General features: G+C 42.6%; 4 long non-coding RNA genes across 5 annotated transcripts; 2 read left to right on the plus strand and 2 right to left on the minus strand.

Moving 5' to 3' along the window:
• Nucleotides 1-24,037: 24,037 nt before the first annotated feature.
• Nucleotides 24,038-46,449, minus strand: LOC125754879 (uncharacterized). Its single transcript, XR_007409896.1, has 3 exons — nucleotides 45,843-46,449; nucleotides 42,698-44,451; nucleotides 24,038-25,809 (listed from the first exon to the last, which is right to left on the minus strand). It is a non-coding gene; the product is annotated as an uncharacterized LOC125754879 (long non-coding RNA).
• On the plus strand, nucleotides 44,987-57,374 carry LOC125754880 (uncharacterized). Its single transcript, XR_007409897.1, has 2 exons — nucleotides 44,987-45,279; nucleotides 54,080-57,374. It is a non-coding gene; the product is annotated as an uncharacterized LOC125754880 (long non-coding RNA).
• An 11,432-nt stretch (nucleotides 57,375-68,806) lies between these two features.
• LOC112653558 (uncharacterized) lies at nucleotides 68,807-83,548 on the plus strand. Of its 2 annotated transcripts, none has more exons than XR_007409899.1 (7): nucleotides 68,807-69,084; nucleotides 79,161-79,339; nucleotides 79,934-80,153; nucleotides 80,260-80,486; nucleotides 80,578-80,712; nucleotides 80,955-81,065; nucleotides 83,353-83,548. It is a non-coding gene; the product is annotated as an uncharacterized LOC112653558 (long non-coding RNA). The 2 variants fall into 2 exon arrangements; XR_007409898.1 differs by having other exon boundaries at nucleotides 80,392-80,486.
• Nucleotides 83,549-92,145: 8,597 nt separating this feature from the next.
• LOC112653559 (uncharacterized) lies at nucleotides 92,146-99,236 on the minus strand. The gene is made up of 3 exons (XR_003132275.3): nucleotides 98,947-99,236; nucleotides 96,480-96,561; nucleotides 92,146-92,509 (listed from the first exon to the last, which is right to left on the minus strand). It is a non-coding gene; the product is annotated as an uncharacterized LOC112653559 (long non-coding RNA).
• Between the last annotated feature and the right edge of the window lie 26,445 nt (nucleotides 99,237-125,681).

The raw sequence follows: 125,681 nt of genomic DNA on the forward strand, positions 1-125,681 counted from the left end.
GCAGACACAGCCCAGAGGGGTGACATGCTGGCCGGCCGCTCCCAGTTCCCTTGCTGGAGGGAGCGCACTGGGCACAGGTGGTCTGCACGGGAAATCTTCACAAGGAGATGCTTCGCAGACTGCGGGGCTTGCTTTGGGCTTAGTGAAGATAACTAAGATCCTTGGGGAGTGGAGAGCTACCAAATTTATTTCTTATGTAATTGAAATCCAAAGCTGAAGCCAGCTTTGCTCGTCTCTCCCGCAGCAGGGGAGTGGAGGTGCCGGGTGCCATCTCACTTCTGGAGGGAGGGACCCAGGACTGCTCCTCGCACCTTGGGGGGTGCGGCCGGGGAAACCCCTGTGGGGAGGCATGGCCGCTGGGGCAGAGCTGGCGCTAGTGCTCATCAGCCACAGCTAAGTGACAGCATGAAATTCTCCTCTTCTCTCAGCCACTGAGTTTCAGGGATCTCCTCTTTCCATCAGCTTCCCCCCCTGTAACTAATAGTCTCTTAACACCATTCAAATATTGTACTCTTCACATGTGCACAGCCTCTGGTATTTTTCAAAATTTTTAATAGACTTGACTTTTTTGAGCTGTTTTAGATTCAGTGAAATGAACAAAAGGTATAGAGATTTCCCGTATACGCCCTCCCCTGCCCTCCCCTATGCACAGCCTTCTCCACCATCCACATCCTCCCCAGGGTGGGACTTTTGTTACAACAGATGAGCCTGGGCCATCATCACCAAGCTCCGTGGTTTACGCCGGGGCTCAGTCTCGCTGTTCTACATTCTGTGGGTTTTGACAAATGCGTAATGATGTGTGGCAGGTGCCCTCGTAGCACGCAGAAACGTTTCACTGCTAACGCCTTCTGTGCTCTGTGTATCCCTCTCTCTCCTCATCTCTGTCAACGGCTGATCTTTTTACTGCCTCCACAGATTTGCCTTTTCCGGAATATCATGTAGGTAGAATCATACAGTGTGTGGCCTCCTTGGACTGGCCTCTCTCAGTAATATGCATTTGAGGTTCCTCCCTGTCTTTTGGTACTTGTTTCTTTTTTAGTGCTGAATAATATTTCATGGTCTGGACAGACCACAGTGTATTTTCTGGTTATCCATTTCTACAGATGGATATCTTGGTTGCTTCCAAGTTTGTTGATTATGAATAAACCTGTATGCAGGCTTCGGGGTGGACCAAAGTTTCCATCTGCTTTGGGTAAATATGAAGGAGCACCAAACTGCCTTCCAAAGTGCTTTCCCACCAGCAACGAATAAGGGTCCCTGTTGCTCCACGTACTCACTAGTGTGTAGTGTACCCCTCTTTTTGCACTTAGTGAAGTTATTTTTATATTATATTTTATTATATAATATATTATATATATGCTGTAAGGCTCTTGAAGGCAAAGGCTATCATAGGTCCAGTTTTTTATCATCAGGAACATACAGAGGTCATCTACCAACAGTTGAATGAAAGCAGGAATGCAAGCATCAGAAGGAATCAGCTAGCCAGTCATTCGGGTTAACCCTGGATGGCGAGTCAGGAGAGTTGAATTTGATAGTTAGGTTCTAGCTCTGCTGGTTACATATAAGGGCAAGATCTTCTCTGAACCTCAGGCTTCCTATATTTAAAATGAAGACATAATGTGAGCACATATCTCCGTTCCTGTCAACCTCCAACTGTCTGTGGCTTGAAGATCTCTCTGCCTGGAACACTCTACCTCCTCCCGATCAATCAGCTGTGATGGTAGGAGTTACTCTCCCAGCTTCAACCTAGAGATCACTGCCTCCATGGGACCTTCCTGCCCTTCCTCACTTTCCCTGGAAGGGGAATGCCTCTTATTGCACAACATTGCGCCTATTTTTCACATTGCAATGATCGCTTTACTCAATAGCGCTTCTTATTTGTCTGTTTTCCCAGCTAGGCATAGGTTTTCTGACGTCCTGTCTGAATTGCTTCTTTTATCTCCCCTGTTCCTACCTGGCCCAAAGTAGCAGCCTAATAAATATTTTTATACTGAATAATCTCAATGGATGAATGAAAGAATAAATGGGTCAAGAATTTATTTTTTCTGCTTAATAAAAACACTCTTCCCACACTATGTATTTATTTTCTTACTTTCCTGGACCTTGACTGTACTTTCTTTATAATTTTGTGAGGTAATTTGCATAGCAATGGACAAAAATACAATATATGCAAAGCTGGGGTAAGCTTCTATTTTTCTGGCAGCATCTTTGTCTCCAACATCTCGCATGCTAGTTTAGCCTTACGGTAGAGTTATAACAACACTCCGTGTGCCTCTAGGCAGTTGACGAGAAAGATAATACAAACTAATAATCATTAAAATTATCCGAAGACTATTTAGACTTATTCCTAAATCCATGCTTCAGAGATTCGCTTAAAAGGCAGGAAATGAGAACTCGGCTGATATCTCAAATCCTATCCTAAGAGAATTAACTCCCTAGACTCTAAATCAAGCCACTAGACTCTGGCTTCAGTTTAGATTTAAATTTCGCCACTGTGTAGACCAGTTGAGTTACTAGAGGTAGAAATGGAAGGGAGGAGACATGTTTGAACTCAAATCCACATAACTGGGAGGGTACCTAGTTGAGAAATCTTTGTCTTCCACTTTAAAAACTGGTTATGTGTGCCTAATTGCGTTTACAAAGACTATGTTCAAGAAATAAGAGCTAGATTGTCTTTAGAAGCCGTTAGCGTCACACTGTGAAGCTGCGGGTCAAACCTTCTCAAGTGGGTTCCAACCCACAGACTTACCAAATAATGTGCTGTTGACAAAATACTTGATGGGACTAGAGAAGAACTTTTTTTTTTTTTTTTTTTTTTAACACTGTGCTTGTTCTGTCTTACTGGAAAATATGGTCACATGGACTTATAGCACAGTTGGAATCTACTCTTCCCTTCCTTTTTTCTTTCTCATTTGTGATGGGGCCAGAGGCAAGGTAATACTCTGAAAGCTAATGAGGATGCCAAAGAGTTGCCTTGAAAAAAATTTTAAATCAAGAAGAGACTGATAAAGTAGACTAATAAAGGTCTATGGTGGTGATTCCCAACAGGGGGTGCTTTTGCCTTCTACTCCTTCCCCAGGGACATTGGGCAATGTCTGAAGATGCTTTTCGTTGTCACAACTTGGGGAGTGCTACTGGCATCTGGTGGATAGAGGATAGAGATGTTGCTAAACATTCTAGAATGCATAGGACAGACCCCCACAACAAAGAATTATCTGGCCCCAAATATCAATAATGCTCCTCTATTAAGAATTCTGGTCTTTCGTGCCAGAAATGTAAAACCAAAGTGTCCAGCATCTCCTTGGCATTTCTGCTTTAGAACGCAGACTTGCTGGTGGGTTCTGGCAGTCGGTGTAGCGAAACCTCAGAAAACAGGAGGTCAGGAGGGTAAACCCAGGAGTGATGTGGGCTTAATGGCCCCACCATGATGCTGGGCCCTATTGGTGGTCAGCTCTGTAAGGCACTAGGTCCTAAGCACACTAGTTGGTACTAGAAGGCCTTGTTGTTTGAAAGGTGGAATTCAGGGGGTGGAACATGTAGAAAGAATCTTGACTTTGGAGTCAGAATCAGTTCGATTTGCATCCCAGGTTCAAACAAGCTGTGTGACCTTGAGTAAACCAGCTCCCCTAGCTGTACTTCCTCCTTCCATCCTTCTGCCCCCATCCACAAAATAGCATAGGCTATTTTGAAATTTATAGGCTTAGGAATTTATCATTTCTAAAACTTCTCCTACATACACACACAATTTCAGAATTCTGATATTGGGATGTCTCTTAAAATGGAAGGTATGCCATAGCTTAACTGGAAGTGATTTTTTTTCTTAAATCGATATATGAAATAATGATATTTATTTCAAGCTGTAGTATCTTATATTCTGTGAAATGTGGCCATGCTAATACTCATGTGGGCAGCCCCTGATTGGAAGCTGAGCTAACTCAGGCTTTCTACCCAGAGGAAGTAGAGTCTTTGCTCAGATCCCTCTAGAATTGCTTCATTCCTCCTATTCATCCTGGGGAAGAAAATAGGGTCCTGTTTTCATGTCCTACTTGATACCCTGAACATTGTGGTCCCACTCCTTTGAAGTGTTTGTGTGTGTGTGCATGCACACTCATGTGGAATCCCAGCAGCACAACTCTTGGCAGACCACATCCAAGGACACAGCAAGACTCCCAAACACTCAGAGTCCAGTCTGGCTCCGAGCACGGGTTCTGCTGAGGCTGTCAGGGCGAAAGGCTTTCAACACCTGGTATGCAGCCCAGCAGGCTGGCAGCAGCCAACAAACAGGGCCCCAGCCAGAGCTGTGCCTACACCCTTAACAGGTGCTGCCCTAAACTTTTCCAGTTTAGGGTGGGAGACGGTCAAGGATGAATTGAATGCTGGTTGCTGGTAGTTGAAAACGAATATGGAAATGATTAAATTGTGTGTGGCTGTTTTTCTCTAAATTTTGATCCCATGTCTGGACAGAGCAATAGAAGTTAATAATAGCCACGCTCTGCTATTTAAATAGAGTTGTTTACAATGAACTTGAATGGAACTGTGTGCTGCAGGAAGCCTGTGCCACAGGACCTGCCTGCTTCTGTCATGTGGTTCTGTTCCGCTGACCACACTGCACCTGGTGGTGGCTCCCACACTGGGCAGCAGCATGCCCACAAAGCCAGGAGTAGCTTCTCCTGTGCTGGGATCCTAATGGAGAATTTTGTTCCTGTCTCTAGGAAGGCACCCAAATGGCATGTTTCAGCTTGGCAGGATCCAATCAGCACTGTACACAAGTCAGGACAATCTACCCAATGTTGTGGGGATTGAGTGGATGGAGGAAGAAGTCCAATCTTGCCCTAAACTTGACTCTGTCACCTGCAGGGTGACCTTGTTTGGTTTCTTTTACTTCTCTGCACCTCAACACCTGTATCCCGGTGCAACTATTGTTACTACCATCACTGCCAGCCGTATGAGGATCGAATAAGATAAGTTGATTGAAAGTATTTAATATAGATAAAAGTATTTACTGAAATGCAGACAGTACCTCTCCTATTGGTGAGACATTAGAAATTCTACTTGCTACTAGCTCTTGTTTATAATAAAGATCTAGATTTTTTTTTTTCCCACGGGCCCCTCTCTCTATTTTGGTCCAAGTCTGCATATGTAAGTCAACCCTCCATTAATCCATAAGAATGTGACCAAATTGTTCAAATAGATATTGGAATATCTTGTTAAATTCGACAGAGCTAGTGCAGCATTTATGACTCTTTCCAAAGAACAGTGTGGGAACTCCCACTTGTTTGTAGCCTGTTCTCAGCAGACATTCCTATCTACAAACAAATACCCTTGACCTTAGAAGAACTCTAAGAGAGCTGTCCCCCGAGCTCCCTCGTGTGTAGGGTTTAGACAAGGCCTGGATTTGAGCTGCAGCCCGGGTCTGACTGAGGTTTCTTGCAGTGAGCACTGTGAGGGCTCCAGGACATGCGGAGGGAATATGATATTTCACAGGAAACCATAAAAAACTTCTGGCCCAATGGCTTTTGTTCCTTTTCATGTTTCATGACTGCAGTTTTGTGCCAGGCCGAGAAAATCAGCTGCCGCTCATTTATTTTAGACCTGAATAAAAAACATGAGTTTGACTTCAACTCTTACCAAGATTGATGAAAAAGGATTCACTGAGCAGGCCAGCTGATGGGGAAGCCACAGAAATTGCAGTTTCTCTATTGTGAGCCCTGAGGAGTTGGTGTGATGGGGGGCAGAAACTCAGAGCTTAGCATTTGTGGGCCACTGTCCTGTTAGCCTGGATCCAAGCTCAAGGAGAAGAGACTGGAGAGAGAAGGGTGATGTAGGATGGGGGTGCTTGGGTGGGAGCTCGGCTCAGGACTCATGGCAAGATTGCCCCTTGGCCCTTCCAAATTAGATAGCCCCATGCTATTTCCAAGTAGGAGGAAAATCTAATAAGAAATCATTTTTTTCCCTGCCTGCCTATAATGCCATTTCCTTAAAAATAATTTCAGAGGTCAGCTTTGCATGATTCTTTGGATTTACAGCCTTGATAGCATTATGAAAGTCTGGGGATGATAGATTTTGGCTTGGGGGAAGTCATGATGTACGTGTAAGCCTCAGTTTTCCCACCTATAAAATGTCAGACTCAGGCAGGCATGTCTTCAATGTCCCCTCCAGTTCTAAAAGTTGGATAGTCTTGCAGCTTCTTTTGCATCTCTCTCTCCCCTTTCTGCTACTTGGGAACCAACTCTCACGTGAGAACTGCCTTTTCTTCTGATCTGTGCTGTCTTTAACAGCATTGCCACCCTGGAAATCTAACCCCCAATGAATACTCTTAGATTTAATTTTCTTTCTTTTCTTGGGATACTGGTTTCTGTTGTTCTCCTATGGAAGTGGTTTTAATATACTCATTTATTCACTCAGCAAACAGGTGAGTGTTTACTATGAGCGAGACATTGTGCTCATTACTGTGAATATTACAGATAATCTGGAGAGGGCTCTATTTTAGGGAGCCTACCCACCACTAATAGAGGGGAGGCAGGTGTGTTCATGCATAACAAAAAGGGGCAAGTTAGACATGTTCAGGAAAGGGTAAGATGATGTGATGTGTGAGTTCAGAAGGGAAGGGAGTGGATGGTCACATTGGAGGATGTAATGAGTACATATCAACTTTCTACTGCCTTCTGCTGGTGTCTTCAAAGTGTGCTTGTTAGAGCTTTCATCCCTTGGGACACTTCTTGAGAAAAAAGTCCCATTGTCAAACATGTTTGACAAAAGTTGCATTCTATCCACCTCCCTGTGAGACTCATAATGATAATTAGAGTAAAAAGCATTAGTAGCATTAATAATAATAAATTTGGGGCACCTGGGTGGCTCAGTTGGTGAAGCGTTTATCTTTGGCTGGGGTCATGATCTCAGGGTTCTGCTTAGCAGGAAGTCTTTTTCTCCCTCTCCAATGCTTGTATGCTCTCTTTCTCAAATAAATAAATAAATAAATAAATAAATAAATAAATAAATAAATAAATAAAATCTTTAAAAAATAATAATAATTGATTCATTATACTAATAATTACCAATCGTTAGTTAATTGATAACACAAATAAATGCTAATTAATAATTGTATAATAATCATTATTTGTTATATAACTAATAACCGATCAGTAGTTATATACTAACAAATTAAAATAATAATTGATCATTAGATAATCAATGATTGATTAATCGTATTATTTTTTTTTTGTTTTTTTTTTTTGATTAATCGTATTATTCAGAGTAGAGGCTCTGAAAAAACTTACAGCAAAGGGACCTGCTAAGTTTTAAGCCCCACACACATCTCCTTTTCAAGTGTTGGCAAAATACCTATAAATGTCTTCTGGAAATGAGCACTGTGAGAAATGCTATGGAAGGGGAGAAAGCATGAGCTTGAGGGTCATAAAGCCTGGGCATACTTCCCAGCCTTCTTAATGCTCCTCCCTGGAGATTTTGCTTCCCATCCGTCTTCCCCTCCATGGGAATGTTAGTCGTATTAAACTCTGAGCAAATATGTAAAGGAGTCCTTACTTATTAGCACTATGCTCTTAGGCAAGTTTCTTAATCGCTTTGTGCCTCAATGTTTTTATCAGTAAAGTGGGCGCTATAATAGTGCCTTCATCACAGGACTGTAACCCGGACCAAGAGAATTAATATTTGCAAAGCACTTAGAACAATGTCTGGCAATATAGGTGCTACATAAATACTTGTTAAATAAATAAACCAGGGGCCCCGCATTCAATAGTGAAGCAGTACCCGAAGCCCCTCACTTTGGGCTTTGGATCCCACCCTGTCTTATTCCTATAGTTTTGGGGAATCTGGGGCTCCCGAGTGACACTCTAAGGAAACTCTGGGACTGTAGCACTGTGTTGCTACAGATAGGTGTGTGTAGCACAGTCTCTTTGGAAACTGTCTAGTGACGGTGTGCATCAGCACAATGTTGGCACACATAGGATATCAGTGGGGAGAGAGGCTTAGAGCTCATGTAGGCCAATCTTCCCAATTTACAGACCCCAGAGAGGGGAGGGGTTTTCCCCAGGTTAGATAACTTCTGTCTGCAGAGCCAAGGAAATAAGAGAAGGGGCCTCTGACTGCAGTCATTCTCAATACTCAGAGGGTTCTCAGTACTCTGCTGAGAGGATGACATAGCTCTGCCTTGGGACTCTAGCAGGGTCTGAGGCAGGGGCTCCCTGCTGGCTCTCCAGGGGCCCTGTCCACGAAGGTGACAGTGAGGCCAGTCAGGTACCCTGTGTGACAAGGCCTGGCCCCACAGCAAACCTGAGGGACCTCAGTGGTAAGCATGGTGGGTGAGGGAACAATCTGAGACTGGCCCAGAGCTCCAACATTTGCTCAGACAAGGCACCTCACACATGCTAGTGTAGTTATAACCTCGGGAGGAGAGGGAGGAAGAAGAGGAAAGGACAGTGTAAGTGGTGGAGGGAATTTGGCCCATCCTTCTCTTCCGTGAGCTCCTTGCCTGAGTGCCTGGGATGAGGAAGGTGACTCCTCTGCGCTCTCTACCCACCTGGTCTCCAGGGGCTGGGCCTCTGCGCATCACAACTCTCTGGATGTGATCTTGCTCCTTGAAGATGTGTACTTTTTGGACAACAGAAGCCAGAATACTAGCAAACTATTGCAACCGGGGCCCCGCGAGAGAGACCCAGCCTGTGTCCAACCCTCAGAAAATGAGTTGAATGTGTTAGATCTGTTCAGCTGTGACTAGGTAAACATCAGTGCTACGTGGTTTTCACCTTTTGTGGTGATTTTGAAACCGAGTGAGCTGGGATCCCATAGTGTATGCGGTTTCTGGAGCTTGACAGCCCTGAGGCTGAGCGTGGAGCAGAGAGCACCACCTCAGGGAAGTTCCTGGCGTCCCGTCTGAGCAGCCCACCCCGGCAGCTCATCCGGCCGTCCTGGTTCCTGGGTCCTGTGGCTTTGACTCCTACCCTCCTTCAGAAGGCCTCCACCGGCACGCTCCTCCCAATCACACCACTTGTCAATACCACATGCTTGTGTTACCCTTAACAATCGATGAGCGGTTCTCCGTTCTCACTCACCTTGCTTGGCTGGGGGGGCAAGGCTCAGCGGGTGTGATGGGCTCACTCACTTTGAGAACGAGGCTGGAGCCTTACTGAGCAAAGGCCAGGGAGGTCTGAGCTGGGAGCCCACCCTTCTGATCCTGTGTCCCAGAACCCTCTTAGATTCTCTCCTGGGGTTGTGTCGTGTGGTGGTGGAAAGCCCAAGCCTGAGCTGATCTTCAAAAGTCAGCTCTCTTCCAGATGTAACTAGTCAGGCAAACCCCAGTCTATGCAGTCCCAAGACACAGCTCCAAGGACTCAAGCAGAAGGTAAACAGCCAGCCCCTAGACTGGACACTAGGAGACATGCTTCCTCACCCTCATTCTGGTGTCACCCACTGGCAAGATTGGGCTAAGTTACCTCCATTCTCTGGGCCTCAGTTTCTCCCAGGATCGAGCTAGGACTCATGGGACCTTTTTATGAAAGAGCCCACGTGGAAGGTAGCCCTGCAACTTCATTCCTCTGGCTTCTCACCTGTCTCCTCCCTCACTTCTGAGAATAAATACAGAATCTACATGCTCAAGGCACATTCAATTTTCCTATTTCTTTGTCTCTTTCCCTCTTTTCCATCCATAGGGCCTTTCAATCTGATCACAGTTATCTACTCCTAAAAATAATTACTGAGTTTATATAACCTCTGAGGAAGCAGCTCCTAATTTATGTGGGCTGTCTGCTGCAGCCCTCTTTGGGAAATGTTAGGTCGTTTGCATCTTGATTTACTCTTAACTGGAGAGAGAGTGTTCATCTTGCCATCACACATGGAGCCAGAAAAGATTTGGCCATTTCCCCTTGCATATTAGAATCATAATGAATAGTTCAAGTATGACATCATGGTCTCTCCTATGCCAAGACACTGTGGAATCATATTGAAAATGCTACATTAGCTTAGAAATCGGATTGAAAAGAAACTGAGTTGGAGTGACTAATGCAGACGCATATGTTTAAACGTGAGACCCCGGAGAGAAGAGCCCTGTTAGGCATGAAGCATAAAGTGAACCGTTGGTTCTCTGCCGCCAGGCCCCTCGTCCCAGCCTTACCCCTCTGGGGCTGCCGCTTGGGTCATATTTGGGCTTGAGCCGAAGGGATGCTTTTCTGATCAGCCAATGCCTAATGATGAGATTTTTATTTTTTTTTTATTTTTTTTTTATTTTTATTTTTTTTTTTTTTTTAATGATGAGATTTTTAGAGGTTATGTTTCACTCCCACAGAAAAGTGAAAAGGAAAGCCAAATTCGTTCTAAATTCCCTCCAGTCTTCCCTTCTTTGAACCAATCTCAGGGACCCTGAGATCCTGCTTCACTCCATCTCTTCCACAAAAACACACTCTCTGCTCCCAGCCTGAGCACCACCTCTCCCGCCGAGCACTGCATTTCCCAGGGGGGCTCCGCAGGCTGGGCACTCGGCACAGGTCACGTGTGTCCTGCATTCCTACCTGACCAGTTGGTTTGTTCGCACAGAGCACAGCAGGTCCCAAACCAGATGCTGCGGGTTCTTGCCCTCAGTGAGCTCACCGCCCATCGCCAACGATGGTTACTGAAAGAAACCATTATGAGGAGGTGTACTGGGCCCAGGAAGAGAGATTTGCACAAGATGCTGAGGCATTTCTTCTGTCTGTGCTGGAATCATGACCAGGCGATGAGTCAGGGGAGTCTTCACTTCCCCACTCCTGGAAGGAAGAAGGTTCCCTGGATCTCATGGCCATCGGCTCTGATGAGGCGCACGCTTGTGTCATATCTCCAGGGACAGGTGTATGTTCTGTTTATAGTAGTTGCTTCATGCATGCTGGGTACCCACGGTGATCAAGGCATGCCTCCGTGTGAACGAGTGACCTGCGGACGCGTCCACACTGACAGAGCTTTAAACTAGAAGGAGCATTGCCAGCTGGCGATACCGTAGCAGGGGTCCTTTCTGTGTATTGTAACAGATGCAAAATTGAGGCCTGGGATAGTAATGGCTTGTGCTGGATCGTGTGCTGCACGCAGGCCAGGCCTCCCGACTCCCCGGTGCCCACACGCAGCCAGCCGGCCTGGGGTAAGGAATGTTCCTGCTGCCAGTGGGGGCGGGGGACGCACCGTGTCTCATCTGCACTCACCGAGCTGGGGGGACATCGTCTCCTCACTGTGCAACATGAAGTTGAGGCACAGGAAACTGAAGATGGAATCTTGAGCCAAGAAGTAAGGAAGTGAACGGGGAATAAAAGAAGAAAGGAAAAAAGATAACAGAAAAAAAATAATGATCACATGTGTTTTGCGTCTTAGGAGCTTTCATTCAGAATCTAGAAATGCTTATTCTTAGAGAGGGATAGCAAATCACTGGGGAAGGGAACAGAGAGGTTGGCCGAAGCCGTAATTCGCGAACGTGTACCGTGGAAAGCTGCGATAATTAGCTGTTGGCGGGATGAAAATAGCCTGAAAGTTGGAGAATGGAGCAAACAGGCCTGTTAAAACTGTGACGTGAAATGAGCAGCAATCCTGTTCTCTCTTGGCTTTCTCTGCAGAATAAAACTCACCAGCGTGGAGGTGGTTTGGTGCATTGGCGTTTTTTGCTTTCTGCCTTAGGAGACTCACGCCAGAGCCCTGGGTCTTGTCCTTGCCCTGGGGACTTGCACCAAACAGCCGTTCGTGAAACGCAGGCCCTTAGGTCTGAATTTACACGATGTACCTGAGAGGATTTTTATCATTGTGAATGCCTCACATAAAAGAATCATAGTATTTTTGGCCTGGAAGGGATCGTTTTAATCAATCCCTTCAGATGAGGAGACAGGCTAGGGGGAGAAGTCATTTTTCCCCAAGTCATGTAGCTAAAATAGACTTAGAACCAGAAACTTGGGATCCCTGGGTGGCTCAGCGGTTTAGTGCCTGCCCTTGGCCCAGGGCGAGATCCTGGAGACCCGGGATCGAGTCCAGCGTCGGGCTCCCGGCATGGAGCCAGCTTCTCCCTCTGCCTGTGTCTCTGCCTCTCTCTGTGTGTCTTTCATGAATGAATAAATAAATAAAATCTTAAAAAAAAAAAAAAAGAAAAGAAAAGAACCAGAAACTTGTTCTCCTAACATCACTGATGACTTGACTTAGAAATCTCTGGCTGTTTGTTCAGGGAGGTTTTATTTCTTAGAGTAGCTGAGGCATTTTACAAAAACGAGGCTCTTTGCATCATGTTTACAAGCCACTGTCTCCACCTAATCTTAAATGAATCCTCAACATGGATTTAAGGGGCTGCACGGGACCCGACTGTACGACAGATTGGGTTATCAAACTCAATGGTCTCCCATTGTCGCACACTGAAAGTTTTCCAACTTTCCCCATCAAAGTAATTCTTGAGAAAATCCTTTTAGCACATCTCCTGGATGATGCCTTTTGAATAATTACCCAGAAGCCAAACTATCAATTTAATCCTAAATTTTGGGGATCTGGGCAGCTCAGTGGTTGAGCATCTGACTTCGGCTCAGGTTGTGATCCTGAGGTCCTGGGATCAAGTCCCACATCGGGCTTCTTGCAGGGAGCCTGCTTCTTCCTCTTCCTGGGTCTCTGCCTCTCCCTGTGCAACTCATGAATAAATACATAAAATCTTAAAAAAAATAAATCCTAAGCCTTTACAAATGTATCTCCATAAAATATTATCCTAAATTATGTTTTCATCTCTAGGGTAAGAGGACACCAGTGCTGTGCTAGTAAGTGGCCATGTAGGAAGTTCAACAGTCTGTCTGGATGTAAAAAAGATTCCAGAGTGTCAACATGCTCATGCATATTGGTGATTAACCAATACTGTTAAAAGTTTCACCAGCTGTGTCAACATGGAGCTCCCCATTCCCTCCTCACTCCTGTGTGTGTGTGTTGCATGTGGACACTTGAATTTTTTTCTTGCTTTCTTTTAGCTTTTTGAGTTTGATCTGGATTTATTCATTTTGTCATTATTTCCTTCTTTTAAATAATGAAAGCATTTAAGGCCATTGATATGCTGAGTACAATCTTAGTCATACCCCACTGGCTTTGATACGCAATGTTTGACTATGTCACTGCTGTTTCTTTCTAAACAACATGTGATTGCAATTTAGGTTTCTCTCAGAAATGGTTTTTAAATTTCCAAGTGGTTGCTTTCCAAATATTAATTGCTAATTTTGCGGCACTGTGGGGAGAGGATGAATCCTGTATAATTTTCACTTTGGGGAATTCATTGTAGATTTCATTTTGCCCTGAGAGATCCTTTCTTTCTTTCTTTCTTTCTTTCTTTCTTTCTTTCTTTCTTTCTTTCTTTCTTTCTTTCTTTTCTTTCTTTCTGTAAACGTTTCACATTTATTTGAAAGCGATGAATGGAGTATAAGTTACAAAGTTCATTGTTTTCTGTAAATAACACTTTAAATTTTACTATTTGATTTCTTTATTTCCTATGTTTTTATTCTGTCAGTTAAAAAGAGGTATAGTTAGATCTCCCTTTGTGATTTTAGTTTTGCCAATTTATCTTCATATTTTTGAGTTTTTAAATTCCATATGCTTTAGGCTATGATATTTAGTACATAAGCTTTCAAGGTGACTGCATATTAATTTGCACGGTATCTTTCTTCAGCATAAAATAACTTGTTTTGTCCGCCTAAACGTTTTTGCCAGGGATTTTAATTTGTGTGATACTGTCACTCTCTTGTCCAGTCTGTTTGTTTTCCTTGCATTTACCTCATGCCCTCCATTCTTCTAGGAAGATATGCATTGTGCATCTATTTATGTGAAATTTATTTGAAATTCAATTTAAATGAATAGGTAATACGTGCACATGTCAAAACATTCAAGAGGCACACAATTATAAAATGAAAACTCTTCTGTCCCCCTGGATCCTCTAATATCTCCCCTAGAGATAGTCCCTGTTGCTAGTTTATTTTCTCCTGTTTCTGAGCTTATGTAAATGAACAAGTGCACATGCACACACACACACACACACACACACACACGCACATTTTTAAAAACCAAAATGGTAGCACATTGTCCACTTTTCCCCACCATGTAATTATATAGTTTGAGAATATTCCTCATCTTTCCATACAGTTTCCTCTTAGGAACGCTGCAGAGTATGCCACCATGAGCCTAGATGGTCTTAGTCATCCGCTGTCATCCTGACGGACATGCAAGTTTTAGATGCAGCGTGTCCAGAGGCTTCCTTCCCATCTTCCCTCCCAAAGGACCAACCTTCCTCAGGTACAGCACTGCCTGTTTGCAAATGACATTGCTTCCTGGTGAGCTGTTGAAACCAGGGTCCCAGAGGCATTCTTGACTACCTTCTCCACCCCCGACACTCCACCCCTGCTCAGCCATGGGTCTGGGGATTGTTCCTCGCTCAGGACCACCAGCCTTTCTCACATAAGCCACCATTGGCACTGTTCTGCATGGCTCTCCGACTTCTCCTCCTGCCTCTTCTGTATGTCCTTTACCACTTGTCAAACAGACCACTTCAAAATGCAAATCCCTTGATAATACTCTCCTATTTTCCCGTGGCTCTGAGAACACAGTCCATCATTACTAATTTGGCTTTTGAGCCTGAGCCTGAGCCCTCCCTGCACGGTGGGCACCTTGCTCTTCTCAATGCAGCCCGTGGGGCAGGCTTGGACGTAGCCCCCTAATTCCCCCGATAGGGCCGTTTTGTACCTTGCTTCCTCTGCCTTTATCATCTTCCCAGCCTCTCCCGCTTTGCCTAGTAAACCTCCCTTCATGGGTGACCTCTCAGGGTGGACAGAACTTCCTCCAGAGACATCCTCTCCCATTTCTCCACACCTGCTTCTGTGGCTGTCATCCCGCCTCCCTTCCCCCTCCTGAGCCTCCTGCCTGCCATTTGCAGGGGCCCTTGCTGTGACACGAGGCCCTCCCACATAATCCAGGGTAACCTTCCCTCTCGAGAGCCTTAGCCTATTCACATCTGCAAATTCCCTTTTTGCCACGTTGAGTAATGCTGACGTGTTAGGATAGAGACCTCTCAGAGGGGCCGCTCTTCGGCCCACCAGACTTAATATTCAGCATTCTCTGTTTTGGAAAGTGGTGTGGGAGATTAGCTTATTTTAGAAACACTCTCATCCCCCAAAGTGCTTCCAAATCTGGTGCTTAAAAAGGGCTAGACTCATTTACCTGGAAAATTGTCTTTAGGGGCCACTAGTGGTGCTGAAAAGATAAGGCAGCAATGTGCTCTGACCCTGAAATTAAAACTCTCAAATGTGTTACCTGTCACTTTGCAGATGCCTTGGGGGAGGGGGGGTGCATCCCTGCATGGGGTTGGAAGGTGGGGGGGTGGGAGTCAGGGCTTCCTCAGTCTTAAGCTTTGAGACCTCGGGCGAGCCACCCCATCCTCCCTCATCTCAGTCAGCTCTCTGTAAAGTCAAGAGTCAATCCAGGTGAGAGGAGGTTGCCCCACACCCTGAGACTCGTTAACTTCACATCAACCATGTTCCCTTCCCACACTCTTTTTCTGGAAAGGCTAGACTATTAGCTTTCTGCAAAATAATCAACAATTGAAATTTCCTCACTGCTATATGCTGTTAGAGTAGTAGAGGCTTCATCAAAGTTTTTCTTTTCTTTTCTTTTTAATTGCTTAACCGAGGCACCTGGATGGCTCAGTGGTTGAGCATCTGCCTTTGGCTCAGGTCATGATCCCAGGGTCCTGGCATTGAGTCCTGCATCAGGATCCCCACAGGGAGCCTGCTTTTCCCTCTGCCTATGTCTCTGCCTCTCTCCCTGTATCTCTCATGAATAAATAAATAAAATCTTTAAAACTTAAAAAAAATTGCTTAACCCATCCTGATCCACTGAGAAGTGCAAATCTAGGAGCACAAAAGAATCATACCACCGGAAGTGACCCTGCTGCTCCCCCATTATGCACAAGGAGCGCCAGCTTGGCTGCCTCTGTTTCTTTTCTTCCTTGTGGACAGTATCTTATTTCACCTCTATGCTGACTTTTGCAGTCATTCTATCAGGTCACACATAGAGTAGTGTTTTTTTTTTTCTTTAACCTGGATGTTTTTAAATGATTTTTATTCTTTAGAATAGTGATTTATAATGCTCAATTGTAACAATTATCTGAATTGGACATACAATTAGCCATGCTTATTCTTTTGGCAGAATTAAAGGCCATTTTAGAGACTCACGTGGTACCAATAGTGGGTTTCTCACTTAGTACCAACAGGTTTTATGATATATGGATGTGTTCACTGCATCTCCAACTTCCCTCTGACATTAGCAATCTGTAGATTTGCTCGGGGAAGTTTGGTACCATGACGACTACGTGGGCACAGAAGGCAGGGTCCCTTGACCACGATTGTATAAGAACATCCACATTTGCTGCATTTAGCATTCTGGAAATGGCTGGATCAAGCTCATTTCAAAATAATTGAAAATGAATTCACAAGACATAACCTACATAGTAAAAAAAAAAAAAAAATCCTGCCATAGAAGGTGATTTGCATACAAGAACATGACAATTGCCTACTTTTCATTTTTATCTTTTTATGGGGTGGAGGCGCAGGGGAGACAATGTCCAGCCCACCTCCTGGGCCAACCTTTCCACAGCCATGCTGGAGTCAGCCTTTCCCTCTGTTGGGTGGATTTTCTATGGAGTTTTGTCTGCATTGCCTTTATCCTCTCCTGCAGTGCTTTCAAACTTCGGTGTGCACAGAATCCCCTGGACAACTGTTAAAATACAGATGCCCAGCCTCATCAGAGGTCTGCACCCAGGCCCTAGAACTTCCATCTTTAACAAGTTCTCCAGAAACACTGGTACTGCTGCTCTGTGGGCCTCACCTCCCATACTCATGGCTCCCTGGAGAGTACTACATAAATGTCAAATGAATAAAGTAAGGAATAAGGTATCTACCTCATTGTCTTTACAATTTCTATCCACTTTTCTGTTCACTGTTCATTTTTTCTATGTGCTTTGTTTTGTTCTCTTAAAAAAGGAAGGAGCTTCCTGGTTGCAAATTAATTGGAGAGAGCCAGGAGACATTCCTCAAAACCTGAACAGGAAGCCCAATCTATTTCAGCCAATATTTTCCGAGCACCTGGCAGCACTACACTGCGTGACTATAGAAGAACCCTGGCAAGGGACAGAGTCCCCATCCGGGGGGCTCGCTGTGCTGGAGTTTAGAATATGGCCAGCATGTGATCAACTAGTCTGTCTCTGTCCAGCGGTCAGCCACCCCTCACTCAGAGGCGAGGCCAGAGTCATGCCCGCTGTCATTCTCGGGGGAACTTTTTCTTTGTCCCCACTCAAGTATCGATGGGAAGCTTGGACTCTTCCTTCCAGGGTTACCTGATGTCCTGGGGAGAGTCCAAAAGTTAACATGTCTGTGCCTGGTTTCCTGCGAGCTATCACTACTACAACCTCTGGCCACCCTCTCGCCCCTTCAGGGCCTCGGTTTCCCTTTTTGTGTGGCAAGGCCACTCCAGTTCTAATAGCCAGGATCATAATTCACAACGGCATCTTCACTGGGGACCGACAGTTCTGAGCTAGGTGGGATGTGACTGCAAACAAACGAATAATAAGTAAAGCAAAGAAAGCAGGAAGCATGTGGCCAAGAGCAGGGCAGGCAGAGGAGGGAACAGTACTCCCTGACTCATGGCGGCAAGGAGGGCCTGGATGCTGGGCCGGACAGCTGGCCAACCTCTGTGACCTTTGGCTGAAGGCCTACGGCTGCTCTAGGAGCTTGAAGTGGCTCCAATAATTAATCATCTTCCTCTATGCTTGTCAGAATTTCTTCCCTTTCTGATATCCTCCTGGAGGCCTCTGGAGATACTCTTCTTTCATTATAGGAAAGAAGAAGGAAACAGTTAATATTAATAGGTACCTACTATGTGCTAAACATTTTACATGTTAACTATTTAATCCTTAGCCAGTGTCTGGAATAATGATCATTATCCCCATTATAGAGTTGGAGAAACTGAGGTTCAGAGAGCTTCGACTATGTGCCCGGCATGCACAGGCAGGATCCAGCTGACATCCACACCTGTGTATGCTTCCACCCTGCTGTATGCTTCCAGTTTATGATGATTTTCTCCAAAGTCTTGGTTCTCTGAGAAATTGGGGTCTCTTTTCCTATGATGGCAGGGCTCCACTTCAGGGAGTTGACATGGTTCACAGGGACCAGTCTGGACTCCTGGGTGCCTTGACCTGGGGACCAGCCTTCCCTCTCATTTGAACTCCCACCCCCCAAGCATATACCCCTCCCTTTCCTTGGGGTCTTTTCTTTCCTGATACACTTTTCTTGGCTTGTCTTTCACTATAGAAAGCTCCAATCTCCCCCAAACTTCTCGTTCTTCTGATCTGTCCCTTGCCCATGACTAGGGTCATCTTGAACTGTGTGCAAACAGTGAGAAATCATGTCATTAGAGGTGCCCCAGGGTGCAGATCTGTGACCAGAGGCCTGGCGAAGTCCTTAATACAATGAAAATACAGAGAGACTGGATCTTCTACCCGGCTAGCTCTGTGATCTCCGATAATTTCTTCACTTCTTTGGCTTTTGTTTCTATTTCTTTAAAGTGGAAATCGTAGAGTCTTGGTCTTGAGTTTGTTAGGGTACAGTGAGGTAATGTGTGCAAAGGGTTTAACGCAGCACCTGGCATGAAGGCGTATAATTAATTACATATACTTTTATTATTAATGGCTGCCTGTTAATGTTTGTATGTAGGCACTCTCTGAGGGCCCCTGAGTGGAAAAATTGCTGAAAGGATCGGAGAATCAGTTTTACGGTCTTTTTCTAATTCTGAAATCTTGAGAGTTTATGATTCCAGAGATTAAATCTCAATTCCTGGGCCTTCCTCTCAGGTGTTTGCGTGTGTGTATGCACGTGCATGTGCGTGTGTGCGCGCGCGCACACACACACACACACACACCATTTTTCTGCTTTACTGTTTGAGAATAAGTTGCAGACAGAAAGTCGCTTTATCCTGAGTACTTAGGTGTGTATTTTCCTAAAAATAAGGGAATTCTCTCATTCAACCACAGCATAATGGCCAGAGTTGAAAGAGCAAGGCTGACCCTACACTGCTAGTAACCTACAGACTTTGTCCAAATGTTGTCGATTGCCCGATAATGTGTTTTGCATCAAAAGAAAATTTCAGGTCATACACTGCATTCAGGTGTCCTATTTCTTTGGTCTTCTTTATTTCTCATGAGTAATTTCCCAATCTTTCCTTGTCTTTGATGAACTTGACTTTTTTGAAAGGGACAGGCCAACAATTTTGCAGACTGCCCTTCTGTTTGGATTTATCTGGTGTTTCCTCATGATTAGACTCAGATTATGCAGCTTTAGGCAGAAATATCACAGAAAGGAGGCTGTGTTCTTCTCATTTTGGGAGACACATCAGATCTATTGGTCCTATTAATACTGATGCCACTTATCAGAAATACTGATGTCTCCACGATTAAGTTGTTATTTTCCCTTTGTAATTAATAAGCATCATCTGAGGGGATCCTTTGAATGCAAAAAATATCCCATTACTCATCAAACTTTCACCTACTAGTTTTAACATCCATTGATGGCTTTTGAGGGAATCAGCTTTATGATGAGATTTGCTAAATGATGTTTTTCTAGAATATAACTCTTAAGAGTTTAGTCTTTTGGAAGAGCTTAGAACAATTTTATTAAATATTTACCAAAAAAAAAAAAAAAGTTAATGGATGTATGAGTCAGTTTGGGCCACCATAACAGAGCACTATAGACTGGCTGGCTTGAACACAGGAATTTTTCTCTTATAGTTCTGGTGGCTGGACATCCAAGATCAAGTCCAAAATGGTTGCTTCCTGTAAGGATCCTCTTTCTGGCTTGCAGACACTGGTAGCGAGAGAGGGAATCTCTTCTTCGTTAATACTTCAACTTACGAATTTTGGGAGGAAGCAATTTGGATCATGACACTAGGTCTATAATTGGAATTGTATCATCTTTATCAATTGATTTTTGGAATCATTTTTTGGAAATTAATATTTTTGCTACAATTAATATCTGTGCCACTCCACATCCTAGGATATGGAATATATCTTAATTTTTAAAGTCTTATTATTAAATAAAATTGTGGTTTTCTTCATTTAGGCATGGCATCCATATTGTTATGTTTATTTCTAGCTGTTCTAGATTTTTTTCTTGCTTTTCCAAAGGGAATCCATTTTTCACTATGTTTTCTAACTAAATATTTCTGTAGTAAAAAAAAAAAAACCTTCTTGGGTGTATTATTTATTTCATTTTACCTATGTGTTCTAATAATTTTCCAGTGGATTATCCTGAATTTCCTAGAGAAATTAATATATTTTTACATTTTCAAATAATGGTAATTTGGTTAGCTTCTTCATAATATTAATACATTTCCTTTTATTTTTTTCTCATGTTATGGAGTTACTAGAGCTTTCAGATCAATATTGGATAACTGTGATGATCTTGACAACTTAGAATGTGGTCCTAATGCCGATGATAAACTCTTCTGAGTCTTACTGTAGGTGAGCATAACCTAGGGAAGCACCCGGTACTAGAGAGAGATGGACTCTAGAGCCAGACTGTGAGTTTGCCCCTCTACTGATTAGCTGGGTGAAATTGGGCAAGTCATTCAACCTCTCTGTTCTTGGTTCCAGCACCTGTAAACTGGGGATAGTAATGGCATGTTTCTCACGGAGCTGTTGGGAGAGTCAAATGCATTCGTGTATGTAAAGGACTTGAATGGAGACTGGTATGTCATAAATCCTATAGAAGGGCTTGCCACTATTTATAAATAAGATGTCTGCTAACTTTCTTTAAAATATTTTGACACAAGATCACATTTTTCCTAGTTGACTAAAAGCTCCTTGAGGAATGGATATTTAATATTAACAAAAATCTCCCCCCTTTGATATGATGACAAACTATAGAAATGGATTTCCCAATATTGAACTATTTTTGCATGTGATGGAATAAAGTCCACTTTGACACAGTATGCAAGTTTACTTTAAAAATCATTTAGTTATGGGAATTTCAAAAACAAACAAAAGTAGAGAGAAGAGCATGATGAACTCTTAGCCTAACTTCAATAATTATCAACATTTTGCCAGTTTTTGGCAAATCTGGTGTGTCTTTTTTAAACATAAAATAAAAATTATATTTTATATTTTATATTGTCACTTTATCTAAACTTTCTCTAAAATTTCCTTTCATTTGGCCTCTCTGGGACTCAGTCCATTCATGGCTGTGGCATTTAAAGCCTACAACCTCAGGAAAGAGATAACAGTAAAAGATGGAAAATGAAAGAGGCACTGTTGGGCTGGAGGGTCCAACCAAGAGTTTTGAAAGAATACATAAAGAGCCAAGCTTCCAAAATAAATAGACTCTGAACTGGAGGAGGGAGAAAATGTCAGAGTTAATTTCAGTTAGTGTTGAGAAGAAAACATGTCCTTTGCCTTCCTACCCCAGGACCCCAGGCAAGCAGAGAGGGGAGAGTGGGAACCCCAGTGGTGATGGGGTGCTGGTGGGAGAGCACTTGCCCTCTGGTCCCCAGGGAGGGTTTGAAACAGCGGGAGCCCAGCCAGGCTGCTGCCGGCACATGAGGTGCTTCTTGTGATTAGGAAAATTGTCATTTCAGAGTGGGGGCCATTATTTAATCTCTTTAACATCAAAGTTAAAAAGTATTTTAAATTTTTTAAAATTTAAAAAGGATTTTTAAATTCCCAAGTGTGAGGATTTCTTCTGAGACCCTTTTGTTCTCAACTTCTTTGTTCAAAGAGGTATTTTTAAAATCGTCACAAAAGAATTGTGATGTGTAATTTTTGTTCATTACAATTGTTGAATTTTTGTGTTCTGACATGAAATGGATCTTTGTAAATACACCAGAAGTATTGGAGAGGAATATATTTTGTGTTGGGATTCCAAAGTTCAAACGTTTGTGGCTATTGAAGAAGCTTGTCAGTTTTATTATCAGAATATTCTCTATCATCATCTGAGTTTGGTCAACTTGACCTTCAAATACAAGAGATGTGGATTAAACTCTTCCACCGCGGTTGTGATTCTGTAAGCTTGTTTTTCTATTTCTAGATTAGCTATATGGATTTTCATGATAATTAGATGAAGCATCAAGTTTCTTAGTTTTTATGCATTCATTGTGGTTTATGTTAATTATTAGGAAATGTTATTTGTTTAGAATTTTTCTTAGTTTGATAATAATATTGCTTTCTTTTTTAATGTTTCCTGGTACCTATTCACTATTATTTGAAATAAGATTATGGGGCAGCCCAGGTGGCTCAGAAGTTTAGTGATACCTTCAGTCCATGGCCTGATCCTGGAGTCCTGGGATTGAGTCCCACGTCAGGCTCCTTGCATGGAGCCTGCTTCCCCCTCTGCCTGTGTCTCTGCCTCTCTCTCTCTCTCTCTGTGTCTCTCATGAATAAATAAATAAAATCTTTGAAAAAAAAAAAAAGAAATGAGATTATGTCTTCCAAACAACAAAGTTGAACTTTCTTATCTGACTCAGTATTAGAGACATTGACTTCTTAACTGCACTCAGTATGTTCTCATTTACTGTGCTCATAGACAGGCTTGATTTTCATTGTTTTGTATTTTTTATTCTTGTTTCCTTGATTTTTTTTTACTATGACTTTCTTTACCTCTTGTGCTAGTATTTTGTTCACATTTTATTGATCTTTTTTCCTTCTAGATTTCCAAAAATATACGATCTTTTTACTCTAGTTACTTTAAGGTAAAATTATATTGAGTTGATATCTTTCTGTCAAAAACAAGAATGAAAAAATTTATTGCTCTATCAGGGAGAAATTTATCACATTCACTTCATCCTTGTCCTTTGTATAATTATTTGTTTCGTTTATATATTTTTGTGAGGGAATATCTAAGACTTTAAGCTAGTCAATATATTTATTATTAATATTAAGTTAAATAATCCAATAAATCAAGAATATAAATCAAGTAAATATTATTGATGTTTAAATTATGAACCTTTTTCTGAAGATGTTTCTTAACATTTACATTAAGTTCCATAGTTACATTAACAATTATTTAAATATCACTACAAGTTTTCCCAACTTATTTGCTTGACACCAACAGTCTTGAAAGATATTGTCTGTTTTGGCATTCTTTATTTCAGTACTTTTTTTTTTTTTTTTTTTTTTTTTTTTTTTTGCCAGTTGGGTACTTTCTCACGAATTAGTTTTTCTTCAAAGAGTAACATGGATACGTATTTTAGGTCCTCCCCCCTTCTTTTACATTTTATAACATCAAAAGAACATTTTACCCAATGTAAACTGGTCCCAATAATGAGTTTAGAAAAGAGGACCACTCAGTGCTCGTTCTCAAAACAACTTTATTGAATCTGACACTTATCTATGTCTTTTGGAGTCTGGGGCCAGTCTGAGGTATGGGATTCTTCTGACATGGTTAATAAACTAAAGAGCAAAGATGATATTTTTAAAAAGAAATTCTACTAAATATCTACAGGTTATGGCACAATGCCAAGCCTGAAACAATAATGCTTTGCTCTTCACTGAGTAGGTATTAGTGACAGATGGCCAGGCAAAATGCCCTTCATGACCATTGAACAACTCCTAAAGTTGAATTACTCATTAATTGATATCCCCCTGTTTAATACCTGTGCATATGGGACAAAGGAATGGGATTTATATCAATTTTGCACATAACAATTTTTCAGATCCTATGTTTCTTCCTTATTGTAGTTCATTCTAATAAGACTCCTTCTTTTTTTAATTTGTAAATTTTTTTTGAAGACTTTATTCATTTATGCATGAGAGACATAGAGAGAGAGGCAGAGACACAGGCAGAGGGAGAAGCAGGCTCCATGCAGGGAGCCTGACGCAGGACCCGATCCCAGGTCTCCAGGATCCCACCCTGGGCTGAAGGCAGCACCAAACCGCTGAGCCTCCAGGGCTGCCCTCTAATAAGACTTCTAAGAGATAGGTTGCATTATTACAATCTTACATTTAAGGAAATCTGAAGGTGGGCTCCTGATAAATGATATAATCCCTAAACAGTTAGTGGCATTCATGCCTAAGTTTGTCAGACTCTGAAACTTGTCTGTGCAACCTGCTGTACTACCTTAGGAAAGATGTGTGGCTGCCCCTGGCACATGTTCACCTGTCCTGCACTGGGGTTAGGATGTTTGAGTTTTTCCGATAATTGAACTCATTGTGATGGGATGCCAGCTTTCTTTTATTATTGCTTCTCTTCCAGGCTATTTTAAAATCTAAACAATTTGTTTTCATTAAATGGTTATTCCCAATGATCAACTAACTGATGGAGAAGTCACAGCCTTTACCTACAAAACCCTGGGAGGTAGAAATATCCTTTTCTAGATTCTACCATTAGCCTCAGTCATACTGTCACCTACAAAATCAATTAATCAACAAATTAAACTAAAATAATATTAACTTTAATAGAAAGGCTTTTAAACATATTGCTATGTAACCTTCACGGATAATGAAGAGCCTTTGATGATGGTCTTGCCTTTCTATTTATGTAGAACATTATAACTGGCAAAGTTCATTTGTTTTCATATCCCTTAATTAAAGTAACCTCTACTGAGAACCATTCTATTATGTGCTGGGTATGGTGATAGGTCTTAGGGAATCAAAGATCAAAAAGATAAAGTCACAGTTCTTGAAAGCTTATTACCTAGTAGCATGGTGTCCCACAAAGAGATATGTCATCATATAACATAGGAATCACTATAGCAGAGATGTAAATAAAGTGGGAGGTGGCCATAAGTCAGTGACAGAAAATAATGAGGTGAGGTAGATAGACTTTTGAATCTAAAATGCCATGATCCAAAAATTCTATTCACAGCTAAATTTGTGAGTACAGGCAAAAGAAAGATGTGGTCAGATTTGCCAACTCTTAAAAAAAAATATACTGCACTTATATTCTTCCCAAAAATCTTTACTTAAAGATATATACCAGGCAGTTGTGAAATAAATCAAAACAAAGAATGCAAACATATAGAAGTCATGGCATAAAAGGAACAGAATGTCACGCTATATCAAGTATATTGAAAGAAAACTGAAATATAAGTGCTTGTAAGGTTTTAAAATTTCTTTCTAAATTGCCACATGAGGAAAAACTAGTGAAAAATATGGCAGAGGAAACAGTAAACAAGTACAGAAATAAGGAAATACAGTTGGCAGAAGTAAGGCCACCTTTGTCAGCTATGAAACAAAATGTAATTGGGTTGAATACTCACATTAAATACAAAATGTCTTAAATCAATAAAAATTCAATTCCATTAAATGCTGTTTCTGAGAGACACATCTAAAACAACTGCTTCAAATCTAAAAACAAAAAAATGTGAGGGCCTTGTCTTACATTGGGAAATGAATCAATGCATGTGAATTAAATTCAGCATTCCACTGTTATGTTAAAAGATAATATGACCATTGCTAAGTGCAGTTGATTTCAGAAATGCAAGGATGGTTCAACATGAGGAAATATTACCATAAAATTAATTTGTTAGTAGATTAGAAAAGATAGACTGTATGATCATTTTAATATCCAGAAGTGCCACTGATAAAAATTAGGTAACAACTCCTCCCAAAATGTTTTTCATTGACTAGAAGTTGAAAGGTGATTTGCTTAACCTTGAAACACAGGAAAATTTCCATCAAATGAAGAGGAGGCAAAAGCATAGATCTGAAAGTTATACAGATAGGCGCCTGGGTCCCAATTCCAGCACTTCCTAGCTGTGTGGATCTCAATTTCTCCAAGTCTCATTTCCTTGTTTCATCTGTAAAATGATGATAAAATAACAGTAGTCATGATGCAGAGTTAACAACTATCATAACAGAAGCTTGCAGTGTGAGAAGTTGAACCAGAATTTTGTAGACCATCAATCTCTACAAATAATCTGTTGTGTGGGGATGCTGTTACTCTCATTTTGCTGATGGAGAAAGTGAGAATAGGATGCTCACCATCTTCTCTGACCTCTTAATGTTTTTTTTGAAAGACAAATAAAACAAAGTATATGTCTTAACCTGTCCAGGCTACCACAACAAAAACACCATAGATTATGTGGCTCAAATAATAAATATTTATTTCTCAAGTTCTGGAGGCTGGAAAGTCCAAGCCAAAGTGCCAACAGATCCAGTGTCTGCTGAGGATACATTTCTTGGTTCATGGATGGCCATCTTCTTGCTGTGTCCTCACATGGTGGAATGGGTGAGAGAGTTCCCTGGAGTCTCTTCTACCAGGTCACTAATCCTCATGAATTCAGGCTCTACTCTCATGACCTTGTCATTCACCTCCCAAAGGCCCTGCCCCCAATGTCATCACATTGGAGTAAGGATTTCAAAATTTTATGTTTGGGGAGCACCAATATTCAGTTAATAACAGCATGTAAACTGCTTTGCAGAGTTTAGAACATAGTAATATTTCTTAAACACTAATGAAAAATATCACTATCAACACTGTTATTCAATATTTTTATGGGTATATTTGCTGCTTGGGAAATACAAATGTAAGATGGGACAGAGACATTGAAGAGGAAGAGGTGAAACTAGTATTTGTAGATGATGCTTTCTATCTCTGGGAAGACTCAAGTAAATAAACTGAAACTGCATCTGAAGTAAAAGAGTTAGTGAGAAGACTACTTTTAACATAAAAATACAGTACTTGATAACTTTCTTGTGTACTGGAAATAACCAGTTTGGATATATAAAGAAAAAATTTTCATTCAAAATAGCAACAAAAAAAATACCTAGGAATAAATAAAATAAGAAATAACTTTTGGGCAGCCCGGGTGGCTCAGTGGTTTAGCGCTGCCTTCAGCCCAGGGCGTGATCCTGGAGACCCGAAATCAAGTCCCACATCGGGCTTTCTGCGTGGAGCCTGCTTCTCCCTCTGCCTGTGTCTCTGCCTCTCTCTCTCTCTCTCTCTGTGTCTTTCATGAATAAATAAATAAATAAATAAATAAATAAATAAATAAATAAATAATATCTTTAAAAAAAAGAAATAACTTTCATTTACTCAAAGAGAACTACAAAGCTTTTAACAAAGGACATAAAACAATGATCCATTAATTAGAAGTAATACTTGATGAACACTTGGAAAGACAATACTGTAACTATGTCAATAGTCCCCAGAGAAATCTATAAATTCTTTGTGTCACCTATGGAAATCTCAAAGGTACACTTTGGGAATGCTGGTTCATAAGGTTCAGCAGACAAAATAAAGTGGTAAGAAGACAAAAAATATCATAAAAAGGGATAATGAAAAAAAAAAGGGATAATGATGGACAGCTTTCTGTACCAGTGTTAGCATGTATTTTAAAGTGACAATAATTTGGGGAGGTGGGCAGGGAATACGTGAAATGGGGATTAAGGAGGGCACTCGTCCTGGTGAGCACTGGGTATTGTATGCAGGTGATGAGTCACTACGTTCTTTACCTGAAACTAATATTCCACTCTACGATAACTAAGTAGAATTTGAATAAAAACTTGGAAAGAAAAAAAGTGACAATAATTTAGCAACGTGTTTTTTTTCTTTTTTTAAAAAAAATTTCATTTATTTATTCATGAGAGACACAGAGAGAGGCAGAGAAATAGGCAGAAGGAGAAGCAGACTCCCTGCAGTTAGTCCAATGTGGGACTCAATCCCAGAACCCCAGGATCACGACCTGAGTGGAAGGCAGACGCTCAACCACTGAGTCACCCAGGTGCCCTGACAATGTGGTTCTTTCAAAAGAGTACACAAAGAAAGGAATGAGAAAGAATAAAAAAATCCAGACATAGACCCAAATAGAGATGAAAGAGGAAAGCCTTTACTATATGATAAAGGTGATAACTTTAAATCTTGGAGAAAGCCTGGACTGTACAATAAAGAGCATGAAAACAGAAGACCCACCACATGGAAATAAGTGGAAATGTGTCATGTTAGAATTCTCCAGAGAAACAGTGCAGTTGTCACCATGGAGATTTTTTAGTGTACAGAGGTATGGTATATCTAAATAATAATCTTATATAGTCAGCTTTAGGTGTGGCTTCTAGTGCTTATAACAGCAAGCAGGAGACAGAGCCCTTGAAGAACCAGACTATACCATTATCACGAAAACAGAGTATTCAGCTTCCCTGTCTGCATTTCAAGCTCTGCTTTTACCAGAGCCCATTCGAATCTTCAGAGCTCCAGAATCTGGAAAAAAACAACACAAAAACCGAATGAAGACTGTGCTGCCTGGGAACTGTCAATTCTGTGTGCTGCTCACTTTCAGTCACTGGAGAAAAGAAGTCAAAGGAAGAACCTAGAAGCAAATGTCCCTTGGCTTTGCTGTCTTTGAAAGATTCTCCATCACGGGCCTGACAAAAGCAGACAGGAAGGCACAAGGTAGAAACGAAACCGAGGCAAATTCTTGGTGTCTTGACACAATATAGATCTTTTGACATTTTTCAGTTTCTTTAACAACTGTAAATCCTCCCATGGGCTTCATTAGGAGAGGATGAGAGGAGGCCATTTGTCCTAAAACCTTCCATGGACACTGGGGGCCTGGGCCTGGCAGGTTCCCACCCACTTCCTGATGCAGGCAGTTAAGCCCTATGCAAATTCTGCACAAGCTAAGGCTTGCCTGTCTGTTGTTGTTGTTGTTGTTGTTGTTGTTGTTGTTGTTTCCTTGCTGTTAATGTCACTCAGTTTCTCCCCATAGAATGTCCTGTTCCTTGCTCCTTTCCTCTTTCGAACTCCCACATACATTTGGGCATAGTAATGCCCAAATCAGATGACCTGTGTTTTACTCTCTCAAGGCTCTCATCTTATTGATTCTACCTAATTCACACGGTGAAGCAAGTCACACAAACAAGTGCAGCATGGTCATGAGAGAGTCTGAACTGGAGGCCAGGAGATCCCATTGCTTTCTTAAGTGGGTCACCTCAGGTTAGTGACTTTACTACTCTGGGGCTCTCTTTCCTAATCTGTAAAATAGGTTACGCACAGCATTTTCCAGAGGTCCCTCAGTTGCTGGGGGAGGCTAAGGGCCCAGATTCCACTGAATGTACCCCCATCCCATTCTCTTGACCCCCGTCTCCCTTCCTGCTGCCTCCTTCATCAAAGCAGCCCAGTTTTTACCTATTTTACATATTGAGATGCCACCGTGACCCATATCCATCCACAGAATTCCCTGCCCTTTGGGATCTAGTTTTGAAATGGTGTTGGATCCCTCACTTTGTCACCCAGTGGAAACCCAAACCTTCCTCCTGATTTCTGTTCATTACAAGGGACGATGATTTTCATTTGGCCTCAATTGTCTCTTGGGATTTGGAGTTCTTTTGGGCTCCTCTGTCATGACAGGTCAGCCCTGATATGAAGCCCCCTGGGCTTCTATAACAACAATAATTTCCCATATACCAGACATGCATGAGCTTAATAGACGTTTCTGGAGGTTGGCTCCAGGGCAGCAGGCACCTCCTGCCTCTCACAGTCCTCTGCTGTCTTCTGGTTCCCTGCTGCCCTCCCAACTCTGCTCCTCACCCCATCCCTGCAGGACATCCTGGCACTTCCAGACTCTCCCACTTCAGTTGCGCGGAGCAGCCTCATCTGCCTCCGAAGGTTGGAGCCAGGCCTCGGAGAGGCTCACCTTCGGCTCCAGGCATGCATCAAAGAAAGTTTTCCAAGAACCACTGTTCCCTCCCTGAGGAAGAGTTTGGCACTGTTATTCAAGGTCACACATTTCAACTTTCTTTGCACTGGATTTATCAAAAGGGCTTCATGGCTAAGCAGAGTTTGAAAGCCATTGCACATCATTGTTTTCTGATGGAGCATGTGACGAATTTTGAGAGTACATGATCAGTCCTCCTTCCAGATAAATCGGTCCTTTCATCCAATTAAAATATTTGCCAGTACTGATATTTCTTAAAGTTTAAAATATTTTAACCATGCAAAACTATAAGCCAGTGTTTTTTAAACTGCAGGTAACATTTTTTCAAGAAAATAAATGGAATAAAGGAGAATGGAAAATATGAGGGTATCAATTTAGTAAACGCAAACTTCTTTCATAAAAATCTGATTTCAGTTCTCTGTGTGTACATGCAGATGTGGGCAAGCGCCTGTGCATGCGCGTGTGTCACAATGTGAAATAACCGTTTCCTTACTGTGGGTCACAGTCAGAAGGCCTAACGATCACCGGGTCTGCAGTGCTGTAATCAACACCCGAGAACTCCCTGCTCAGTTCTGAACCACTCAGCTCGAAGACAGCACGCCGGATCACCGCAGGGTTTTTGTTGCTGGTCTGTTTGTTTTTAAGTGAAAACATTACAGATAGAATTGAAGCTGAACACCCCCTCCGCCACGGTCACCTCCTTGATTCCATCCTTGTTGCCCAGCGGTCACCTCATAATGGAGTCTTTCATTCCCAGGCATGTTTCTATGCTGTTAGTACATATGAAACATATGGAATTGTTTTGAACATTTAATGCTAGTACTCATAGTAAGTGGTTTTAAAAAATATCATCCTCAAATTTATTTTCTCTCAACACAGTAATTTTCGAATATCCCTCGCTGATATGTGTGGCTCCAGTTCAGTTACGTTTACGGCTATATAAATACACTGAAAATTATTTGCTAATTTTATTCTTAAGGGACATTTCATTTACTGTTATGAAAAATATTGCAATGAACATTCTTGTATATCTTCTTGTCCACGTGTTACAAGGAACTGTTAAGAAACTATTTTATAAGCCAGAGAAGATGATTTGGTTCCAGAGCCATGCCATAATCATGTGTACAATGTCAACTTCTCCAAATTAATAAAGTTAGATCCTCACCTTAAAAGAAATCAATGATATGATGAATTAGAGACCTAACTGTGTAAAAAAGTCAATAATAAATGCAGAAAAATATTTTTGATATAGAAGTTGAAAAGTTTCTTCAGTAAGCTAAAGAAAAACACAGATAATAAAAGAGAAAATTGAAACTTTCTTCTGTACTAACATTTAGTGTTTCTCTTTATTAGAAGATACTGATATGAAAGTTAAAATATATTTCACAACTAGGGGGAAGATATTTGTAATATACAAAATCTATAAAGAATGCGTGTGGGAAATATCAGAAAGGGAGACAGAACGTAAAGACTGCTAACTCTGGGAAACGAACTAGGGGTGGTAGAAGGGGAGGAGGGCAGGGGGTGGGAGGGAATGGGTGACGGGCACTGGGGGTTATTCTGTATGTTAGTAAATTGAACACCAATAAAAAATAAATTAAAAAAAAAGAATGCTAATATTTTTAAAACACTCATGACACCTGAAAAACTTCCTTGTCTGCCTAGACAAAGGGCTCACGTTTATGGATAGTATTTTTACTTATCCCTTATTTCCTGGATGACTAAATCTGCTTTTATACATTGGCATTCCCTTTTTGCAAACAGGTCCAGCCCCACCTACATTTTCTCTTCAGAAATTTGACTAGTCCAAGGCAAAGATGAACCAGATTTACATATATGACTTTGAAGACTTCCCCTCAACTCTTCAAAGCAGCCTATTTGATTTTTTTATTTTGAAATACACCAGTCAGCTTTTTTCATAAATTCACACCTGCATCAAAGGTTGAATGTATAGTTGGAAAACAAGTCTGATAACCCTACAGCTAGTAATGGGATAAATAGTATCCTCAAAGATTCATATCTACCCTGAACCTCAGAATGTCATCTTATTTGCAAATAGGGTCCTTGCAGATATTTTTAGTTAAAGGTTGAGATAAGATCACACTGGGTGAGGGTGGGCCCTAAATCTAATGACTGGTATCCTTACAGGAAGAGAAGACACACAGACACACAAAGAGGGCAGTGTGAAGATGCAGGTAGAATGTAAAGTGATGTCTTTGTACTAGCCAAGCATGCTAACAATTTCAGGAGCCACCAGAAGCTAGGAAGAATCAGGTATCGGTTCTTCCTCAGAGACAACTGAAGAGAACATAGTTCACTGACACCTTGATATTGGAATTCTAGATCTCCAGACTATAAAAGAACAAATTTCCATTGTGCTGATCAGCTTAATTTGTGATAATTTATGATACAAGAAATATGCTACAAACTAATACAAAGCTAGCATGTAAATTTATATACTGGTCTGGCCAATATATTTAGAAGTTTCTGCCATACAGTGACCTGAAGCACATTTTTATTTCATTTATTATTTTGGCCTGTGCCATATACCTTGACTGAAACCAACCCAATGATGCTGGCCACAGCTGATTGTGCCATGGATCAGTGCACAGCTAAAGACAATGGGTAGGCATAAGGAAGGTCAATTATCTTTGAGGTGACTTGAGACCAACTTTGTCCAGTAGAGGCACTCTAAATGAGAGAATGGCAGCCTGATGCAATCTGATCTTACTTCTTTGGGAAGCCTGAATACAAGCAAACCATGAAAAGGCTGGTCACTTCAACTTTGATCATTATCAAGATAGTGCTGTGTTGGCTTATCAGGTATTTGTGATACCAGAGTATGTCTCAAACCCAGACACAGTGGAACAGAGAATGTTTGCACACTGACAAAGTGACTCCCCATGTGACTCCACATCCCTATGGGCCCTAATCATAAGACTCCACCATTGGTTCTGGTTCAAGATGGTGGCACAGGAAGACTCTGAACTTCCCTCCTCCATGGAACACACCAAATTGTACGTCTACTAATGATTCCTCCTGAAGAAGAACTGAGGGATGACTGAATGGCTACTGGACAACCAAAGATAGAGAATGACAAAAGATCAGACAAAGAGATGGAGACACGAAGGGAAGTCTCACCTCTGACACTGCCAACAGCAGTGAGGGTAGTACTGTGGGTTTGGGGACAGATATCTCTGTCCTGGGGCACAGGAAAAAAGTGTCTAAAAGAACAGCTAGCATATAAAGAGAACTCTGTCAAAGCAGAGGAGCTTGGGAATGCTCTGCAAGTCAGAGGGACTGGAGAACCACAGGGTGTACATTGTCACCTCAGCTTGGAAACCTGGACCCAAGCAGAGTCTGGAGCCCCATATGAGTGGGCCCAGTCACCTTAATGAGCTCACACTCCAGTGGGCCCAGGGTCCTGAAGCCCACATCAGCCTTGGTTGTGCTGGAGCACAGAAAATAAGCTGTAGTTCTGTGTTTTTTTTTTAATGTTTATTGTTTTATTTACCTTTTAAAATTTGTCTGTCTTGTTTCTAGCTTTTTTCCTGTGTTTTTGTCCTTTTCTTTCATTTTCTTTTTTCCTTTTTCTTCTTTCTTTCTTTTCCTTTTTCTTTTATTATTTTTTCCTTTATCCTTTCTGTAAAAAGCCATGGTTTTAAAAAGTAGCATCTATAGCCACAGTTGCAGCCAATCAGCAAGGATCATCAAGAACACATGGTCTACACAGGGGACATCATACACAAGACCACTCCTTCAACTTGAGGAGAAGTAACCATGTTGCCTAATCCATAGAAACAAACACAGATAGTCAAGCAAAATGGGGAGACAGAGGAATATTCTCCAAAACAAAGAAGAAGAAAAATCTCAGAAAAAGAATTAAATGAAACAAAGAAAAGCAATATACCTGATAAAGAATTTAAAGTAATAATTCTAAAGACACTCATCAGGCTGGAGAAGGAATGGAAGAATTCAGTGAGAACTTCAATAAGGAGTCAGAAAATATTAAAAACAATCAATCAGAGCTGAAGAATACAATAACTGAAATAAAAAAAATACACTAGGGGGAATCAGCAGTAGATTAGAGGAGGCAGAGGAATGTATCAGTGATCTGGAAGACAAGGTAATGGGAAGCATATGAGCTGAACAGCAGAAAGAAGAAAAGAACTTTTAAAAACTGAGGGTGGATTAAGAAATCTCTTGGGCAACATCAAGTGAACAAACATTAGCATTAGAGGGGTCCTAGAAGAAGAAGAAAGAAAGGTGAAGAAAACTTATTTGAAGAAAAAAACAGCTGAAAACATCCCTAACCTGGGGAGGAAAATAGACACCCAAGTCTAAGAAGCACAGAGAGTTCTAAACAAGAGGAACCCAAGGCAGTCCACACCACAGCACTTAGTCATTAAGATGCCAAATGTTAAAGCGAGAACCCTGCAAGTAGCAAGAGAAAAACAAAAAGTTACCTAAAAGGAAACATCTATAAAGCTTACATGATTTTTCAGCAGAAATTTTATAGGCCAGAAAGGAGTGACATGATATATTCAGAGCCAGAAGGAAAAAACCTGCAACCAAGAATATTTTACTAGGCAAGGTTATCATTCAGATTTGAAGGAGAGATAGTTTCCCATATGAACAAAAGATAAAGGAGTTTATCACCACTAAACCAGCTGTACAAGAAATGTTAAAATCCTGGAAGACAGCACAGGTGGTAATTTCTCTGACATCAGCCATAGCAACGTTTTTCTAGGTATGCTTTCTGAGGCAGAGAAACAAAAGCAAAAACAAACTTTTGGGAGTACATCAAAACAAAAAGCTTTTATATCAACAAAACAAAAAGACAACCTACTGAATGGGAGAAGATATTTGCAAATGATAGATCCAATAAGGGGTCAGTATCCAACATATATAAAGAACTCATACAAGCCAACACGCACACACAAAACAATTAAATAGGTGGAAGAATAGACATTTTTCCAAAGGAGACATACAGATAATCAACAGACATATGAAAAAATACTCAACATCCCTCCTCATCATGCAAAAGCAAATCAAAACCACAAGGAGATACACTTCATATCTGTTAGCATGACTAAAATAAAAAACACAATAAACAACAATTATTTTCAAGTATGTGGAGAAAAATTGAACCCTTGTGTACTGTTGGTGGGAATGCAAACTGGTACAGCTACTGTGGAAAACAGTATGGAGATTCCTCAAAAAATTAAAAATAGAAATACCCTACAATCCAGGAATTCGGGAAACAGGAATATTCTCCAAATATTAAGTATTTAACCAAAGAATATGAAAATACTAATTCAAAGGGATATATGCGCCGCAATGTGTATAGCAGCATTATCTACAATAGCCAAGACATGGAAGCTATCCAAATGTCCATAAATAGGTGAATGGATGAAAAGGATGTGATATGTATCTCTATATATGTGATATATATAGATATATATGAATATTATTCAGCCATAAAAAAGAATGAAATCTTGCCATTTGCAACAACATGGTTGGAGCTGGAGAGTATTATGCTAAGTGAAATAAGTCAGACAAGAAAGACAAATGCCATATGATTATATTCATAAATGGAATCTTAAAAAAGAATAAACCAAAAGCAGAATCAGAACTAAAACACAGAAAATAAACTGATGGTTGCCAGAGGGGAGGGTGGGTGGGCAAAATGAGTGAAAGGGAGTGGGAGACACAGGCCTTCAGTTATGGGATGAATAAGTCATGAGAATAAAAAGCAGAGTTTAAGGAATTTGGTCAATGATAGTATAACAATGATGAATTGGGACAGATGATTGCTATACTTGTAGATATCGTATGATGTCTAAATTTGTCAGATCACTATGTTGTACACCTGAAATTAATATAACATTGTGTGTCAACTATCCTCAAGAAAATAATATTCCATCATTAGTAGACATGCTTTCTCATCTTTCTTTGCATTTCTAAGAAATCTCAAAAATAACTTTATAGTAATCTCTAAACAGTTTATTATTAAAGGCGGTGTGACATTACTTATCATCTCCTCTGAAAAGCATTCTCTGATTCTCTGAGGCAATGTTAGGCTCTCTTCATATATCTCTGCGACAGTTCAAGTGTACTATATAGATCATTTGTGTTCACATTTCTGTCACCCCAATAGACTGTGATTCTCTGTAGGGCACCGTGAAATACTCCTTTGTCTCTGGACCATTGTGCCCCACATATGCATAGCACACCAACTCGATTGCATTGGGACTAGCAATGAACTGCCTTTGCCTCCCCTAGTAATGAATGGGAAACTTGAGGGAAGGGATTTAGTTTGGTTCATTTTTATAACTCCAACACTCAGCATAGTATCTGGTATACACGCAATAGGTGCTCATTTTACTCATATATGGAATTTAAGAAACGAAGAAAAACGAGAAACCCAAAGCAGACTCTTACAGAGAATGTTCTGATGGGGGGGGGGGCGGTTCTGAAGGGGATTGGGTAAAATAGATGCTGGGGATGAAGGAGGGAACTTGTGATGATTAGCACCGAATAATGTGCAGAATTGTTGAATCACTATAGTGTACGAAACTAATAATATAACACTGTATGTTAACGATGCTGGATTAAAAAAAAAAAAGTTCTAGCAGAGCTGAGTGGCAATATGAAAATTTGTCAGTAGGTGTCGCTGTGCTATCAATAGTCGTTGCTACGGTAAGTACCCAAATGTTCACATTTAATCCTCCCAACCGCTACATCCTACAGGTGAGGAGATGGAAGCTCAGAGAAGTCATGTTCCCTGCCCAAGCTCACTCAGCTCATAGGTTGGGAAGCAGGATTCAAAGAGGTTCTTCTCCTTTCTGAGTCTGCTAGGTCGTCATGCTGTTCTCTGGCCTGGAAATTCTTCATTTCCAGACATCCAATGACATCAGCATCTGTAAAGCACTAACATGATCTACTAAATCATTTATCTACGTTTTAGATTTGTAGTTTAGTTTTACCACATTACTGATTGGTTCACAAGTCGGATCATTTTGCCTCTAGGTTATCTTCAACAATATCTGGAAACATTATTGGTTTGTCATACCTGGGGAGTGGGGTGTCTTTCAGCATCCAGCTGCTAGAGACCAGGGATATTGCAGAACAGCCTGCATGAGGGAGAGGCCTGCATGGCTAAGAATTATCCAACCCAAATTGTCAGTAGTCCTGAGGTTGAGAATCCCTACTATGTGCGGAGAGAACCGAATGACTACTTGAGCTCTAATATGTTGATAAACATATTTTCCTTTTCCAATACAGAGGATGAGTATAAATGTTTCTGTGTTATCAAAAGAGACAGAGCACAGGGGTGGTGATTTGTTTATGACAGAACAGAGCCTGGGATGGGGCCTTGGGGGACCCCAGATGGCTGACACTTTCTCTTCTGCTTTGCTGTCTCAGTTCTCAAAGTGTGGTTTTACTGGGAGAGAGATCTTTGTTACTTTGTCCAAAATTAAAATCAAAATCAAATACAGGATTTCATAAGAAGTGGACTGTCAATGATTAAGAAAAAGTGGTTGATGGAGAGGATGCCTCATTTTCCTACATACGGGCAGAAGCTCTGTGTTTACAAGAATCCCAAAGAGTTACCACCAAGAAAGGCTGCAGAGACCATTTAGCTCCCGCCCCTGGCTGGACAGTGCCAAGAGCCAAGATGCGAAGAACTGGGACTGTGTGCTCGGTGTCACCCAGTGAGCAGCATCCTGGGTGGAGCTAGGTCTCCTGGCTGTGAGCTCAGCACCCTTTTCTCTGTCCCATGTTGTCATTCTCCTAAACTGATGGCAGAGAGAGAGAGATTTTATAATTTCAGGGAAATCCTCTGATTCTCCTCTTGTGAATCCGGGATGATAGTCTCATGGTCAAGTGGAGAATAACTGTGCTCAAAACAAGAATGCCAGGATTTAAGTATCAAGGGTATTAGGTGTCTGGGCCTTATGACCCACTTGAAAATAGAAGTCAGTGTTTTAGCAGAAATCCAGAGGCTTCCCGTCTGCACTATAAGCTGCCAGAAGTAAGAGGTCTTGATCCCAACAGAGTGATATATGTGAGTATTAATGGAAGTGAACTGCATTGTAGCTAAGGTGTTGGTACAGCTCATGATCCCAGTCACATCCTGTCTTTCCAGGGAAGCTGAGGCCACAGATCCTACAAGGGCTATGGATTTGGCCAAGATTTATGATGTAATTGGAAGTGCCAGTAGGAGTAGACAGAGAAGAACACAACCAGTCGGGAGACCAACTGCTCCTGGGAAGTGGGTTGTGGAGACAGACTTCCCAGTAAGAGGGGCACTGGCTCTTTCAAAGTCAGGCAATATGGCCAGAAGTTAATTCTCAAAAACCCAACCAGTTAAAATTCGATTTGTCAAATAACCAACTCATTCAACTTATCATGGTTATCAATCATAGATTTGCAGTTTGAAAGCTCTTAATGTGACTGTTTTAATAGCTCTGGCAGAAATGTTCATTTTGGGGTACTGATTACATAATAAGATTATCTAATTGAGAGCTAATCTAAAATTGGTTTGCCCCCCTCCTCCCCCCTCTAAGAAACTGGCAAGCAAATTGTAAAATTCTAAAAGTTTGTCCAAGGAGAAATCACTGCAAATGAACATTTTCCATATAAAGTACTATCTTTCTGTAACTCAAACTTCTGTATTGCAAATGTGATACGATTTCCTTTGTTACTTCTGATTGCTTTCTGATGCGTTTGAATGCATTTTTCTCTTTCTAAAATCTTTATAGCGTAAGTATCGTTTTTGCTAATCCCTCAAATCAGCCTTGTATATATATTCCTTGCAATTAAGTTTTTAAGGACGAACTAAATGAAACAAATGTTAAAGAAATCAGAATTAGCTTCAAACATGTTGCTAAACGTTTACATTTTCATTTCTAATAAGGAAAATTTTGGATGTGTTGACTTGTTAATCATTTGCAGAAAAATTAGGCAATACTCAAATCAGGGGAAAGAATGAGAATTCTCAGGGAAATGACAGTCATGGCTGTACGTTTGTACCTCAGATTCCACGTCTGTTAACGGTTAAGAGTATTGTGAAAGAAGGATGAAAAACCCTAAAAATGCTAAAAGATTTGTAAAAACAACAAGAAGACACCAAGAAGGATTTCAAATTGGTTCTAAAAGCATGAACTGCAAAGTTCTCCTGCAAAAGGACGCAGTGTGGGTTTCTGCTAATGCAATATTTAACAGAAAATTGTATTTCATTATTGGGAATAAAGAATGAGCGTTCTTACAGCTGTTCATAGTCATCTTGATGTGGTTAAGAGCATCATTGATAAATAAGGGGATATGGTAAATTCACCAAATGCTTGGGTCAGTTGTCTGGATCCAGCAGGTGAGTGAGTGCCGGGGATGCCAGCACAGTGGCTCCTGGCCGGCTGCTCACAGTGGGGTGCACAGAAGGGACTGTACTTGTGGGGAGAGAGGCCTCCACTTACACCGGCACCAAGAGAAAGTGATTTCATCCACTGTGAGAAATGGCAAGTCAGCTGATATGGGGGTACTGGGGTTGGGAAAGATCTAGAGGGATAGCTTTGAAGCATTGATGGAGCACCTGCCCAGGGACCTGTGATAACGTGGTTTATGGGTTCTGTGTATGCATTCGAGATCTGTGAAGGCCCAGTCCCCCCAGCCACTTGGTCACTTCCTTCAGCTCTCTGTCCAGCTGCCATCCGGGGCTCCCTGTACATATGTGCAGAGTAGCAGCTCCATCTCTCCTACCTCCCTGTTCAGCATGACTGCTTTTCACAGGGCTGACCTCGTCTGGAAATTCACTTGCTTGTGTGTCCACCCTTGCTAGATGGTACCCGCACGAAATCGGGACATTGGTATACATTACAAGCACAATGTACTTGCTTACTGTCACAGTCCCAAGGACTAGAGCAGTACTGGGGGATGAGGTGGCGTGCCATAGTTACGTGCTGAATGAATGATGTACACGTGTTGGGCGGGTGATGTACATGGGCCTCCATGAAAACGCCCTGGCCTGTTTCACCTGCTCCTGTTGTCTTCTACTGGGTGCTGTTCTCCAGTCATACTGTAATAGCCAATAATTCTTCCCTTTCTTACCTGCCTTGTATTTTCAAAAATGTACCAATCCTCCTGCCTTGCCCACGCGGTGGACTCCTGCTCCCTACTCGGCCCATCCTTGGAGTCTTCTCTGTGTCACCAGGAGCAGTTGCCCATGGCACTGCCACACTACTTGGGTTGTCTGGGTGGTGCTTGTGTGTATTGCCCTGGAACATAAGCATCTGACAGACAACTCCATCTGGCTTTGTTCTGTGCTGCCTTACATCAGGGGTGTTCCTTGCTCACTGTGATGTCCCCAGCACCTGTCACAGGGCCCCATAATGCTTTGTTGAGTAAATGGCTCTATGACTGGAGACTGAGTGTGTCCATTGAGACGGTGAGGAGCAGCTATGCAGGATCTGCCCACCTGCCTTGGGCCAGGAATGGGGGAGGCAGATAGCTCTGGGGATGGCACCTCCTGTTTACTGGGGGGCTCATCCTACTGAGGTGGGCTGGGGTAATGCACTTGGGTGCCTGGGCTCTAACTTTGGGCCTCAACGAGAGCCAAGGACAAGGCCTCATGGGCATCTCCCCGGGCTCTCCTTCCATGTCACCATTTACAAGTTTCCAGGGCAGCAGATGGAAAGCAAAGGACTGAATTCAGCCACCACAACCAGATTCTGTCCCTCTGGGCTGTACCTGCATCCTAATGAGGCAGAGAGGATACGCCTGCAGGTCCTGTGCAATGTTGTCTGGGAGCAAAGGGAAAAATGGTGCTGCACAGCATTTAGCAGAGATACATTGTTTTTTTTTTTGTTGTTGTTGGCTTCACCAACTATTAGTAGCTGGAAACAATGGAGTCCTTGACCTTCATTATTTCTCTTCTACAGGGAGGGAGGTGTGGGGAGGGAGGTAGTGCCTGGAGCTTCCCCCAAGGTCACTCTGCTGCCACAGCCTCTGGCTCTCCTCTGCCAGGTGAGGACAGGAAACCAGGGAAGGCATATAGCAAGTGCGTCAGACTCTGTCCACAACCTGCTCTTTGAGGGAAGATGCGGTGAAATTTGTCCAATTAACCCTCTGTTTGGATGGCAGCAGAAGGAAGCACAAAGGCAAATCAAAAGTGGTTTCTGTCGTGGCTTTGGTGACTTAGTAGATGAATATATTTCTAAATGCCGAATTGGAAACACATCATCCCATGTTCTTTCTTGGCTTTTGTCACTTCTCATTTTGAGAGCTCAGATTCCATGACTTTCTGGATATGCAGCCTCTATAATTCTCTTCTTGGGCATCACCATCCGAGCAGCAGATGCTGCTGTGAAAATGCATGGAAATAATCACAGAAAAATGTCTCCAAGAGGCACTGGCCAAACAATAAATGACAAGATGCCTTTGGGTATAAATCTAGAAAGGGCACATGTGGATTATAAATGACACCATCACTTTTTTTTTTTTTTTTCCAAACACAGCTTTGGCTGCTTGACACTTAGGCAGGTTAGGTGGCCCTCCCTGTCATTTTCACCAGACTGAACACACTTTGAAATAGAACCAACATTGTTAGCATGGCTTGGGAGCTGCTCTCTATTTTTTCCCACTTGAATACCAGCCTCACCAAAGAGAGTTTCAATTTTAGATGTGTTCACTCCCCGAGCAAAAATCCCATGGAAAATGACTCTTGGGAGGACATGCAAATGTGCCAGTGACCTACATACGGAGCCTATAAGCCCATCAGATTGCTTCTGCCACTTGAAACCTGGGGAAAAAATGGAAAAATGAAATTGCATTTTGTATGTTGTGCTCCAAAAAGCACTAAGATTTTTCCAGGGTTGGTTTAGAAAAGATTATTCATTAGGGGCATGTTTCTTTGTCTTCGTGGCTTTGCCAAATGACACGTGTAAACTGGATGTGGTTATCTGTGGAATAAGTAAGGTGTGAAATTATTATATTTGGTGACTTATTTTAGGGTGTTGAAACTGCATGAGCCTCTCACAACCTATGACCTTAGGAGCTCTCAAAAAGCCGAGGTGGTGGGATTTTGCAGTTGGCATAAACAGCGCTGGTGCATAATGTACTCTTGCTACTTTCCTTAGGCTGGACAGACAGGTCAGCCCATCTAAACTTTTCATCTGCAGTGTATTCAGGATTAATAAAGTTGATTTGTTGATGGAAACTGGGGGACAGGGAATTTGTTTTCTGGAGGTCTATGTTGGGTTGAAATACATGCTGGAAATGTGGTCTTCATTTCTCTCTGGCAGTGTTGGGGCTTGCCTTTCTTGGCTGGGATGTCCCCATCCTCCCATTTTCCTGCGTGCTTGGACACTGCTCCCACACAAAGATAGCACAGTTGGATACAGCCCCTGGACTGTATTTCTTGGGAGTGTGAGTATGTTTGATGTTTGTCATTAGGCCAAGGAAACCTAAAAGACCTGGGAGAGCCCAAGGCCCATGGAGGCTGACAGAAAGTCCAAACAATGCAAGGTTTTTGCCATGAAGGGAGCGGAGGCTTTGAAAAGTAATGGGATGTGGGTTTCTGATGCCGAAAGAGCAAGGATGAGCAAGGATGAGCAAGGATGAGCAAGGACTGGGACGCCTGGGTGGCTCAGTGGCTGAGTGTCTTGCTTTTGGCTCAGGGTGTGACCCTGGGTCCTGGGATCACCCTGCATGGAGCCTGCTTCCACCTCTGCCTATGTCTCTGCCTCTCTCTCTTTGTCTCTCAAGAAAATAAATAAATAAATAAATAAATCTTAAAAAAAAAAAAAGAGATATGAGCAAGGATGAACAAGGAGTTATTCTATGACTCCAGACACTTTTAGATTCAAATGATAAAAACTACTTCAAACTGGCTTAGCCAAAAAATAAATTGGGTGGTGGGAGCAGGAGAGTGGTGGTAGTGATGGTAGTGGTGGGTTCACTGGGAAATATATGGGAGAAATGAGGGTAGATCTGTGTCTCTGCTTTGTCTTTGCTGGCTCTCATATTCACTCACCCTTCTCCATGTAGCTGAGAAAACGCTCATCAACAGCCTTGTGTCTGTACTCCTGAGAATTCTCAATCTACAGGCAGAGAGGAATAGCTAGCCAGTTGTCACCTATTTGCAGACGTCTTGGATTGTCTCTTTCTGGGTCACATTGTCCAGGGAGTACAGTGCACAATAAGGCGATTCTTGGTCACGTGCTGCTCCTCTGAGGGCTGTGAGGGACAGGGTGGAGCATGTGGCTGGTGCTCCACCGGAATGGTTGGAAGTTAGGGAGGAAATGTCCCTGTGATCAGGATTCGGTGATCAGAGTACAGGAATAGGAACCCACTGGGTGCATAGTACAATTGTCATTCCAAACCATCCATTTTGTCCCTTCCCTTCTCCATCTCTTACCTTCTAGTAAGGCCGAGGGTCTGTGCCTCCACGATGGCCTGAGGGTGGACAATTGTGGAGGCAGATGCAGAAGTCATGGCATCCACGTCACCGAAGAGGGAGTAAATCCAGAGAGGGACATTTCTGAGGCCACTAAAGTAGTAAGTCACAAAGCTGGAATTGGAAGCCCTAGGAATCTGAAAGCAGCAGGTGATAGACGAAGGCTGTTGCCCGCTGCCTCTGAGGCTTTGCAGCACTGTATTCATGGTGGCCAGGTCTGGTCCCCTCTACCTCAATGTCTTTCATGGACTGGGAGTGGCAGGCATGTTGTGGGTATGGTGCCTCTGATCGGTCTGGTCTGGCTCCCGTCTGACCAGGGGGAATGCCTGGACGTAGATTCACAGGGGTCCCCAGTGGAAAGTTTTTGATCGTTGAGTTCCCAGCACCAAGAGCTCATGCAAGGGACAGGGACCTGGGCTGGGACAGACCCCACCTGTGGGTGCCAGGCCAGAGTCTCTCACCGGCTCAGGGATTGGATAGGGCTGAGTGTCCACATGGAAAATAGACAGGAACAGACGACAAGGTACCAAGAGGCCTTTGAGATGACAGCATCAAGGTAGGAGCAAGGGAGAGAAGGGGAAGGACAAAGAGTCAAAGGGTCTCACTCATCTGGGGCCCATGCTTTTCTTGGATCCGGGGCTGCACAGAAGCTGGGAGGCTGGCTCTGTCTGCTTAGATTCTAAGTTACCTGCTTGCGGGCATCTGAAGGTGGTGCTGGCTAGGATCTTCATATCTCAGGGGCCAGGACAGAGCAGGTCCCCCAGAAACTCCTCTTCCCAGTGCTGTGTTCCCAAGACCAAAATGGCAAGTCAATAGACTCAGCTATTTAAAACTCCCGTGACGGCTGTAGGCACGGATCCTATTCTTCAATCTCCTCTTGGAAGCTTTGTACTTCTAACTTCTCTGCCTCCTTCCCACATTGTTTTCCGTGGATCATATCTCATTGTCCTTAATTAACCTGGAGGCAGGAATGCTGAGCGTACAGATTAGGAAAGCCCTCGTTCCTGAAATGATATTTCACTTTTTCCCCCCTTCTAGGAAAGGTTGGGGCAGCCAAGAATATATGGGTCATGTTTCCAATTATAAGACAACAACAATGCCGTTTTACCCTCTTGCCCTAATAAAAATAGAAAGGAGCAGGGGAAGCAGGGCTGTCCGTATGAAGTCAGCGGTCCCCAACATGGTAGCTGCAGGTGCCAGGAGCTAGCCACCCATTGGAGCCGCTCAGGCAACAGGAGGGGCCGCCGCGCAGCAGCCAGGGTTTCACCCAGCTGCAGCACTAGGTGGCGTTATCCAGAAGGAAGGCTAGAAGGTGCTCCTCGCTGCCAGACCTGGCAAAGCAAAAAAAGCAAAGAATCAAGCACTTAATATAATGCACCAAAAACACTGGTGTCTCAGCCCAGGAAATAGAGCATGATGGGGCAAGTGGTCCCAAACTTTCAAATCCTGCAGAGTAAATGCCTGGAGGTGAGAAAGTGAGAATGGCTTTGAAGGGGAACAGCATTTGCAGACTACAAAGCATAAAACAATGTTTTATTTGTAGAAGTCTAAGAAGCTCAGCATGCTATGGCTTGGGTTTCTGCCGGGACAGAGGAGGGTATAGGGTTGGTAAGGGAGAGAGTGGTTTGGTGGAGAAGGGGATGGGATATCCTGCAAAGGGTTTTAGCCAAAGAGACCAGGGGATGACTGAAGCCTCGGGCCAGGGACATGATCTGTAACTTAGGGTGCCACTTACGAGAGCTAACCCCATGACACGGGGATGGGCAGTGGCCTGATGGAGGTGTCATGCAGGACCCTCCCCAGACAGGTGCCCCAGGAGATGCCCTCTCCCTGACAACACCTTCCCTGTTCCCTTAAGCCTCTGAGATTTACCCACCATCCGGGAAAGAGGTTTGTCCTCGCTGGCAGAGTGGGTGCCAGTTTCTGCCGGAGGGGACACGTGGGCTCCGGAGGCAGGTCCATGGATCGCGGACCGAGATGGCAGGGAGTGGGGCTGGCCATGCATCCGTCTGCCACCTGCCTGGCCCTCCCCTGCCGCCCCTGCTGCCGGCATCCTGTCCGGATCCCATCAGCCAAGCTCTGCAGAGCCTGTCAACCGCCCCGAGTGGCAGGATGAACGTGCTAAGGACCTACCACTCCCCGGAGCAGCCTCAGGGGAGGTTAGTGGCTCGGGGGTGGGGTGGGGTGGGGGGGCTCCTGCTTGCCACCCTCCACAGCTTGCTTCCCACAGAGGAGTGATACTGAGACGTGTGCTGCCTGGTTTCCCAGGTCTTCTGCAAGAGTAAGCCGTAGACGCCTGCTGGGGTCAGTGGCCTCGCTGTGTACCCTCTGTCGGTTCTTCCCTTCCTCGGCTCACTTCCCTACCCCCCCACCCAGTGTTGTGGGGAACCCCTCTCACTGTGCCTGCACACTAATCCTTCTTAGTCTTAGGGGAACCCAAAATGGAATATTGTATTCACCCCCGTTCTGCCTCCAACCCAGTAGCCATTCCAGGGCAGCCCATTTTGCTAAGGGCCGCATCACCGGCACCATCTGGTGACTCACCAGGAATGCAGAGTCTCAGGCCCACCGCAGACCAAGCAGTCAGAAACCTGGAGGGTGGGGCTGGCAATCGGGGGTGCAACAGACCCCTGGCTCAGCTAGTCTGACAATGACTGCTCTACAGAATTCTGGTTTATATAAGGTGAAGGACACGTTTCCAGGGTCTTCAAATGTTCCTCACCTTTTTAGCTGCCCTCGTCTGCAGGCGTCTTGGCTCCCCAACATCACCGATGATGGGTCCCGAGTTACAGGTCAGATCAACCCACTGGCTGGCAGGTCCAGCGAGAAATGCCGCTCAATCCTCAGCTGAGAATCGAGCTCACAGCTCCATGTTCAAACCCTTGCAGAACTCATTCCTCCCAGATCTGTCTGCAGCTACTGGCAGCAGCCCCGACAGTGAGAACAGAACGTGTGGCAGGAGGACTCGCAGCAACACACATCATCTGTGTCGCTTCTGTGCGATACCGCTAGGAGAAGCTGGATGGGAGTGAGGGGACCATGGTGGACGATGAGACCTGCTTTCTCAGGTGTATATGAATTCATCACCCACCTCTGGCCCTGTAACAGAAGCTGAGGCACCCCAGGCCTGTGAAGAGAAGCCATGAACACCCCCAGGTCTCTCCAACAATCTTCCCACGATCTCCCGAACTCAGTGCCAACTTGCATCCTTTCTTTTCTTTGCTAGCTTCTTCTGCTGATTGACCTTTGTGTTTCCTCAACAAGTGTGAGATCCTTCTAGATGCCACCCCCCCGATTGATGAGGCTTCTGTTATATCCAGTATGAATGATCTACCCATTTGGTCGCGCCTCCCTTGCACTCCCTCCTCCCTTCAATCCTAGGTAGTTAGGCAACATTCACCATCCAGGACATGAGCCAATGCTATCGGTGCAGTGGAAATGATCTTGGGGCATACGACAGATGGTGCTAGGCTTGGCAGGCAGCACTTTTTTTCAGGAAACAGTCAGGGTCCCATTTGTTCTTCAGTCATGAGGCAGGGGAGGGGAGGAGAGTGAGGTGGGGAGCCAAATGGTTTTCTCATTCTGGAGGGAGTCTTGATCCCATGCTCTCTCTGCCAGATTCTCACTTTCGGCCCAGCTGCCCCTCCCCACTCCATCTCCTCCTGCAGCCCAGCTAGACGGCTGCAGAGCCAGCTAGACAGCTAGCTGCAGGACACGGGGTTTGAAAAAGGAGCTAGAGATCAAGAGTGAGAGGAGACAAGCAGCACATGGGACTCCTCACTGTATTTAAATGAATTTATTATGGAACCTTTGCCCCTGTTCAGGGGCCAGGGTTCCTGTAGCAGCAGGGGTGTAGGGACAGTTACTCCCTGACTTAATTAGGAAAGCATTGGGAGACTGATGCCAAGGAACGTGGACACGGGAAACCAATGGAGCCATCTTCCCACTAACGTGTCCCTGGATGGTTTATGGGAAGGACGTGTACCCGCACTCGGCAACTGTCAAGCTCAATTAATCTCCACTCCCGTTGCTCCACTGAGCTCAGCATACTTTCTGAGATACTCCTGTAGGCCATGTTCTCAGATGCCTACACCTGCTCACCTTCTTCTGGAAGCCGTCCTTAAAACATGGTCTCTAGAACAGAGCAAGGAGGGATTCTGTTCTGATGCAGAAGATGCAGGAGATGTGGTGATGGCTTTAGCGACCACATCACACTCTCGTCTCTTACTTCTGCATTTGAGCTTATGTGAGCTTCCTCAGTTTTTAGACTTCTTAATTGCAAAGAAAAATTGCCTTCAGAAAACACCCACAATCTATTTACTGGTAACATCCACCATCTTTCCACCTTATCACAACTATATGCCACTGCCTCTTGGAAATCATGCTGACTGAGGCATGGATGATGCCTCCTCTTGATCCTTTGCTTTTATTACTTGGTTACTTCTTACTGCAAATGTGATTTTCCACTTCTGAACTGCTCCTTGCCACTAGAGGATTATGTTGGCACATAATTACAAGGAATTATGTTGTATTCCCAATGCCTAGGACAGTGCTTGGCAGGGAGGAATAGCTTAATCAAAATTAAGTAAATGAAAAAAAAAAAGAGAGATGTACCTCCATCTTCAGGAATGTCTCCCACACCCTGCTCCTTTTTATATGCATAGGATTCTTTCTGGGCTCTTGATTTCACTCCATTAATTGATGTGTTGTTGGTTTTTAATGCCAGTGCCATACTGTTTTGATTATCATAGCTGTGTGGCATATCTTGAAATCTAGGATTGTGACAGCTCCAGCTTTATTCTTCTTTCTTAAGATTGCTTTGGGTAGTGAGACTTTTTTGGTTCCATACAAACTTTAGGATTGTTTCCTTGATTTCTGTGAAAAATGCCATTGCAATTTTGATAGATGTTGCATTGAATCTGTAGATGGCTTTGGGGAGTATGACTATTTTAACAATATTAATTCTTCCAGCACATGAGCACATTTACATGTGTCTTCTTTAATTTCTTTTACTAATGTCTTACAGTTTTCAGAGTATGCATCTTTCACCTCCTTGGTTAAACTTATTCCCTAAGTAGCTTATTCTTTTTTGATGCATTTATAAAGGGTATTGTTTTTGTAATTTCTATTTCTGACAATTTGTTGTTAGCATGTAGAAATGCAGCTGATGTTTATATGGATTTTATATCCTGTAACTCTGCTTGATCCATTTATTAGTTCTAACAGATATTTTCCTCTCCTTTTAGTGCCTAGGTAGAGATTTTCTTACTCCTTTTGACCTATGTGAGCTTCACTGATTACACTCACCCCTGCTTTGCACCTTCCAGGCTTGACACACTCTTGTGTGTCCTTTCTCTAGGACCATCAATCTTTCCATCTTCATTCACCATAAGAGTCTGCAGATGTCTACTCCCATCCCTATGGAGCTTAAAAAAGGGTCTTGTTTGACTTGCTTGTGCCTTGATGACTGCCTCAGTGTCCTTTCTTGCATTCATAGCTGAGATTTTCCCCAAAATGGGGACTCCAGAGTCTCCCTGTCCACCTTAGTCTGGGTCTCAGGCTCCTTTTGGTGGCACAAAACCCTGCCAGTGTGCTCTATGGCCAAAGCATTAGTACAGGATGGGTGCCTGCTTGTCAAACATATGTGGGAGTATAGCAGAGATGACTCTCAAGACTCCTTCTAAGACCCAATTCTACGATTCTGTTGTTCATGCCTCATGGTTCAGTTGCATGCAAGATCCCCACACAAAAATCTACACTGACCTCTGGCATTTGACTCCAGGGCCTCTGCAACTCTTTGCACAATGAGATAATAGATTTGCAGCTAAAGAGATGCCCTTGCCTTGCTAAGAAAGCAGAATGTTGGGGTTTAGAAAGAAGTCCAAGTCTCACCATGGGACCTGTTTAAACATACCTTTCACTTCACATAGCCTGCCCTGCCCTGAGGTGCTCTTGGGTTCCTTTCTTTTTTATTTTTCTTTTTTTTAACTAACTTGTTTTTTCTCTCGCATCACATCTGAGTAGATCAATCAACACATGAAGGGACCAGAGAGGGGAGGAAGAGGGTCCTGAGAAAGACAGCACAGAAAATGGCATAAAATTATTCTTATAAATAAGAAATCAGGAATTATTAGAATGCAGACATTTATGCTAAATGGATGGCAAAGTACTGGAATATATTATAAAGTGTCTGTTTTAATATCTGTATCTTGGTGGTTGCTAGGCTACACTGGTACTTTTAATAACATTAAAGGGAGCTAGAAATACTTGTGGATACTTTCCCCATTGAAATTATTACTGGCAAGAAAAGGGACATATTGCTGGCTAGTACAGTGGGATATTATAAGCTCTCTGTTGCTCATTAAAATGCATGTTAGTTGTTCATATTAGAAGGGGTTCAGTTTAGAGTTTTCCTTCAAAATAGTTAAAACCTGTAATAATGTTAGATGCATTGAGAGATCTGTGTGGTGGATACCTCTAAATCCTTGAGATGTAAATACATTCGATTCCCTTCAATCCTATTCCATTCCATTCCATTTGGCCCAAAAGACCTTTCCTGAGCACCTAGTAAGTGCTGAGCACCGTGTTTAGCCCCTTGGGATGTGCAGGTGAATGAAAGCACATATGCCACCTTCTCACTGCTGTGTATCAAAGCCCACGGAGCTTGCGTTTGTCCATGGCCGTCAGCAGAAGGGGGAAGCCCACTCTCGGTTTGCTCTAGGTGAAGCTGCATTAAGCAGTTAATTTAAGTAAAAAGCTGTTATTGCTCTAATTGGGTCTGGATAAATCTCACGAGAGCCCAAAGTCAGTGATTAATTTTAACTTGGAAAATAGGAAAAGGAAAAAGCTCTAAAAGCTTCAAAGGAGTGATATTTGAGTTGGGATTTGAGAGGAAACAAGGGATTTGGAGGTGGGGAAGGCAAGAGGAGCATTTCCTGCAAAGAGGAGGGTGCGGCATCACGGGAAATGTGAACACTTGTTCTAGAATCACTAACATTTATTGAGCACATACTCGGTGCCAGGCTGTGATCTAAGTGCTGTGCCTGCATGAACTTATTAAATCCTCACAACAACCCTATGAGGTTGGCACTATTACCACTTCACTTCAGGAATGTGGGAAGTGCTAAGAGATGGTCAGTAACTAAATCAGGTCACACAGTCGCTGTATGTCATGACCCTGGGGTTCTAACACATGCAAACTGGCTTTGGAGGCCGAATGCCCACTGATGTTCCACCTGTCCCCGGCGAGGGGAGTGCCGTGTAGTTGGCATGATGAGACGGAGCAGGGGGTGCCAGGCAGGGCAGATGATGTCAGATACATTAGATTGTGCTGGGCTTTCAATGACGTGTTTGAAGTTAGCTGTACCTCTTCCTTAATGTGCTGGGGAGCTGGTGCAGTATTCCAACAGGGAATTGATAGGTCCTTGATCCATATTTTATGAAGATAACTCTAGGGGGAGTGTGGAGGCTGGACTTGCCTGGAAGTTACAACTGGACATTAAAAAAATCGTTAAGATACAATTGTAAAGATCCAGATGAGAAAATTAGCTGAATAAATATGTTTTCAGCACCTAGGATATGGTTCACAGAAGCTCAGGTCCTTTCAAAATAAAATTTAATCACTGATCCCCTCATAACCATGAGGCTTGGTAATCCCATGCGTTCCTGGCCAGCATCCTGCGTCTGAGCCCCTACCTCACCTTCCCCTCACCCTCCTGCTTCCTATCTTGACCTTTTCCCCAGGGGCCTGCCAATCCTCTGCATCGGGTCCTCTGGCACTCCAGTCTCCATGAGGACATTTTGTACTAAAATTCCAGCTCCCTCACCAAACACTTACTCCATCTTTGCCTTCAGCAATGTTTGGATCCACACGAAGAATATTAATTTCTCAACCAAGGTGCCCTCTCTAGAGCAGGGTGCTCTCCTGCCTGCTCTCCAAGTAACAAACCTGGCTCCTCCCGCATTCAGCCCTCCCCACTAGCACAGCTTTGCCTCCACCTGTGAGGTCTGCACCAGCTACCTCTCCATCTCAAGGGACCCTACCCCTCCATCCTCCCAGCTCTCCCTGCCGCCGTCACCGTCTCAGTGGCCGCGACCCCTTGCGAGTCTCTGGTACCTGGGAGCAAACGGCCAGGGAGCAGCAGGTATGTTTAGCGCCTGCCTTCGGCCCAGGGTGTTATCCTGGAGTCCCGGGATCAGGTCCTGCATCAGGCTCCCTGCACGGAGCCTGCTTCTCCCTCTGCCTGTGCCTCTGCCTCTCTCTCTGTGTCTCTCATGAATAAATGGATAAAATCTTAAAAAAAAAAAAAAAAAAGAAGACCCTAGAGCTCGCACTCCAACACACAGAGCTGTGTTTCAGAACTTTTACCTGCTCGAGAGTATGCTTCATGCCCTCTGTCTTCATTTTTTTTTATATTCCATTTAATTTATTTTTTTATTTTTATTTTTTAATTTATTTATTTTTTATTGGTGTTCAATTTACTAACATACAGAATAACCCCCAGTGCCCGTCACCCATTTTCAAATTTCCCTTTTATTTCTGAGTCTCCTGAAATGTGTCTTCTTCTTCTTTTTTTAAGATTTTATTTATTTATTTGACAGAGAGGGCATAAGCGAGGGCAACGGTAGGCAGGAGGGGAAGGAGTAGCAAGCTCCCTGCTAAGCAGGGAGCCCAACTCGGGGCTCCATCCCAGGACCCCAGGATCATGACCTGAGCCAAAGGCAGATGCTTCACCGACTGAGCCACCCAGGTGTTCCTGAAATGTGTCTTCTGTTCCTGGCACACACCGAAGCAATCACTGCCAAGGCCATCCATGTGGTCACTGCTGCTAAAGCTGCGGGCAGCTCCCGTTCCTCTGGAAGGCAGATGCCACATATGACTGCCCCTAACTTACAGTTCTATTTCTCTTTGGACGTGACACCACCAAGGGGTAGTGGAGAGAGGAAGACTCTGGTATAAATTTTCCGCTCAAGTTCAGCCCCTGTTCAGATGAAAGCATGTGTACATAACTGTCATGCTCACTTGTTGGGTGGAAACGAGGCATCAGCACTACCGAGCTACACCTGTTGAGATTTAGCCTAAAACATCCCCTGCAGCTTGTGAAGCCTACCCACTCCCCCACCTGTTTTGTAGGAGGAGAGATTGGGATCCAGAGAGGGTAAGGGATTTTTCTCAGGGTCAGACATGGTCAGAACGAGGGGCCAGAGCCCATTTCCACTGACTCTGAATATGGTCCTTTCTCTACTCTCTAGTGGCTTTTTAAAAAATGATATTAATGGTGTTACTTCTCATCTTTTTTCCTTATCTATTTTCTTTCCCTCTCCCCCTTCTTTTTCTCTTTTCATTTACTTCATTATTCTGCTCTTTCCTTTTATGAATGATTCAAACATTTATCTTTCCTTTGGGGTCATTAACCATGGGACTTAGGGTAACATGCAGTTTCTTAGTGCTCTATTCAGCCGGAGTGCTCCTGGTTCTCTGCAAGGGAGCCGAGCCAGTTCTTGGGGCTGAGAGCATCCCCGTGACTGATGAGGTGTGCCTCTCTGGTCCCAGGCCACGGCTCTGCAGCCCCGGACGCCTCCCATATTTCTTCTGACCTTTCCACTACAGCAGTTTCCGTGGCAGATTTAGGAGGCATTCTTTCCTTATACCAAATCCCTCCTCGTCTCTCTAATCCTTTTCAATAGATCCAAATTCCCATTTCATGTAATAGCTTCCCTGACACATCCTTTCACTGCCATCGGTGTGAGATGTATGCCTGTCAGATGGTGACACATCAAACTGGGTGCTTTCCCTCAGGCCCTCCGACTGCCCCTGACGGAATCCGCTCCACCCATAGAAGCACCTAGCATAAGAGACCAGACCTTTCCAGCTAACCTGTTGGACATCGGGAGTGCAAACTAAGTTCTTCCTTGCACTATGTGAGTCCAGGCAAATATTTCTTTAGCATTTATTGCAGGTTTTTTATTCATGCATAGGAGACTCCAAAGCAGAAAGAACGGGAAATAGATAATAGCACCAAAAAATGAAATAAAAGAGTCATTTTTAGCCCCACCTTCCAAACATGACTGCCGTGGCACTGGGTGTATTCTCACCGAGTGTGTAGTCTGTGCATACATGGCAACCCCCGTTGTCCCTCAGTGTTCCAATGTCTGATATCCTCATAGTCTAAATATGGGGACTCTATTATCTTTTCGTAGTTTAAGTTTCTAGAAGTAGAATTGGAGGACCAAATGATACAGTTTTCTTGAGTCTTGAGCCAATGTGGAAATGACAATTTGCTACCTCTTTGCCAGCACTAGGACAGTTTTTTAATAAATTCCAATTTGATGGCTTATCATGGTTTATTCTTATTTCAACTTGCAGGTATTTGAATTTTGGCAAAATGAGAGACTTAAACATATGTTGAGCCAACATTCATTTTGTTACCATATGAATTGTCAGTGTGTCAGTCTTTTACTGGTTTCTTACTTCTCTGTTCCCGTGTGTCACCTAGATAGATCCTCCCTAAATGTCACTTGCTCAGAAAGGCCCCTCACTGCACTCCAGCACACACCCCCCATGGACCTGCTCCATCAGGTTTCCATTGGCCCTAATATCTGTGGCCACACAAGGACAGGGCTTGGTCTGCATTGGTCCCCGCCAGCTGTCCCGCAGGAGTCATGGTGCCTGGCATAGGTGAACCCTCAACATGGTTTTGCGGTATCAGGGAGTGAGTATGCGCACCTGTCTGTGTGCATTGTCCTCAGCTGCCAACATCCCCTCTGTGCAATTATGACAAAGACAAGGTTGTTTATTCCAGTCTATTTGCTGCGACCGGTAACCTTCTGTCTCCATAGACTCATGACTTCTAGATGACACTATGACAGCATCTCAGTGGTATTTATGCGTAACTATCTCATTCCTAATATCGTGTGGCTTCAGCTATATTTAGGATGGTATTTGCTTTTGGCTTGCAGGTGTGTGCTTCATATCTCCAGGGCAGCTTCTGTAGCTCTGGCTCATTGTCCCATGGTCCCCACGGCAGGGCCCTTCATCCACTGTGCTGGTCCCGGATGGTCTCCACGGCACACGGACAAAAGTTCAGACACAATGGAACATGCTGGGGAAATCTCAGGTGAGGTGCCTGGGAAGCAGATTGAAAATAAATATGCAGAAATACAGCAGTTTCATTGGAGAATAATCAGTTTAGGCTGACCTTCAGAATTTCCTAACCAGCCGGGGTCAAGATGAGGACGTTCTTTGCGATCAGTAACCTGTCTTCCCTGCAAGGGACAGGAGCGTGCAGCACTACATGACAGGTGTCCTTGGAGGAGTGTGCTCTGTCCCACCCGATGATATTGATCTTGGTAAAAGCGACAGCAACATCGCCAGCAAGCTCACTGCAATCCCCACGCAGAAAGTCCCGGCGGCTGTTTCAAAGTGGAGGTCTTTGTTGAAACGTATTCCTGGAAAACAATGTTCTTTATTTGCTTCTCAAGATGGATCGAAGCGAGCTATGGAAACTTTGGAGGAAATGTGGAAAATTATCTGAAATGAAGCAATTTGGCTGACTTCCTTTGGGAAGAGATTTTTGTTCACAAACATTTATTGAGGAGGCATCAATATTAATGTGTGTTTTCACAGAGCTAGGAGATGCTCGGCGAGAATTTTTTAACTTTTGTTTTTCAAACCCTATAGCGTCTCTCTCCCAGATTTTGATTTGGAAACAGAAGTTCTCATTTATATTGCAGAATTCTTTCATGAGCTTCATGAATTTCCCTAATGCAGAAGCTGGGATGAGAAGAGGCAGATAGAGACACAGCAGGTATTTCCCTCCCAGACCTCTGCACTTGCAGGTCCAGAGACGGGCAGGCTTAGTGCATCTCACCACCACTCAATCTTTTCTACAGGTTTGGAGTCAATGGTCTGAGTCTCATTTTCAAGACCTGCCAGCTCTGTTTGATTGCATAGCCTCCCTCTATCTCTCTCTCCTGTCTGCCTGTGTCTCTCTGTTCCTCTCTCTCTTCACTTCTATGCAACACATATGCATGTGTTTTCTTAGGCTCTTTCATGATTATCTCAGGCTAGCTCTGCTCTGGAAAATGTGTCTCTGCTCAACCCAGAGGACACTTCCTCAGCAGCATACATCATTCATGGTTTGCTTCGAAGGGGAAGGTTGCATAACCAAACCATAATATCAGAATGAAGGAGAGAAGGATGCACACAGGTCAGCTCTGACGAGGTGTGCAGCTGAGCTTGGACTTTCTGGTTGTCCTGCCTGTGGACCCGTACTGCATCCACTGATACAAAGAGATTACCATCAGCAACAGTCTGGAACCCCGAGATGCCCATTCCCTGGAGGTGATGCGGCCACAGCCATGCAAATCTCAGGGAGGAGTAGTAAAGTCTCATTCTCTTTATATTCCTACCCTTTAACTGCCCCCTGCACCCCATCATGCAGCATCATATTGCATGTGGTGAATATACTAATGTGTACTTAACTGTTCTACTGCGGATGGACATCTGGGATTTTAGTTTTATTTCATTTCTGCTTTTAGATTTTGAACTTCATAGTTATGGAACACCTCAATCTAGGTTTGGAGATGAAGCTGTTAAATGCAGGGGGGAGAAAAGCACACCTAAAAGTAGACACTGACACATGATTTTCTAAAATGCATGCGAGATTCACCAAAACACTTATATAAGAATGCTCACGGCAGCAGTATTTATACTAGCTGCCAGGTGGAAATCACCCCAATGTCCATCAGTAATAGAATGGGTAGACAGATTCACAAGATGAAATAGATACAGTTCCTTGATAAGAATAAATAAACTAAAACGAAACCACATGCAGCGATATGGATGAAGCTTCCAGGAGTCCTACCAGGCAACACGCAAGAGGATTTAGTGCGTGATTATATTCTCATGAAGTTCAAACACTGCCAACACCGATCTGTGGTATTGGGGAACAAGGCAGGTTGCTTGGACGGGCTTCTGGCTGCACAAATGTGTCCCGTTTGTGAAGATTCATCAAGCCGTGTGCTTACAACTTGTGATTTATGATTTATGTTCACTTTCATAAGAAGCTCAAAAAGTGTTTGTTCCCAGGACCTAAAGAAAAAAAAATATATATATATAATTTTTATAGCAGCCCCTTGCTAGGCACCTCTTGGCACCTCAGCTTGCTTCCCCTTCTCAGGGTCTCAGGCCTGCCCTGGGAACACAGGGACCCAACCCTGGGGACTTCTGACATGACAGTCCAGGTTGGGCTTTAGCTTTCTGAGTCTGGTTGCTCTGGAGTCTCTCCAGCGGTGCGAGGGTGGGACACATTCCCTCAGGCTTCCATCTCACACCTGCACACAGGTTAGCCGTGACCTACAGGAGCTGCATCGTCTAAGTCCTCACCAAGGACACACAAAAGGACTTTTATTTTTTCCTTAAAGGCAGCATAATGTGCAAACATCTTCTCTCCCTACATCTCACCCTCCTGCAATGGTGCAGACTGTAGTCTCTGGAATCAGAGCAGTTCAGGAGCTCTCTATGGTTGGAGACACTGAACACAGCGCTTCAGTACTTGAGGCTCTAGTTCCTATAAGGTGGATGTGAGGGTGGATCACTCTCGAACGACGGGAGGAAGTCTGGCTGGGAGGACCGAGCAGGGAGCAGGAGGTCTGGCATGTGCTCAGCTCCTGAGCTGTAGGCACGACGGTGGCTGCATACCTCGCTCAGCGGAGCCAGTGCATCCGGATGGCGCAGCTGTCGTCCCTGGAAACTGCCGTAGCTGCCTGTAGAACCAGCCAGGGAACAGCTTCTGGGCAGCACGTCCCCTCCTGCAGCCACGTCTGCAGGGCTGGGGGGTAACAGACACGTGCTTCCTGCTCTCATCTGGAGCAAACCCCAAGACTTCTGATTTACTTCCAGGGTGTGCCTGTGAGCACAGGAGAGGGATGATTAATGTGTGAGCCTCTGGGACTCCAGGGCTCTTCCACAAAGTGAGATGGGTCCCTCAGCAGGTGCTGCCCCACTGACGGGTGGTCTGGGCAGCTGAACCCGCTGATCAATGCCCAGCCAGGGGCTCCCGCAGGGAAACTGCTCTTTGCCCTGGGCTGGCTGGTGGGATTCGTAGTACAGCCTCACTTTTGAGAAGTGTCTAGAGGGATGCAGAATGCCGAGGTGGTTGATCGGTTTTGCACCAACCCAGCCACAAGGAGCAGAGGGTTTGTTTTCTTTTATTGTGATAAAATGCACATAAATTAATATTGACCATTTAAACCTTTTTCAGCACTTAGTACATCCACAATGCCATGTAACCATCACCACCATCTGGTTCCAGAACATGCTGTTACCCCAAAGGGAAACTCCGTATCCATATGCAGTCCCCTGACCCCCTTCTCTCTGTCCCTGGCACCCATGAATCTGCTAGAGAGTTTTCATCGCACCTAGATGTTGGTTTCCATGGGAAAATGTCACGAAGTCACCTCCTCCATCCGGTTTCTCCAGATCTGTTGATAACTTTTCAGTCTTGGAATTTCTTGAATGTGCAAGGTGGGTCACTGCTGGACTCCTGAGAAGCCCTGAATATAAACTGTGGGGATTTCTCAGGATTTTGGTAGGAGGTGTAGCCAGAAGTTGCAGACTGGCACAGGACAACCCAGACCTTGTGCTCTCTCTCCTATAATCCTATTTTTGCTCCCGACATCCTGCCACTCTTCCCTACAGGGCATGGGCTGGAGGACGGTGAGGAGGCCCCAGATGGATTCCTGAAGAGCTAGGGCCGCCTTTGAAGGAACTTTCAGATCCAGGCCCCTGAGGGTCCCGTCTACCTCAATGTCAACTGGCCACCCTCAAACAGCTCCATAGCGTTACTGTGGCTCTTCTCAGCAGCCAGGCCAGAGTGGGGTGGGGGGATCCCTAAAGCCACTTGTATTAATTTCTATCACTGCTCTAACTAACTGCCACAAATGTAGTGGCTTAGAGCAATACAAGTTTTTTTTCCCCTATAGTTCTGGATGTCATGAATCTTATGGGGCTTAAATCAAGGCATCGGGAGAGCCAGGTACTTTCTGGAAGTGCCCTGTCTCTAGCGGTATAGCCCTGCATCACTCCCCACTGTGCTCTGTCATCACATCTTCTCGGACTCTCACCAACCTTCCTGTGCTCCTCTTATGAGTCCCCTTGTAATTGTACTGTGTATCCATGTGGCTCACCCCTATTAAGATCCTTGATTTGCCTTACCGTGTAAGGTAACATATTCACAGGTTCTGAGGATTAGGGTGTGGGCATCTTTGGGGACCATTATTTGGTCTTGCTTTGAGATCTCGGTGACAGCACTTGGCAGGCCCTTTCGCTTATACAAATCATTCCTAGCTCCTCTGAGTTGGGATTCCATTGCAGAAAGCAGAATCTACTCAAGCTAAGCAGAAAGAACTGAGGCTCACGGTGGTAGACAGCTTACCAGATCCTGGAGGGCTTTAGGAACAGACTAGAGACGGAGTGTCCAGAGCAGACTCCTAACACTGCACTGTAGCACCGGGCTCCAGGGGAGCTGCTGTTCCTGCTCAGTGAAAGCCGCCGGGAGACCCCACTTCCCCGGGCCTTTGGGGTCACCACCCAGGGCAGCATCATAGATGCCTCCCTGGTCCTCCTCCCCATTCCCTCATTGGTGTTGCTGCTACTTGACTCGGTTTCCAGATCAGCTCTTGCCCTAGTCTCAAGCTTGGTGGGACATACATGTGGAACATTACCTGGCTGCAAGGGAAGACGGGGATTGCTTTTAGCTTTCCAGCCACTGAGGTCCAGGAAGACACAGTGAGAAGCCAGCGGAGCAAAGATCTACCTCCAGGTCCCCCAGACTCCACAGTAGTGGATACTTAGGAGCCTTTCTTATTTCCCTGTCAGTGCAACAGCATTGATGATAAGGAAGCCCTGAGGCACTTGCCAGCCTTCTGGAACTTTTTGGGTCTTAGAACCATTGCCCATTCATGGACTTTGGAAATGTCCTGAAAACTGGGCTTGGGCTGCCGAAGTGCCCAGAAATAAGACCACCCTCCTCTAACCTCCGTCTAAACCCAGACCCAGACACCTGTCCCGCCCCAAATCCCTCCACTGCCCAGTGTTTTATAGCTTTGTTGTTGTTACATGAGTGCATTTAAGACTTCAGGTTCCCGAAGGCAAGAATCATACACTGTATTTCATTGTGATTCCTTTTTTCTCTCCATTGCCCTTTATGAACCGGATATAAATTGGAATCCAACCGCAGGGTCATTATCCCCCAGAAAAAGCCCTGCCATGTCTACCCCTATTCTTCCTTCTACCTCTGTGTCCTTTGGGGCTCAGCACAGACTCTTTGTTCTGGAAACAGTCCCTGCCTCCCCACCGAGCCTTGTGTTCCCCCGGCCCCCTGAACGGTGTCTGTGGCTGTTTGCAGCGATCGATGCTTTCACTTTCAGACCCTGACTACTCACACCCCCACTCTCCCTGGCTGCGGGTCCCAGGTCCCGTGGTGCAGGGACAGCTTCCGCCCGCCTTTGCAAGGCTCCCGAGACAAGCTCCGGGCCAGTTCATAAAGTCCTCTAAATGTTTGTTGAGTCACTTAATCCCTTTGTGGCATTTCTTCACCTAGAAGTTAGGGGAGGGATACGATAACAGATCAAGTAACAGAAATAGCCGCAGCCCCCACCATGAATGAGAAAAAGATGTCAACCCAGGAGGCCAGAGATGTGTTATGAAAGGTGACAACTTTGTCATTTTATGTACTTTTTTTTTTTGCTTATGCAACTGTTGGCCTGCATCCTGAGCCATATGCCTGGGAGGCTCACACGGATGAGGTGGTGGCCAGGACATGCCTGGCCTGGGGAGGGGTTTGTCCTCCGGAGCTCTCACTCCAGATGCTGCACAGGAGCTGCTAACTAACATCTCTGTTCCTTTATTACACCAGTTGGGAAATTAGGTTCAGATAATTAACTTCTGGTGTTTCTTAAACCTGTCAGACGAAGGGTCATGTGAGCAAATTGAGGTTGCTTTTTCTGGCCTAGCATATTGAGAAAACCTCTCTTGCTGGCCAACTTGGCAGGTGCTCTGGAACAGAAGTCCTGGCTGCTAAGTCACAAATAAAACTTCTATGGGTATGGTACTGCCAATTGGCTCCCATCCGGGCTGGTCCTCTGTGGGAGGATGTCTGTCCTCTGGGGCAAGATCTGGTGAGGGCTTGGGTGGCAGCAACACCCCGAGGGCATTCTGTCTGCATCACCTCCCTGCAGCTGGTTCCTCGTTGCTCTTGTCAACTTCCCTTCTGTTTGCTACTTACCTGAAGTCCTCTAGGGTTAGAGGCTAAAACGGATGTGTATAGTCCAGTGGGTCATGGGAACTGGTCACACTGGGAAAGATGCCCCTACCATCCTTGTTCACATGATCCGCTCTGAGCATGCTGGGGGAGACCTGAGCCCACTGTGCACACTTTCTTCTTTGCCACCCCTGCTGCACCCAACATAGATTGACAGGTGACGGCTACCTCCCACCAGGGGCGGGGGGGGGGGCGTTAGCATCATAAACAGGTGAGTCACTCCTGTCCACCTGGAATAGTCACAGGGACTGGTACACTTGAAACTCCGTCCTGGTGCCCGTGGGAGACAGAATAATGGTGCCCAAAACTGTCCGCACCCTAATTCCTGGAACCTGTGAATGTGTTTCCTGTGAATGTGTTTCCTTATATTGGATACAAGATTTTGCATATGCGACTGAAGTTACACGTCTTGAGATGAGAGGTTAGCCTGGATTACTGGGGAGAGCCCACGTCACAAGGGGAGTAGGAGAGTCTGAGATGTGCTCAGAGAAGCAGAGGTCAGAGTGATATGCATCATAAGACAGGGAACGGGCACAGCCTCTAGAAGCTGGAAAAGGCGAGAAAGCAGATTGTCCCCTAGATCTTCCAGAAGGAACGCTGTCCTGCCGACACTTTGATTCTGGACCGATGAGAGCCACGTTGGAGTTCTGACGTCCAGAGCCACAAGATGATAAATTTGTGTTGTTTTAAGCCACTGAGTTTGGGTTAACTTGCTACAGCAATGATAGGAAATGAATACAGCTGCCTTGGGAGGCTGCTGCCCTCCACCAGCAGGAGAGATGACGATCACCTGCCCCAGGCTAGTGGCAGTCTGGTTTTTACATACACTTGGGGTCTGAAGATCAATGGAACAGTGAGTAACATGATGGGTTCACCTGTTGCCACTGGCCTTTAAAAAGCCCAGGAAAGACATCTGCCCCAACACTCTGCAGCACAATACAGCAGATTCTAACCCAAGTCAGGGTTCCTGGGGTGTGCACCCCATCACATGCCTCCCAGATCTTTCCTTTGTTCTCTGCTCCCACTCGCTCCCTGGGAACATCTATGTGTTCCAGTGCTTTCCTTGGATGTGTCCACCCCCCGCCCCCGACCTCCATGAACTTCGGCTCTGGGTGACTCTGATGCAGATCTTGTTCCTGCCCCCTGCTGTAGCTCCTGCAGCAAGGGGAAGAGCTTGCTCTTGCATGCTCTCCATGGCCATGTTTGGACCATTGATCCGATGCACCATTGCTTTGTGTTCCTCCTTCTTGCCATTCATGTTCATGTCCACATCTTTGCAGAATCCTGTGCCACACTCCAGAGTCAACTTCTCTTCCCTTTGGTACCAGCCGCTGGAGGGTAGTCATTCTTGCTCTCTTGTCAGGCAGTTCTACGGACGTTCTGCATGATAATCCCTACAGCCCATTTCCATCCAGGTTAATTCCCTTAGATCCCAGTCCCCCAGCCCTAGGAGAGTCCAGACAACCACCCACCCTCCCCCTCTACTTTACATCTATGCCACCATTCAATTTCCCCTGGCGCTTTCCATGCCTGTATCACGATTAGCTACGGAGTGGATGCATCAGGCAAGCCCAATCCAAAGAAAAACCATGTCACTCATTTTAACAAAGAAAATTTACTGTAAAGAATTGCTCATTAGTTTCTGAAGAACTGAAAAGGTCAAAAATATGCCTGTCTTAAGAAGTAGCAACTACCATTTCTAAGGCTGGGGGACAGAAGAAAGAAGTGGAAACTATCTCTGAATTGAAGCAGATTTCTATGAAGGGGCACTGCCTGGCTAGGGCCAGTGTCTCTGGACTGAGAGGAGGGTCTGTGATGCTGGGACCCAGACTTCAGAGGAGGGGACACTGGTCAGTTGGTATTGGCATCGCTGAGGGTATGAAATAGGCTGATTCTTCAAGCAAGGGTTGGACAGACTGTCCAGTGAATTCAGTCCCTTCTCTTGGAACACACTGTGGCCTCGAGGTGAATAATCCAGGGAGGAACAATAATTAATGCCTACTTTCTCTGAGGACTGTCCGATTTAGCAAATAAAAATATAGATGCCCAAAATTTACATTGTAGATCAACGATAGAGATTTTTTTAGTTTATCTCATGCAAGATCGTGCACACGCTTATGGTAAACAGGGACCTGTTATTGGTTTGAAACTGAAATCTATCTGGGTGTCCTGTATCTTACTTGTTGGTGCCCCTGGCTCCCCCAGCCCACCAGCCTCCCTCCAGCACCCCTACTGCCAGACCAGGCAGGAAGCAGTCAGCAGAGCAGAGATGTGGTCTGCAGAGCTCCCGCTCCAGCATCCCAGAAACAAGCAGAGCAGGATGGGTTTGGGGCTGAGACATGGGAGCTCACCAACTGGCACGTGGAGTTATCGTCACTTCAGCTCCTGTCTCCTGCAAATCTCTTAGATACTTATCTGATTGCTCATACCCATGGGAAAACTGCTGCTTGTGTGGACAGTTAACACTGGGGAAATTCTAAAGGTTCCAGAAATCTGAAACTCCCAATCCGTGGGGTAGAGTAAACTACAAATGACATACAGACTCCCCTCCCCAAGCCATCCCTCAGACGCAGCCTTCTTCCTGTGCCTTGGATCACACGCCCTTGACTCTGCATCCTCAGCTCTTCCTGACTTGGCCTGGAGTAGCCACAGGTAAGACGCAATGATGGGACGTGTAGTAGGAGGTGGAAGTACAGACACGTGTGAGTAAACATTAGTGCTCTTCATGAAATGGCACGAACGTCTCTGCTTTTCTTTTCTCTCCTGAAAAAAAAAAAAAAAGAATATATGGCTTTTTCTTGTACTCTGTCACAGAATGAATAACATTCTGTGAACAAACAGAGCCTTAACTTAAGGCGGCTGATTTCACAGATCTTGGCAGATCTCTAGCTTTTCCAATGGCTACGCTAGCTCCTCCGGGACACTGTTGGAGTCAAGTCAAGATGTGTTGGGGTCACTTGGCTCAGTGGTTTCATTCAACTCCCTTTCCCTACCCCTTCCAGGTCCTTCCTTTTGTAGCTTTGTATTCAAGGATCTGTTCATCTGACATCACCCACTTTGACAATCTTAGGTTTCATTTCAATGCTAGCTCCTCTCAATACCCTTCCAGAAGGAAAACACACTCTTGCCCAGGCAGATATGCTTGTTTATTGAGAAACACATACTTGGCAGTTATCATCCTCCGCTTATAATAAGGGCTAAATGTGAGTAGACAGGAGTAAGCCCTCAAATGACCAGAGAATTCTCTCCGAGATATTATCGATACACTTTTCATTTTCCAAAATGGAAACAGCTTCAGAGTTTCTGATTATACATGTGTCTTGTAGAAAGTTCAAGGAAAAAAAATACGGATTAAATTACAGCTATGAAAATAGATCATCCGGAGAAAGTCACAACATAAAATTTTTTACCAATCACATTTACATAGCACCCCACACACATTCTTTTTGTTGTGATTTTTATTTAAAAAAATAGCATATTACTCATGTTAGCTAAGTTTTACTGCAGCAATAAATTAACTCTGGATTCTCAGTGGCTTAATAAAACAAAGATTTATTCCTCATACTTTTCCAACACAGATTGGCAGTGGCTCTGCTCTACTCAGCCATTCTGTGAGCCAAGCTCACAGAGACTCTTGTCTTGTGACCACACTGTCTGGACCGCATGGCCTTCTTGGTTGCTGTGGGTGGGGAAACGGGACTGTACAACCAGCATCAGTTTTTTACTGCTTCAGCCCAGAAGTCAAACAAGTCACTTCTGCACTCATTTTGTTGGCCAGAACTAGTCCTGTGATTCCACTTAACTTCAATGAAACTGAAAAATATGACTTTCTGCACGCCCAGAAGAGGAGGAAGACCACATATTGATGAATACGGGTGATGTTCCCCACATGTGGGTTCGTACTAAACATATTAATTTATAATCTACTCTTTTTAGCCTTTGATTTGCCTTGGGCATCTTTCCATGTGTCCTTGTCATTGTTAGTGACTGCACAGTATGTTAAGGTAAGTCTATACCACATTTTATTGACATGATCCCTTATTAAGGGTGGATAATTAGATTGGTTTAATTTCTCTCTAGTAAAAACAATGTTGTGAAGAGCAGTCTTCTACATAGTGTCTGTGCATATGCTGGATTTTTTTGCTAGTGTGAATTCTCCAAAATGAAAGCTCCTAGTCAAAAAACATGCACATTTTTAAATAATTTGTTACAGATTGACCAATTGTTCTTCAGAAAAAAAGGAGCCTATTAAGTCCTGAGAATAATGATCAATGTGCTTATTTCCCAAAAATTGTTCCCAGGACTACAAAGTAAATTTCTCTGTGAATACAATCAATAAAAATGATATCTGATTTTAACTATTCCGTTTCTTTGTTGCTAATGAGAAAAATTTTTTTCATGTGTTTATTAGGCCTTTGAATAGCGTGCTTTGTAAATTAGCCCATTATCCTCTTAATTCTGTGATTCTCTTTTTGCTTATTAATTATTGGGAACTCCTTACATATTAACTATATTATTAACCTTTTATAAAATATATTACAGATATATTCTTTATATTTTATTTTGTCATGTAACTTTTTATAAGACTTAAAAATAATAAATAATTATTACATAATCTTTACCTCCATCCCCTGATTCAAAATGCTGCTTTTATCATTCACTGGATATTTATATATATATTCTGGGCCAAATATGTGTTTTCTGTTGCCAGCCTCACCTTATTGCTTTATATTATTTTCTATTTCTTTAAAGATATATGTATTTATTTGAGAGAGAGAGAGAGAGAGAGATTGAGGGGAGGGACAGAGGGAGAAGGAGAGAGAGAATCCCAAGAGCATGAAGACCAATATGGGGCTGGATCCCAGGACCCTGAGATCATGACCTGAGCTGGAATCAAGAGTTGGATGCTCAGTGAGCCACTCAGGTGGCCTGCTTTATATTATAATGCGGTTTAAAATCGAGAAGGGAAAATTTCTATTTCTTACTCTTCCTTTTCAAAAACTTGACTATTTTAATGCATTTACTCTTTCAGATCAAAAATTCTTAAAATTTCTGGCTTCAGGACTCTCTTGCATTTTTGAACATTCTTGAGGACTTCAAAGAATGCTTGTTTCATGTGTGTTATACCTACTGATATTCACCTATTAGAAATTAAAACTAAAAAAAATTAAAACTGAGAACTATTCAAAATACTTATTTGCTAAATCATTTAAAAACAAATGCCATGTAACTATAACATGTTAACATAAATAATATAATTTTTATAAAAATGGCTATGTTTTCCAAAACAAATTATTGGAAAAGAGAAAAGTATTGTTTTACATTTTTGCAAGCCTCTCTGTCTGTCTGTTTGTCTCTCTCTTTTTTCCCTTTTTGGTGGTATAGCCCTGGTTACATAGCAGGGGTGAAAGGGTGTAGAACTCATGTGATCCATTTGGATTCCTTTAGGTGCTATCTCAGACAGTGGTGACTGTGAACAGAACTGTGCTCACCTGAGTAGTGTGACTATCAAGAGCTCCGACTTCCCAGGAGCTGGGGTTTGGTTCATCCTGCTAGGCAAGCCCTGGGGACCAGCAGAGGTGATATCTGGGATCAGAGAGAATTGGAGTCTCCCAAGAAGTGAGAGACCAACCAGTAGCCATAGCTCTAAGGACTATTGCTTCAAATATTTCCAATGTCCAGCTTATTAGAACACTGCCTAGTTCCTACATCCGACTCAGCATGCCATCTACAGGTGGATGTTGTCTTGGTTAAAGCCTGTGAAGAAAATCTGACCCTACATAGGTAAGTATTTGGAAATGGGAGGGGTATTTTAATAACTTTTTTGGCAACTATGGATATTCTTCTTTGATACTACACAAAAATTTAACAATTGGAAGTTTCTTAAAGATTGTTTGCTCTGTGGAGTCTGAAATGACAGCAATGAACTTTTCATACATTAAAACCTGTTTGTTTATCTTATCCTTTGAATAAATTATTTACTCATGGTTTTGTAATGCCATGTATTGGTAATTTAGAAGATATTGGTTCATTGAGTTATGCAGCTTTCCCAAATGCTGCTATATTTCATTATACAAAATTTAAAAAAAAATCACATTCATTAATGTCATCACTGATCTTATCAGAAAGTAGAGTCACCATTATATCTTTGACTGACTTCATTCAGCAGGCAGTCAGCAATGCTGGCTTAATAAGGCTTTTTGGTCTTCTCATTATGGAGTGCGCTTCTCCTGCGCTGGAAAAGGCTTCCCTGGCTATATTGTTTCTAGTTGGAAAAAAATGTAAAACACATTTTTTGGCTTTCAAAGAGCCCATCATGCCTACATTTAAATATTCAATGTCTTTTCCTTTAAACATCAAGCTATTAGTTTCAAAACGATGTAGCAAATTAACTGCATAGTACTATTCCACCATAATACCTTTTGACAATATTTTGTTGTGTGAGAAACAATAAGGTAAATTATTAACATATAAGAAACCAAAGAGGAGCACCTGGGTGGCTCAGTGGTTGAGCATCTGCCTTTGGTTCAGGTCTCGATCCATCCTGGGGTCCTGGGATCTAGTCCTACATCAGTCTCCCCACGGAGAGCCTGCTTCTGCTTCTGCCTGTGTCTCTGCCTCTCTCTCTCTGTGCCTCTCATGAATAAATAAATAAAATCTTAAAAAAAATAAACCAAGGAAACAGAAACGTTTGTCATATTTTTGTTTCGTATTACAATTTTCCCCAGTTTCCTTGGAATAGATTCCTTCTTGTCATAAAGTTGATGAATTCTCTCAAGCCCACTTGACCTTTCTTCAGGATCTAGACGAAGGTGGTAAATTTGTGAGTTGAGAAAAGTTTGTCTTCTGATCTTCTCTAAGCCAATAATCTGTCCATAAATACAAGAAATTAAATTATAAGTAAGGTTTCTTTTACTTTTGAACAAAATATTGCATTCTAAAATAAATTTTATGTAAAAAATGATAATTTGGTAAAGTTTTCTTTTTAATTTTTTTAAAGATTTTATTTATTTCTCAGTAAAGTTTTCAAAACTTAGGACTTGCAAAATCTAACAATAGGATGCATTATTTCTTGTTGGTTTCTGCATAGATGTGAGGAAAACGTTGGGATTTTAAAGTAATGCTTTACAGGGTATTATGGATATTTTTGCAGGAAAAAATAAGAGGACAATGGGACACAGTCAAAACACAGACAGCAAACCGAGGTAATCTTCAAAAATTTACACATTTATCCTCTACATTGGCTACTTTTGAACATTTTGAAGAAACCCATGAATACAAAAGCACACGATCTGTTAGCGGTCAGAATGATGACATCATTGCATGTCGTGTAGCCTGTGAGAAATTCTGTCACACATTTGGACACAAATCGGAAGTGAAAATGGAAAACAGCACCTGATTACTGTTATGGAAATAACTGGGTCTAGCAGACTGTCCCCTGAAAGAGCATGGGGAGCACCCCAGGGTCTCAGATCACCGTTGTTCCAGATGATCACTAGAATTTTCTTTTTAAATCAAATTCTAAAAGCTAATTCCACAATGAGTTTGGCTAGAATGGACTCAGCTGGGCAGAGAATTATTATTTACAGAGGCTTGATAGCTTAAATTTCTTTTATGTCCTTTAGCCAAGTTCTATATGACACTTTCTTATATTTTGTTAAGTATATTACCAGGTAATTTTTGTTGTATCTCAAGATTCTTCTCTTACTTTTTAATCAATTCTCTTGAAGTGAAATTATCCATTGCTACAGCCTCAACTAAAAAAAAAAATTTGGATGATTCCAAAACCTTTATCTATCTATACTTGATTATTTCCTGAGCTTCTCACCCAGATAACCAACCTTCTGTTTGACTTTTTCTTATGATAAAGAATTCTAATACTACAGAAGAGAGCACATTAATCTCAGGTAAAGCAGAAGACTGCCTTTGGCAAAATCCATTGGTTTTCAGGAGAACTTGAACCCCATGAAGTGTCCGACCACAAATTCTGCACTGCCTTCAGAACAAAGCCAAGCTCCTCGCTGTGACCCTTGGAGTCCCTTCACCGACCAGCCCCTCCAGCTCCTCCCCCAGACAACCAGAGCCCCAAACATATCAAACTGCTTAGATCATGCCAGTGTCTCCTTCATGGTTTTTCTCCTCAGCTCAAACGTTGTCCAGTCTTCAGATCTCTCCTGCAACCTCCAAGCTCCACGCAGAGTGGGTTGTCAATGTTTCTAGGTTCGGTGTCCCTGGGTGCACCCGTTAGAACACATATCTCATTGCATTGTACTCAATCTATGTATCTGTGTTTTCTCTAGACTACAAACTCTTTGGGGTGCCATGCTCATTATTGTGATTCTCTCACTGTCCCTAGGACCCATCCAGTGGACCTTAATTGTTGAATTGATCATTGAATCGAATGAGTGAATGAAATAATGAAGAAATGAAGAAAACAACATTTGTATGCTGAACTTCCAAACTGAACCCATAAAGGGATGGAAAATATCACACATTTATGTAAAAAAATTACCTTAGGCGTCCAGGATAATAAGCTCTGGAAGTTACCGAATTGCAAATGGTTTACAATCAGTTGTTTTATTGAACATCTCACGCAGTTTAATTTGGATTGATTACAACTTTGGAAAACCCAGAACCAAAGTAAGCTTTAGAAAAACATGGTCCATAATTGAGGCAGCTAATGACCCCTTCTGGGCGGCTGGGTTGCATATAAGCATCCCTGTCCTCAGCCTGGTTTGCCATAAAAAGTGCCATCAGAGGAGCCCACGGATGGTGTTAGCCTTTTCAAACTTCCAACAAGGGAGCTCCAAGCAATCAGATTGTAACAGCCAATTAATCTCTGGGTGGTGTTGGTGTAGCACTGGGTGCGTTGCAGTAATGAGCTCTGCTGTAGGCTGGAGGCTGGGACTGACTGCTCCCAGGACAGTGGTAGATACCTGGGGCTCACCCAGCTGGGGCCTGCAGAAGCGTGATCAGATGCTCTGTCATAACCCGGTGGGCCTCTGAGGAACAACCTGGAGGTAAACGTCCTCAAAATGGTCAAACCTCCTTACGGAACCCCTTACAGACTTTTCTAGAGGATCAGGTCTGCTGCTGGGTGATGCTTCAGTTGCAAACCGAGTCATAAGGAGGCCTTAACCTGGTTCGCCAGCCCAAGAAATGTCTCTGCTTTCCCCAGGGCTGTGCTCTCCATCCTCCCATCCAGCTGCCTACACCATGAATGTGCAGTCTGGGATTTCTTCCTTCACCTCCCATCCCCCAAATCCTTCTGCACTGTGATGCAGCAATCCCCCCTGGAGTCAGAGCATAACAAGGTCAACCCTGGTCCTCCCTTCATTGGAAGCAATGGGTCTTTCTGCATCCAAACTCTAGCAGGTAAAACACCCCCAGCCAGGCAAGGGATTACATTCTTGGAGCTGGGATGTGGCTTCGGTGGGCAGGCCACATGGAGCCCACAGAGCAGGAGGTGCCATGTGGGGGTGGGAGGGTGCATCTAGTCATATGGGGACCAGAAAAGTGTGGATTCTTGGAGAGTGCACTAGGGCTGTGTTTAGAGATGAACTGTGGAAAGGGACACAAGAAACTGAGGTTTTGGAACATATGTTCAGGGTTGAGTTTAGGAACCAAACAAAGAGAAATTAAATAGTATGTAGACAGCCCTGTGGAATGATTTTTAATTAGGAAACTCAGTCCCCAGCGTCCCTGAGATTTCAGTGTCCCTGAGATATTAGGGTCTGAATTCCTGAGGTACACAGTTTTGCTCTCTCCCTCTGACACTTCCTTCTCACCATGTTGGACAGTGACTGATGTCCGTGTTGCAGACTCTGGCCTGTGCATGATGGGCCATCCAGCTCAGCATGAGCCTGATGCTCCAGGCCTGTCAAAATGCCTGCATCGAGAAAGCCCAGCACCAATACAGGGAGCGGGTTCTGTGAAGGTCTGTGAAGCTCCCACACCCTTTGAGGCTGAACATTTTCTGTGCCTTTAGAGAGGGAATATTTAAAGCTCAGCAGCTTTTCCTCTGGTATCCGTACAGAGCCTGAAGGGCATTGGAGGTCACAGGCAGCCACAGAGATGCCTCATGTGATCTTCTGTGTCCATGTCCTATGGCCACTACAGCAAATTGATACACATTTAACAGTTAAAAATTACACAAACTTATTATCTTACAGTCCTGGATATCAGAAGTCTACAAAGGGTGTGTAGGACTGAGTTCTTTGTGGAGGCTCTAGAAATAGAGAGAACGGACACCTGGCTCAGTTGTTGAGCATCTGCCTTTGGCCAGGGCATGATCCTGGGGTCCCAGGATCGAGTCCCACATCGGGCTCCCTGCAGGGAGCCTGCTTCTCCCTATGCCTATGTTTATGACTCTCTCTGTGTGTCTCTCATGAATAAATAAATAAAATCTTTAAAAAAGGAAAAACAAAGAAATGGAGAGAACCCATTTCCTCATCTTTCCCAGTTTCTAGAAGCCACTTGCTTTGTTTGGCTCATGGCTCCTTCTTCTATCTTCAAAGGCAGCAACCACCATAGCATCTTCATCTCTGTGTTTCTGACCTCTGCTTCCATCATCACATCTTCTTTGCCTCTGACACCCCCGCCTCCCTCTTATAAGGAGCTTTGTGACTGACTACACGGGCCCACCTGGGTAATCTAAGATAAGGTCCCTATCTCAAAATCCTTACTTATTTACAAAGTCCCTTTCTGCATGTAAAGTAGCATATTCACTGGGGATTAGGATGTGCACATCCTTAGGGGTGCGTAGGGGAACATTATCCCCCCTCCAAGAAAGGACTAGGTGTAGACAGAAGTTCTACCAGACCCCATTACGGCCCAGGATTTCCTGGCCCAGCCCTGCTCCTTTCATGGGATGACTCTCATACAGTTGTTGCTCCACCTTCCAATAAATATCTGCTTTCTGGGGAACCTGAAATGTCACAGTTGATGCTGGCTTGGATGGCCCTGGTGTGTGAATAAAGCCAACAGAAGCCCATGTAGTACATTCACATTACACTTTACCTATAACACTTGACCACTGAGCTTGAGCATGTCTGACACAGCTCCTCTTCTGTGTCACCTTAGGGATGAATGGTGAGCCTCTCCAAAGTCTCTCAATGGGGGAGGAAAGAATGGTGTAGTGCAACCAGCACACCATCTTTAGGGTGCAAAAAGAGATATACCATAAGAACTGAGGATCTCTATCCTTTTCCTAGTCATTATTTTTAATTTGTGAAGTTACTGGGAGTCAGGAGGCATCTATTTTTTTTTTATTGGAATTCAATTTGCCAACATATAGCATAACACCCAGTGCTCATCCCATCAAATACCCCCCTCAGGGCCCGTCACCCAGTCACCCCCACCCCTCACCTACCTCCCTTTCCACCACCCCTTTTGCATTCCCAGAGTTAGGAGTCTCTCCTGTTATGTCTCCCTTTCTGATATTTCCCACTCATTTTCTCTCCTTTCCCCTTTATTCCCTTTCACTATTTTTTATATTCCCCAAATGAATGAGACCATATAATGTTTGTCCTTCTCCGATTGACTTATTTCACTCAGCATAATACCCTCCAGTTCTACCCAAGTCAAAGCAAATTGTGGGTATTTGTTGTTTCTAATGGCTGAGTAATATTCAATTGTAGCCATAGACCACATCTTCTTTATCCATTCATCTTCGATGGACACCAAGGCTCCTTCCACAGTTTGGCTATTGTGGACATTGCTGCTATAAACTTCGGGGTGTCCCGGCTTTTCACTGTATCTGTATCTTTGGGGTAAACCCCCAGCAGTGCAATTGCTGGGTCGTAGAGCAGATCTATTTTTAACTCTTTGAGGAACCTCCACACAGTTCTCCAGAGTGGCTGCACCAGTTCACATTCCCACCAACAGTGCAAGAGGGTTCCGCTTTCTCCACATCCTCTCTAACATTTGTTGTTTCCTGCCTTGTTAATTTTTCAGAAGGCATCTATTATGCAGACACAGCACACTCATATTTGCAAACTATGTTGGTACCGATTCCTCCTCAATTTCCTCACTCAATCCCATACTGTCTTCTACATTTGACTGACAAGGAAACTAAGGTTCGCCCAGGTATGTCACTTGAGAAAATCCCAGAGTTAGTGAGGGTGGAGGCATTGCTGAGACATACATGGCCTCATGTGGGTTTCCTGGAGCCTGCAGGGCAGTGGGAAGAGGTCCAGCCACCTGAACTTCATGGAGGAGAAACATAAAGCTCAGAGATGCTGAGGGACCAGCCCCTGGTAGCACAGCTGAGATTCCACCCAAAGGCTATTGTCTTTCCTGATATATGGTACTGCCACTTAGACAGTGATGCTGCTAATTTCGCACAAATAACTAGTAATTAATTAGCAATCATCAGAGTGAAGGCCTGAGAGTTTGGAGAAAAATAGAAGTCAGGAAAGAATAGACTCCACACAGTCCCTGACTTCATTTCATAATGTTTATTTTCCATTCATATGCCACTCAGCATGTCTCATATATTTTTAATGAGAACGTTCTATTAATGCCAATGGGATTGATTTTTAAGGGTGCATTAGGAGCAGCAAAACACGACTACTGTGCAGAATTGACTAAGATCCATTATCCAACCACATTCACTCTGACCTTAACCCTGGCCAGCAGAGAAAAATGGGACATTAGCATGTCTTGAGAACCTTGTATGCCAGCATGGGAGAAGGCCTGAGCCCATGCTGGTTCCGAATATGTGTTCCTTCTGAATAGCCTTGCATGAGGAGCTGGCCACAGAGCCAGCCCAGGTTTGGGCAGAGCAAGGAGTCAGAGGGGCTTGCATGGTCCCATGTACTCCCCCCGACCCCACTGGTCTTGGCATCCCACAAGGCTCGCAGGACACACACAGGGTCTAGGAATGGACTCCAGCTCTGGGTGCACTTTTGCATCAGTTCCCTCATCTGTATACTGGGCATAGTTCCCATACTTAATCTATATGCTTTCAGGGTTGATTAAATGAGTTAATAAATGTGAAACTCTTAGAGCCGTCCTTGGCCTGTGCTATGAGCTATAGAAGAGCTAGCTAATGTTACGGGGATTGCTGCTGCTTTTGTTACATCTAGAAGGAAAGCATTGTCAGATCTATCAGAAGCATGGTACAGATTCTCTAGGTGGTGCTTCAGGTATGTGACGAAGAGGTACTGTACTCAGATAGTCTTCCATGATGGAAGCTTATGATGGGATACAGAAATATTTCTTCACCAGAACTCCTTGGACAGCCCTCTATTTATCCAGAAGCATCAGCAGTAATGTCTATTGTGAAGGGTGCTGAGCTAAAGCCTAACACGCTGTCACTAACTGCCTTCTATGTCTGCTGGTTCTTTTACCTTTGAGGTGTTTGCACCTGTATGGGTTTGAGCAAAGCTGAATGGTTCTGGGAGATAAAAGCATGAGAAGTTTGAGGTTCCATGACTAGAGAAAGAGGCAGTACAGAGGTGTTGCACAAGAGGATGAGGTGAGGGAAGGAGCAAAACAGCAACCACAAAACCTACAGAGAGTGGTGAGCCTAAGGAAGGCTTTGGACAGAACATTTGTAATTTAACGTGTGATTTTAAATGGTTTGAAGTAGAACTTGGGACATAAACCTCTTCCTCTGTCCCTTCCATGAACTCTTTGATGGAACTAAAATTCATATGGAGGGATCCCTGGGTGGCGCAGCGGTTTGGCGCCTGCCTTTGGCCCAGGGCGCGATCCTGGACACCCGGGATCGAATCCCACGTCGGGCTCCCGGTGCATAAGCCTGCTTCTCCCTCTGCCTGTGTCTCTGCCTCATTCTCTCTCTCTCTCTGTGACTATCACAAACAAACAAACAAACAAAAAAATAAAATAAAATAAAATTCATATGGAGAAAATGTTTGCCTTTAATAGTATTCAAAAAGATGTTGGAGAAAACAATGATAAATAATCTGATACCATTAAAAAAATAATGACATGGATGTGATAAAATAATTATTCCAACATTGCTCACACCATGGTCACTGGGATAACTCTTTGGGCAACAGCAAGCTGTACCAAAGTCATATAAACATGTATGTCCTTGAACTCAATTCTATTTCTGGGGATTTGTCCCAAGGAAATAATTTAAAAGAAAAAATTCTGAATTTTGGAAGATATTGAATGTTAATTGCAGAATTAACTTTAATAGGGAAAACAGAAAAAGACTAGATCTCAGAAAAACAGTTAAGTAAGGAATTTTATAACCACTCTATGGAAGCTTAGGTGGTCATTAAAACGGTAATTTTTAAAGCAAAGTGGAAAATGCTTATGATATGGTATTAACTATGGAAAAGAAGGACATATCATTATATTTATACCTTAATAAGTGTGCAAGCTATGTTTGGGCCTAAACAAAGATTAGACAGGAATACAGGAAAAATAAACTAGCTGATGTGTTGAGGGGTGGAATTGTGCATCTGAGTGCTTAAGTTTTCCAAATCTTTTATTCTTTTTTTTTAAGATTTATTTATTTGTTTGAGAGACAGAGAGCAGGGATGGGGAGGGAAAAGGCAGAGGGAGAGAGAGAGAGAGAGAGAGTCTCAATCAAACTCCCTGTTGAGCATGGAGCCAGACATGGGGCTCTATCTCATGACCCTGAGATCACGACCTGAGCTGAAACCAAGAGTCAGACGTTTTACCAACTGTGTCACCCCAGAGCTCCTCAAGTCCTTTGTTCTTATTTGAATGTTGCAGAGCCCCATCTCTCCTCCCTGTCAAGGGGCTAGAGCAGCACATAGTACTCGGTCTCTGGAGGGGCTCTAAAGCCAAGGTGAGGCATGAGATTAGGTGAACATTTCTGGGGCTAGAAGAAGCGGCACCTGGCCTCTGCAGCTGGGCCAGTGTGGTTGCAAAGAGAGGAGGCAGCTCTGCAACATCAACTTTAGGAATTCAGACAAGACAGGGACTCCTGGGTGGCTCGGTGGTTGAGCATCTGTGTTCAGCTCAGGGCCTGATCCCGGTCCTGGGATCGAGTCCTGCATCAGGCTCCCTGCAGGGATCCTGCTTCTCCCCCTGCCTGTGTCTCTGCCTCTGTCTATGTGCCTCTCATGAATAAATAAATAAAATCTTTTTTTAAAAAAAAGGAATCCAGACAAGACAAAATACAAATGATAACACTGTCAGAGGCAAAGTGATGGCTGGGATCTTTTAGAGGGCACACATCTAATGGGAGAGGACCAAGTAGAACACAAATCAGAAAGGACCCCATGGCACTTGGGTTTGAGCTCCCCCAGCTAGCTTTTGGGGAGGGGGTGACCTGCTACTTTGAAGATAAAAGGCAGATTTCCCTGGCTACTCTCTGAGTTGTATCTTTTCCAGGTGAATGTATACAAGGATTACCACCTATGGCATTGCCACAAGCCAGGCATCCCTCTATAATATCCTCAGATTCCTCATTCCAGGTTACTGGGAAGATCAGCAGAGATTAAAGTGAATGGTGCACTCTCCATGCAAAGGGTAGGGGGGTTGATGTAAAACAATGTAAGCTTTCTGAGACAGACACCTGGAGTCAAAGGCTACTGGGCTGATGACTTCTAATTCAGAGAAAGAATGTTTGGGAACAGGAGCAAAAGAATATTCTAGAAGCAATGGGACACAGGTGCAGATATCTCTTTTGAGTCCCATCCAAATGTTCAGAGAATGATGGTTGCCATACTGCCAAACAAGCTTAACTCTTTCTTCTATCCTTCTTTCATCTTATGGGAAGACAGGGCTTGCCCTTTAGGCCACTGACTGCCTGCCGACTGGGGGTGATTTTACCCCTAAAGGATATTTGGAAATGTCCGGAGGTGTTTTTGGTTGTCACAACTGGAAGGGGGTGCTATGGGCACATGGGCCAGGTTAGTGCCAAATACCTTCTAATGCAGAGGACAGGACCCCATGACAGCCCAGAATGTCAGTAGAACCCAGATTGAGAAACTTTGCTTTAGACCCATCCCACTTATTGGAATGCCCACCAACCATGGCCAAAAATAAATGATGATAATGGTGATTATGGTGGTGGTAGTGGTGATGGTGGTAATGGTGATATGGTGATGATGACAATGGTGGTGATGGTCGTACTGATGGTGATGGTGATAGTGATGGGTGATGCTGGTGGTGGTGGTGGTGGTGATCATGGTGGTGATCCTGGCGATCATGAGGATGATGGTGGTAATGATGGTGATGGTCATGGTGGTGTCATCCTGTACTTACAATGCACATGTAGTTTGCATATATTAATTCATCAGATCCTTCCTACCCAACAAGATGGGCAGAAGTTATTACTCCTATTTTGAAGGTGAGACCATATAGGTTGAGAGAGGGCAGTAATTTGTCTTAGGTCACATAGTGAGCATAAACCTAAGGCAGAACTGGTTTAGAGTCTTGATGTTTTCTAATTGTAAGCTTTTTCCACTGCATTGATTGAATTCTGTGAATATAAAAAGAAAGAAAGGCCAAATGATGCTCCTAAATCCTGAATTTGTCTCAGGCTTTACACGTTAGTGTTGGAGCCAGGATTCCTCATTCCCAGACTATTCTAAACACACACACCTATAAGACACACAGAGACTTATAGAGACTGACGGAATATGTGTTCCTATGACTGACATCATTGTGAAGTTGGGAATTTGGTTGCTTATCTAATTCTTCTGTGCAACTTATACCAATTAGAAAGCCACATGCAAAGAGCAACATCCACTAACCTCTCTTTTCCTTGTAGTTGATACTCCATAGTAACTATGGATAACTAAAAATTTTACAGACTTATCCCCCAGAATTAAATATGAATTAAGTGTAAAGTTGGTATTTTCTTTATTTGCCAAAAAAAGACTCAGTTGTATCTTGGGCATTTGCTGGGAATTGATATGCACTAATTTTCACGAAACCTCACATCGCCAACCACATTTTTCTTGAAAAATACCAAGCATGATGCCCTCAGTCCTCCTCTCCCTGTCCCATTGTCCTCCCTTCCTTTATGAGTGTCACTGACGAAGGTTGGAAACCCAACTGCTTACTAACTGGCTGGAATATAAAGTTGGCATTATGAAATTGGCAGAAATAAAATAATCAAGAATGGCATCCAAATAGCTGGCCCAGATGGCCAAGTTAAACCATCCAGCATTACAGAGCTACAGCATAGAGGAGTCTGAGTGAGAAATGGTGGTGAGAACTGGGGAAGTCTGGCTCAAGTGATTGTGTTGAAGGATGAACTATGGCTCTGGGTGTGTAATATGTCTCTGAATATTGTGTTGTAGTGTCTTTTAAAAAAACTGACATATAACATTATGTAAGCTTCAGCTGCACATGATGATGTGATACATTTATATATTGCAATGTGATAACCACTGCAATTTAGCTCACAGTCTTATCAACACTTGGTCTCTTTTGTCTTCTTGATGATAGCCACCATAACAGGCGTGAGGTGATGTCTCATGGTGTTTTTGATTTGCATTTCCCTGATATTCATGATATTGATCATCTTTTCGTGAACCCATTGGCCATTTCTGTATCTTCTTTTGAGCAATGTCTATTCAAATCCTTGGTCCACTTTTTAATTGGATTGTGTTTTTGTTTTTAAACTATATGAGTTCTTTCTATATTTTGGATATTTACCTCTTAAGCACAAGTGACAAAAGCAAAAATCAACAAATGGAACTCCATCAGACAATATGAAAAGGCAACATACAGGCTGAGAGAAAATATTTGCAGATCATCTATCTGTATTACAGTGTCTTGAATCAGGGGTTGGTTATTCTGTGAGTAACAGTTATTTTAATAGGATTGTTCTTCACCCTGAAGACATTAAAATGTTACTGTTTTATTACCATTGATGAGTACTAGAATTCTAGGAGATAGGGGTGGGGTCTGGGATGGGATGAAGCTTTGGGGTACTATTGGATGTCAGCAACATCTAGTAGAGATTCAAAGGCTGCTGGGAGTGCTTCTCTTGAAATTTTTCCCTCTTCTTGGATTTGCTCTGGCAGCAGCACTCAGCCCCCTTGCAAGAAGTTCTTGCATCTCATATCTCAAGCTGTTGCCCTCCTCTGCCCCTAGTGGGACTGATTCTCCTAACCTGGATGCCCTGAGAAAAACCGAAGAAGTAGACTAGCCACATGAGTAGTGTGTCCACTCTTTAGGTGGTCAGCTGTGGCCAAGGGGATGGGTGCCACAATAGGCTGCCCCCTCCAGAGTAAAAATAACCACATAGCACTTCTTCCTTGGCTTGTTAATATTCCTAGCATCTACTCATAGGAGCTTTTACTCCCCATCACAACACTAGGAGGCAATCCATGACGAAGTACTCATAAAATCATCCCTCTTCTGAGGATGCAGAACTAAGCACGGAGAAGTTAAGAGACTTGTCTGAGGGAAGTTGCGAAATTGAGATTAGAATTCAGGCAATTCTGACCCAAAGCCATGCTTTGGATCACCAGTCCACAGCAGGTCTTACTGAATGTTGGAGGGAAGAGGGTGAGAGGCTGCTCCGAAGAGTGTAGTATTCAGAGAAGAGAGGAGGAGTGGTGGGCAACCCAGTACATAACATCCCTTGTTCTTACCACGCATCACGTGAGGATGGCATCTGCTCTGTGTGGCCGCACAGGACCGGCACGCGGAGCACCTGGTGGCCAGGACAGCCTTGTAAGTGATAGAGGTCATTGTTTTTGCATCATCCGTACTTGTTCTAATTTTATTCTCTCTTGGTGTTTGAATAGCTCCTGTGAAAACTGCAAGCATCCGTGCTAAGGAGAAGTGAAAGAGCCAGCTGTGTCCAGGCTCAAACAGGGGAAACCACGTTTGAAGGTGGCGGCAGGATGTGGGAGCAGAGCCCGTACAGAGGAGATCGCGTGCAAGAGGAGCATTTGAGCTTTGGCACAAGACCACAGTTCCCCAGGTAAAGATTGACCTCTGAGTGCTCCCACTTTGGGGACCCTGCGTCTTGTCTTTTGAGGAAGCTGAGACCCCTCAGGAGATCATAGTGGGCCTTTACATGACCCCAAAGCTAACACTGGTTGGGTGCCTACCCTGGACTGCAGCAGGTCCCAGATGTAGATGTAGATGTATTTGTTTAAATGAGGGAAAAAGTAAAAGTAAAAAAGTGAAAGCCTGAGGGTAAGGCACAACCCACTTCTGAGGAGAAGGGAAGTTTGAAGCAGCCTGGAGTCCACAAGGCATCCAGAAGGGGTTCCCTGCGGCTTTCCTGAGAACTGACCCAGCCAGACTCCTGCATTTCCAGGCACAGAGGTGTTTTAAGTGCTCCAGGCAGGGGAGGCCTTTCTGTCTGCCCAGCCAGCTCTTCCCAGTGCGACTGGTGAGAACAGGAAACCTGGCTGGCCAGGGAGTGGATGGGGGTGGATGGGGTAGGAGGGGTGGCTGGACGGGGTGGGGGGTGGGGCATCTGAATTGGGGTTAGGGCCCTGCTTCTCTTCCCACTTCTTTCTCTTCCTGATCTGCCAGACCGGCTTTGTCCTGTGCTTCTCACCCGCAGTGCATTTGTACTTGGGAGGAAGGTCTTAAAAGAGAGTTACACAATTATGATTGCTTCCTCGGAGCCAGGCGGGGACGAAACTGATTTACGGGCTGCTTCCCCAGCTCGCACATTCACCGTCCTGCAGCTACACGCGACCCTGCCCAGCACCACACTCGTTTCTGAGCAGACTTCACCCCGTCCAGGAGGCTCTGGAATCTGCATACCAGAGGGATGAAAGGTAGTTTTGATTCCAGTTGTGGAAAGGAAGTGGGGAGGGCAGTTTAATATTCCTGCCAGAGTTCTCTGTAAGATCAGATTTCTGCCTTTTTTTTTTTTTTTTTAAGAGAGGGAGTTGGGCTCACTCCACTGAAGAGTCAAGAAATGGCCATGCTAATTGCTGTTGAAAAGAAGGAGCTGCGATTCACTTTGATGTGAGGTTAATAGATCTTAGTCCTGTTTATCATTCCTTTCCATAGATCAAAACTCAGGCCGTCGCCTCCTCTGGCATTTGCACGTTTCAAGCCTTGTGCTTTTCATAGAATCAGATATCACTTCCCTCAGGCTACTCCAGGTAGGAACTAAAGAGATATGAGGGGAACTTGATCTTCTTATTGTTAAATGTGTCTTGAGTGATTGAAGAAAACCACTTCCTTGGTTCACAGGTTCTGAACCGCCAGTTGAAGGCTCGGGATTACTGGGGAGATGTTGGTCGGTCGTCTACCCCTTGATTTCCTCAAGCTCTGCCACTCTTCTCTCCTTAGAAGCCTAAGTGCCCTGGCTTCCACCACCAGGCTCAGGTGAGAAATCATGAGGTTCTACCCACTGAAAAGCAAGGCTTTGATCTGTGATAGGCTTTCCTTGATCTAACTGGGTGGCTTATAAACACTGATTAAGCAGCTACTCTGTGCCAGTGCTGCCTCTGGCACAGGGAAAGTGGAGATGGATCAGATTCAGTCCCAACCCTCCCGGGATCCACATTCTGGGGGACAAACAGCTAGCCGATTAATTACAGTGCGGTGTTATAAATGCTTCATCCCAGGAGCACTAATCCTGACCTGGAGATCAGAGAAACTGTGTCTTGAAGGATGAGTAGAAGTTCTCAGATCAAAGGAATGGAGAAGGTACCTGTGAGGGACAGAGAGAGCATAAGGTGAGGAGGGGTCTGAGGGAGCTGGGGATCCTTGGGGGACGCAGGGTGGCTTCGTGTGGCAGAGGATGTAGAGAGGCAGCTCATTAGAAAGGGGAGCAGGAGATGCGTCCTGGAGGTCTAACAAATCATGCCAAGGAGTTAGGTTCCATTTTATAAGAACAGAGACCCATCAGAGCGTTTTGAGCAGAGACGTGCAGGACCATCTGTGTGAAAGCAGTGAAGGCAGGAAGACTTGTCAGAAGCTGCAGTTCGGAGGATGAATCCTGAGAACTTCAGAATGGCAGCAGAACAGAGAATAGAGATGAGGGGGAGATTCTCCAAGCATTTTGAAGATATTTTGGGGAAAACAGAGATTTAAAAAAATCTGAGTTTAAACATTAGTGTTACCACTTCCTGCCCAATTGATATCGGCCAAGACTCTATGATTCAGTTTTCTTGAGCTCTACAATATGGATAGTAAACATAATATCTGCCTCATAGATTGAATGTTGTGTGGAGGCCATGAGAGAGCTCTGCACAGACTATCAAATACAGCCAGGGCCTCAGCCACTGGGCTCTGAAGTCATTGCTGGTTTGTCCCTGGCTCTGCCTCGCTGGAGCTACTGCCAGGGTCCACAGGGGAGCTTGTTCACGGGAGACACAAGTCTTGGACATCTGACTTTGGCCTTGCTGAGTCTCACTTGGACTGGCTGGGGCCGAGAACATTTCTATGCATCCCTCCCTCTCTCCCCTTTATGTGGGTCAGAGGCTTGCATGGTTCCCACCCTTGCCCAGCGTTCCCCACTCTCCTCACAGGTGGCTTAACTAATGAAATCCTTGCGTATTCAATCCCATTCTGGCATCCACCTCTCAGAGAATCTGGACTGAGGTAAATTGTAAACTCTATCGCAGAGCAACCCAATTACCCGCAAATTGATGAATGCTCAGGCAAATTGTTCTTTATTCACAGGATGGAATATTATTCATTCATAAAAAGAAGGGAAGTACTCACACATGCTACAACATAGATTGGCCTGAAAACAAAAGAAATCCATATGCTGAGTGAGAGACGTCAGCCATGTACTAAACTGTCACATTGGTATGAAATATTCAAAATAGGCAAATTCATAGAAATGGAAAGAAGACCAGCAATTGCCAGGGGCTGGGAAGAAGGGGAAATGAGGTTATTCTGGAGACTGGACATTTATTGGGAAGTTTATTTTAGCTCTAGTGGTGGCGATTGTGTCACATGCTAAGTACACTAAATACCACTGATTTGTGTACCTTAAGACGGTTAAAATGGTGAGTTTTATGTTATGTGTATGTTTTCACAACTAAAAAGCCCTCGATGCAGGTGTTAGGTACATTATTATTACAACAGGAGTTCTTCTCCATTGGCATTCCTCACCCCCAGCTCCTCGACCCTTTCTTTCCTGGCTTCCTCTCCCCACCAATCCATTGAAACTCCTTCACTAAACTTCCCAACCCCCTGGTTACTCCTCACACTGATTTTCCAGAAGAAATCTTCTCTGATGCCTCTGACAGCAATCCCTCCTCCTTTCTCCTGGTGTTGTCTCGTGCCCCCTTTTGCTCTGCTTTTGCTCCTTTCCCTATTCCTTTTAAACCTTGGAGGTCCTAGGGTTGGTCTCAATCCATGCTCAAAAAATGGTGATGGCCTCCAGAAGTACGACTCAGCCTCACTTGCTCACTTGAGTTCCAGTGTCCTCCTGGAACAGAGCTCACCGGGATACTTTCCGGCCTCGCTACCCATCCTACTGTGTCACCATTAGACATGCACTGGGTTTCTCTTTGGTCTCACCCCTCTCTCTCTCAACCTCCAAATCAACTTTGCCTAGAGTTTGTTCAAAGCTACGGACTGTTCATGTGGTTTAAGCCCACGCCGCTACACCCTCTCGGCACTGTTCCCGCTGAGATGCTCCCTGCCATTAACCTAGACTGCACAACAGCCTCTTGCTGGTCTTCATGCCTTCCCTGCCTCCTCTTTCCAAAATATCCTTTTTGTTGCTGCTAACATAATTTTCAGCAATGGAAACGTGACCACTCACTGCCCAGTATGGAATTCTTTAGGGACCCCATGTGCATCTTCTATAATAACATGACTCTGGAGTCCTGCAGGAGTCACATGGTGGCTTCTCACCCTCCCACACAGGCTGCTCTGCTCTTCCTTCTGGACCAGAGAGTCTCAGCCTGGGCTGCATATGAGATCACATGGGGAAGATGGCTGAGCACCCCTGACTGGAGATTCCAGGCTGGGGACCCAGACACTGTTTTATTTTGTTTGTTGAAGCTTCCAGATCCTGTTAATGTGCATCCAGGGGTGACCACAACTTGAACCAGCCTTACACCAGAGGTGTAGAGACCCTAGATCCCCAAGATGCAGAGAAGAAGGAATCAGGTAGGCAGCCTTCCATCCCCCATCCTGTCATGATGTTTTTTTTTTTTAAATTTTTATTTATTTATGATAGTCACAGAGAGAGAGAGAGAGAGAGAGAGAGAGAGAGAGAGAGAGAATGAGAGAGAGAGGGGCAGAGACACAGGCAAAGGGAGAAGCAGGCTCCATGCACCGGGAGCCCGATGTGGGATTCGATCCTGGATCTCCAGGATCGCGCCCTGGGCCAAAGGCAGGTGCCAAACCGCTGCGCCACCCAGGGATCCCCTGTCATGATGTTTTAAAGACAGAGTTTACCACCAGTTGTGTAGCAAAGATTCCTGGAAACCTTCCCTGGGCCCTGCTGAGATGAAAACTTGTTTCCTCCCTACCTGCTAGAGAGGGGAGGGTGTGGAGGCTTCAGTGTATGAGTGGAACAGAGAGTCTCAGGTTCTTTAGGAGCAGCTGGGTGGCACAGGGAAGGGTGGAGGCTGACTCCAACAAGAACAACCTGTCATTTGCCACCACTCTTACCTGCCTGGCTGTGAGAGTTTGCTGGGGCTGCAGTAACAGACCGTCATGAACTAGCTGGCTTCAGTAGAAGCCAGCATTCCACGTGGGGGCACGGTTGGTTCTTTCCAAGGGCAATGAGAAAGACTCTGCCCCATGCCTCTCTCTCTCAGCCTCTGGAGGTTTGCTGGCTATGTTTGGCAGTCTTCTCTGGTAGTTCATGCCCTAGCTAGGACACATCACCCTGATCCCTGCTTTCATCGTCATGTGCAGTTCTCCCCAGACGCCTGTGTCCAGAATACCCCTTTTTATAAAGAGCCCAGTCATTGGATTAAGGGTCTAACCAACTCCGATATGACCTTCTCTTAACCAACTGCATCTGTAATGACCTTTTTTCCCAACAAGGTCACATTCTGAGATACTTGCGGTCAGGACCTCACCATCTGAATTTTGGGGGTGACACAATTTAGCAGGGAGGTCAAAGTTTTGCCTAACTGATGCCTAAGGAAGTAAGTCACCGCTCCTCTCTGTCCACCCAAAGCAACTCGGACCTGAGACAAGAAAGGAGAGAGAGAGAGAGACCACGTCTGCACCAAATCCCATCCCCAAGCTGCCTTAATTTCCTTTTAACCCCTCACACCCTGTCTCCATCCCAGTTGCCAGTTTTAAACCTTGCTTTTATTCACCTTATTACGGGCCTAGCTACAGAGCAGATGTATCTTCTCGTCTACGATGGAGAAGCTGAACTAAAAGCCCTTTTATGGATCTGCCATTTCATTATTCAAATCTGATTTACAAGAATAGCTGGAAGAAACTGGGAGAACTCGCAGTTTAGTGAAGAGTTAAAAACAGCAAATAACATCTGGAACAGCCACCCTGAAACTAAGTCGGCTGAAGACATGGAGAACCAGTTTTCTCTTCTGCCCCGCCTGCGTCTCCATCCATGTTTCCCCATCTCCAGGGCGTTGGGAAGACATCCACTGCCCTCGTGCAGGCTCTCAGCCCGGGCACAGGGACATTCTTTGTCGCGGGGTTGTCCTCTGCATTGCGGGACACCTCGCAGCATCCCCAGTCTCCTCCACGAGATGCTGGTGGTGTCCGCAGACACTGCCAAAGGTCCTCTGAAGGGCACAATGGTCCCCAATTGAGACCCACTGTCGTACAACATGCAAAAGCACCTTGCAACTCTGAAACGCTACGCGGTGTGTGGAAATATTTCAAGTGTCACGTTCCAACAGCTGAGTGGTCCGTCCTTCTTCCACATCATAGATGGCAAAATAGGGCCAGCTGCTGGATGACCTGCTTCAGGTCTCACTGCAGATCTGTCACAGCCCGTGTGCCTTAGATGATGCTGTAATCACCGAAAGCTTCTCCTCTAAGGGGTTTCCATCGTTGTCTCCCATAGGAAAGGGTGCTATTCCCGAGTCACCACCAGAGGACGTCTCCGAGGGTTCCCCATGCTCGTGCCCCTGCTTGCTGAGACCTGGAGCTCCCACAGCTCTTCATGCAGAGGCTGCTGGCCTGGGTCTCACAGACTCTCATGAGGCGCCTGGAAGACGATCATCGTGCAAACCCATGTGTTTGCAAAGGAGGCAGCCCGTCCTTCCTGGCGAGCGTTTATTTCAGGTCACGTTCTCCTTGCAGGGGCATGCACAGCTCCTCAGGGCAGATCCCCGTGCTTCAATGGCATAAAACGCAGTGTGTGAATGAGGTCCCCCTCCCCCCGTCCCCGCTGCGGTCACAGGGGCTGATCTTACTCAGTCTGCCAATCGTGGGAAGCTTAGTTAATCTCATTAAACGAAGCCAGTGCTCTCCCTTCTCCATCAAGGAATGGTTTTAATGGCCCAACAAAGGGTTCAGCCCAGTGCACCATGAATTTAAGATGATGTCCCACGTTGGGTTAACCGAACTCTCCTGCCAGCAGAGCTGATGCCATCTGCCCATTTATTGACAGCCTTGTCAGCAAAAATCTGGAGTCTGAGGGTTGGCAGGCAGCCAATTTGCCTTCCACTGTCTCTCCAGCGTCTCAGTAACAGATGTTGTGCCTCATGCCTGGAGCTGCTGTTGGCAAATTGCTGCATGCTCATGTTATTTATCAGGGGTGGAGGGAGGGCAGGAAGGGATACATGTTTTCCAGGAAGGAATTTGTATTCCTTTCCAGGTTCTTTCTCTGCAGACTTAAATTTTTTTTTTCACTTGAAACTGACTTTTTAAAAGGTGAAGTAATCATCTTATAATTCAATACACATATATACATATATGTGTATACATATATAAATGTATATATATATTCCAACCCACGTAACCCTCCTGCCAAACCAGGAGTTATGAAAGTTACATGATCAGGGGCCACGAGCCATTCCCCTGACAATGTGCCTGTCCTCAAGAGATGCTTTTTAGTTACACTGTTCTGCAAAAGCCACTGAATCGGGAGCCTTGTTCCCGGATAACACCTGACTCATCAGGAGATCTTATCTCTCATCAGCAGACATCGATCAGGGTGTTGTGTACTGAATGAAGGGAGTCAGGCGTGACTCAGTGAAGAGGTTTGGTATGTTCCTGATAGAGGACATATTCCTGGAGATACTTTTCCCTTTAAAGGAGGAAGCAGGAGGAGAACGGGATTAAGAAACGGATTGCAGCTTCTTTGCGGAGCCCGGTGCCCATGTCCTGGGCGGGCGCTCCTGTTGGGGGAGCCTTACGAAAGCCGTCTTCACGGGAGTTTCCCGGTGCGGGTTCACTCAGCAGTAACAAAGGGAGTCTTGGATCCAGGCTGGGCCCTGGGAGGCACGAGAAGCCTCATACCGCTCCTAGGTATCCACGGGCAAGCAGCAAGACGGGGGCAGCTGCTGTCTTGCGTCTGGTGCCCCCTCTGCTTCTCTGAGACAAGTGTCACTGTCTTCAGATGAGCCGGTCTCATGCACAAGTGAGACAATGGAAGCCTGATGCGTTGAGTGCAAAGCGCATGTGACGGTAAGCCCCAGACCAACTGGAGAATGCATAATTTACACGGTCGGCTCTAGCACCGACGCAGGAGTACTGCTAGTCGTGTTTGGCATTAGTATTGTGCTTTGCAGCTGGCACGCTGGCCTCAGATGCATTTTCTTATCCACTGGAAGGCTTTCTTTCCTGCCGACGTCCGGGCTGGACTCTGCATTCTGGCACTGACTTCGGCTCAGGATAATGGCTTGGTTCTGTGTTCTCAGGAATGCCCCTGAGACTGTGACAGGAGACCAGATGCTCAGGCAGCAGGGCTGACCTGGAGAAGGTCGGATCTGGAGAGGGGACCTTCAGATCAGAGATGGCTGGCATCACAGCTGGGGGCACCCCTTTCCTTAACAGATAAGGGCCACATGGACTCTAGGACAATGTTGCCTTGTGCACCCCCTCCCCCACCAAAGTGGGGGGCTTTAGAGCACAACTGAGGGTGAGGCCATGGGGGATGAGCAGAGGCTACTGTTGACTCCAGGGACTCTGGTGGCACCAGGGGCTGTGTGCAAAGAGCAGGGACAGGCATCTTTGCCACCAAGGAAGTAGCCTCTTTCACTCACACCCTTTTAATCTACCAAATACCCACTGTTCCCAGTATGGTGAAGCATTAGAGGATGCATTTTTGGTTTATGGAAGCAGCTGCTGGCCAGGCTGGGAACCTGGGGCTGTGTGGCCTTGTCTGTCCGGTCTTTGTGAGCTTTGGGGAAGGGTCTCCAGGACACTGGGCAAACCAGTGACCAGACCTGGCTGTTGCCCTACCTGGGCCTCCCAGGAGACTGAACAGTATGGTTTCTGTGGCTTCCTCCATCTCAGCCTTTGCTAGACTCTGCCTCTACTCCCTTGGCAGCAGGTAGGAGTGACCCTCTCCCCGGACCCCAAGCCAGAGCCACCAGCACTTCATTCTCTATTCAACCCCCTAGCACTCATCTTTCTGCACCTTAATACCTGCTCTGAGAAGCAGGAGTTGCCTGGCAGGCAGCCAGTGACCCCTTTTCTGCTCCCCTTCCTCTCCTGTTCCACCTGCCAGGGCAGGAAGGGCTGTGGACCCTGCCCCTGTATTAGGGATCCTCTCTTCATTCTCTGTATGGTGCCAAATGGCTCCCTGCAGGGACACATCCCAACATGTACCAAACCAACAACCTCCCACGACCTGGCATTGATAGTGAATGAGGGAGGAGCACCTGGGTGGCTCAGTCAGTGAAGCATCTGCCTTCAGCTCAGGTCATGATCCTGGGGTCCTGGGATGAGTCCTGCATCAGGCTCCCTGCTGAGCAGGGAGTCTGCTTCTCCCTTTGTCTCTGCCCACAACCACCACCACCCCTGCCCCTATGCCTGTGTTCTCTCTCTTGCTCTTTCTCTCATAAATAAATAAATAAATAAATAAATAAATAAATAAATAAATAAAATCTTTAAAAAGAAAAAAAGAAAGTAAACGAGGGAAACAATTCAAGTTAACTTGATGCCAGTGCAAATTAACTTGAAGCCCTGGGGATGGTGAGGGTCGCCCCATTTGGAAAGGGCACTGATGCTCAGGCCCCATGTGCTAATGTCACATCTCCCAAGTTTTCAAGAAAAGCCACACATTCTAACTTTTGTATGAAATCCTTGGAATTTTCACAGACTGGTAACATATCCCAAGTTTTCTTAAGCACCAAACAAACCATGTCTGCTGGTGTGTGAGGCCTGGGGCTGTCTGTGTGATGGCTGCCCTAAATGTGTGGGAATAAAGCTATAAACAAGCCCCTTTGGAGGCTGGTTGAGGTCATGGAACTGTGCATGGTAGCTCCATTCAAGGAATTCCTTCTCAAGGGTTCTGAGCTCCTCTGGGGGTCTCATCTTGTCTGTGTTCTTGGGGGACAGCTGAGGCCTTTCAGTCCAGCAACCAACAGAAGGAAACCAATTCGTGGATAAAGAGACTGTTCTTGGCCCAGCCTTGCCCAGGTTGGATATATGATCTAAGTGTATTTGTTTTCTCTGCTGCATAACAAATTACCATAAACTTTGAGGCTTAAAACAATGCAGGTTTGCTGTTGTACAGCCTGGAGTCAGTGGCATGGCACAGGTTAGCTGGGTGCACAGCTCAGAGTCTCAGCAGCACTTGGCTAGGGCTCAGGGTCCTCTTCCAAGGTCACTCAGGTGGTTGGCAAAATTCATTTCCTTGTGGCTGTAGGACTGAGGTCCTCAGCTCCTTTAAGAAAGTTCTCTGCCATGTGGTCCTGTCTGCAACATGGCGGTGTTTCTTCAGGGTGGATCAGAGAATCTCTCTTTCTTTGAATCTCCAATTTCATTTAGGACTCAACTGATTGGGACAGACCCACCCAGGGTAATCTCCCTTTGAATTAAGTCAAAATCAACTGATTAGAGACCTTCATTATATCTAAGAGATTCCTTTGCCTTGCCCTCACCCACATATAGCACAGTTCAACCACAAAAGTGATGCGCATCATGTGAACAGTCCCCTCACCCTCAGAGGAGAGGATTAAAGAGTCATATCCACCAGGCGGCAGGAATGTGGGGGACTGTGTCAGAATTCTGCCTATCATAGTTGGAAAGACTTTTCTCTCTAATTTTAATTATCCATTAAGTTAAAACTAGGCTAGATGACTTTTTTACATCAGCTTTTTAGATCTAAGATGTGATAGTGTGATCTCGAAGAATACATTGGACTATAATATGCTCCCTTGGAAGAGCCACAGAGATGAACTGGGGTTGGCAAGGTAATTCTAAAACAAATCTGGTGTTTCATTCAACCCTGGGTTTGCTCAGTTCTTGGACAGATGAAATCTAAGGCACATAAAAAGTTCATGAATAACGAGGCATTAGAGCCTTCTCCTCAGTTGTATTGATCCAGATCATTAAGAGTTGGTTTTTCACAGAGATTCAACTGAATCATAAACCTGATTGCTTCCGGATCAGTGTTGGTGTGATGAGAGTGAACACTTTCATGAGAAAGTCGGCACCATTTTGAAGACTCAAGTCCCCTCCTTGTGCATCTCACCCTCCTGAAAGAAGGAGTGAAGGCTGCGGCACCAGGGGAATCACTTGTCCTGTCTCTGCTTTTTGCTGGGCACTCTCTCCCTGCCCTACCCATCTCTCTGGTTGCTCAGGGGGAGAGATACACTTCCACTCTGGCAACAGCTTGGAAGAGATACACTTCCACTCGTGTGCAAGACCTCCAGACCACAGAAACATCAAGGCAGGAGGGGGAAAGCAGTGCTGTCTGACTCTAGAGAAGAGAGTATGCATTAATGTTGGCATCCTCAGAAAGATGGGCTCACATGTGCTGAAGAACAATCAATCTACCAGCAGCCAAATCTCTCTATGAAATCCACAGAAGCTCATTTCTTAAGAAATCAGGCAAGCCTGGGACTCCTGCTCTCTGCTGTTCAAGAGCAAAAGAGGGGAAAGCCTTGCTGAAGCCTGCAGCCAGTCTGTGAGGAACACTGACCTTTCAATATTTCTATTTCTACAAGGATGTCCTAAAGATTTAGGAAAGTCCATCTCTCTAAAATCTGCAGGCTAGTGTGAAGACCTTTTGTGATAGAAAGGAAAGTTTGGGAATCTTCTAGAAAGGCTTGCTAACCTCATAAAGAAAAATGCTCTTTTGAGAATTTTCAAAAATACAGGATTGGCTGCTCTTTCCTTCCACCATATTTGGCTATGGCTCATCCTGAGTTTGTTGGGAACTACATATAGTTTGTATAGGAAAGTTACTTGATGGGCTCTTTAGTTAATCAGGAAAATGTTCCAGATTTGAAAAAGCAAGGAAACAAACCTGAAAACACAGAACAAAAAATCAACAAGTACAATAACAAAACCCTCTTTTTCCTCCCAAACTCTCATCCCATCTTCTGTCCTAAGGAGGGCCCTTAAACCAAGTCCAGTGTTTGAGGTTGGCAGCAAATCTTTGCCAAGATGCTTTTGACATCAATGAAATCAGAGGATATGACTTACTGGCCTAAATCTTCTCCAAGCACAAGTTAATTAACAGTCTTACTATATACTCTGTAATTATAAGTTTTGCCTAAGTCTCAAAATTTTAAGTATATAAAGATATATTTAATCAGTTTGGTGCATTAGCATTTAACGGAGAGCAGCTCTCTTCTGATGGACTGAGCACCAGATAAGTTAGCGAAGCTGCTCTGTTTCCAGGTTTCCTTGGAAGCGGATTCTGTGTGCACTGTGATGCTGCAGGCTCCACCTGAACTATCCCTGGCCTCGTTTCCAATAACTATAAAAGAAAGGGAGTTGAATTTGACTGTCTGTTTTTAAACTCTGCTCCCTGGTGTCTTAGGGCTCTATGGAGATGATCAGAAGCCCACAATTGAGGAAGGGGGAATGAGGGAAACAGCAAAGTCTTTGTCCATTTGGGCTGCTATAGCAACATGCCACACACCTGTTGGCTTGTAAGCCACAGAAATTTTCTCCTCATGGTCCTGGAGACCAGAAGCTCGGGGTCAAGGTGCCAGACTATTGGGTAAGAGCTCTTTCTTGGCTCACAGATGTCTATTTTTACCCTCATATGGCAGAAGGGGCAAGGGAGCTCTTTCACAAGGATGCTAATCCCATCATCAGGGCTCCGCTCTCATTATCGAATCACCCACAAAGGCCCTCCTCCTAATACCATCACCTTTGGGGGTAGGTTTCAACCTATGAATTTTAGGGGGACACAAACAGACCACAGCAGGTGGATATTTTAGTTTAGAAAATGCTTTACGCCTCTTTCTATAGGAGGAATTGCATTGACGTTGGGTGTGGCCTTATAATTTGCCTTGTCCGGTGGGCTTTGTGTGGAAGTACCTGTGTGCCCAATGCCAGTTATGGGAAGAGACTTTAAGAGGTGTCTCATGTCTCTCGTTTAGCCTCTTACCTTGATGCTCTGTACCATGAGGACATTATGTCCCGGGTAGGAGGTGCTCCTTCAGTCTAGTCTGACGGTGAGAACACATGGAGAGCAAAATTCTAAACCTATCTTCCTACTTGGAACCGATCCCTGGCAGCCACCCCGCAGACCTGTGAGCAAGAACTAAACACTTGTGGTTGTTACACAGAATTGCTACTGCAAAATCTGCTCTTACAGGGATCCCATGAGCTGCCTCTATGTCCCCAAGTCTACGTTCAAGTACCGAAACTCTACCATTACTGTTGTACATATCAGCTTCCTCCTAAGAACTTATGTGAAGGAAGGAAACTTCTGCTAAACATCCCAAACAAAACACCAGCTGCATTACATTATTTTTTGAAGCTTTTCTTGACTCATGATTTTAATATTTTGTCATTTTAAAAATATACATTTCTGATCATGGTTAATTTTTATTTCTACTGTTGCAAAATAAACAATAAAATAAAACCCAGACTTCAGCAAGTTAAAGAAATCATGATGTTGAAGACTGTCTCTAACATTTTAGGTTCTTATTTTTATCACCACTTTCCAGAAATTAAATTGACAAAATCATGTAGGTATCAGTTCAGCCAGGTGGTTCATGGTAGACTTGGTTTTCTTAAATGCTTCTTCCAGCTCTGATGTTAGCAGTCGATATATTGTCATCTGGTCCAGAAGGAGTTTTCTACAGATCTGGAGAGCAGAACAAGAGCTTGGAGATAGCTCAAGGTTGGTCACGTGTACAGTGTGCAGTGAAGTCTGACCCTGAAGCAGGCAGCCCACAGCCGTGGCAGCGTCCCAGCCCGGCCCCCATGGGAAGCGGCCAAGTCCTGGCGTTAACGCCCTGCTCCTCATTCCCTCCCCAGCTGGCAGTCTGTCCTGCCAGCAGACCTTGTGCAGGGTGGACTTTTCTGACCCATTATTCCCTCCTCAAAAGTTAACCTTTCTGTGTCCTATTTAATCAGGGTCCTGAAAGCTGCAATCATATCTAATAAATAAATTGAGGCCAAGCTTTTAAAGGCAATGCCAGGTTGAGATGTTCACTTCTCCTGAATAGTCTCCTAGGATTTTCCAGCATTTTGGTCCAAAGAAATGAATGATGCTGTGTGTTTCAGATATCATGGGAAGTCTGTGTTTAGATCTGTGTACCAATTTCAAGCACTGGCTCTGGTGGGTCACCTGCATGCCTGATGCCACCCTCCTCTTCCCCCAGCCTCTGCGAGGCCATTCACTTGCGAGGACGTGCTCCACAGACAGCTTGCTCTGCAAGTTACTGCCTAAAAATACTCCCGCTCTGTGGCCGATCAGTTCCTCTCAAATGACCCCAGTTACCTCATCAGTGAAAAGAATAGATTGGACGAGACAAGAGTTTTTTTTTCCTTTGCTACTTCCCTATCTCACGTAAGCCCATTCGTTTTTTAAGCATGTTCTTAAATTATTATAGTAATTATATTTTGAAAATATAAATACGCACAAGGAATTATTTAATGGATCCTTTGCATCCACTAGTTAGTTTGAACAGATGTTGATTTATGTCTTCATATTTGCTCTGGGTCTTTCTTATTTAAGTCACAAACTGGTTCTCAAAATGTTAAAAAAATATGAGAAAATGGCCCTTTTATTATTTTTTGTTTTTGTTTTTGTTTTTTAAATGGCCCTTTTAAAATCAAGGAATTATGGTAGGTTAAGGAGGCAATCAAATATACATTAATAAGTAATTATGAAAATTAGAACATTGCCTGTGAAAATCAGTGGAAGCATGCCGAATCTATAATCAGAAAAAAATAATGTTAAATGCTTTCTTCATTTACCAGGAAGAAAATACACTCTAGGAAAGCAAACGAATAATCAAAGAGCTATGAGGAGAGGAATTGATGCAGAAAAACCCAGAAATAAGCAAATCAGGGAAGGGATAACACATGTCCTAGGAAGAGATTATATAAAATGAATGAACTCATCCTGAGTATTAAAAAATGTGGGCACCTGCCCAGGTATGAAGCAACTCAAATGGTGATCCCAATATCTACCAAAGATAACAGCCAAAAGCTGGTGGTATAGCAGGGAGCACAGTTGCCTGCCGGAGCTAACAACCCAGACACACTTGTTGCAAAGCAAATTCATAGCATTCATATATATGTAATATAGTCTTATTGGGTTCAAGAATGTGTTAAAAGAACAATGCATGACCAAGAAGGGATTCATCCATAAACGGAAGCCAAATCCTTAGGGAATATATTAATAAATATGTAACAATAGATAATGTAAGAAAAACAATTGTCTCAAGGTATTCTCAAAATGTATTTAACATCACATGGATGAACTAGGATGATAGTCAGCTAAAGGAAAGAAGCCAACCAGAAAGGACAAATACCGTTATGATTCCACATAACTGAGGTACCTAGAGCAGTCAAATTCAGAGACAGGAAGTAGCATGGTGGTTGCAGGTGGGGGGTGGGGGGCTGGAGGGTGGGTGAGGGTTCTTGTTTAATGGGGACAGGGTTTCAGTTTTGCAAGATGAGTAGAATTCTGGGGAAGGGTTGCACAACCATGTGGATGTGCTTAATGCTACTGAACTGTACACTTCAAAATAGTTATGATGATAAATATTATGTTTTGTGTATTTTACTGTAATTACAAAAACTGAAGAATAAATTCGAAAGTCAGTTTTAATGGAAACTTACAAAAAGCATATACCATCAATTTCTGGCCCCAATCTATATATAATTAATTAACTTGTCCTAAAGACTCTGAAAACAATAGCTATTAAAATAATGGTTCATTTTACATCTGCTGGGTTCTTGGAAATCAGAAAAAAATAGGTGAAACCTATTTCATAGAATTTTTCAATTTGCAAAGGATAACAGAGTTGTTTTTTTGTCTGATTTCTTTCTTACTAAGAGCATCTATTTATTACTTTTTTCAGAGAATGGAAATTCTCTTTCTACTTCTCACATGTGTTAAATGTACTTTGTGATCAAAACAAATCTTTAAGCATGCCTAGACCCTGTATTACAATGTGCATTGTTGGTTTAAACAATGTAGATTTTCATGTATGTTTTATCAATTCTGCTCTAGCCATTGTATAGTTTCGATTCTTCTCACCTCTTTTTTGTTTGTTTTTGTGTATTTGCTGTCAAAAACTCAGATTGGTGCATTTGAGTAATTCATTATAATTACATTTTTTTTCTTCTTCTTCTAAGAGTTTTTCAATTTTTAAGCCAATTACTGTTATAAAAATGTTCAACACTCTTATTTCTTTGGTATGTATCATGTGTTTACCAACCTGTCTCTGTAGGTTGGCAGAGATGGGACAAAGAGTACCACTGGAGGTGCTGCGGCCTAAGGAGCCACCAGCCAATGGACCTGGGCATCTGACCTCCCTGGAGTGCAAGATCCCTCACTCAGCTTTTGGGCAGCAGCACCCTGGGAAGAGTACTCAGTGTGACCCCACCACACACCTGGTGTGGAGGTGAGGGTAAGCAGACATAACACACACACCCAAGCGAGAGGCTTGGAGACAATGGTCTGCCTCAGGCGGAGCCCATCCATAGGCCTCAGGCTATAGCATCAGGCATGCTAAAAGTAAGCCAGTGAAGCACCGGCTCACCCCCTACAAGCATCTTCTACATGATTTCTGAACAAAGAGTTGTCAGGGATAGATCCTCTCTTTTCCTCCTTCAAGAAAAACAAACAGTTAAAAACAGGGTTTCAATGGGAAAAGAATCTGCACCAATCCAGTTCAAGATGGTGATTGAACTCATCTTTAATTCCCTATCCTCTCATTTTCCCAATATAACCCAAAATCTATGTCAATGTTGGAAAATAGGGAAGAGTTCCCTATCCTTCTTGAATGGTATGCCTTCCCATCCTTCAAGAAATTCCAATCAGACCATGGTTCAAGGGATGGAAAGTGGACAAAGTGCCATCAGAACTTCCAAAAAAAGTCTCTTTGAGATTGGGAAAGGCAAGGCTTGAGGTGCTAGCCATGGGGTAGTTAGTTGAGGCCAGGTCAACACCAGGAGTGGCCTTAGGGAGTGGATTGATTTGGGCAAACGGAGCCACTGACCATGGCACTCCATCCTGGAATCCAAGGGGTAAGGATGGTGTGTAAAATATGGGAGAAGAAGATGCGGGGGGGGGGGGGGGCATGCCACCACCCATGTTAGGCTGCCACTCCAAAGAGATGAAGAAATGACCGACCAGCATGGGCATGCTAATCACAGGTCCCTATGAGCTCCCCTCCTGAGCTTTTGCCTGCTTTGGATAAATAAGATTAGTTCCTGAAGGTGTCGTGTTTCTCTTTTTGAGGGTATTTGTGATTTAGGGAATAGATTTATTCTTTTTTGACCCCAGATATCCTCTCCATGTTTATTCATTTTGTTTTCTTCAGTTTCAATCTCCTGATCTTTGTTGAGAGCCAAGTGGCTTTTTATTTCTATGGAAAGAAATGATCTTTTTACTCGTGGAAACATGAGTCATCATGCCTCCTCATTTGAAAACTTTCTTTTCTTGAGAAGTTGCCAACATCAAGGGTGCACACTCATTCGTTTCTCTAGGGATCCCTATCAGGATTGTTTTCTGCATCCATTATTTCTTTAAATGGAAGCATGATACTCTGCCGCCTGTGATTTTAAGCAAAATTAAGGCCTAATGGATGGCTTACCATATCATGCTGCATTTCCAGAGATTCCATTTACAATGATATCAGGCGCACCCAGATGAATGGTTTCACCCTTCAATGGAAACTGGGAAAAGCAGAGCCGAGTTGACTTTTAGATAAATATTAATAGCAATTGCTCAAAAACAAAGACCAGGAAACAATGCTCAAATACTTGTCTTTACTGAAACACTTACATTATGTAGCACTTGAAAATCCATGCTCATTTTTAAGTGAACACACTAATCTCTTAAGGAATGAGAGAAGTGTCATGAATTTAGGGAATGAGAATAATTTAGACTTGGCTTTATCATCCAGACTAAGGAGTAGACCAGTAAATGAATTCATAGGACCTTGATCTATTAGAGGGTGTTGAACCACCCCATGATAGATCCTAGCATGGGCTAGTTACTGTTTATATTCTGTTATGTTAATGTTCACATTTGTGATCATCCCCCCTTGAGTGCCAGGGGCAGGGGCTATGACTTGCCTCAGACCAATAGACTATGGTAAAAGTAACAGGACATCACACCTGCCATGTTGCAGTGTGTGTGTGTGTGTGTGTGTGTGTGTGTATAAGAGTGACTCTCTTTTGCTATTTTGGAACAAGTAAGCCTCCATGCTGTGAGAAGGACTATGGAGACAGGCCACTTGGTGCCAAACTGCAAGCAGCCTCTAGGCCATGAAAGAGTCCCATGGTCAACAGTCAGCAAGCCAACAGAGACCTCAGTCCTACAGCCAGGAGATGAATTCTGCCAACAGCCCGAGGGATCTCCCAAGTGGCTCTTTCCTCTGTCCAGCCTCTGGTGGGACCCCAGTCCTGGCTGACCCTTAGCTTACCACCCAGAGTTCAATGAAGCTGTGCCTGGATTTCTAGCCCACAGAAGACCATGACATAATAAATGCACGTTGCTTTAAGCTTCTGGGCTACTGGTAATTTGCTGTGCAGCCATGGAAAACCAATACAACGTGGAACATGTGACACAGGTGGAGAAAGTTGTATTTGCTCAGAGTCCATGCAAAGGACAGTAACGAGTGTGGTGGGAAGAAATAATGTCATGAGCCACTTAGGTTTGGGGTTAGACTCTTCAGAAGCAAGCTAATTGATTGTCTCATAAGGTGCATAGGCCTAAAATCGGAACTAAATGATTCAGAACAATCAAGAGCATGCTTATTGCCTGCTATCTACAGACTTCTCTCCCCTTCTCCTACAGTGCTCAGATCCTAAATAAATGGATGTAAGCAGATATTTGAAGAGCTTTATTTCTAAAGGGCGACAAAATGTTAATTTCCCTGGGGCCACCCACATATTTTGGTCTGGCTAAATCTATTATTAAGGTTGCAAGATACATTAAAAAGATACCTGAACTTGGCAATCAAAGACTCCGCTCAGGAGTCTGCCCAGGTCACAAAGATCCCGTTTCCCAAAGGGCTAGGGTGGCTGGAGGAAAGCCTGTGTCTCACTGAAAGAGGTTCCATGGGCTTTCTAAGATTATATCTCTGGGAACCTCTCTTAAACAGAGAGCTTTCTCTACGCACTAACGTTTTCTAGTAGGATATCTGAGAAGGACTACACTATGTTTTTTGTTGCCTATAGAAAACAGAAGAGGTTTAATTATGAGATACTGAAGTGGCTGGCTGATTTTCCTGAAGGCATGGAGTCTCTTTCCCCATGGAGCACTGAATCATGTGCTTTGAACAACTGCCTTCTCTTAGCCTGTCCAGAACAATTCTTTCTTACTGGCCTGAATTTCTTTCTATATTTGTCTGTAGTCTTTTGTTTTACATTGCAATAATATACCTCTGTGGGCAGTACAACTTAATCAGGACAGATATAAAATGTAAAGTTCCCATTTATATCCTATACTTTCAGTGAATCTCAGTGTCTCCCCTGAGAGGAGAGGAGACCCCTCCCCTCCGCTGTATCCAGAGGTAACCATGATTAAAGTGTGTGTTTGTGTGTGTGTGAGTGTGTGTCTACACACGGAGAGGTTTTATCTGTAAAAGTGGGAGCATTATGTATATATATTGCAGAGCAACTTCTTAATCATTCAAAGAAATGTCTCAGAAATCCCATTGTCAGTTCAGATGTCCACGTCATTCTATTTAGTAACTGTAGAATACATTGTTTTAAGAATACATCAATATTTATATCACAATTTCTTTATTGTTGGGCATTCAGCTTTTTTCTGATTTTCTCCAATACAGAAATAGGAAATCTTTATATATCTTTATACACATATGCATATATTTTTGAGGATAGTTTCCTTAGTTGAATTGTTGGGTCAGTAGGATACATACATTTTACCTTTTGAGAGACAGCTGCTAAATTGATCTCCATGAAAACTGTACCAATATACACTCACTCATTAAAGTATGAAGGTACCCATTTCCCATATGCTCAACTACAGTGGATGTGACAAATCTTTTAAAATGTTGCCAGCCTGGGTGAAAAATGAAATCAGCAACTTACATTCTTTGTCTTCAGCCTCTCTTTCTTAAGTTTCCCAGCTGGACGATGAACTTTCCGTCCTCTTCTCTCCTGCTCTGAAGAGAAGAGGTTTGATGTAATGCTCATGTGTAAATTTACATTTAAATTATGTTACTAGATTTCCCAATTTTGAATCATTCTTGTATTCTGAGGGGAGACACTTGGCAATATTTTTAATTTGCTACTGGATTTTGTTCGATAGCATTTTATTTAGAATATTTATAGTCATAAGAGAAGCAGTTTACAATCTTCCTCTTTCAGTTATTCTTGTCTGGTTTTGGTTTTGTTATAAGGGTTTTGCTAGATCCGTAAACTGAATTGGGGGAATTTCCCATTCTTTTCTGTGCTGTGGAACACCTTATTTGCATAGGAATTTTCAGTACCCTAGAAAGTTTTATTGAAATTGATGGTCATACTTTCCAATCTATGTGCCTCTAGGGTGGAAAATTTAAAATGGAGACAAAGCCTTTATCACATAGTTATGGATAAAAACAGAAATATCAAATTAAGTTGAACTCCTATCATGACCAGGTATACACATACATAGAACTGCAATCTGTTAACAAGACAACATATAAAATCTTTCCCGCTTATATCAGTAGAAGGAATTGGAAAAGAAACTTCGTAAAATTCACCATGAGGGAAAAAATAAAAAGGCTTGAGAAGTAGCTGAACTGGGCTGGCCATGAAGCTCATTGGATGGTGTTGATCTCTTTTAATCACAAAGACAATATAGAAGTTCTGTTCAGCTGGGTCATTGTGCACTTCAACTTCTCAGCTTGACTTAGAATTTTTTTTTTTGACTTAGAATTTTTAAGCACAGTTCACTTTGTCATGAAATGTTCTCTTCCCAGAGGACTCACAAACTAAGGTATCATTTTACTTTGCAAATATGCAAAGAGTTTTTAGCACGGGGTCTGGTTCATGGTAGGTATTCAATAAAAGTTGGTTTTCCTTCTCCCAGACTCATTAAAAAATGTTGCTTCATTTAAATGTATATGCTTCTGTTCTCTTGGAAAGAAAGGTGGCAGGTAGGGGTGTTATTTAACTTAGTAGCTGGAAATGAATGCCAGCTGTGTGACCTTCAGATGCAATCAGAATTCCAGGGTCTCAACTAAATCTGGAAGTAAAAAAAAAAAAAAATTTTTTTTTTTTTTTTTTTTGTAAAGGCACAGCAAATCCAGTCAGCCAAACCTCATCCTTGGAAACAGTTGGATTTTCAATCAACTTCCATATGTATCTGAAAATCTTTTCCTTACAATATGGCAATTTACAAACCCAAGATGTATAGAGGTAGGCAAGCATGACTAACCCTGGGGTTTCAAAAATAATTAATGGATCAACCTTCTGCTTGCAAAAATTTCAACTTTGGCATCTAGATCAGAACAATTCTTACTATATCGCACATACAACAAAATCATTCTTTCTACTTTCACAGATCATTCCATACATTCTTTCCATGTTCTGGCACAATTCACTAGTTCTAATATAAGTCAAGCCTTGTACTTCATTTTAATTCCATAACCTGGAGATCTGTTGTTTGAAGGATGGCTGGGTTAAAATCAGCACATGTAGAATGGGGTTCCAACGTGCCAAACATCTGTTGGATGTGAACATATTTCAGATGGTTTTCATACAGCTAGATGTTTAATATCACACAGAAACAGACACTCTGTGATCAGAATCCCTATGTAATAGCTGCAGATAGCTATAGATAAACACATTGTCTCTGAGCTTCCCATTGGGAATTATACATATATGGCAGACGTCTCTAGTTGTCTACCCAATTTGTGCTGTCTCTTTCTTCCTTATTAACAGGAGGCCAATTTTGTGATACATTCAGTTAAAATACTAATTTTTCCAATTTGCAATGAAGCTAGGGATGACCTCATGATAGAATTTTGGATAGTAAGATAGAAGCAGAAGTCAGCTAAGCATTTCTGACAAATGTTGCAATTTTCTTCTTTTTCTTTTCATTCCCTCCTAGTCCCCCCATTGCATTTTACTTTCCTGCCTGGAACACAGTACTGAGTCTGGAGTTGGAGCAGCCCTTTTGTGACCATAAGACAACCTACATTAAAATAGAAACACATCCTAAAGATGGGAGGAGTGGACAGAGAGATGGTGCCTGGGACAAATCCATATAGGATTTATTTGGTTAAGCCACCATATTTATTATTATTTACAGTTGTACACAACCCAGATCGACATCACACAGACATTTTTTTCCCTTTCTAAATTGTAGTGATTATTTCATTTTACCTCTTTCATGGAAGAGTTGGATTTATCTGAAGAGTGTAGATAAGAGAGCTTAGATACTCATTTTCCTGGTACTGAGTTTATAGTTTCTTTCAGAGCAGGTGCTCTCCATCAGTGTGCATGATTAGTTGGACAAAGGAACACAGTGTAAGTTTTTATAACCAGTGGAAAGGCAAGATCTAGGTGACTCCCGGGGATTTTGTTGTAATTTTTAAAAAGATTTTATTTATTTATTTATTTATTTATTTATTTATTTATTTATTTATTTAAGAGAGAGAGAGAGAGAACAAGCAGGGGGAGGGAGAGGGACAAGCAGACTCTGCACTGAGCCGGACACAGGTTCAATCTCATCATCTTGAGATCATGACGTGAGCTAAAATCAAGAGTTGGAGGCTTAACTGACTGAGCCTCTTATTATAGATTTTTGCATAACAATTATACGATGTGCACAGACACATGTGTCTGCAGGGACTGGGAGTTCCCAGAGACATAAGAACATCACCTCTCATGGTTCAATAGCTTTCTTCTCCCAGAAGAGGATCCCACAGGTTCAGGAATGCCCAGAATTACTGATGGTATGTTATGTTTGGTATTTTCAGAATCAACAATACAGAATACCTTTTAGGAGAGTAGGATTCTAGTAGAATTTGCACATGGTACATGCACTGATGAGAAGTTCATCTAGTCTGGCTGTCATCATGCCATACATCACACCATACAATTATACATCAAGTTAATGTAATCATGCCATTTGACTTTACTGAGGTTTCAGCTTCCTGTTACCTCTTTGTGAGGGGACAAAATCCTGCCCAATCCACTGATGAGTATTGGTCCTAGAATACTGAGATCCAAAGAAGTTCATCCTTCATTGATACTACTGGGACTAGAATTATTGGCAGTCAAATGGCCAGATTAGGTCTCTGTAATTTAAGGCTATATTGGGACGCCTGGGTGGCTCAGTGCTTGAGAATCTGCCTTCTGCTCAGGGCATGATTCCAGGATCCTGGGATCCAATCCTGCATCAGGATCCCTGCAGGGAACCTGCTTCTCCCTCTGTCTATGTCTCTGTCTCTCTTTCTGTGTCCCTCATGAATAAATAAATAAATAAATTGCAAAAGTAATAAAGAGGATTGCAACTCAGCAAAGATTCTTAAGGATATGCTCCCCCTACCTCAAACATCAGAAACTCAGTTTACTTCCTGGATCATCATTAGGATCTTTCTCTTATTCTTTCTTTACCTGCAATTGTACTTGAGTCTTTCACAATCTGTCAATACCTCCATTGATGCTGAGAGTGTAGGGCCAAGGAGAAAAGGATACAATCCACAGAGTCAAACTTGCTGCTCAGTCCTGGAGTGGAGTAGGGAATTGCGGGAAGCACCATCACTAGGTGGCTCTGATTCATGGTCTTCTGCACCCTCCCATCTCAACCATTTCCATGGAAAATTAAAAATTGTTTACAAAAACAAATTTGAGGGACAGGAGGAATGTTGACAACATTAGTCATAGAAGTGTCTTCACCATGTGGCTTTAATAGAACTACTGTGACAAAAACTTCCAAATAGTTTACCATAGAAAAAACCTGCACCAACTTAAAAACAGTTTTGTTTTGATTAGCTGTGTTAAAATATTTAGAGAAAGGAAAAGATGTTTGGAACCCATAAAATTTCTGGCTGAAGCTATGTGTTTCAGGTGGAAGGCCAATGCAGAAGGGAGTTAAGGTCATTGTTGAGGGACATGGCCATGTGTCTCCATTATGGGTGAGCCTCCTGGAGGATGAGAAAAGAGGACATGGGAGCCAAAGGTTGCTGGGATCAAGCCTACAAAGTCCTTTGCCAGAAAGGCTGTGGAAAGACTGTATGGTAGAGTTCTAGAAGGGAGAAAATGCCCCAGAGATAAAATGATAGAGAACAGCCTTGGGGAGAATCACCAGGACAAGGAAAAGCCTATAGGTTGATAGGTGGGGCAGCGAGGGGATGGATCAGTGATGCCTTGGCTCAGCCTGCAAGAAAGCATAGCATGAAGTACAAGTTCAGTGCTCAGAGAGGTAGAAAAAGTGCCGAATGAACAGATTTTGTGGTGAGATAAGTGAAAGAGACCTCGCTAGATCCAGAGACAGCACCAATGTGCAAGACCACTACAAGAAAAAGAATAAGGTAAGATTAAACCGGTAGTTGGCAGACTTTTCTGTGAAGTTCACAGTTTGGGCTGTGAAAGCCATGAGGCTTCTCTCACAACTACTCAGCTCAGCCGTCCTGGTGCAAAAGCAACCAACAAATAAAGTTTTATTAGAACACAGCTACACTCATTTGTTGAATATTATCTAGAGCATTCCAATGTAAATTTCACATAGTGGTCACAGGTCACAAGATAATCTTCTTTCCTCTCCTCATCCTCTACCCCCCAATCATTTAAAAGTATAAAAGCTATTCTTAGCTCCCAGGCTCTGCAAAATCAGGCAGTGGGCAGGGCCCTGTTTTGCTAATTCCTGTGTTAAACGAAAAGGCCCAAGGTAGGGGCTGTTGGAAGGGAGAGTGAATAGAGTAGGTGGCAGTGCAAAGGGACAGAAGTAAATGTATAAAGTAGGAACATCTGATTTAGATAGTAATGATCTCAGTGGCTGTTATATTCACAGTCTTTGTCCTTTAAGAAAAGTATCTCTCTCAAATTTTAAGCACAGAATAGAATGCAAATAACTAATTTCTATTTTTTAAATTTTATTTATTTATTACACAGAGAAACAGAGAGAGGCAGAGACATAGGGAGAGAGAGAAGCAGGCTCTTACAGGGACCCTAATGAGGGACTCGATCCCAGAACCCCAGGATCACGCCCTGAGCCAAAAGCAGACACTCAACCACTGAGCAACCTAGTACCCCTTATTTCTATTTTAAAAGAAGGAAGTATGTTAAGCAGAAATCAATGCATTTATTGTTGCCATTCCTTCCTTTCTTGTTTTGTTTTTTTTTTTTTTTTTGATATTTGGAATAAGATACACTGGCCAGGTTACTCCATGCCTGTAGCTATCACTGGTTTCTGGGCTTCAATTTAATAGCATTGCTCCTTAAAAAAGTTTTTTTTTTTTTAATTTTAGAATATTATCTCTGAAACCCACACCTTCATTAGGTGACTTTAGATCTATGGGGAGCATGACTTTATCTGGAATCTTTGTTCTTTGATTTGGAGACAGAATGTGTTAAATCGTGCACTTCCCAAGCCATTTGCCACAGCTGCCCTTCCAGGAACATCTTTCAGAACTTCCCTCCACGAGAATTTCTATTTCTTAGTCAAATTAGGCACTGAGATCATTTAATTTGATTGAAAATTATTCCAATTGGAGCTCCTGGGAAGCTCAGTAGGTTCAAACCTCCAACTCCTGGTTTTCGGCTCAGGTCATGATCTCCAGGTTATGGGATCAAGTCTGCTTGTCCATCACCCTTGGCCCCTCCCCTGGCTCACACACACTCACACCACACACACACTCTCTCTCAAATAAATAAAATCTTTAAAAAAAGAAAAAGGAAATGATTCCAATTGCCAGGTAACTAATTTGGGAGCTTTCTTGAAGCCAGATGGTGCATCAGGTCACTTCTGTCTCTTTCCCATCTTAGTATCTACATTTCCTTGGGACAGTGCTTGGAACATAGGCTCAGTAAACATGTGCTGATTAAGTGAAGGAGTGGTTGCCATGTAGTCAGTGGGAAATAAATAGACATTGGGGACCCAAAGATGTTCGTGGCAGCTTTGCTACCCTTGCCCATGTTTCTAGAATTATAAGAAACTACTTGCTAGGGAAAGTCACTGGCCAGTGTATTTCCTAGTCTGTGTGCCTTGATTTTTCCCTTCAAATCAGGGATTCTGAATGTTGTCAGTTTGGATAGGGTGTCGTTTGCCTATGACTACACAGCTGTGGTTATTATTGGAGCCAGTTCTTGGCCATGATTCACTTTGTTAAGTGTTCTCTCTGAAATGTGGCTGGACAGGAACCAGAATCCAAGACATTTCAGTGGTTAGAGGACATGCTTGAGGATGCTGTGGAGATCTAGGGCCATTTGGGGATGTGGTAGGGTCATTGAGAATGAAAAGCTAGAATTACTGAGGAATTATGATGCCTTATTCATCTTTTAATCCAAGATTAGACAAAGGGAAAAATAAAAGAGATCTTCTTTTAGCCAGATTTAGTGAGCAAGAGTAACCATAACTCCCTTAATTTTGGCACCTTGTTTTGTGTTGTTATATGAGCACCTTCATTGGTATGAAACCAATGCTTCTGGTTCTTGCTTAAAACAAAACACAATTGAAACAAAACTAAGAGACAAAAGTAGTGTGTAATTCTATCACAGATGAATGGGGGCATGAATTTATGGGGGAAACAGGATAAATGAGGCCAGATAAAAGTCAAGTGTTTCAGAGGGCAGGGGCAATGAGAAAGTGAGCTAAGGTCACGCTGTCCGAGGAAATGGCCATGTGTCTCCATTTGGATGACTCATGTCTGGGTGACACATGTTTACCTTGTGATCCTGGCCTAAGATCTACTAAGAGTGCTTCTTCTTCCCTCTTGGTGGGGAATTAGGGATCTAGATTCTGGGTCAGGTGGGATAACTTTCTGCATAGGGGTTAAGTGGCATCAGCCTACCTGGCTTCAGCACGTTGAGGGCCAGACAGGCTAACACACTTGTTTATTCAATCATCATTGGGATGAATAATAATTGCACATATGGTCACCGAAATCTGTTTCCCTTTCAAAGCCCTCATAGTCTGGCTGGAACTATGGTGGGATTTTGCAGATTGGCACTTGGGCAACTGCTTTTTCATGCTGAAGTGTCAGAGCATTGAAGATCAGTTCATAATCCTTCCTTGGCCCGTGACTTCCAGTGTTATTATAAATCATAACTGCAGAATGGAGGTGTAGGCTGTTCATGTGGCTGCAACATTTTCTTTACAAGCTTGTACAGAATGTCAGGAGGAAAATTTTATTTTGCACTTTTATGGGCAGCATAAAGAATGCTTTGTAAATATCTTAAAACTGAAAAAAAAAAACTCCACTAACTCCAACTAAACACACACACACACACACACACCAACTCTAAGAAAGCTTATTTTTGCTAATCATGAACATCAGGTATCTAATGATCAAGCAATTTCCTGGCAAAAAATACTGTCAGACAAGTCTGGAAGGGTTTTACAAATGTTGACTAGCTCATGAACCACAGCCCATACCAAACTTTTACAGAATGTTAGGTACAGAGCAATTTCACATGCTCTTCAGGACTGCTTTGTTCTGCAATAAAACCTGGGAACAAAACAGCCATAGAATAATTCTAGTCTAAATAGGAAAGGGAACCATATGTGGCAAATGTTGCTGGAAAGAAACTGAACATTTGATAAATGTTAATAATGATTCAAAGGATATTTAGCTCTCTCTTAGTTGACCTAGAATATGGTGAGATGATCCATGTGCTTGGCGCTCAACCAAATACAACAGAAGAGACTGGGTTTGGTAGATCTGGGAATTAAGAGGGTGTCTCTGGTGAGTTGTGGCCATGCTGAATTCACCAATAAACACTGGATGGCCAGATCCAGGACAGGTTTCCGTGCCTTGGCATTTGAAACCCACAAGGTATTACCTCTGCTACCAAGTTACAAAAACAAATCACTGCATCTCCTGGAATCACTGAATCAGCACTGGAGAGGTCACCTAGCCTCAATTCCCTCCAGGGAAGAGTTCCTCTTCAAAGAGGAGCATCACTTTTGTCTCCCAGCATTTGACGAAGTATTTTCAGGGGCAGGAGGCTCATTACTAACAGGAAGTTCTTTTGTTGGATGCTTCTCATCAGAATAACTTTTGTTTTAAGCCTCCCTATGATTTCTACTATTTCCCTGGCTTCACCTACTGAAGCGTCACAAAACAAGTCAGGTTTCTAATCCCCATGACAGCCCTTATCTCCTTAAAGACAGCTCTTATGCCTGCTCTAGGTCTCTAATAGGTAAAAAGAAAACACTGAGTGACATGGTCAGGAAAGTCCAACCACCAATAACCAATGACTATGACGTATGACCTTACAGCTCTTGGGCAGGCTCTAGGGCAACAGTTGCATCACCAGCTCAAGTGATAATCCATCTCTTCCCTTCTAATATTTTCATCTCTTATCTCATTGTATGATTGTATTGGATGACCCTTCGGTGCATCTGTGATTCTGTATCCAAAATGTGTGTGGATTTGCCTTTTCCCCACCCCTCACATTTCTACTACCCCCATCTTGGTCTAGGCCACTGTATTAGTTTCCTGGATGCCATAACAAAGTACCACAGACTGGGGATGGGGGGCAGTTGGGCTCAAATAACAAAAATTTTCTGGCTCACAATCTGGAGGCTAGGAGTCCGAGATGAAGGTATCACCAAGGCTGGCTCCCTGTAAGGGCTGCAAGGGAAGATCTGCTCCAGGCCACTCTCCTTGGCTTGTGCCTAACTATCTTCTCCCTAATCCTTTTCTTCTCTCTTTGTGTGCGTATGTCCAGACTTCCTCTTATAGGGACACTAGTCACATTGAATGAGGGCCCACCTTAATGACCTCATTTTTAATTCATTGCCTTCCTAGGACTGTATTTCCAGATACAGCCATGTTCTGAGGTTCTGGGGGTTAAGACTTCAAACTATGAATCTGGCAGGAGGGACACAGCCACTCCCATAACAGCCACCATCATCTCTCACATGGGTGACTGGCGAATGCTTTGAAACTGGAATCCCTGTGTCTACTTTGCATTCCTCAATCCCATTTCTAAAGAGTAGCAGAAGAGGTTTTCCTGAACCGGGCATCATATCATGGCATTCCCCAACTTTGTCCTTCAGTAGCCGTCAATGCAATTAGAGTCCGAACTCCTAGGAGACATACAGCCCCGTGGGCAAGCCGGTGTCCTCCTTGGCCAATGTCACTAAATATCTCCTTGTCTGCTGTGTTTTAGCTATATCAACCTTTGGGCACTGATACCTCAACCCTTTCTGTCCTCTGGGCATTTTCTCTCTCCTGGAACATTTGCTGCCTCTTCCTCCAGATCCTTCTAATTCTTAGCTCTCAGCTTAAATATCTCTCAGTTAAGACTTTCTGGATCCACCTGGAGAAAGTGCTCCTTTCTTCTAGCGCACAACCTTTAGAATAACTTGCAGTTATTTTGTATTTACTGTTTTCTTCTACTAGATGCCAGAATCTGAGGCTCGCTTATTACTATGTTTTTTGCACCTAATACAGCACCAGGTGCCTTGTAAGCGCTCAAACAATATTGAATAAGTTGCTAAGATTTCTAACAGAATGGTAACTACTGGCAGCCCCATCTTGTTCCTGACTTCAAGAAGTCTGCCTCTAATTTTCTGGCATTTATTTATATATTAAACATGCTGTTTATTTCAGGTCTCTGATAGAGATCGCTAACAGATACTGCTGGTTTCCTCACTGGCATACTTATTTATTTTTAATGAAATTATGATTTTTTTTGGTTGACCCACACAGCTCCACATGGCCACATTTTCTTTGGAACCCCACTCCCAATACCAGCGATTGGTCTAAGAATGAGCTTGAGATGAAATTCTGGCTAATGAGACAAAAGTCTTTTGTTGGTCTTCTAGAAAACGTGCCTCAAGACTTCTTCCTAATGGTTTTAGCCATTGATCTGGAGATTGCTGATATGTATAGCTAAGACTTTTTTTCTGCAATATTGCTCATTAGTTTATTTGCATTTTCTTCTTTTAAAAAAAGATTTATTTATTTATTTTAGAGAGAAAGAGAGAGAGAGAGAGAGCATGTCCACAGGGAAGCGACAGAGAGAGAGAGAATCCTGAAGCAGACTCTCTGATGAGTGTGGACTCTGATGCTGGGCTCTATCTCAGACCTTAAGATCATGACCTGAGCCAAAACCAAGAGTTGTACACTTGCCATACTGAGCTACCCAGGCGCCCCAATATTTTCTTCTATGTGTGGTTTACTAAGATTATTTTTTTGTTAGTGCTTTTTATTTTTCTTTTCAGGAACAGCTTTAGATATTTTTCTTCAACATCTTTTTGACTGAAGTGTGATTTTTAATCTGTTAATGTAGTAAATACTTTCCATATATTTCCTAAGGTTGGATCACCTTTGCCTTCTTGGGTTATGCCTAGCTTGTAATATTCACTTTACTACTGGACTAGACTCAGATAATCATTACATATTTTTTTGTGATATGAGCATCTGTTTTCAAAAGTGACATATATGTAGTTCTATCGTTTATTTTTTTGTTCTATTTTTGTCTGTTTTGCCTAGTTGGTTATGCTGATTTCACATGACGAAGTGTTTCACATTTCCCTATTCCCTGGAACAGTTTCTTAAGTATGCAGTTTTCTTTTTTCTAAAGACTTAGTAAATTTTTTTTTCTGAAAAACAATCTGAGTAGATCTTTCAGTACCTTTTCAGAAGTACTTTTCAGTTTTTTGGTATGACTTTGAGTCTATTTAAGTTTTCCCCTTCTTCCTGAGTTGATTTTGGTAATTAATCTATTTCTGGGAGTTAATTCAATTTATCTGTATTTTCAGATGTATTTCATAAGTGTGGGCATATTATCCTCATATAATATTTAGATATCCTTTGTACCTGTAGATGTATAATCATCTTTATTCTTAAGGTTGCATGCTTGAGCTTTCTCTAGCTTTAAAAAACGAGATTCACCAGAATTTGCCCATTTTTCTCTTTTAAAAACTTTGATTTTGATCAAGTCTACTGGGATTTTTGCTTGTTTATATTACATTAATGTCCAGGTATACATGTATCCCTCCCTTCCTTCCTTCCTTCCTTCCTTCCTTCCTTCCTTCCTTTCTTCCTTCCTTTCTCTTTCATTCCTTCTCTCCTCCCTCCCTCCCCCTCTCTCTCTTTCTGCAGGAATGTCCACGATAATAGCTGTCAGTCCCTTCTTAAGGCCAGAGATGGTATTATAGGATGGTGGTGACAGGCCTCAAGTGGTGGGAGCAGCCTGACTTTCCAGGAGCCTGGCAGGGGTGACAGTTTCCCTGAGCCAGGCCATCAGCCGTTTCCTGTCGGCCAGCGCTGCGGAGTCAAGGAGGGGTAGAAGGCCAGGTAAGCCCCAGGTCACCAGGGGGCTGGCCCCATGTCCCCGCGGAGGACACAGGGACTGCGTCGGCCCTCTCCACGCCCTGGCTGAGCTGGCTTCTCCAGGGGACCTGGGGTCTGGCACTTGCATGTGGAAGCACCACGGAGGAGAGGAGGTCTAAGCACAGGCTCTGCTGCCCAAGGGAGCAGGTCGGAGCAGCCACAGGAGCTGTGGCCTCGCACAAACCACCTGCCCCACCCCCACCCAGCCTTCATCTCCCTCACAGAATATGGAAAATGGAACATTTATTTCTCCTGAGTTGAACCCTATGGCAATGCTGGTGTGTAGCACACTGCCCGACACATAAAACGTGTAACAGGAAGTGAGGTATTACAAGCCCCCAACATTGCCCCACCACGACCAGCATCCCTCCAGGACCCACTCCCGGGTACCCCTGCCCCTCGGTGTCCCGCCCCACCCCCATGCGGGTCCCATTGCGCTTGCGTCACTTCCGGAAGCCTCTATGGGCACTTCCAGGAAATAGCCCGATGCGACCGTCATGGCCGCCTTGCGGGAAATCCGCGGATGCAACGATCCCTGCCGCCATCAGGGCGGGACCACGACGGGCAAGGCTTCAGAGGTTGCCTGGGAAGCGCTCAGAGTTGGGGTTTCCAGGAGGCCCGGGCCTTCTTTGTGTTGCAATTCTTTCCTGAAACATCAACTTCTCTTTCTTTCTTTCTTTCTTTCTTTCTTTCTTTCTTTCTTTCTTTCTTTCTTTCTTTTTCTTTCTTTCTTTCTTTTTAGAATTTATTTATTCATGAGGGACACACAGAGAGAGGCAAAGACCCAGGCAGAGGGAGAAGCAGGCTCCACGCGGGGAGCCGGACGTGGGACTCGATCCCGGGGCTCCTGGATCAGGCCCTGGGCTGAAGGCGGCGCTAAACCGCTGGGCCATCGGGGCTGCCCCAACTTCCTGGTTTTCTTTCTGCTCAGGGCCATTCCTTTCCAGCCTCCTTGGCCGGTTCCTCCACCTTGTGGCAGCTCTGAGTGCTGCCGTGTGGGTCCCATCTGCACACCTCTTTCCCTTACCTCCATGAACTCCCCGGGCGACCTCGTGGAAGAGTCTGAGCCAACCTTGGTCCGCGAGTGAGAGCTGGACCGACCGTGCTTAGGACCTCGCCTCGGCCCTGTGGCTCCGTAGCCTTGAACCGCGGGAAACTTAAATTCCTCTTTGCCTCACATTTCTGGAGAAACTGCAAGGGTACCTACTTCAGAGAGCTGTTGTGAACATGAATTGAGTGGATACATTGCAAAAAACCGCATAGAGATGCCTGGGTGGCTCAGTGGTTGAGTATCTGCCTTCGGCCCAGGGCGTGACCCCGAGGTCGTGGGATCGAGTCCCACATCGGGTTCCCTGCATGGAGCCTGCTTCTCCCTCTGCCTGTGTCTCTGCCTCTCTCTCTGTGTCTCACGTGAATAAACAAATCTTAAAAAAAAAAAAAAAAAAAAAAAACACACACACACACACACATAAAACAATGGAAAATCGTTAAGTGATTTATAAATATTTGCTATTCTTATAGACTCTCGACTCCAAGCTCTCAAAAAACATGAACAAGCCAATGAGCTTGCCCTGTGCTCGCCTTCAGCCGGAGGCACCACCACTCGCTCAGGTGGAAACAGCCTGGGTGGGACTTGTCTTATCCACTGAAGTCTTTCCAGCACCTCCGAAGTCTCTGGCACATGATAGGTGCTCAATAAACAATGAGCATGTTACATTCTATGAATATAATTTTGTCTATAACTCACTAAGACTGTCATTATTTCCAAAAAGTGTAACACTTCAGTTTTTAAGAGTAGAGTCTGGAAGAAAAAAAAAAAAAGAGTAGAGTACAGATGTAAGATATGGGAAAGAAAAGGTAATCATACCAGCCAGTAATAAAATAGAAAATATAACACAAATTCCAATTCAAAAGATAAAAAGAATAGAATCAATGCTTTTTTGATCAAACTCACAAATAATGAGTAAAAGAAAAAATACACTTGTGGAAAATGAGTAACAAAGGAAAATTGAGGGAATAGAGCTGACTAGCTCAATAATTGCAATAAATTTGAGCAGATTGAATTCTTTCATTAAAATAAATATAGGCTGTGATTTTTTTTAAATGCAGCTATGTGCTGTTTTTAAGAAACCCATTTAACAAAAAATTATAAAGACAGCTTGAAAATAAAGGGGTGGAAAAGAGATACGGGGGCAAATGCAAACAGAGTGTAGGTTGAAATGGTAGTATCAAGTGAGCTGGAGCTTAAGGCATGGAGCACGATGATGTGTAAAGGAGATGATGATGAGGCAGTTTATGAAGCGATTCACCTGAATCCCCCTTCCCCAAAAAAGCTGATACACAATAAAGCACCAAATAGCATAGCAGGTAAAAAAGCAAAAACTCTTTCAAATGCAAAGAAAGCTTCATCGAAGCATAATTATAGTCGAACATTTTGACATCTCTCAGGTTTGGATAAATCAGAAAGAAGTGATGGTATTCTGGTAATCATTGGTGGTGTTGGTTTGCGAGCTCAGAAGTTCCCTGGGTTATGTTCTAACCTTGACCCAGAAAAGGAGGACAAGGAGAGACCCAGGAAAGAGGCAGATCACTCCAGATTGGTAGATGGCAATTTGAATAAGCAAGGGAGTTCACATGCAAGCAGACAAAGGGGCTAAATAAACTATTGAAATGATAAAAAAATATTTCAAGAAAATGTTTGAGACTCCATATGCAATTTAAGGGTGGAGAGGCCTTCATCAAGACAGGCCACCCAAAGGTTCAAAATTAATGCAGATGTCTAAAATGAATCACTTTTGGGGCATCTGGATGGCTCAGTAGGTTAAGTGTCTGTGCTGGGTTTAGGTCATGATTCCAAGATCCTGGGATTCAGCCCTACATGTAGCTCCCTGCTCGGCAGGGAGTCTGCTACTCCCTCTCCCTCTGCTGCTCCCTCTGCTTGTGCTGTCATGCTCTCTCTCAAATAAATAAAATTAAAAAAAAAAGTGAAGCACTTTTGTATGGGCCAGTGATACCTTATGACAGTCGGCAAATAAATAATAGATCTGGGTAAAGTAATTGAAATTCATACAACAGATGTTACATTACTACTTATAATATAAAAAGTACTCCTATAAGTTGAGAAAGTATGGAATAATTCAAGAGAGAAGTGAGCTAAGTGTTGATAATTCACAGTGCAACAACACTAAAAGGCTCAAAAAATAGGAAAAGTTGCTCACATCTATCAGTAGCTGGGGAAATGAAAATTGAATTAATAACAAAGAACACTAAATATTCATAGACTAGTAAAAAAGAATTAAAAGATTTATAATGGTTGCTGGTAAGAACCAACAGAAAAAGTACTCTTACACATTGCTGGTGGCAAAGTAAACTGTTTATCTTCTTGGGAAAGCAATCTGACAACATGTATTAAAATAATGTATAGCTTATGACCCAGACATTCACTCCTGGGAAAATTTTCTCTAGATACAGAAGCCACAGTATATAAGGATCTCTATCCAGGACAGCCCAGGTGGCTCAGCGGTTTAGCGCTGCCTTCAGCCCAAGGCGTGATCCTGGAGACCTGGGACTGAGTCCCGCATCGGGCTTCCTGCATGGAGCCTGCTTCTCCCTCTGCCTGTGTCTCTGCCTCTCTCTCTGTGTCTCTCATGAATAAATAAATAAAATCTTAAAAAAAAAAAAGAATCTATATCCATAGATATTTACTACATTTGTTAGTTGGGGCAAAACGGAGAACAAAAGTAGTGCCTATCAAAAGAATGAATTAGATGCCCACCAGTTGATTTGGAAAACTATCCCAAGGTATTTTTAGGAAAGAAAAAGGAAGTGGGAAAATATATGATTCAATTGTTGCAAGACAAATATAATTCCTTCCAAACAAAAAACTGTATGTGTGTTTATGTGTATAATAAAATTATGTGTCTATATAGAAACATATATATTCAAACAGATAGATAAGCTTAAGTATTATTATATCAAATTAAGTATATATAGGACTAAGCATATACATGTATTGATACCCAGGTATATGTAAACATATCTTTAAATATACATTTGTTTATGTACATAGAGGACTAGGCATATGTATGGCTATGTATAGAGGAATATGAAGATGTTAATTTATAAAGGAGTAATAATACACAATCAGATTGTGGGTATAATTGGGTAAGTATGTACACGTATGTGAGTTAAGATTGAGATAGTATACAAAATTGGGGAAGAGCTGAGGTTAGGGTATGGTTTTGATAGTAGGTGAGAATGGAATCACAGGTGTGCACTGGTATGAGGTTGGAGACTAGGTTATGGACAGGATTAAGAGCATAAACCTTGACCCAAATGTGGATCTGGGTGAGATTATGATTTATTTTTATGCAACTATATATGATTTTATAGCTATAGATTCATTGGGATTATGAATATAGAGTTTTTGACTATATAGTATTATTAATTGAATTTTTAATCTGTACCAGGATAGGGTTTTGATTCTGCATCTATTTAAGATCATGCTTAATTATATATTTAACTGTGTAAGTTTATCTAAGGGTAGGAATATATATGTTACATATATGCAGATAAATATATAAATACATACATACATATATATAAAGATATATATCTTTTGCATCATTAGTTATGAAAATGCATCTCTAGATATTTTAATATATATATCTCTAGATATTTTTAATATATATAATATAAATATATATGTGTAGAAATTCCTGTATGGACTTATATAAATATATATCTATTTGCTCAGGAATATATAGACAAATATATAGGAGTCCACTTCTCTGATGGATTATTTAATATATCTGTATCTTCATAAGGGATTATTTAAATTTCTTATTGCCAGATTGATTATGTGAAATGGGAAGTTTGTTATGATTATGCAAATATATCCATATCTTTAGATGATGTTCCAAATCTTTCTTTGATTCTGTTTCAGATTATAGAATAAATTACGTATTTATACCAAATTACATAGCTTGACCTATAGAACACTAATACATTTAGTGTTCTTTTTTAAAAATATAAATTCAATTAGCCAACATAAAGTACATACTTAATTTCAGATGTTGTGTTAAATGATTTATCAGTTGTGTATAACATTTAGTGTTCTGTAAATGTATGGGTATCTGTTTAGTATCACAAAAATCTTACTATATCAGTAATTGTTTAGAGTACATAATTAAATATACCTGTACAAGATTACCTACATGAATTGCTCTCTATAACTTTGTATGTTTAGTATATAGTGTCTCAGTAAATCCTCAGTACATACTACCTAGTATGGTATTATTTAATGTATTAGCTTCTGTTCCTTTGTGGGATCATGAAAATATCTGTGTCACTATTGATATAGGATTATGTAAATAGAATTCCCATATGTATTTGCATATATATATATATCTTATTTAAGATTATATGTAAACACATATATTTGAGACTATATGGGATTATATACATATGTCTGGATATAGGGTTTGTTTAAAATTCTGCAAATCTATCTGTAAATCTACCTGTGTGGGATCATGTAAATTTGTGTAGATATTTGTAAGTACATTTTTATTTGCATATGAATAGTATCTGTTATCTCTAAGAATGATCTATATGAAAGATCATTGCATCAGTATCTGTATAGGATTACCCAAGTGTCATATGTCAATTTCTTTTTCTATTTTAACTCTTTAAATATAAGATAGAGGCTTCTGCACTAAATATGAAAATAAATCAATTTTTTATTTATGAGGTATAATTTAAATATATCTTCCTATGCGTATGTGAAAGTGTTTTAATCTAAATCTCTATAGAACTACATAAATGTTTCTTGAAGTGTTTTTACATTGAATGATTTTTTATTGAAGTATAATTAACTTACAGTATTATATTAGTTTCAGGTGAACAACATATATGATTTAACAGCTCTATATATTACGCAGCACTCACCATGATAAATGGAGTCACCATCTGTCACCAAACAACATTATGACAATATTATTGACTGTATTCCCTATGCTGTATTTTTCATCCCCAAGACTTTTATTTAGTTTATATCTGGGAGTTTGTACCTCTTAATCCCCTACTTTAAATGATTTTAAATAGTTTAGCTCAAGATGGGGACACACACCAATACACAAGAAAGTAAATATATCTATTTATAAACACAGAACTTCATATTTATAATATTATTTAAATTTTATTATTGTAAACACATGATACATACAATTATATAAGTAATAGACATATATTATGAAATGTAGTAATTACAGGAATATCTGTGAAATCACAACACACATAGTTCAAATATTACTAGAGCCTGTGTACTTTCTGTATACTTTCTTGTCTGTGCCTCTTCTCCAGAGTTGACCATAATTCTAACAATTTCTTTGCTTTTTATAAAATAGTATCATATATAAACACATCTCCAAGCAATATGTTATTTATTTTTATTTTTTTGTTACCTAACTTTGGGTTTTCTGTGATGTTTTATTTTTTACCAAAAATTATACTTTAAAATGTACCCATGTGGTTATATGCACCTGTAATTCATTCATTTCACTGCTATATAATATTTTATTATTTAAGCAAATAACACTGTGTTAGTTCTATTAACAAAGTGCCTTCACTAATCAAACAAAAGCAAACTTGCACTATCAGCATAAGAGTTTTTGTTAATTCACACTCCTGGCAACCTTTGAAATTGTCAGAATTTTCAAATTTTGTGACATTGTTCTGCTGATTACTAATGAAACTGGGCATCATTTCATTTTTTTAAATTGACCACTTGTGGTTCATTTTTCATGAAATTCTCACTTAGATCTTCTGCTGATTTTCTTGTTGCCTTGATATTCAACATGCTGACTACTGACACGTGCTTCAGCATCATCTGAGAGCTTGTTAGAAATGCACTATCTCAGCCCCTATGCCAGATCCAGCTTCCATTAAAATAAGATTCCCAGGGGATTTGTATGTTCATTAGAATTGGACAACACCACTCAGGTGGGTTTGCTTATTTTTCGGTATTCATTTATAGGATTCTTTGTTCCAGTTAGTCATTCAAGTGTTATATTTGGCAGATATAGTTTTCCCTTTTGTTAACACATGGTACATACAAAAATAAGTTACAATAAGCACAATACAATAAGTTGTATTATATTGTATTCATACAATAAGTTGTTAACTTATTTTTTACTCTAATTATGGTGATATCTTAATATCAATGCAATTGAACTGATGAACATTTTAAAGGTTAATGCTTTTGTTTCTTGTTTAAATAGATCTTTCACATCCCAAGATCATAAGAATATTTACTTCTGCTTTCTTTTAAGAGTGTTTTACATTTTAGACTTTAATCTAATGGAAATTGATTTTTGTGCATGAGTTGGGGATTCAATTTCATTTTTTTCACAAGAATGATCAATTGTTCCAGAACCATTGACTATTTTTATCTTTTCCTTGGTTATCTGTTATGTACCTCAGATATGTTTGTGTGTGGCTTTGTTTCTGGTTTCACTATTATGTTCAATGGTTAACAGTTTGTCTACACTTGTGCCCACATCACCGGACTGTAGCTTTATGCGCATTTTATTTGATATAGCACTTTCTCCCACTTTATTCTCTTTATTCAGGACCTGTTCTTGAGAATACTTTTAAAGTCAGCTTGACATGTTCCTGAAAGAATGCTATTGATATTCGGATTGTAATTGTATTAAATCTATAGATTAATTTGAGAAGAATTGACATTTTTTGGATATTGAAACTTTGTATTCATGAAACTTTAATGTCTTCCAGTAGAATTTAATCACTATTTTCATAAAAGTCTTACACATCTCTTGTTAAATTTATTCCTTGGGGATATACATGCATACATTGCTATTAGAAAAAGATCTCATCTTTAAATTGTTGTTGCTTATAGAATCTGCAATGAATTTTTGTATATTGATCTCATTTTGTATATCGATCTTATAAATGTCCTTTTATCAATTCTAACAATTGATTTGATAATTATTTGGAATTTTATAGACAGTCATAATTTTTAAATAATGACAGTTTTGTTTCTTACTTTCCAAATCCTTGCTTACACCTTAATCTAAAAACTATTTATCTGTGTGTGTGAGTGTGCATATGAGCTCATAGAATACATGTGTCAGTATACTTTTTAGCTCTAACTAGTACGTACAATAAACCTTTGAAAAAAGTAGTGATAATGAGTATAGTTATCTTGTTTCTTTTTGAAGGATATTACTAACATTTTAGCAGTAAGTATGGTATTTTGATATAGTTTCTTTTTAATTAGTAATTCTAACATATATAAAAATATCCTATTTCTAGTGTACTAAGACTCTTTTAGATCTTGCATGGATGTTGCCTTTTTAATTTTTTTAAGATTTTATTTATTCATGAGAGACACACAGAGAGAAAGAGAGAGAGGCAGAGACACAGGCAGAGGGAGAAGCAAGCTCCATGCAGGGAGCCCGACGTGGGACTTGATTCCAGGTCTCCAGGATCACGCCGTGGGCTGAAGGTGGAGCTAAACCGCTGAGCCACCCGGGCTGCCCAGATGTTGACTTTTCGAAAAGGTTTTTGATGTTTATCAAATAATCATATTTTTCCCATTATTTAATCTGATTCTCTGAGTAATAATACTTCATTTTTTTAAACTTCTTATCATAAAAATTTCCAAATATGTCTGAGAGTAGTATGATGTAAACGAACCACCATGTACCCATCATTTAGTAACAAACCCTAAGTGTATTTTGTTAATCTTGTTTCAATTATTCCCTCAATTAAACCCATTATTTGATTATGGCAAGACAGAAGTCATGCTGTTTAACCCATGAATATTTCAGAATGCCCCTGAAGGACATTTTTGTTTTGTTGCTTTTTTATTCTACAAAAATGTTTCTTTCTTTTCTTTATGTCACTGACTTGTGGAAACTAGGTCAGGGATTTGGCTGATTGCTCTTCTGTATCATCATCTAGCTTGTTTCTCCCTTGGATTTCCTGTAAACTGATGGTTAAGATACAAGGTTCTAGATTCAGGTTCCAATCTGTTAAGAATATTTCCCAGTGGTGCTATATACCTCCTGTTGGGTCCTGTTGTTGCTCTAAGTCAAGCTAAGATGAATCCCTGGGGTTCAAATGGTGTCAGCCTCATCCTTCCAGGACACACTGGCCATCAATCCTTCACCTAGTGGTCTTAGAGTCTACTGATGATCATTGCTAAGAGAGATTACTTCATTAGGAGTTGCACAATGGTGATTTTTCTAACTGTGTCATTCCTTCTGCATTTGCATATATAGATTTTTTTTTTCCATTGCAAAACCACTTAAATGTCTGGAATAACCCCAATTCTTTCATTATATCTTTTTATATGTTGCTGAATTCAGTTTACTGGTATTTTTTTTAATTTCTGTGTTTACACTTATGTTTAAACTTGCCTATAATCTATTTTAAAAAGATTTTAGCTATTTATTTGACAGAGAGAGAGAGAGAGAGAGAGGGCACAAGCAGAGGAGCTGCAGAGGAGAGGGAGAGGCAGATTCCCCATGGAGCAGGGAACCTGAAGTGGGGTTTGATCCCAGGACCCCAGGATCATGACCGAGCCAAAGGCAGACACTTAATTGACTGAGCCATCTAGGCACCTGGCCTATAATATTTCTTTCTAATGATATTCTTTTTTTTGCCAGTTATCAATATTACACTGGCTTCATAGATTAAATTGGAAGTATTCTCTTCTTGTCAGTTCCATAAAATAGTTTGTATAAAATTGGAATGATCTTTCCTAAAAAAGTTGGGACTTGCTTGGGAAACATCTGGCTCTGGTATTCTTCTCATGGTAAGTTAACTATCAGTTCTGTTTCTGTAGTGCATTAGAAATTATCAGTCTTTCCATTTCTCCTTGGTTTTAGTTTTTGTTAATTTTTAAAAAAATCTGTGTATTTTATCCAAGTTTTAAACTCATTGGCATTAATTTATCTTTTTGCATGAAATATTATAAGTTTTTTGCAATATAACTTTTTAAAATTCTTAATATTGATATTTGTGCCCTTCTTTCTGTTTTCTTTGTCATTATTACTAGAATTATGTCCCTTTTCTTAGATTTCTCAATGAACTAACTTTTGGTTTTTATGATCCTTTTTATTTATTTGATTTCTACTTATTCAGTTGTTTTTTCCCTAATTTCATTATTTTATACTTCACTAATTTTCATCCTTTCTTCTTTTCAAAAATTAGCATTTTAGGTCATACATTTGTGTGAAAATACAGCTGTTACTCTCTTCCATGTGCTTAATATGTAGTCCTTCTTAAAAGATTTTATTTATTTATTTATTTATTTATTTATTTATTTAGAGACAGCAAGCAGAGGAAGGATAAAGGGAAAGAATCTCAAGCAGACCCCCAATTGAGTACAGAGCCCATGACTCTGAGATCATGACCTGAGCCAAGTTCAAAAGTTGTACACTTAACTAACTGAGCCACTCAGGTGCCTCTTGATATGTAGTATTTTAATTGTCATTCAGTCTTGGCATTTTCAAGTTTTCATTTTTATTTCTTCTTTGACCCAAGATTACTTAAGAAGGGTATCTTAAATTTCCAAACATATGAGGATTTATTTCTTCATTTGATATTGACTTCTAAAATGCATTGTGTCAGTGGACATGATCTGTATGACATCAATTCTTTTTATTTCATTGAAATATGCTTTACACTCCAAACTGTGATCAATTTTTATAAATGTCTTCATTGCTTGACAAAAATGTATTTCTATTTCTTTGATACCTTCTTTAAATTTATATTTCTACTGAATCTATGAGTAACTGAGAGAGTTGTATTTAAGTATATCACTGAAATGAAGAGTTTGTAAAATTCTCCCCATGATTTTGCTAATATTTGCTTTATATTTTTGAGGCCATGTTACTAAGTACATACATGTTAAGAACTGTTGTGCCTTCTTGTGAATTAAAACTTCTATTACCATGTATGTTACCTCTCTATGCCTTTTGTCTTAAAGTCTATTTTGTCTTATTAACATCTATTTTATGTGCAATTGACACAACTTCCTTTGGGTTTATCATTGTCTGATATACCATTTTTAATCCTTTTACTTTCAAATTTTCTCTTTCTTTATATTTTAGGTGTGTGATTTATAAGCAGCTTATGGCTGAACTTTGTTTAATTTAATGCAAACTCAGAGTCTTTGTTTTTTAACTTTAATTTGAGCTTGGTCTATTACATTTATCATTATCATTGATATATTGATATATTTGTATATTTTCTACTACTTGTCCTTTTTATTTCTCATATTTTCATTTTATGACTCCCCCCCCCCTTTTTTATGTAATTGAGACTTTATTTCTTATTCTTCTTCTTACTGGAATGGATGTTATATATCTTGCTTCTATTTTTAATAGTTATTCCTAAGAACATACTATGAATAATTAATAAAGTCTAAAATTAATTAATTTGTAAAATTCATAATTTGAGGATATTAGAACACTTTAATTATTATCATCCCTGTATCAATCAGCCTATGCTAAGTTATTCTATGATAACAAGAAATCTCAAAATCTCTGTTTTATAATTTCTAAAGTTTGTTTCTTTCTCAGATTACATATCTGTCATGATTTGTCTGGGGACTGTCCTATGTCTTGTTTATGGACATAGGCTGATGGAGCAAGTTCAACATGGGATCCTGGATTTGTCTGATTGTGTAGTCACAGTACAATTAATTTATGCATTTTTACAAGAATGCTTGTGTACGTGATAAGTTTTTCTTAGTGCTTACCCTAGGGTACTAAGTGTACTCATTGCCACGGGACAAGGCTAAATATTAGTTGGCCTTTATTGATCAAAGATCTGGAGATGAGGAATAGTCTTATTTTTCATTTTTTAATCCAGAAATCTCTAGACATCAGTCCCTTTAATCCCTTTAAACTGGCAATCCTTGTGTGAGTTCATCTCTTTATTACCTTGCCAAATGCAGCCAATAACAACCAAGTCTTGCTGCTAGCATTTTGTTTCCCAATCTCTTTGCCTAAAGTCATCTGCTCATTTGGTATATTATCTGCTTCCCAAGTTATCAGAGAAACAAATTGACCAGATGTTTTACCACTGTGTAATGTGGGTTACTAACTCTTCAGCCTCCATGTATCACTCACCATTGTCTGGCCCTGAAGCCATTGCTATATATCTTATGTTCACTTATACTGGTAGCAATCTGCTTCTGCAACCAGTATCTGTCTATGACACCTTAGGCTGTCATGTGAAATTGGACAATTGTATGTGTTACTTATGGGTTTGCAAATCAGCATGGCATAGAGGCTGTACAAATAAGAGGAGGACACTAAGATAGACTCTATAAAAAGTCCAGTTTCCATATCATTCTGAAAAGCAATTCTGCTACTAAGAATCTATTCTGTAAGAAATATTTGAACATGTGCACAAAGATGCATATACAAATATGTTTATTTTAGCATTGCTTACAATGCTGAAAAATGGAAACCACCTAAATGGCTATCCATAGAGGAATGTTAATAAATTATTTGTACTATAGAATACTTTTGCAGCCATTAAATAGAATGAGGTATCTTTATGTTTTTTAAAGATCTTACATATTTATTTGAGAGAGAAAGAGAGAGAGAGAGAGAGAGATAGTGAGAGATAGTGAGAGAGCAAGAGCAGGGAGAAGGAGAAGCAGGCTCGCCACTGAGCAGGGACCCCCAAAATGGGGCTTGATCCCAGGACCCTGAGATCATGACCTGAGCCGAAGGCAGATGCTTAACCAGCTGAGCCACCCAGGTGCTCCAGAATGAGGTATCTTTATAAGTTCTGTGATAGCAACATCTCTAAAACAAGTGTTCAATGGAAATATATGAGTGGAAACATATAAACCTGTAATATAATTTAATTTATATAAAAACAAGAACCATAACATTCTGTGCCTGTATATGCACATATAGAATGGCACAGAATCTGGAAGGATATACACCAAATTTAAAAAACTGTTTACCTCTGAAAAGAAACATGGGGAAGGAAGGTGGAAAGTAGTAAAAGGGAGTTTTAACATTTTATCTTAGATATGATTCTATTGTTTAAATTTTTATAAAAGTAGATTATTATATTACTTTTGTAAATTAATCCTTGGATAAATAAAATAATTTTAACCAAAAGCATGGCAGGCACTTAAAAGCAATGAGGAGAGGAAGAATGGGTAATGGGGACAGTGTTCATGATTACTGTCATCAAATATTGAGGTGTCTATCAAGGTGAAAAAGTTCTACACTTTTTTTGTACCACCTAGAAAGCAGAAGGATGGAAAAAATAAACATCAATTCATCTCTCAGAGCTGTTCCACAGATGGGATGGACTACTTGTGAGATATAATGAAAGTCCTGTCTTCAGGGATTTTGAGGAGTAAATCTAAGCCCTAATGAATTTAGACTAAAAGACATTTAAGTTAGATGGTTTTTCATCTAGAAGTTTCTTGGACATCTCTAATTTCAATTTTAATTTATGGCCTCTAGAAACCATCCCGTGCATCCAAAAGTGCATCATTCTTACAACTGAGTGTTGGCTCCTAAAGGGGATCTCAAGAATACATGGGTCCTGACTCCTCTATTAAATATACTCATGTCACCAACTTCCCTAAGATTTCCTTCAACAGGAAAACCCTAGCCACACCTACAAGGAAAGGGTACCTCTCAGCCTCTCCACCTGAGTTTCAGCCCAGGTTCTTATTTCTCTAATTCCCAGGAAAATCATGAGAAACCACTGAGTATTGAATTTAAAATGCTTTCATGCTCTCTTTCTCAAAGCAAGCAGACATAATCTGTCTCATTTCCACTCACATATCACTGGCCAAAGTAAGTCACAGAGATATTTCCTAATGGCATGTTCTTGACCAAAAAGATAAGATAACTGTCAGGAGTTTTAAGTCAAAGGAGACCTTTAAAAGGGTCTAACATTGCCTCCTCTTTTTCCCAATTAGTGGGCAGTGGCTAATCAATCAGAACACCCATTTATGTGCTGTTTACTGAGACTAGAGGAAGACAGTCATGAACATCCACACTCATGGTCTACTTACCTGGCTGTCTCAGCACAGGTGAGAGAGCTCATGTACTACCAGGTGTGCTTCTTTTGAAGAAAGAGGTATATAGGCATAGGTGTAGACATAGAGGTAGATCTATTTACTCATGAGAATGTCTCACTTTGAGAGAATCATCTTTTCTCTGTGTGTTTGAGGATCTCTATATGCTTTAAAAGTGAGGTCAGCACATGGCCAAGTTCACAATCCCTCCTTTTAATTAGCATCCTTTCAGGGTAATGTTTGGTTCAGGGATACAGCTTCTCAGCACTGGACTTTATTTTTATAGAGTCAGCCAACTCCTCCCTACATAAGCCATAATCCTTCTCAGATGTTGGGGTGAAGCCTGTCCAAGAGAGCTGATCATCTATCATAATAGATATAAACACTTGTCTCACATTATCCCATTTAGAGAGACAAGTTTATGTTTTTACAAATATCTAGTGTCTCACTTGTCACAGAGTATCAAATTCCCTCTATTATGCTGCAAAGAAAATTAACATTATGAAAGATACTACATTACATTTGGTAATAGTGCCTTACTCTAAAATCACTCCCTTGCTGAATGGTCCTCACTTTTGTTTTGGAAACAGAGCCCTAATTTCTCCAATGCACAGTGAGAAAGAAGATTTGCAGTTTTAAAAACTTATACTTATTTGCTTTAATAAAAGATATAGATTGATCCAAATGTATGCAATTCAGTAATGATAAATTCAAAGAACAAATAATTTTGAGATCCTAAAAATAAAGCTATCATAAAAGGAAACTACACATGAATGTATTTATTTGATCACTGTGCAGTCTTTGAGCTACATTGCGTCTTTTAAATGGTATGAATTCTCACTTCAGTTTAGAAGAAATTTTACTTTATAAGAATTGTATTTTTAATGTAAAGCAGTTGGTGATTTTTAAAATCAATATTTCATTTATGATTCATGTTTTGCTAAAGTGGATAATGTAATGCCTTAATGGATGGAAATGGATCATGGCAAGGAGGTCAGAAAGCAATTGCTGCCATTAATAATACACGTTCTACAAGGTAATCGACAGACAGCAAGCAGGCGAGTCTTCAGAATATTCCTGCAGGGGTTTGGTGTATGGGATGTATACAAAAATAGCAGCTGACTTTAAGAACAGCATATGTCAGAGAAGCACACAATTTTGTGTGAATATTATCAAGTCTTTGCCTTTAGCAAATAGTTTTTCCACTCATTCAAGAACAGTAGCCAGTTAATTACAGA

This window comes from Canis lupus, chromosome 3 (genome assembly GCF_003254725.2).
Source record: "Canis lupus dingo isolate Sandy chromosome 3, ASM325472v2, whole genome shotgun sequence".
Classification (NCBI taxonomy): domain Eukaryota; kingdom Metazoa; phylum Chordata; class Mammalia; order Carnivora; family Canidae; genus Canis; species Canis lupus.